Source organism: Lampetra planeri, chromosome 3, assembly GCF_965212315.1.
Source record: "Lampetra planeri chromosome 3, kcLamPlan1.2.h2, whole genome shotgun sequence".
Lineage (NCBI taxonomy): Eukaryota > Metazoa > Chordata > Hyperoartia > Petromyzontiformes > Petromyzontidae > Lampetra > Lampetra planeri.
The window spans coordinates 12,222,640-12,366,818 of NC_136109.1; the positions used below are offsets into that span (position 1 = coordinate 12,222,640).

General features: G+C 42.5%; 3 protein-coding genes and 1 long non-coding RNA gene across 6 annotated transcripts in view; 2 read left to right on the forward strand and 2 right to left on the reverse strand.

The window, feature by feature from the left end:
• Positions 1-2,060: 2,060 nt before the first annotated feature.
• Positions 2,061-60,287, reverse strand: USP3 (ubiquitin specific peptidase 3). Of its 2 annotated transcripts, none has more exons than XM_078620849.1 (15): positions 59,825-60,287; positions 45,094-45,154; positions 38,520-38,648; positions 33,045-33,128; positions 29,120-29,204; positions 26,022-26,110; positions 24,729-24,845; positions 22,879-22,992; positions 20,592-20,735; positions 19,581-19,726; positions 17,426-17,506; positions 14,767-14,885; positions 13,101-13,214; positions 11,121-11,200; positions 2,061-9,598 (listed from the first exon to the last, which is right to left on the reverse strand). In XM_078620849.1, the coding sequence occupies exons 1-15, from the start codon at positions 59,913-59,915 to the stop codon at positions 9,442-9,444; spliced, it is 1,611 nt and encodes a 536-aa protein (XP_078476975.1). In that variant the 5' UTR covers positions 59,916-60,287; the 3' UTR covers positions 2,061-9,441. The 2 variants fall into 2 exon arrangements, with proteins under 2 accessions (XP_078476975.1, XP_078476967.1); XM_078620841.1 differs by having other exon boundaries at positions 11,121-11,203; positions 59,825-60,286.
• Positions 60,288-64,803: 4,516 nt separating this feature from the next.
• On the forward strand, positions 64,804-83,454 carry PGP (phosphoglycolate phosphatase). The gene is made up of 3 exons (XM_078620862.1): positions 64,804-65,278; positions 78,114-78,387; positions 80,820-83,454. The coding sequence occupies exons 1-3, from the start codon at positions 64,901-64,903 to the stop codon at positions 81,146-81,148; spliced, it is 981 nt and encodes a 326-aa protein (XP_078476988.1). The 5' UTR covers positions 64,804-64,900; the 3' UTR covers positions 81,149-83,454.
• Positions 83,455-94,489: 11,035 nt separating this feature from the next.
• Positions 94,490-100,085, reverse strand: LOC144737959 (uncharacterized). The gene is made up of 3 exons (XR_013589115.1): positions 99,975-100,085; positions 97,619-97,728; positions 94,490-96,830 (listed from the first exon to the last, which is right to left on the reverse strand). It is a non-coding gene; the product is annotated as an uncharacterized LOC144737959 (long non-coding RNA).
• A 471-nt stretch (positions 100,086-100,556) lies between these two features.
• The window catches only part of MCCC2 (methylcrotonyl-CoA carboxylase subunit 2), a 68,416-nt gene continuing 24,793 nt past the window's right edge, over positions 100,557-144,179 (forward strand). The window contains exons 1-11 of one of the 2 annotated variants that reach the window (XM_078620883.1): positions 100,557-101,009; positions 105,270-105,336; positions 106,539-106,623; positions 108,944-109,045; positions 114,917-115,044; positions 118,122-118,234; positions 129,483-129,596; positions 131,154-131,218; positions 131,973-132,072; positions 133,064-133,159; positions 136,426-136,498. In XM_078620883.1, coding sequence (XP_078477009.1) covers positions 100,773-101,009; positions 105,270-105,336; positions 106,539-106,623; positions 108,944-109,045; positions 114,917-115,044; positions 118,122-118,234; positions 129,483-129,596; positions 131,154-131,218; positions 131,973-132,072; positions 133,064-133,159; positions 136,426-136,498 — 1,180 coding nt within the window. In that variant the 5' untranslated portion in view covers positions 100,557-100,772. Of the gene's footprint in view, positions 101,010-104,411; positions 104,634-105,269; positions 105,337-106,538; positions 106,624-108,943; positions 109,046-114,916; positions 115,045-118,121; positions 118,235-129,482; positions 129,597-131,153; positions 131,219-131,972; positions 132,073-133,063; positions 133,160-136,425; positions 136,499-144,179 lie in introns of those variants that run through there. The other variant, XM_078620891.1, reaches the window with a different exon arrangement.

Genomic DNA, 144,179 nt, shown 5'->3' on the forward strand with positions numbered 1-144,179 from the left:
TTGTTGCAAGGGCCCAACAGTGGAGGCCCCCCGAGTACGGAGAGGAGCCACTGCAGGGTTCGCATGCGGAGGCTGGCGCAAGGGAGTACGTCGACCAAGGCAGAGAGGTGGCCGAGGAGCACCAGAAAAGACTGGATCAGTTGCCGAAAGTGGTCAACAGAGAATCAACCCAACACAACATAGCAGCCATATTCTCGGGTGTCATGGAAGCCAAGCATGGACAGTGTTGAGGACAGCACCCAGATGTTTGGGTCAATGTGAGGGGGGCAACTTACAATTGGTCCCATTGAGAGAAAAAAACGTTGGACTGTTAAGATAAAATTAACGCCCGCGCCAAGGACTCCAAGGAGCTGTTTAGTGGCCGCACGAATGAGTATGTCGTCCAAGTAGGCACAGTCATAGTGGCCCCGCCAACTTAGCGTGACCACAAGAACCTCCAGGACCTTGGTAAAACCCTCAGAAGATGTGAGGCCAAAGGGGAGGATGCGAAACTGCCAGTGATGACCCATCACGCAAAGCGGAGAAAGCAGTGGTGGCCGGCCAGAACGGCCAAAGCATCGTTGAGCCCAAAACCTTCATGATCGCCCCATGTCGCCCAACGGTGACACCTCCGTTTCCAAGGCCAGCGTCATTGTGGGGCCCTGTGATGCACCGGAGTTGATCCAGAGAGGCCCAGGGACATGCCAATGGAATTGCAAGACAAATGTATAATGCTAAATGTCTAAGGTCACTTGCATATTTCCGCCTTGCAGATTGCTTTTAATTTTAAGTTGAAGGCTCCAGCCCACGAGGTTGCAGCCACCGTGTAGGAATGTCCCTATAACAACAACCGCCATTCGCCACTAAGTGGCGGTGACGTCGCTTGTTCCAGGCCATGTGCACCTTGAGGCCACGTGAAGTGTCGAATGCCCGCTGGCAGGTCACGGGGCAGACCCAGGTGCCACAGGTCGACTGACTGAGATGACTGGCTGATGCACCACCTGTGCCCCCTCCTGTCCCTATACCCCTGTAGCAACGCACAACACAATCTGCCATAATGCGATCAAGAGTATAGCATCAAGAGACATAAAATGGAGAAACACTGCAAGTTGTGTTCCCCCACACTTTCCAGCTGATGGTGGTTCTCGCTTACGCTGTACCCGCTCATGCAGTGCAGAAACGAATGGGTTAAGTTGGGTAGCGAGGGCAGAGGTCCACCCTCAAATAGCCTTCTCTGCACACGTTCCGTGACCCTGCGGGATTTTTCTAAATGCATATAAGACCAGTGGACGGCAGAAATGTAATAACAAAAAAGAATGCAATTTAAACTCACTAAATAGTGAGTTTCCTAGCAAAGCATTCACAGTTAGTTTAGGGTCGTTTTTAAACATGGTATATTTTGGCCATATTCGTACACAATGGGGCAACCCTCGTGAATCCCAACAAAGAGTCGGTTTCGTCCCCTTTCCACCAGACATCCAGCTTTAGTTAGACAACACGTGCATTGGCAGGAAGTGATGGCAATCAAATTCTAAACGGATGGAAAATGTGCTTTGCGGTGAGCCTATGGAACACTACTATGGTGTCCTTGTTAATCCTGGGATGATCTATGTAATGATATATATTATCACTGTTGTGGACAACCACTCCCACTTAATTTTTTTCCAGCATATTAAATGTGATACTACGAATACCGATGCCACTGTTCATTGCAAAATACGTGAAATTACATCTGGTTTTGCCACCTGTCCTGGTTTTCCCAGGACATCCTATGTTTAAGATGTAGGTGGTCCTGGGAAATCTCTTCCCAAGGATGTAAAAAAAATCAGCATTTTGTCAGTGTTATAATAATACATCACTCAAGGCATTTACATGTATTGTTGTTCTGCCCTCTTCCACCGTTCAGATATTATGTTTCTGATGTCTCAGTTTTTTGTATCTCTGGTGGCAACATGACAGCTCGAGTGGAAACAACCATTAAACCCACGAGACCACCATTCCACCATGTAGGATTCAGAACACGCAACAGCAATAAACACACTTTAAAATCTACTGTTAAACGACGACCTTCACAAAACATAACCAGTAAGCTGGAGCTTTATTGTGTACCACAATCACTTTCATTAGCAAAAATATAGCGCCACACCTGTTGTGGGAGATTTGTAAATCCAAGGTGGTTATGTTTTCCTTGGATGGATGGAGTCAAGTAATGTCCCCAGTTTTTAAAAAAATTCACCATTACATATACATACTTTAAAAATATGATGAATGTATGCACTCATATACATCCTATATCAAATACAAGCATTATTATAATGCTACCAAAATTATAATTAAAAAATGACATAGATTCAAGTTGACCTCTTCACATAAACATGGCTGACACATTTAGGGCCACTTCACTTCATATATATTCATGATCCACGTTGTTCTGGGACCCAGCCACTATAAGTGGCAACATGACATATGCTGAAAAAAAACAGTAACACGTCACAAAAATATTACACACGTAATTTCCTCTTCACGTCACATGTTATTCGGCTATAAATTAGAATCATTCAACGTTATTTCGAGCATTTATTTCCCTTGGGCCTCATTAAATTTATATTTTAACCAGGTTCAATTTTTTTCGACCACAATGGCTTTACTTTGCAGAGTAAAGATGAATCTTTAATGTTTGCAATTTGTGATGTTTTAGCATTGTGCCAAAATACTAAGGAATAGGTTACAAAATATTGCATGAAATACGTAAATCATTGAGCCAATTGAAACAGTTTCATGCGTGACACGTATTTGATATAATCAGCACAATACATATTGAGCATGTATGCACAATACATCTCACATCGTATAGGAAAAATAAATTTGAATGAACTCATGTTTACAGCAGTTTGCCGTTCTAACAACAGAAAGAAAATACAAACGTTCAATTTAATTTTACATTGTTAAAAGTATTGTTGCCAGAGGACAAATTCTAAAATCAATTGCACTTCAGTGCAGTTTCGTCATTTATCAAAAATGTAAATAACAGCCCCGATTTTATACACCGAATGCACCGTCAGATTAAATAACAAGCAGCAATATTCTTTCTGACTATGGGAATTGCAGGATTGGTATTTCAGTTTTGCAACGAAGCATACGGAGTTGTTATGGTTCCCTTTCCTAGTTTTTCTGATTCGAGTCTTAGAAACGAGCCCATTGCTCCTCATTAGAAAATGCACACTGGTGAAAATGCACACTGGCTAACACACTTCAATTAAAACAAATGTAAACAGCAATGAGTTATAACACATCATATGGATGATACAGGCATGAATGTGAAATTCGCATCTGGCACCTAACAGTGATTTAAAAATATTCGGATTATAATAGGTAATTACCACCATTGTATGGTACATTTCTTTTGCACCGTACATAGCCAACCATGCAAATCGGAGGTGCAAGTGTCCGCTTCCTGACAATCCTGTTAAACCATGAACAATTAATGCGACCTGCTTTCTTTGATAAGACATGGTACTTATAATGCATTCAAAATAATCTATTACAAATTGTTACATGATGCTAGTGTTCAACAAGAAAATGCAGTTTTGTGACGCTGCTTTTATATTTGCATGTGCAGAATGACTTAAAACAATGCGGTGGGCAATGACAGTGGTCGAATATAAAGTATCTCATTCTAGAATGATTTAGCACATTTTGAAATAAAACCTCATCAGGGCATCATGTGAGATAAGGTCACAATTACAGGTCTGGTTTACATCATATGAAGCTATTGTAGGAAATGCATGAAATGCACTTCACTCAATCCAGAACAAAATAATGTCTTCATGGCTTCAGCATGCTCAGAATTAAAGGATATTCTGGAATGGTTTGTAGGCAAGGTTCACTTTGAAAGGATTGTCTAACTTCATGGTACATCAAGAGTTTCAATAGATGACATTATCTTTATAGGGGAAATATTTACGTCATTGGCCTTATCAGCAAGGTGTTAAGGGACCAGCATATAAGCACAAACAGTGCTCAATATAGAGCAATCCTGAACAAGGTCTTCATCAACAGACTAATACCCATCTCTTGAAGTTGAGCCATGGGTCACTTCAGTCAATTCTGTAAGTTGCCGTGTCAGAACGTCTAGGAATATAGCAGCACCAGAAGTGTCTGCAGCTCGTCCATGCTGTGGGCAGATGATAACAAAGGACCACGGCTGTCCGTCCCAGTCTTTTAAGCATTTAAACCTCTTGCATAGAAGTCCAGTATAATTATTAAACCAAAGTAAAACATATTATGATACCCAAAACATGTCCATTTATGAAAAAAGTTATTGTTGAATGAATGCAAAATGTGAATTTTTGCCAACAAATAGCTTGTTGGATGTTCTGACTCGGTGGTAAAAAGGTATTTCCCATGATGGGGGCCAATCTCTCCATAGGACAATTATAGTTCATGGTAATATCATGTAATTTAAGGCTGGACATAATTGTTTGAAAATATACACCAAGTATTTTTGAATGTAGTGTCCATAAAAAATGTTATTGGTTATCGGGAAATAATTCGTCGTAATTCACTGTAATTAAAATGGAGAGTTTTAAAATAGCACCATAATTTTCACTTTGCCATTGAAGCCTGGAATGTGCACACTCTTCATTACATTGTAATAAAGAAGTTGGATTAAAAATGGCAATTACAGCCTATGCCTAAAGATCCACGCTTCATCTCTGTCAATATACATCTTCACTGCGTAAGATTCCCGATATGAAAAAAACTGGTGTAATTTCAAGTCTACTTTCACATTTATTTGAAAGTTAGTTATTTTAATAATTATTTTTTTATGAAATCGCACATTTTAGAAGTTGACCACATTTCATATATTCTTGGTTCTTTCGGTAAAGTCACGTAGAAGGGAAATAATAAAAAAACAATATTATTTTATTATTTCCCTTCTACGTAACATGTTATTTTATTATTGCCCTTCTACGTGACTTTACCGAAAGAACCAAGAATATGAATCCCTGCAGTCACGAAAGCTTTAAATCACATTTTATATAGCCTCGATTTGCTTATTGTGGATTGTGAAATGTCTCTTTCCTAATATTGAGAGACAATATTACAAGAACACTCAGAGGCTTCATCGTCTAATCATGTGTTGGCAGAAATAATGTATGGTTATTTAAAAAAAAAATGGCCCAAGATAGCAGAGAAACCCATTAAAGGTGCCATACTATTCAGCCCCTCTGCCCCAGGTGTTTGGTTAAAAGAGTGCGAGGTTAGTGGGGCCGAACAGCAATGAGAGAAAAGCCTCACTTATACAAGATCCATGAAGGCCTTCCAGGAGCAAACACCGGGATATAATTGCACTGGCAAAGACGCTATTACTGCTTCAGAAGTGTAAACATATACCTTTCAGATGTCGCATTCATGCACAAATACTTTCTGAACAATACATTAAGTCCTCTATTTACATTGCTCCTATTTACATTTCACTGTCACGGATTCGGGAACGTAATTCGATTTGAAATGCATCCACTCCAATGCTGTTTTGATCTTTTTTTTACTTATATATTCAAATTTGTTACATAATCTTTTTTGGTATCTTTTGCTATTATTTTTTTCTTACTTACAGTATTTTATATTGTTTCTGTAATTTTTTTAACCAAAAAATTATCCTCAAGAATGCATCCTAAATGTATATAATGAAGTCAATGGTAAAATAAGTTTAGATTGACGTTGTTTCACCACACGTCATGTTTTCCAAGGATGCATTCCCAATGTAAATAGAAGCCTTATATGTTTTTGGATGTATGTTACCATAGCAGACACAAAAACGTATGTGTGTGCCATAACATAATTAGTCTGACTGCTTCTGACACAAAACTGACCGATGTCTCAGGAAAATAGTTGCCAATCGTGAAGGCCATGCACCTAAAGGCCATGCAACGTGTGGGGTAAATTTCGGATGCAATTGGCTCATTTCCACCAACACATGAAGCAATAAACCAAATTGAGGCCAATTTTTCCGCAATATCAGCTTTGTGAGGGCGAGTTTAAGCAGCAACAATAGCCAATGTGTGTACGTATTCTTGCGACCAAATTCTTACGTGGAATATGCATATTATGAATAGAATTTGCTTCAAATTACAAAAATCATGCTGAAAAGTGCGTAGCAATGATAAAAATTCACATATTGATTGTTAAATGTTTTCCAACAGTTACATGAAATTACTAAAATTCCCAATCAAAATTGAAGTATCCGAACCACCTTAGTAATCAGGCATTTTATGAGGAAATCCAAGTTATGATATTTGCTGATGTGAATTCCTTTCAGTAAAATTAAATTATTCTTTAAGCAAATTATGGCAGCCACGCTGACACCATAAAAATGACCGTGCTGAATGCGCACCAGATATGTATATTTCATTTGTTGATTGGGATACGAAGTCACTGTCACCACTAATAACGGAGTACTGTCGGTACTATTTAAGTTATTATAACCGTACAAAGACAAACATCTCCTGTATAGCCTCAACAGACTTTTGGGACAAGTTCCGTTAGCGAGCACTTATGAAGGCCGGTACGACACACGTGGGGTTGAGTGGCCAGCACCACACCTGGACGCCTTTGTCTCCCCAGTGGCGATGTTTGCACATCGCACAAGGTACTCATTTGAGGCCGAGTCTACCTAGGGGAGGCCCATGATTAATTCAGATAATAATGAAACACTACTGCTCCCCATATCTATACACACACACACATGTACCATACACCATGTATCAGTGTCTGCGTGTTCAATGGGGCAGCATGCATCTCCATGAGTAGCCTGAGCCATTTGTGAATCTTACTATTGAGACCAGGTGCTTCTTATGACAATAACTTTTAATTTCCCACAGAGTGGTAACTAATTAATCACCGAATCCTTTACTAGATTTGAACTAGCAACGTTGTGATTGTGTAAAAATATCTGACCACACCCATTCAGCCGTATTATGTGTAGAGCATATACAGCAGAACTCCAAACACTCACATTGATGATGTGAGGGGACCATATCGTGGAGCACATCATTATCTGCCCATTGCCAAGGTTAGTTCTGTAATCCATGAAAATAATGTTCGCGTGGTGTGCAGCAGATTATGGGATGAAAGAGCTGTGCGATTCCATTTATTTACGAAAAATTGTGGATGACAGGGGAAGTGCAAACATGCGAGTACCAGCTAAATTACCAGATAACTTAATCCACGATGAATTTGCAGATTACTAAATTACGAGTTTTCCAAGACCCAAACGGTGCAAATTTGCCATATGGGTCTATATTAAAGGATTTATTTAGGATTTTTTTAGACTTCATATCCTAAGTCTAAAGAGATGAAGACCTAACAGAGAATGGCTTCACGACGAAAGAGATTGGTGCCAGACAGATGTGCACTACTTGAGTATATTGTCACAAGACTGAGGAAAGTGGAAACAAATGATGAAATATGCAGTGGACAAATATGTCCACGGGCTATCTGCCCATGGATTGTGATGATGATCCCAAGTAACAAAAACTTTAATTCTTCTCGACTAAACAATTCATACCAGCACAGCGAATCTGTGATGATGCAAAAACAAAATCTTGAATCCACGTTTCCTTCCAACTCCGTCCCTCTATGGATTATGGTTTACGGATCAAGATACGTTTTTAACCTGCCATAGTGTGCCATGTTTAACAAATGGAATGAGCCGCACGGCCCCATTAAGCAAAAAATAAAATGTCTGGATTAGGTCGGCAAGGCTCGCAAGTTAACCTGCGGATGCTGCTGATACGGTGTGCTGTGAATCAGAGAATTCCCTGCTCCCAAAAAAGATGCAAATATCGTTTTTGGATTTCTGGTTCAGATCATGGGAGGTGTAAACCTTCAATAATCCACAAATTACAGGAATTTGCAGATTGGAGTACAGATTATTGGAGTCCTGCTTCAATAGCACGTGTCTATACATATGAGGTCATATGAAAAGAAATCAGTTTATTTTTTCCAATGCATTACTTTGCAATTGCCCATTTCAGATGTTGAAATGCAATAACAGCTTGGAGACAACAATTCAGAAATTGTGATCATGCGCACATGGAATTGTAGTTTGTGCTGCGCTGCACTTGACTGTCATTCCATTCCAAAACCTAAACCTGGTGGTGACATAACTGCACGACCAGTCATTGTGAAAAAAAGAACCATCAGTTATGCAGACGCCTTACACCGGTACAATTCCTGACTTGTTGCGATTGGCTGTGCTTGCTTGCCATTTAAAACATAAAACAAAATGCGTGCAATATTAGGTTGTAATTTAAATAACTAAAAATGTGTTGCTTTGTGGAAGGTCTTTTAGTCTATTTTTATGTTAAATGTTTTCATGAAGTAAATGCTGCTCACAATTAAAACTTGTCATCTGGAAACAATTTCCCAAAAAATGATGAAATTCTTATTTCATAAGCGACTTGATTAAATGTGCCCCAAATTGTAACAAATGTGAATATAGTGAGAAATTATATTGTATATTTATTTATTATGTTTGTTTACTCAGGAAATCCTGAAAGAATTTAAGGAGATTCCTGCCAGGTTTTCGCAGTAGGGGGTTGATGATTGATATGTACATTCAAATAAAATTATTTGCGGGTAATTTTTAGATTTTACAATTTGGATCATTTGCTGGCATACAAGGCCTACTCTTGCGGTAACGTAAGGGGATCTTTATTATCCACTGTGAAGCAGACGTTTATTTTTTTATGGTTAACATAATCACAGTATTAATCAGGGAGGTGGCTGGATTTGAACCAGGAACCGCTGTAACAAGCTACAAGAATGCGTTACAGCTGGGCCATGTGACTGCCCAAATTTATTTACGTTTGTCATATTCTGGTCATTACAAAACCTGATCTAACAAATCTTCCAATATTTGTGCCTGCATTTAAAATGCAAAACAAATACCTGACACGTATTTCATTAGATTTCACATGATCTCCAAAAAAAAATAAAAGGTTTTTTTCATTTAAAAGATTCGATTTTTGTGACAGACCCACCATTGCTTGGCACTTTTTTCCAATGTTCAATGCTGGTCCTCTCACAGAAAGTTAAACTGAACTGACAAAAACAGCGACAAACGCTTGCACACAGCTCTCACAAGCTCCAATGCACTCTTCTTCCCAATCGTCATGTATGTACATGTAGCCTGCTGCCATCCCACTTGCACAGACAGCACACGTGGAGCATTGTTCATTAATTGGCTCAAGATACAACGTACAATTCAAAAGAATGGCCTCGTTTCACTGCTATCCACGTGGCAGCATGAAGCTTCACCAGTATCCTTGTTCCAAGGAGAATTCTATTCGTTTACATTCTTTACCGAGACTACATTGGTGTATGCATACACATACTCCAAGCTGTCTGAGCAGCACACATTGTCAAAGGTAGGGTAGTGCACGCACAATTTGAGGTTTATTTCCCATTGTCCCGCTGCCGCTTTGTGTAGAAGAGGATGTAGGCCTTAGCCCTGGCCACTGTGTCCTCCTCTGATCGGGTCACTGTGCTGTCATTGAAGTGGAACCACAGCCCATTGTGCGCCGCATATGCTGTGTAGTGTCCCGAGCCAACCCTGCACACACACGGCGACACATTCCTGTTATTTAGAAGCACTCACGAGGCTGTGTGTTGAATATAATTTAAATCAAGAATGTACAGCATCACAGACAAAGACAATGAATGTGTAATACGTGTGCCAACCAGACCCCACTCCCCGTGATTCGATAATCACAATTCGTGGTCACGATTACATTTCTATTGATTGTTTAAAATGTTATTACAGCGTGTTTAGACAGGTAAGAACTCATGAGACCAGGTAAGAACTCATGAGACCAGGATAGAGTCTCATGCTCCACCTAAAAGAAACCTCACCACAGAAATTTTTACTGAGGGCCTTGCTCAGACCCAGATTGGAAGCACAGCAGCTCCAACCTTGTCTCCCACCACTGCCTCGCAGCACAGTAGAATGCACTCGTGAGTGCAGTACACAATACTTACTGATGTTATAATAATACATTGTTTAAAATGATTAAATAACGTTTACCATCAATAGTATTATGAGCGCTATTACTGATACCCCAATGAAGCCCTCATATATTGCTCATACGAAATAAATAACGCTGTTGGGAACGTATCCCCATAAAGCAATGGTATTATGGCTCCTTTTAGCGCTCATTCGTTTAGCGCTCAATTCTCCAGGAACGCATCTTGAGCGCTAAACGAGGTCTGCCTGTACAATACAAATCGTCCAAATCTTTTCAAAGCAGGAGCTAAACATACCCACAAACGCTTGTTGCTTAATACCGAAGATACGTGTCCTTGTTTTGACATCTATATATGTAAAAAAGTCTAAATTTGTCTGTGGGTTTGTGGCGGGGTTTGTGTGTGGGTTTGTTTGTGTTTGCGCGCTTGCGAAGGATTTGGCTCTCCAACGGTGGGGTTTACGTTAAATAAAAATGGCCAGGTACCCATGCCAAGTCGCATGCCTTCGGTGGGAGTGAGGTGGACATTTTATTTCGCGTTAAAAATGCTAATAAAAAATACACTAAACGCTCAGGTAAATTCTTCACTGTGTGATGTCCCCCCCACCCCGATGCGTGCAGTTACTACTATACAGTCGTATAGGCCGTAGATATTACTGCAGAGATTGTGGCTGGGGGGGGGGGGGGTCAGGGGTAGCAGCCCACCCTCAGCCTGCCAAGGTGGCACCTTGGCCGGCTGGACAATCTAGGCGACGCCAGAGGCTCTGCACGGGACTAGGCCTCACCACGCCACTGTCAGGCGAGTACTTTGTGCTATAGAGTCGATAAATACTGCTATAGAGTCAGCATGTACTACTGTCGTGATAGCAGGTACAACCACAGTCGGTATGCACTGATGTAATCATAGCAGGTACCACCACAGTCAGTACGCACTGCTGTTAGATTTTTAAGAGTAGTTTTGAAATAATTTTTTGGCCTGGGCAACGCCGGGTAGAGAAGCTAGTACCAAATAAAAATCAATATCAGCAAACTGTCAATCTAATGTCCGGGCTTGTAATATTAGGATCACGCTTTGGACGTATCTGCGCTTGCCCGCTGAATAGGTAGGCTCACCCAGATCCGTGATGCACCACGACCGCTGCAAGGTCATAGAGGCTGCAACTGTTGCTGCTGCCTGGTGGCTCACCTTTCTCCTGCTGTGGTAAAGACAAAATATTGCAATATCTGTTACACATTATCGAAGCCTTTGTTTATAAACCTACTTACTTTATGTATTTTCTGTAATTACTCTGAGCACCTCCAAGTCCCAAGCAGTTAAAGGTTTGCATTAACATCAGTTTAAATAAATAAATGTTCTAATTTGAAGGCTAAAATTTTTATAATAATAAAAAACACACCAAATATATAAAGTAAAACTTTTAAAGTCAAATGCAGGAAAGATATAACTTTGGGTTTTCCAACTACTCAAGGATTTTAAAATATTACCGTATATTTAGAAATGGATTTCCAAAATATTAATGAATTTCTTTGAGCATTTGAAGTACTAATTTAAAAGTAAAAACACTGTATAAAATATTTGATTAAAGCAAAATTAGAGTAATTTAGTTTGTTACAAGTATATTGACAGTAATTTATGTACAAAATAATAGTTTCTGCGCTATTTAAGCTATGTGCGGAAGGTTACAGTGTTTTGTGGCCATTAACTTTTACATATTAATGAGAAATGTTTCATTTGCAAATTGATCTCCAAAAAAAGTGTATGGTCACCACCAGCATGCCACATGTTAGACCGATGCAACCGCAAAGACACGATGTTGGTGTTAACCCTGCATTCTTTAACTTTTTACATTTATTTAGTAAATAAATGACTGTTAATATATATTTTTAACAAACTAAATCACTCTTTATGCTTGAACCAAAGTGTTGTATAGAGTGTATTTATTTGCCAAATTAGTACTTAAATGCTCAAAAGAAATTCATTAATATTTTGGAAATTAATTTTCTAAATAGTCTTTCACCATTATTGTGTTAATAACATTCAAATGTTAGGTGTTAATCACATACATATTGAATACAAAAGAGTAACGGTATAATTATTTAACTTCTTGCAGTGTCAGACATCCTCATCACCTGAGAGGCGATCCCCTCCCAATATTGATCATAAATACATTGTAAATCATTCACGTGAAAATGTGTCAAGTCATTTAAGATATTTTTACATGTCATTGTTGGACAGGACATGAGTATAAAATGTATGTTACGAAACGTTATTTCGCAAATGGAAGCACATAGTGGAAAGATTACAAAAATGTGAAAAAAAAAATCAAACATACAGGAACAATTTTCTCTACAGCATGCCACACTGAGTGAACAATTTTAAACATTTAACATAACAGTACCAGTTCCTTCTGTCTGTGTCTTTGCGGAATGGCAGACAGAGGTTGTTTTTATTTAGATTTTCTCTAGATTTGAACCAGAGGTGAATTTCCAAAGCTACTGCTGTAGGAAACACCACCACCAGTGAAAATGAACTGGGACTGAGCCTCAAAAATCTCTCAATAAATTAAGTAAAGTAAATCCAGCGTCCTTTAGTCAAGAACAAACCTAACAATGGAAATTGTGTCCTAACCACTAACTGCACTGTACATGTAGTTGCACAGATCACCATCAGCTCACACAGTTGACACACATTCACAAGCATGGTGGCATTTCTAAAGATGACTCCAATCCTAGTACGAGCAATTGAGAGTTTAACTGGCTGTCACATTTTGCACACATTGCTCATCATGTGCGCAAACTTGAGCGAACTGTGCACTTCAGTTGACGTTCGAAGCGGACTGCGACCCTCAAAAGAATGGCGCTGTTTCCATGGTCGCCCCCGTGATACATGGATCAGTAAAATTGATCGTGCACTAGAATGGCAGCAACAGCAGTTTTTTTTAACACCGTCACAAGAGGTCACATGCAGTACACGAACCTAAAATAAGAATGAGCCAGGTGTGAACCTCGCATTTTATAACATAATAGTTCCGGTTACATCATAAAGGTGTTTCCACACAGCCACCCAACAATCTCCCAGGGCAGTCTATTTACCTCGAGTAAAAATGATTTGACGTCCAGACCCTTCAGCGGAAACTCCACATACGTATCGATCTTGTTGCGCATATATGCTGTCCAGTGGAATCGCTTCAAGTGCAAACACAGCACCTGTTACAAAGGAAACACCAGCATTGTGAATGTAAATATATTGTCCATTGATTTATTAACGCTACCATTCATGAAGAATGTTTTTCGCAGCCAGCCATCTTTTTTAATATACCTAGAAAGTATTGAAATGACTCACATTCTTGTATTGGAATTACATTGAAAAACATTATACATGTCTGGAAAATATGCAAGGCTGCCAATGTTTTGTGCCAAGGTCATCACCTTAATACAGACCGACTCCAAAGCCACAAAAACTGAAAATAAAATTGGACTTAATGGTGAATTACAAGCAGTATACAAATATGACATTTTAAAAACACAAATATACCAAGACAATTTGCAAGTAAAAAATATGTTAACCTATATGCTTACGGGAACATGAATAGGCACATAGCCAAACTCCGTGTCACTCGCACGCCAGACGAAATAAGTAGGTCTCTCAAAAGTAGGTGCAGCTTGAATGTTGTGAATGTGCTGCAGCTGCTGCTGAAATGCCTGCTGCAATCTGCTGCTTTGTACTGCCTATTGCTATGAACAATACTTTGCTACTGCTCCCGGCAGTATCCCGAGGCCAAAATTCTCCCAACCATGTTGAATCTATGCCTGCTGCAATCTGCTGCTTTGTACTGCCTATTGCTATGAACAATACTTTGCTACTGCTCCCGGCAATATCCCGCGGCAAAAAAGCTCCCAACCATGTTGAATCTATGCAAGTTGAACTTCTTTCGCACTGTACATAGCCAACCGTGCCAATCAGAGGTGCGGGGGAAGGACAACAAACTGAACACAAAAATCAGTTTGAAAGAAATTATTTTTCAATCTCGATTTAAAAGTGCACAGTTCCAGTGGCTTCCGAATAATGGTCCTAATAATGTTCAGAACCAGGTGTTCATCAATACCCAATTGCATCCTTGTGCCCCCACAGTAATAGCAAAGCAGCATGCGTCTTCTTCTAACACCCAGCATGTTTATTTTCAACTCTTCCTTCATCTGACCTAAACCCCCCTTTGCCTTTGTGCACCCATCCTATTTCTATAGTCTGCTTCCAAACCCATTACCCTTGACAAAAATCTGCATCCCATTTTCATCTACACTGTTTCCATCACACTCTCCAGCACCGCATGTTGGAACACTCGACTGATTTAAGTTTTGCCAAGGTCCTTTTTTCCAAACCACGTGACAGCCCATTAACGCAGTATGTGTATTTAGCAAAGAAAACCTGCAATTAAAGAGTACATATGTTGAGATATAGGAAGCAAATAGAATGAGAACAGAATAAATGTAAAATTTTAAAAAAGAAAACCCAGATTGTACAAAATCAGAGTTAATTAAATATATAGTAACTTGCCCCTATTGGACATCTGTATAAAAGAGCTTCATAGCTCATCGGATTACTCTCGTCTAAATAAAGATTCCGATTCTACTACTTATAGAAAGCATGTCAAAATACGCTTTAAAATTGATCATTTGTTGCAAACATCTGCTTTTCTCGCACTTGACCAAGGATTGTTGTGATGTTGGCAAACTATGTTGTGCATCAAAAGGCACTCACTGCCGGCAGTTTCTGGATCCAAAACTTTTTAGTGGACTTCTGTTTCTTCTTACACATGTGGCATGTGTAGAGCTCCGAGTCATCCAGCTGCTCCAGTGCTGTGAAGCTGTGCAGGCAGTCTGCATACATGTGGGGAATCCGACATGAAAACACCACCTGTAAGCGTGCGCTTGAGCATGTCCACACAATACAGCAGACCAACATGCAGGCGAAATGGGCATGTACCCACTAACACTGGCAGCCTGGTATGTTAACAATCCATCACCTGGGATGGTGCACATATCCCTGCAATGATAAGCACATGCATATGTAATAATAACTTACAATCCTTCATCAATCCAGTGCTAAAGGCCTAACCGCACCATGTTATTCATGGGGGTTGTTTGACTGTTAGTCAGTTGACTGTTAAGTCAGTTGGGTTAGTGAAGGGGGGGCCAGAACATGATCATACGTCACTGAATCTATCCTGTATACCCATTTCTGCATATGCATGGCACACAGCAGAGATTATCGAAGGCTTCCAATTTGTCAACCACAGATGACCCATATCACTATTCCTCCTATTCTGTTTTTGAGTGAGACAAGAATACAGCATCATGGGGCTCAGCGCCTCGTAATATTTCCCAATTTCCCACAGTCTCGTTCACCAACACTACTCCCAGGTGTCTGTTCAGTTCGTGAGTACAGGAATCCCCTGCTAGACTTGCCACATCATGCGTTGCTTCTCATATAGTGAATATATTTCCTCATGAGTGCAATGTTTCTCTATGCGTTCTTGTAAAAAATTGTGGGGAGTAAATGTGCAATGTTTTTACTTTTAACACGGGCGGAGAAAACGGACTACTTTGCGATAGAATACCATACTGTGCGAGCATAGTCTGTACCACGTGGCAGAGGGAATCTGGACTCAACAATGTGGAGGAGTTGGACGTGGTGGAGTTCGCTAGAGTGCCATGGTGAGGACCTGTCAAACGAGCATCTGATGCAGCTGGAACAACGAGTTGAGGAAGAGGCCGATGATATGAAACTACCACCCCCACCGTATATGGTATTCACTGCTACAAGGAGCTTTACCAGCAGAAGAAAAATGTTGTCTAGTTGACTGGAATTTTTTTCAACGTTCTGCACTCAAGCCAAAAGGTCCAGAGTAGAGCCCAGAAGCCAGATTCCTCTGGTGACCCTTCCTGTACCTCCAGCTTAACCATCAGATGAAGAGGCAGTTGATCGTACCCCTTCGTCTGCATTACTCCACCACTGCCCTCCCCTAGAGGCCTCAATCAGAACGCTCTTAAACCATCTCTGGTAATAAAATAATAAAAATAAAACATAATAAAATAATTCTCACGACGTTTCGGCCACAACGCAAGCAGCCGTCTTCAGGTGAAGAACAGGTCTGTCACGTAGACAGAGTCTGTCACATAGAGAACAGGTCTGTCATGTAGACAGACTGTCTACATGACAGACTCTGTCTACGTGACAGACCTGTTCTCCACCTGAAGACGGCTGCTTGCGTTGTGGCCGAAACGTCGTGAGAATTATTTTATTATGTTTTATTTTTATTATTTTATTACTTCCCTTCTACGTGACTTTACCGAAAGACCCAAGAAGATGAATCCCTGCAGTCACGAAAGCTTTAAATCGAAATTTTACATCTCTGGTAAGTGTTATCTAGTTCATTGTATTATTAGTTAAAATGTACATTAACTTAGAACCATATGCATTTTTGTAGATTTAATGACATTAAGTCATGCATTTTTTTCCAGAAATGTAGGCTAGGAACACAACCCCTCATTTTCAGATTATGTCTATATCGGAAATTATAGTTTGCTTTAAGAAATTTAGAGTTAAGTAGCATTTCCCAGGAACATATAACAGGGGTTCCTGTATAGTGTGGGATTCCTGTACAGGACAGTCTATTCCCACTTAGTGATATAGCTGTACCCAGATCACAAAATCAATCATCGAGTAGTCTAGAATTAGAGCTCCAGCTTCACGTATGTATGTATGTTGAACTTCTTTTGCCCCGTATGTAACGAACCATGCTAATCGGAGGTGCAGGGGGAGGACAACAAACTAAACACAAAAAGCAGTTGTAAAGAATGAGTTTTCAACGTATACGAAAGGCAGTGTTAGCACAATGTGAGGGTAGCCACATTATTTTATTTTTTCAAGGGCTCCACACTGGGTTTGGTTAGGTGTTATATTAACTGGTCTCCAGCGATTAGCACAGTTCACTACGTACTGTGCAAAAGAAGTTCAACATACACACCCCCTGAACACAAACTCCCCCAATATGTATCCTCCCCGAGAGAACAGCTTACTGGTCACCGTGAAACATGTGAACCTACCTACACAACCGAGTAATCAGCCGTGGCTTGTATACTTTTGAATCTATTAATGTCGTTCAATAAAACTACCACAGCATTACAATTATAAAGCTACAGGAAAAATGAGATGAATTTACTCCACACACAAACACACAGAGGTGTATATACACCCACAGCTTTGCATGTCACACACAAGCATGCATACACAGTGTATAGCTACACTAACCCCCACTGACATTGATATTGAAATCTCTTTATTCCAATTGAGGTTTGTAGTGACAATTTTAGCGACCAATCTTAGTGTTGGTTTTGTGTGCGCTGTAATTTCATACCGGGCAAGGTGCACACCGGACCAGGTTCTTGGTTCTTGGCTTTCCTCTCCCTAAATTGGAGTGGGATGTCCAGAGATAAATCTGAATTGGTGTGAAAAATCAAGCAACACACATATCATAAAAGAGCAAGTACTAACTTTAGATGAGCCATGCTTAATTAAGCTGTGCAGAGTTGAACATTGTCAAAGTTCAACAAAACCATAATTTAAATAAATATGCTAATCATAGAAGCCAAGCTGTTTAAATAATGTTCAGGTATTTGTTCATCTAGATCTTGATTAAGGCCTCCCCATGCCTCATTAGTCATGGTTTTTTTCTTTACCATAATTCACCATGCTGGTCAATGTGAGTTGGCTATGAAGGGCAGCCAGGATCAATTCAAATAATAATCTCCCCCTCAAAACTGTTTTATAGGCGATTATATAATGGCCCACATGAAATCCAATGCCCATGTGCACAACACTAAGCTAGCCTCAAGTACCTGAATCATTTTCCAAAATAAATATTGTACTAAACATAAAAATGCACAGCATACCCCAAGGGCACAAAAGGAAAAAAAGATGCAAACACAAATATATACATTTAAAAAAATGTTATGTTCGTGTAAATGTAAGACAAGAACAAAGATGGCGAGTATATGTGGGTGGTGTTTAGATCTATTGTTGGAATGTTCTGCTAAATGGAAATGGTATGAAGAAAATGGAGCAAGTTGATGTAATAACAAAATCTTAAACTCGCCCATATTACCCATTTAACATATGATTACACATTTAACATATTATTAACCAAGTTGGGAAAAGGGGGGGGCAACAGACCAGCCCATGACTGTAAACTGGGGAATTAAAAATATTAAATAAACTATTTGTGTGTTTGGGATGTGTGTTTGAGTCCTAAAGAAATGGCAGGATTGGGAATCAGTTTGGAACAGTGTATATGGTTATAATAACAAGTGATCATGTTGAATTAATGGCTTTAAGTTGAGAATATCAGAAATTGGGAGGTATGGAGCCAAATTTGAGTTGAAGTTCACATTGTGGCCAAGCAGGTCACCAATTATGAGAGTTATTTGTTGCTGCCAATCTGGCAATGCACGGGTTTATTATCTATCTGAAAAGAGGGATTAACCCCATAATGGACAAAAGGCCAGAAGTTCAGACTGAGTGTTCAACCATTTGACAATAATACGCTAATTTTGAGAGTAATGCCGAGGGACCATAGCACAGTTGATCTCATGAGGATCTGTAAAGAACAATAATTTGGAAGAGTCGGGTTTGGCCTGTATTTTCTGCCACTTTGGCCAAATTGTGGGGGGTTTTTTTGGAAATGAAATTTCAAATCAAGTTGAGTTTTAGACTGATGATACAGTTTATAGTTGAAAGAGGACATATCCTTTTTGGTGTGTTGGAGCAGTCCGTGTGTTGAGCTATATCCTAGGTAATCTATGATTCCAGATAAAAGATGACGTTGCTGATTTAAATTGTTGATTTAAAACAAAGTAAATTTGCACAAGGACCAACCGGACTAAACATAGATATTTAAGGAGACTCATAATCTTTCTTATTTAAATTCTTGTTGGAAGTTAAAGGTGATGGGCATTCCATCCACAGACATGTGACTTTGCGTCTTGCAAAAAGGGGAGGAAATTCACCTCAAAAGGGGATGATAGTTTATTGAAGTAACTGAATCATGAAGTACAGATTTGAGGTAAACAAGTTTTTTTCAAAGAAGCTATTACTATTTTGTAATCTCAGTCTATCATTTAATTTCATAAATAGTACAGTATAAACACCGTTATGAAATGCCATTTTTCATTATTCTTAACTATGCGAGGATTGTAAAAACAATACACCTCATGGGCATTAAGCCTTCAGACCCATACATTAACAGACATTCCTTCTGTTCTTTGCCGACCCCCAGGTGCCGACTTAAATTTCCGTCTTGGTAACCTGCTTTCCTCCTCCATCCTGCCCCCATTCACAACCCACCCCAATCCCAAGCTACAGTGCACACTAGCAACATTTCAATGTAATAGCAGAGCATGAGCATAAATTGGCCTGTGCACCATACAAAAGTCTTTCAAAAGTCACGTGATATTTCCAGAGATGAAAGGACTGGTTCCCGCCAGCCACTGCAAAGACAGCAGATAACGACGCACCCAGGAAGGGGTCAAATTTCTTTGACTCGGTGCCACAGATGAGACAGTTGACATCACTCTGCAGGATGCCCCCGAAGATGTCCGTTACCACTGTAGCAACACCATTTCGGCAGGATCGGGGTAAACGTGCCTCGCCTGAGCAGCCCCTGCATGCATCATCACAAAACATGCACACACAAAGACACGCATAAACCCACAGAAGAGTATACATTTAGTCTCAATGCTCTTATTACCTGAATATAAACGATGTACTGATAGAAGCAACAAATAAATTAATAACACATTGTAATGGTTTTGATAAAGGACAATGTGACGTCACTCCGAGGCCCACCCCCCCGTGTTACATCACTCTACATGAGGCCCACCCCCCCCTCGTAAATATTCATGAGTGGGTGGATTTTTACGCGAAAGGTCGAGCTGAATTAAATCATTTATTACGCAGTCGCTTCAAATATGAAGTTTCTTTACAGAAAATGACAGTAAAAAAATAAATCTATGATCGGAGGTCGGTGTTCACTATTAAAAAAAAAAATCACTATAAGTGCGAGCAAAAGTCATCAAAGTGAAACTGCACTGAGTTGAAATTAAAAGTGATTCTGCTTATTGTTCAATTTGTTTTCGATGTCCAAAAAAAACTATTGTCACACACAAATTAACTGAATAGATTATTTATAAATCTGTAATGGTGTGCAAAACGAAAAGATAAAATAAAAAAAACAGGGACGCACTTGGCTTTTATCAAAAGCGGCGCTGGTATATTTTTGGAGAAAATTGATTATTCTTGTAATAAACTAATAATTAATAATAATTTTAATAAGCTTTTCATTAAAAAAATATTTAAATTGCATGAAAATCCACGTAGAATCCCCAGTGTTACACACAGCATAAAGTGTCAGGCGTTAGGCACAGGTCACCAAAACGAGATGTATGATGAAAATAAGTTGTTTATAGTGTTGCAATAGTTGATAAAAAAAACAATCCCCGTGGGAGTATCGAGAGTGACCAACTCACATGGTGTGTGCATCTTCTGTGACCGCCGCATCACGGCGACCAAGACACGAGCGGCCCGCGCGATCCACGCCGCACTGCAGCTCCATGTGCAGGTGGTCCAGCAGGTAGCGCATGAACTCATGGGCATCCTGCTGTTGATAGCCCCTACGTCGTCCAGATATTAACACACACACAGGTACGCAACAACATTAACGTGGAGACGCGATGGTGCAGTGGTCATCACACTGCACCATAAACCCGGTGACCTACGTTTGTTTCTCGGCCATGGCTATAATCAATCTTGATTTGAAGCTTTCATGACTGCAGGAATCCACACTCTTTGGTTCTTTCGGTAAAGTCACGTGGTTAGAAATAAATTAAAATAAAACAAATCACGACGTTTCGATTGCTTGTGTTGCAATCAAAACGTCGTGATTTGTTTTATTTTAATCAGTAGAGAGACAATTTTTAACCAGACATGGGCTTACATTTTATATGTGAATTAAAACTATAAAAAAAATGTTCCGTCAGTGTTCGTAACTTTGTTATCGACTAACCAATGTATTCTGGGTTTATTTTTCACGTGACATATTTTTTTTGTATATTCACATTTGTACACCCACTGTGATCTTGCTTTCTGCACTTGAAACAGCAAGCTGGATAATTTTATTGAGCTCAGCGACTTCTTGTATTTGATAGTTCCATAAACACGTAACCCTTTCAATATATTTCATCCATAGGCAAGGGGAACACTGCCATAATAAGAAATCCCGGAGAGTACTGCGAGCATAGTACGCAATTGGCTCAAAGCATTAAAAGAAGACATCACATTTGTGAAGTTCTTGATATTCCCTTAAAATGTTACTTTTATACAACATTACTAGCATCCCGCACCATCCTTTGGCCATGACCATCCGACCCTTCCCTCCCAGCGAGCTAGAAAAACGTTTAAATTTATATTGAGCCTTGTGTCTCTCCACCTTTCACTTGCCTTGTACTCTACATCCCAATGTATCTAGAATTCTCACTTTGTCTCCGTTTCCATCTGTTGCTCTATTCCTGTCTCCCTCCCTCGATATTCTCTCCCCTTTCTCCACTATCTCACCCACTTTCATGCCCCCTATCTCCCCGTTTCTTTCTCCTCGCACCCTCCTTCCCACCTCGCTCTTTCCTTCTCAATCTATCTTGCCTCTCTCTAATCCTCCCTCTAACTGCTTGTCACTTTCTCTTGCTCTTTTTCTGTTTTGTTCTCTATCCTCTGTTTCATGCTATTTCACTGTTTTCTCTCCATGTATTCCCCTCTCATATATCTCCCTCCCTCACCTACCTCTCCCATCTCCCCCCTCTATCTCCCTCCTCTATTTACCTCACCTTCCTCCTCTATCACTCTCGTCGATTGTATTTGCATGGGGTAGACGGCCAGGGTGGAGGGTAGATGGGTGGAGGCGTGAAAGATGGGTGGAGGCGTGACATCACCGTGACACACGAACCCAGTTCAAAGCTGTTGGATGAGGGTGACGTCATCGTGCAGATGATACCGGTGGCGTCACGACCACGAACGCGCACTTGGGCACCCGCGAGGCAGGTAGGAATCCAACCAGGAATCCAGCCAGAAAAACGTTTTTTCTATTTTAGTATGATTTTAGAGGAATGGCAAAGGCTGTCACTCCTTGAGGAGGAATTGAACTAGCTCTGCCCCATACAAGAGGTATGACTTGTTTTTGTACAACAGATAGTGCTTCACTTACAAGGAGGATGCTGAGTGATGATCAGTCAGATGCTTGCTAGGATCATCCACATGAATTGGGGGGGAAATCTTTGCACAGGTAAGGCCACGGAATCAGGGGGTTAGGAGAGAGCTGGGAGGCAAGATAGGAATCATGCGAGGTGCGAGGGAACTGACATTCAGGGATGGCATGGAGCAACCAATGGGGGCAAGGGATAGGCTAGAACGAGATGGGAGGAGTGTCGGCGGATTGCAAAAAGTCAGGCAGTGACACTAAAATTGCATTCACATGACATAAATTTAATCCAAGATCATTACACTGGAGACAAATTGAGAGCATAGGGGGCACCCAAGTTACTGTGTTACAACTCATGTATGCGTAGTATCTTTATTTGGGTCTTTGTGAAAGTTGTGTTGCTCTCTTGGGTCACCTTGTGAGTAAAAGACTGACCTAATTGGTGCTGCAAAGCCACTGGACATGATATTACCCCCTTTGAAGTGAGCTTCAATCAGGACCATTGTTAAAACATCTCCTTTTCTGGCTTTGAGGGCAAATGGGTTTGCTCGCAATCATTGCTTCACCTGAAGTTTGGCATGACCTTCCAGACGACGTAGAAAAGGGAGTCGGGTGAGAACGCAGTTGGACTGCCCTGCCACAGTGAACATAGCGTCTTCCGGAATTCCTCTACCAGAGATCTGCAAAATTGATTCCAGACAGTTAATAGTGCACACAAAGCATCTGCAGAGCATGCAATACAGATCTAATATTTTTCACGTGTTTTTTAAAATCTGAATGTGAGTATTTACAATTGTTCAAGGACAATGATAAGTGTTAGAGGAACTTCGGGTAGATAACATGTGTAGATGCATGTGTCAACATTTCTACAAAAGATTTAGGTGGGTGAGAGGTAGTTTTGTAAAGTGCAGATGTTTTGAGAGGATGAGTGAGGGTAATGATGTGATCTGATTCCCAGGGGTGGAATATTTCTAGGGTGGGCAGAATGGTAGTGTACATGTTTTGGACATCTGTCCAAAAGGTGTTTTTGGATGTTTGGATGTATGGGGGTGAATCTATGGCAAAAGGGTTAAACTCATTCTTGGCTCAGTGTTGGCTGGTATGATAGATGCAGTGCAGGAGGTTGCATTAGGCAAGGCATAGGATGGTTGATTTGATATCAAGAGGACAAAGAATTCTAGATATGACTATTATTGTTCAGAGACGCTAGTGGACGTGATCTTATTTCAAATTGTGGCAGTATGTGGCCTGGTGAGGGTTGTGGAATATCATTGAGGTGCTGACGAGTTGACAATTGAAATTCTATCTTGGGAAAAGGGTTACCTTTACCAGAATGTGATAGGAGGTATGGGGCATCAATAAGATTGAAAAGCTGAGGGTGATTTCTCATTTATAAGATTATGTCGAGGAAGAATATAGGCATTGGGAATGTCCAGGTAGATACTGTTTATATGAGGTCATCAGTAGTGTTAATGCTGGCTTTCTTTCAGGAATGCCATCTACCGAGGGAGAGATTGAGCCACGTAAAGTGGAGAGATCAATGCCATTGGATATTAACCAGGGTCTGTATGCTGCAGAAAATATATCAAGTGTATGTATGTGAGTGTAGTAGTGAGCTTCAGGGAGTCATTTTCACGGGAGCATCTGAGGTCTTGGAGAGACCATGGCTTATCAAGTTTCCCATTGTTTCCAGGTGGGAATTTGGGTATAATTTAACCATGAGCATGCACACCGAGTGCTGAGAAAGTATATATTTTACAGAATGCACTGGTTTTAATGCACGGCTAAACAATTAGCTGCAACTAACATATCTCATAAACATAGTTTTCTTGAAATTAAAAGTTAAGACCTCACATGATGCGTGACATTGTGAGGTGGCGTCACATGTGACATCACTGTAAAAATGAGGTGAGCATATGACACGTGATGTCGCCTTGGCCCTCAAGGATAATCCTTCTAGCATTGTTTTTTTAATGCTAAGTTTTAGGAAATCCCTTGATCAATTTGTCCAATTTATACAGCGCAAATCCTCATAGCATCACAACTTTAAAATAAAATTTAATAAATATTATATCATACTAATAGTTATCAGAACCCCCCTTTTCAGATGGACCGGCATGCTTCTACGAATTACTGTTCTTGAGCGCAACGAGATCATTTCCTGGGAAAAGGCAATTTTGGGAAGGTTTTTTGGTGTGCAGATATGAAAGTTAGGTATTCATGAAGCAAAAATATATAAAAGCAGGAATTAAAGCAAGCCTTCCCTTGTGTCAATGTGTGGCTTGTTTTCAGGATATGTCAAAACTATTCACTCAAAAAAGTACTAGTTATACCAAACGATGTAATAACATGCATTTTTGCGATGGAAATGATAGCGTGCAAATACTCCATGATAAACACAACCACGAGCACTCACATGTTGCAGTCAATACCCTGGCTCCGTGTGTGGTACATTCTCCTGCCTGCAGTCTTGCCACTTCGCAACTCCACGGCTGGCAACTCTTTGAAGAAGCAGCAGAACTGCTGGATGTTACTGTGGGGCACAGTTTATTAAGAGGGGCTACAAGATATTGAGGGTGCGAAGCCAAATTTATGAGATGCGAATGCATAGTGTTGCAATGTTGCAAATGGGTAGTGTCACAATGCATCAACATATGTCTGACATATTAAAGGCATGGATATAACAGCAAAAAATAAGTGTAGGCCTTGGACATGGGATCATGTACAGAGGCCTGAGTACAGAAAATGTTATTCCAATCCGGCAGGCAGCGATTGTAGTAAAATCCAACATTTTGTCAACAAAATGTAAACGTATGCAAAGGAAAAAAGTTGTTCCAGTCAGACTGTAAATCTAGGGGCATGGTAGTGGTTTCTAGAGATTACTTCATACAGGTAGGAACAACAGTTCCACACTGCCCACCAGGGATTATTTGTCTGTTTGTCGTGCATAGCCACGCCCTCGATTTGTATTTCATAGAGCGCTTCGGGCGGGCTCAGCACCACGTGACGCGCCGCGTGACACGGATCGCACGAATGCGCTGTCCAACCAAGTTCCTACCTGCCCACTCCGAAAGAACGTGTTTATTCCCACTGCACCAGTCAATCAGCTGTCAGGAAGACAACCCTATGCAACATGGTTGCCATGAAGTCACTTGTGCAAAATGGCTGACGTGACGCCATTGCCTGTGCACACTCCAGCCCAGCTGAGGTAAGAATATTTACGTTTATTAAATTCGTTATTAATGTTATACATATAAATCTTCTTCATATAAATGTTGTCTATTATGTTATTTGATTAATTATCAGTTTATTTTTACTTTTAAAATAATATGAGCGTTCCTGACCACCCCTAAGTTGTCTCTTAACCTTACGAGCCTTTAATGTCTAAATCGCCTATGGAATTGGAGTTATGGCAATGCTCAGCTTAAGACATTTCGAGAATTGCACAAGTTGTGTAATCAGGCTCTGAGACTCTTTAAGAATGGTGGGAATTGAGTTTGAGCGGAAAAAACAAGTTGAAAAGTCCACATTAGATGAACACAGAAAATTTCCATTGCTTGTGTTGCAATTTCAGATGGAAAGTTAACGTCAGCATGGAATATTGTGGTATTCAGCATTAATCCTAGCTGCCTTCGTTTTCCCAGGACTGATGTTGAACACCCCATTGCACCAGATATTCATGTTAGACTAAACTTTCCAACCGTGTTACCTGAGTGACTGTAGGATAGCGTTCATGAAGCAGGTGTTTCCCAGGTTCCGCAGTCCTGTTGCAGAGAGGCTTCCCACCACCAGGCTGCCCTAAGCGAGGCAGCAGGGACAACGCACGAGTCAGTATAGCAGTCCCCTGCCAACCGCGAGCTTGCCAACCGAACCGCGAAATGCATGTACACACGGTTTATTTCTAGATTTGAAGCTTTCGTGACTGCAAGGATTCATACTCGTAGGTTTTTTTCGGTAAAGTCACGTAGGTAAAAAAAAAAATAGAAATAAAATAATAATTGATGTATTTTCATTTATTATTATTTTATTTCTATTATTTTTTACCTACGTGACTTTACCGAAAAAAACCTAAGAGTATGAACACTGTTTATTACCTGTAAACTAATTCACCATACGCAGCCTGTAAATTCTGAGTATCCACGGGTAAGCATGGGCACGCATTCACACATTTCGCGGGGCCGTGGTTCTCCCCCGCAATGCGCTACCAGGCAAGGTGCAGCTCATGAAACCGAATGAATGACTTTTATATATACACAGATCTTACAAAACTCGCACATCATCTCCAAATATTTACTTGTAAGTTTTATGTTCAAATTAGCTTATACTTTATTGCACTCATAATATACTGTACTGTATTACCGTTGATTTTACAGTGCTCAAATACATACAAAGATAGAAAGTCTATGGAATGTATATGCATGGAACAATTCACCTCACCCTGTGATTTAAATAACTGTCATGATTCTTGTTCAATTCGGGATAATTGAACGTAAAAAAAAAATTCACCCAAATTCTGTACCAATTGTGCTATTGGCATGATGTCAAAAGAAGGGTTTATTCATTCATACCTGTGGCAGAATGCAGTTCACCACACACCTTTATACAACAGCCTCTGGAAGTAATGTCACATAACTACTTTTGAGATCCCTCCAATGATATGTATCCACACTTGGGCTGCTGCACTGGGCCATGCACCCCACTATACAGATGTCTGTTGTATAGTCAAACCGAGATGTAAAAACAGTCTTAGCATTCTAATTTACCAAATTCATTTAGGTTGCAGTCATTGCTGATCAGGCTGAGATTGTTGTGCTTTTCCTGGATAAATAAGTAAATATCACGAAATTCGAGAACACTGATAATCACAAACGGCTGCCTGGATTTAAATCTAAATCTCAACTCAAAAATCTATTATTTTCTGTATATTCGTTTACATGGAAATTTGCGTATGTTTTACAAATTAGACAGATTGTTCCATAAATAACTCTTGAGGGGCAGAGCAAGATCTCTATTTCCCTCATATGCCAGCCTGAACAGGCGAGCCTTGAGCTACCGGTTGAACTTCGATGGTGCTTGGATGCTGCTGGATGATGAATTGTCCCCACATGTACCCCAAAGACTTCCAATATGTACTAATGTCCAACTCGCCTATCATAAAACTTCAGTGTGCCGGAATTCACATTTAGCAAAACCAATGCCAGTGAATAAAACACATCTTTAACATATTTGGCATGCAGAAATACGGTATATATATAAAAAAAAAAATGTACAGGCCATTTACTGTCATTTAGAATGTTATATAACATAATAGTAAAATATAAAATTACTGAGCTTTAAATGTTCCTACAGCAAGCAATATGTTAATGGTACAGGGGGGGACAGTGGGGGATGGTGGGGAGCAGTGGGCAGTGGTTGGAGGGTTGGTTGGGACCAATGCATCTTTGACCAATGGAAATAATTACAGCACTTTGTGGCACAGCACACACGTACCAAATGTTGTATTGTTCGCCCAGTACACTAACACACACATATGCACAACAAACACTAATGTACCCTACACTGTACAGTAAATAGGGTTGCTGCTGTTGTGTTTTACAATGATTTTAGTTGAAATCACGACAAAACAGACCTTTCAGCTAACCAGGGTTTTACTGTATTATCAAAATCCATCCCCTCAACATGAGTAATGGTGGCTCAGAGTTAACATCTAACACACCGTTTAGATTCTAAAGGTTCAATGTTATATCTGGAGGCTTATTGCTTAAAACCTAAGCTGCTTTGCTGTATTCCTCAAATGTTTAACATCCAACATTTAAAAAATATAACTTTTGTTGCTTCCGATTTGCAAACACAGTTGCACAATACCAATCCATTACACATACGTTACCAATGTATATGTATAATAACGCTACTGATTATTGAGTATCATAGAGTAGTTGCGAGGAAGCCTAATGCCTCTCACATGGTGCTCTAGTCCAGAACCGAGTAGGAGATTTGGCAAGGCAAGGTAAATAAGATGAAAATTAATCGAGTAAAATTAAGAAAATGTGATAAAGTATCTAAGATAAATTACCCTCATATTACTCTAGTTGTCTCATCAAACATATCCCAGTACCATACACATAAAAATATGTCATCCATGTTAAACCAGCTGCCATGGCAACCACATGAGCCAATCAAAACACGTGTTGCTCATTCAACCAAATACATTTCCCATTGTGTTAAAAATAAAAAATAAAATACTGATGTAAGGGATCCCGAGAGGCAAGCTCTATTAGCAAATAAATATATAAATACACGCTCACCATGTCTTGTGAGTTCGTACAACACGTTCAACTCTCATTGGGGAACTGTCACAGGTGGAGCCGACATAGGGCACACGATCCGGTTTGAAGGTGGAGAAAATTCAAAACAGATTGGTCATCATGGAAAACTAAATGGAAATGAGCGGTCAGTTGGGAGACCCGTTTGGAGAAATTAAGGGGATTGGTGGCGTCATGGAAAGTTCGGAGAAGAGAATGATGTTTGACATGCTGTGAGGAAGCCGTAATAAAGGTGAAGTTCACCACTCACCTGGGCCGGAACTTTTTTACACTAATAATGTGCCATTATTGTCTTGGTATTAAAATGTGTAATAAGAAAATATTTGTTCTTTTACAAACAGACCAAATGTCATTGTAGTCGATGTTTTCAGTCACAGAAATGATAAATTACTGCAAAACATAAGCCCAGTTGCCAACTGCAAGCACACACGTTACACTTTTAAGAGTCTAAGTTGCACACATGCCCACATTAGCTTTAGCTTACATTGAGTTTCATGTGCTTCTTTGACGGAGATCCTGCATCAGTGCACTTCCGTTTGCCATTCCTGTCATGCAACAGCCTCTCTGAACTGCAGACAGAAAAAGAGTAGTATTATACATCAAAGTTAGGGAATTTCAGAATTAAAACTACTACTTATCAATGTAGTGCCTTATATACAGTGCCTTTCACCATGATAAATTTGTTTTTTTTCATCATCTCGGTAAAAACTTGTTTTTCCAGTCAATGCTGCTGTCCACTTGTATTATTGGAAACTTTTGGCAAAAATCCCACGGGGCCATGAACCCTCTGTCCCCGCCACCTGACAACCCACTCCCTACTCAGAACTCCTCCCTATATTTTTTTGCAGAACACAAGGTCTAGGTTAGAGAAACACGAAAACAAACACAAACATGCACACCGTCCTGAACATAACGCAGGAACAGCTTGGAGAGGAGTAATTGCAGAGATTACACCCCCCCCCCCTTCCCGACGTGAAGAAACCCCTTGTGCCACACTCCCTGTGAGGAGACTCTCCGGAGCAATGTCTCCTGGCCAACTCGCGGAGAAGCCCAATGTGGGAATGGATGGGTTGGGATCCCAGTAGGCGCGGCATTAACTGGAAAAGTGAGGTTTTACCGAGGTTCAAAACCTAATTTTTTTCATTACAAATCTGCTGTCCACCGGTCTTCTTATTATATACATATAATAGCCCAGAAATGTGTGTCCCGCGCGTGACGTCACTCCACATGCTGCACCCCCGCCCCCCGTCATTAATAATAAAATAATCATAAGCAGGTGGATTTTTACATTCACACGGAAGAAGGTCGAGTGGATAGATTTTTTTTCGCAATGTCGCTTCAAATATGACGTTTCTTTACAGACGGTCAAAAATAAATCTACGCAGCACAGTGCTACATCTGTACGTGACGTCACTGCAATAGAGGCCCCCCCGCTTCATTAATATTCATGCCCGCGTGGAAATTTACACTAATGCATAAGCTCGCACACTCCACATGCCGCACCCCTCCCCTCATTAACAATCATGAGCTTAACAATTTTTCTATTGAATATTTCAGATTTACTGCAATATACATCCGTCCTTGGACGGGCAAAAAAACTAGTTATATACATATTAGCAATTAGCAACACTTGCCAAGTTGAAGCGCCAGAGGAGGGGCAGGGCTTCCTTACACGGCTGCGAGGTGAGTGTATCCAACCAGTTATGCCGAGAAAATGTGCGGGGTGAATTCCATGTTGCCGCCTTGCAGATTTCCTCCAATGGTACATTGACGGCTCTCGTCTACAAGGTTGTGACTGCGTTGGTGGAATATGCCCCAAGGTTTTTTTTCCCTGCACCTCTGTAGCAACATGCAACACAATCTCTCAGCCACATAGATAGCCTAACCTTTGAGGCTGGCTCGTCTCTAAAAGCTTTGCCGATAAAGATAAACAGCTCCTGTGTAGCCCACCATTTCGCTGTTTTTGTAGATAAAACTTCATGACCCTGGTGACATCTAGAGCATCCTCTGCTTCTCGGAGGCAAAATGTGCCGGGCACAAGGTTGGCAGAAGTAGAGGCCTCATATGCAGCCTCACCCCAGGGAATGACCTCTGTGGTCGATGCCATATGCCTCAGTATAACTGCAATTTCCCTTACTCAGGGTGCTGTGTTGACAGCAAGAAAATGGGGGAGCCCGGCTATCAGGAGTGCCTTCTGATTTGGAAGCCACATCACTTTCTGGTCCATCCAGATATCGGCGTCCAGATGGTAAAGCCGTTAGGTCGGCGACAGAAAAAATTTCGCACGGTTAATGACCCAGCCCATGTGTCTCTAATAGTGAAATGACTGTGGCTGTATCCCTCTGAAGCCCAGTCGTCGAAATGGGGGATTCACATCTACCCCTCTATCCCAGACAGCCACAACGAGGGTTAAAAGAACTTTGGTCAACACCCATGGCGACTCTGAAAGGCCGAAAGGGCCCAATACTCGTAATGGGTGTATGGGAATGTGCAAATATGTCCTGTAAGTCTATGGAGGTGAATCAATCACCTGGCTGCAGCACTTCCCTGATGGAATGGAAGGACTCCATCTTGAAGCGCTGTACGTGGAGAAGCAGGTTGATGTATATCCTGTGCAAATCCCAACGTCTTATCCGACCCTCCTCAGTGGAATCCTCCAACCCAGAGTCAGCAGAGGAACCCGACAAGTTCCTTTTCCTGTGGCGGAGTTCACTTCGCACTGCTTGCTGCAGAAAACTTGCGCAACTTGTGCCTACCGAACTGCATCCAGGAGTTCCCAGCGACGTCCTCCGAAGCGGAGGTTGTTGTAGATGGAGGAGCACCTAACTTTTCCACAAGCCCTGACGACGCGGATGCCGAGGATCCTATACATCACCGACAATGGTGCAGGCACGTTGCCTGTGCCGTTTGGTGAGGTTCCCCATCGCACCGGTGCCGACTGAGGACGGAAGAGTATGTTGATGGCGAGGGGCAGCAAAACCACCTTCCGTCTCTTCTCACGATGGCGGTGTCTGGTCCGAGTCCTCTTGCAGTGCATTGATGAGGGCCTGAATATTCCTGGGAGACCAGGGCTCTTCAAAGCTGGACATGCCCCGATTCCAGGCAGCCCACACATCATGTATTTGCCAGTGCTGTACCACCCTGCCCGACACGGAATCAGCATGGTGGGTGAAGCAGTCCTACCCTGAGGCATTGAGGTTGCCTCGACTGGGACTGCACAAGCGCACATGCGTCTGCGAGTGCCCGAGAGGCCGGTGCTGAGCACTTTAGTGCACAGGCCACACGCGATGGGTACTTCGAGGTATGCTTGCCGGGCACCTCTGTATACGCGTCTTGCACGCACGACATGTGCATGTACCCGGTGAGAACCCGGTGAGCTCAGACGATAGCCTCGCGTGGATGGCAGGCATATGCCTGCAGCCCAGACCTGTCAGCCACGCCCGTGCTCTCGCCACGCGTGTCACTAGCCATTGCGCCACCAGGCTAAACCTGGAAGAGCCGGGTGAGTCGCGCAATGACTCACCTCGAGCCGGTGTGCGGCGAGCTGTCCCAGACGAGTGAGCGCTGCCCTCAGAAGGGTCGGGAGCTGTCTCCCCCACCAACCACTGTAAGACCTCATTGCCCGGGGGCTGAATGCTGCACCGACCGCCTTTCTGGGCGTCAGGTATCGAGCCGGAGGGTGACCTCGCGCAGGGGCTAGTGACCCAGCCACAGCAAGGCCAGGCGACAAGCCAGCAAGGATGGATGTGGACTGGGTGCCCCGACCTCAAACCGATAAAACGCCTGACATGGGGGTCAAGGCGCTTGAGCTCCTGGCCAAATTGGCAGCGTCTGAGGGTGGATTTAGAGAGAGTAAAGAGAAAGACACTGAAACTTGTCCTCCCTCACTTTAACTTTTTAGCTCATGGTGGCAGTAGCCTTTGCTGCACCCACTCACTCAGTGCAGAGACGAAAGTGGGTGAGGAGTTCTGGGTAGAGGGAGTAGGTAAGGAAGCAGGGGTGGGGTTCACCCCCCCAGAGCCTTCTTTGCGCACATTCCGTGGCACTGTGGGTTATGCAAAATGTATATTATAAGAAGACTGGTGGATGGAATAATTGCAATGGAAAAATGAATAACGCTCACTTAACATTCGTCCGATATCTTAGCGATTAAAAAAAATGTCGAATGCAGTGTGGTGGTGATTGCGGTGACATTTACAAATCTAGGATTAAAAATGTATGTTGCAAACAAATGTGATCAGACCTATTTATCATTTATACAATGGGGTAACCCAAAACGAGTGCACTGTCAGTGCTATGTGGACTTGGGGAATCTCTTGATTAAATCTGTGGTTTCCACGATAATGTTGTGGTCCATGAAAAGGTAAACTTGAGACATGAGTTGTGCACAGGCGTCAGTGGTAAATCACTTCTCAAGGCTCTGCAGGTGCTCGCGGAGCCGTTGGACCGAGCCCAGCTTGTTGTCGTTCACCACAAAGTCATCACATCTGTAACTACAAGACACACATAAACACACGCATAAATGTACAGAGGAATGCACTTATGCACAAACAAACTAAATGGGTACTTTACACATGCCAGGACACAAATTACAAAAACACAAGTAGTATGATTACACTGCTATTATTGAGAATATAAAACTGACAGCATGCCACAACATCTGTATCAACACTTTGCAATGCAATGCAGGCACTTGAAGCATGTATGTTGAACTTCTTTCGCACCATACGTAGCCAACTGTGCTAATCGGAGCACGATTAACAACTCATCCTGCAGCGTCGTCGTATCATTACTTTGCGTAATTTTCAATAATACTCTACATATCAAACACCACTAATTTGTTGGCAAGCAAGCCATCCAGAAAAGGTATACGGAACATGTGTACTGTGTGAATACACGTGTCATCTTTACCCTGTGCATGTTTACCTAGTTAAAAATTAACAAGTCACCTGCTTAAACTTTATTTCACCTGTTCTTGCGCCAGTTATAGGCACTCCGATAACTATCTGTACGGTCACATATACTTGACTTCTCCCCGCTCTTATCTATTTTGCACCTCACTTATCCTGCACTCAGCGACTCCGCACACAGCAGCTTCGCACTCAGCAACTCTGCATCTCCACCGCTGCCCTCCCCTACGCTCCCTCAGACCCGCTCACCCGTCTGTCCCAGGCGGGGGGCTCAGCCAACACCCGCCCGCCGACGGCGTGAGGGTTGAGGTCCCGTTGACGGCTGGAGCGGCAGCGGCGAGATGTCTTCACTCTTGGTTCCCCGGCAACAACCCCCCTCCGCTTACGCACACTCCCCTTACATATCCCCCATCATTCCGAGTCCTCACGTGCTCCCTCAAGCTGCCGCCAGTTGTCCCATTAATCCCTTATCATCACCCCCCATCTCCCGTCTCTTCGACACCAACCTCCGGTCACAGCACACCCGCTTCTGCCCTTAATTACTGGCGGTTTTTCGGTGGAAACCTCATGTTGCACCGCACACACCTGTTCGACCTCAGTTGCACCCGCTTAACAGCGCGCACCGCGTATATCTCTCCTCTACACATGTTTTAGCAGGTGTCTGCATATTTAACTTCTTATGGTGGTTGTTGTTTTCTCATGAATTCTATATACTATATGAAATATAATTTGGCTATGACAAATAATTTTTGCATATCTGAAAATAATGATGTGTGTATTGTGAACCAAACAGATTTTCTAAAAAAATTGCCAATAAATAAGTTAAATAATTTAATAAGCTGAACTTTAAACCATTTTAAAACAATTTAAGATACCTCTACAGCCATTTGTCCAGGAGATGTATAGGTCTATATAAATGTAGAAGGATACATATTAATAATAAGGCTGTAGTTCAAGGGGAGTGGAGTGATAGCACAGTGGTTAGGATTGTGTGCTACGAACCCAAGTTCGATTCTGTACCATGGCTAGAATAAAGTCGTGAGTGAACCATCCCTAGGCACCCCACCATCTGCCTCTCTACATGCCATGTCCTTTCTCGAAGACGTCAGTGATTATGGCCCTCTATTTAGCACTACAGTATATGGCCATCATGGTGAAGTGTGATCAAACAGCCCTCATGACCAATACAGTATGGGGAGCCCTTCATTCAGTTGTGGATTGAAAAAAAGGGCAAATTATTAAACAAATAACTCACTAATTCTAGATTTGAAGTTTTCGTGACTGCAAGGATCCATACTCTGTTTTTTTCGGTAAAGTCACGTAGGTGAAATTTTTTTTTTTACTAAATTAAATCACGACGTTTCGGGCGCAACACAACCGTCTGTCATCAGGTGGGGACAACCAACAGCGAAAACAGTAGCAGAGGTATCCCGAAGAGATGGCTCTAACAAGGGTTTACATAGCTGAGGAGGGTGGGGGGGTGATACTGCTTTGGCAGTGGTGCAGCAGCAAAAATAACAAAATACTCACGTTAGTCAATAACACCATCTTTAAAGTAAATATATATTACGTAGATTGTTTTGTTTCCTTTTAAGGCAGTGTTATTGATTAATGTTTTTTTTATGTATGAGGAATCTGAATACAAAGGACATTGCTACCATAATAAATTCATGTAATCTTCCTATTTTCCAAACATGAAAAATAACAGAGCTGGGCTACCTGATTAAATATGTAATAAATTACTCCCGATTCTCAGTTTGACTACTTGGCTTATCAGATAAATTTAAAATATTTGGGGGTAAAGGTGATGGGAAGGACTTTGAATACACCGTGGCGTGGTTTGTATTGTCGGAGTTGCCAACATTTTAAATTGGCCAGGTAATCGACCACAAAAAGTAGTCCATTATAATATGTAGTTGATTATTCGACTTATTCGACAAAGAATCTCAGCTTTTTAAAAAACCCTGCAGAAATCACAGTGAATGTTGGCAACTTGTCTGGGTATGTAAACTTGTGTGGACATTTTTCGATTTAAAGCTTTCGTGACTGCAGGGATTCATCTTCTTGGTTCTTTCGGTAAAGTCACGTAGAAGGGAAGTAATAAAATAATAAAAATAAAACATAATAAAATAATTCTCACGACGTTTCGTCTACAACGCAAGCAGCCGTCTTCAGGTGAAGAATGAAACACTGCCAAGCTTGGAGCGTATATATAAGCTGGGAAATTACTTCCTTATTGAAAACACGACGCCGTCTTGCGCTTGAAAGACTGTTGCTTACGGGAAGTATTTTATTTAGAACTGTTTCTGTGCAAGACAAATCGTTTCACAGGAAAACATTACTGCTGTTTATATGTCCACAGTGTAGGCAGCTCCAACTGCAGTTGAAGGGGTTTTGTTGTATGACAAAAAAAAGAAATAACATTTTATTTAAACTAGCTGGTCTTTCAAAATCATGAGCACTACATAGGCTGAAATCATATCATTCCAAAAAATGTCACAGCACAAATGAATACATAATAACTATAAGCTGCTGCCTCAACACTACTGCAATATGAAATTGTGAGGAAATTGAATGTTCTGAGAAACTGCTGCATCAATCATTCTACTGCATTGAGTAAACAAGTTTCTTGCAAAGGAAAAAATAATCATCATTCGAACCCTCAGACTTCAAGGTCAATATTTTTTACATTTGGATTTGTGCAACAAAATAGATGAAGACCAATACTCAATTTTCATCATTAATCAGCCAGGCTGCAGTTCCATCCTCAACCTCCTGGATATATTCAACCTCCCCTTTATTTATCCTTACAATTCGAATGAATGTTTTTATTAACTTGCATCTAATGAAAAACACGGAACTTTTTTTAAATGTGTATCCGTTATGTAAATGTACTACAATAATTGTAGGAACACATCTAATTTTACTGGGCTGTATAATGGTAAAATAACTGGGTGTATTATAAAAAAGGGTCTCTATTGAACAACAATTTTACATCCACTGATAACTTAATGATTATGTTGCATGCTAAGCAGGAGCTGGAGGAATTAGTCGACTTTGGGGTATTCCATTAAAACACGAGGCCTAATAAACCGCACGGCAAGAGAGCCCCGGCCCTCCGTATGCGGCAACACACCACTCTCTTTTCTTTGCCATGACTGACGAGTCGATTGTTGAAATGCAGAAGACATTTCTATGTTTGGGCATATGCTGAAGCGTCGTTCTGGTCTCTTGACGAGATAAGCACTTCATCAGTTCTATTTTGAATAATGCAGAATGAAAGTTTTCCTCAGCCACAATTTGTTTCTGTCCTATTGTATTCCTTACATATGGACCCATCTACACTAGCAATTACACAGCCTTAGAACTGTCAGAATGACCTACCTAACAATAAGTACATGTTTATAGCGTGCGCAAAATTCAATCAGCAACTTGCTAATGCAAGTCTCAGTACATCTCGGTTATCAGGTTCAAATGTGTGATAATGTATGACACCACAAATGAGTAGCATGACAGTTCATAAATTTTATAGCTTTACATTGATATTCTTGGTTCTTTCGGTAAAGACTTTACCGAAAGAACCAAGAATATGAATCCCTGCAGTCACGAAAGCTTTAAATCAGCTTTACATTGCCTTAAATTCTGGGAAATGCAGTTTATACCCTGGCGTATACCTGTAATCCAACAACTTGGAAGCTAGGTTGGCTATTTCTGTAGAAAAAGTGTGACCCCCCCCACCCAACTGCAAGTTAGTGAGGTGGCTGCAAAAACGTGAGGCATTGTTGCTCAAGTAGTCGTTATATTGCAAATGTGATATATGGACACAGTGTGTTTGTCAGACATGCAAGGCTGTGAATGTTTGGTTTTACAGTTTATATGCTTATCAACCCAAACTGTGTTTTTTAGGGAACAGCACCAAGATAAGGCAGCTTAGGCTAAGTGGAAGGACTTAAACGGCACAGGAAGACCTGGGAGCAAGAGTGAGCATTGAAAATGGTGTAGTTGACACAAGCAATAACTGGGTGATTAAAAATACATTTTAAAGCCAAACGGAAGTTGAGGTCAGATGCTGGCTAATCCTGTCTCCCAGCTCAAAAGAGTGGCTCTGCCCTCTTACCCGACCTTTTGCTTCTCTATGAAGACTCAAAGCAACCACAGCTGGTACCGATGCAACAGTGATGATACTACCAATGAGTAATATAATAATACAAGGAGTTACAGCCCTTGGTCGATCCGATTCTGGATGAAGGCATCCATACTTCACCACACTGGTCAGTGTGGGTTGGTGAAGGATAGGATCAGCAGACCATGCTTTCCCACCTGATGACGGACGCTTGTGTTGCGCCAGAAACGTCGCGATTTGTTTTATTTTCAACCTACGTGACTTTACCGAAAGAACCAAAGAGTATATGGAAGGTTATCATTGCATAGTATGTATTAGATATGCCAAGTGACCTATATGTAGGGCATGTCCAAGCTACAAAAGTTCGACGTATAATCTGACCTGTGTATCCAACGTGTGTGCACGCCAGCAAGGTAAACCACATATACTCATGGGAATACACCAGTATGCTCTTCTGGAATGCATTTTGAACAGTGTGTGTTTAAATCCCAAACACTTCACACCTTACGTATGCAGTCTACGTAAAATACTTTTCAAGCATTTCAGGTAGTGCCCTGTACACAAACATGTGTCAAATTCAAAGCTTTCAGAGCACTGTCTATGGAGTGTGCACAGAGTAGATGTGTGTGTATGTGTGTGGAGTAGCCCATATTCAGTCATCACCAAATGCCCTGTATGCAATGTCTGCTGAGGCATATACAACGTGTGCCGAGTGTCCTGTATGCATTGTGCCGTAATTCCCCAATTAGAGTGTTGGTCAAGCACCTCGTGTTCAGCGAGCACCGAGTGTCCCATATGCAGCAAGTGCCGAATGACCCGTGCAGACGGTGCGTGCTCTGTGGATCCGCTACCAAAAAGCGCTGTAACTGTTGCAGTCCATGCAGACAGCATGCGGCTCCGTCTCCTTGTCTCCTTTGCGAGCGTCCCGGCTGCCTGCGTGCGCCTCCTCATAGTGCCGCTTGGCATGTCCGTTGACATACCTGGGGTGGGAACCGACATGAGTCAACAGTGTACAGTTACCAGACAAACCAACAGTGAGTGATGATTTCACAAAAAGGCCCAATGCACATTTGTACAGGACCAAACAGCTGCATTTACATGCAAATCACACAAAAGCATTATCACCCATGGTTGCTGATGGTATCTCCATCTGTCTAATCCTTTAAGATGTAGGCTAAATTACCACGTCACTGACAAGCAAAAATAATCAACGTAGGTCTAAAACTAGTTTTAATGGGTAAACCAAAATGAAGCCAAAATAAACAATTTCAAGTGATTATTTTACAAACACAAATCATAACTTGATCAACAAGACCTACAATATTGTAACTCCCATGGTGAGGCTCACAGGCATAAAAAATAATTTATTTATTTATCCATAAAAGCCACAATGAGTCGTAGGACTCTTTTTCTGGAGACTCCTGCATTCGGTTTTTATTTGACAATGTTTTCAGTCAATTGGTTACAAGTGGGAGGAAACCAAAGCACCCGGGAAAAAAGCCACATGCGCGAGGACACAACACGATCCCCGCACAGATGAAAACAGATGGCCATTAATCCACTTGCTGTACTGCCTTCTCCTTTTCTGCCATCCACCAAACCAAGCCTCCACAGTGATAGAGTACAGGCATGCGCCGCCACCGCCCAAACATTTGTGACGTTCTCAAAAGAGGGACCCCCCCCCCAGCCCCAAAGAGCAACATGGGGCAAAAGAGAGCCGACCATGCTGATGCTCTGGGGCCTTTTGCCTCATTTCCACATCTACTCGGGTTCTGTTGGGCCTGGAATGACCATGGAAGAGCACCGCACAGAGCTTGTTGCTCCCCATACTCAACAGCAATTAAGCATCGTGGGCTCTGACGTTCCTACCCTGTCCATACCCCATTTTTAGTACCCTCTGCAGCGAGGGGGTGGTGATTTTGAAGTGATCTCACTAAGAAAATATTTATGATGAAGTTTAGTGCAGTATACATGGTTTAGCTTAGGCAAATGGAAGTAGAAAAACATGTTTTTTGTACCGTCAGTGTGCATGCATGGATTCCACACTCACTTCATGACATCCCAACTGGCTCGAGGTAAAAACTGGTAACCATGCTCCCAAAACAGGCTGCCGTGGAGACGATCGATCTCTGGCTCAGCCTGTTTCCACCCTGGTTCTGGCTGTCTCCATGGCTAGTATGCTTTGATTGGTAGTTATTCATGCCTTTCAGGACCTAGGACTTAAATGATACATTTAAAAAAATGGTTGTATATGTATAGTTAAACAACATTGTTTACATTTTCTTGTTTTTTTCGGTAAAGCCACGTAGAATAAAAATAATAAAATAATAAAAATAAAACGATCAAATTATCACGACGTTTCGATTGCAACACAAGCAATCATCATCAGGTGTGAAAACTACAGCAAGACATTTTTTGGAAAAAGTGGCGGTTTTTTCACACCAGTATGTCACTACCGAAAGAACCAAGAATATTAATCCCTGCAGTGATGAAAGCTTTAAATCGAAATTGTTTTCATTGTTCTAAATTCTCATTTTGATTCCAATCTCATTTCCAGGATACAATGACATTTTCCAGGAAGCCTTGTAGTTGTGGAGTTAATCAAGAGATATGTATCAAATACTGAGCAAACACACTTCATGGATAACATACAGAAATATATAATTAGATCAATTAACAGTAACCAAATAAACTACATTTTTCATCTACTTCACATCAATATCATTAAATGAGTGGTTTAAAACCGTTACACATTTTAAACATTAATGTTATCTTCAAAAATACACATGCTTTATATAACATTTCTACATGTGCTGAATACACATAAAAAAATGTTAATTGGCGATGGTTCAACACATGCAAACAATTCGTGCAACATTTGACCAGCCTCTCGAAAAATGTGTTCAATAACAGAAATGTGAAACGCTTAAGATATGCAAAATGCACAAATAAAAAAAAGACATCAGTGGAGGGCAACAAAAACCATTCCTGGATAAAATTCATGAACACTAGGTGGTGCTTGTGCATGCATTTCAAATCTTAATGTTATGGACTTAATCCGGTGTTAGCTGTGGGCATAGATGCACAATAATAAAAATAACGAATAAGAGATTCACATTCTCATCACATATGTATTTTAAATAGAGTTCATGTTATGTATCCATTATATGAATCATGCAATTTTATATCACAGAATAAATTACCAGAGAAAATGTCATGAGGAGCTATACACACTGGAATCCTTACTTATCTGTATGCAGCAACGATAGGTCCAATGATTCTCCATAAATCAGAGCTACAGGGAAGGTTAAAGTAGGTTGCTGTATGGAAGGTCAAACAGGCCCGAGATGAATTCACATTTGAATGTGTCCCTAAAAGTATATTTCGATGTGCCTACAGGGAATGTCGGGGGTGCGGTGATGCAGTGGGTAGCGCACTTTTCGAAGGACCGGTGAAAGGAGTGCAATTGCCCGCCACGGCTAACATCAAATGGCGAGCGATGTCAGAACCAATCCTGGGCTCTCCTTCACGAGTTTGCACTGACCAGCATCGTGCAGTCTAGGCAAAATAACCCCCAGGGCCGATTCGGCATGGGAAGCCCTTCATCCAGCAGTAGCTAAAGGTTTGTAGATAATGTTTGTTATAATAACAGTTAATGCAAACACAACTACCTAAATAAAATATACTATTCATACACAATGTAGGACACACAATTACAATATGAAAAACATAATAAATAATTGAGAACCCTTTGTAAATCCTCTGTTGGACGAAGCCCTATGCACTTCTTGTCAATAATGAGGGTTGTTTGACCATACTTCATTCAGTGCAGGTTGGTGAAGAGCTGAGGGCCTCTATCTCATCACTTAAAATGGATGTTAACTATGGATGGAACTCATGTTAACCATGGATGGAACTCATAACTCAAGACCGCTTGTGTTGCAGTCGAAACGTCGTGGGTTTTTGCTTTTAATTTCGATTTTTGTTTTCTATCTACATGACTTTAACCGAAAGAACCAAGAATATATATTTCTGGTACGAGCTGGGGCCTCAGTGCTTCGAAGATCAGCCACTGCCCAAGCGTACTCAAGCTGCAGAAAATTGCGCCCCAGAGTGGTCAGAAAACCGCCATTATCGACTCATTAACACCCAATTGAACATACGGATGCGGAATAATATCACAAGAACTTTAAAATCTATGCCACTGCCTTGGTTTCATATCCTGTCAAATATCACACTACCAGATATTCACCACGATGCTGCAATCCTACCAATCAACGATGATCTTGAACAACATCCTGCATCCATAACAGAGATTCAGAAAGCTGTTTTGGAAACATATCGAAAGTGCATCAAACAATTTGTGGGATTCAAGCAACGTGCCGAACAAAAACGGAGTTAGCAAGCCCACTACCACACTTCTTGCCATGTGCAGTGGTTAACTGGTTTTGCACAAACCATGGAAGATGCAGATACCAAATGCACAAGTGGAAAATAAAGGCTGCCCTGTGTGTGTCTGTGGCTACAAACACCAAACCAGGGCCCATATAACTTCGCACTGTGAAGGCGATGTGTGTCTGCAATTCACCAACTCTCAGACAAAAAAATTGAATGGCTAAATCACTCAGAACTACATCTCAAATATTTGCTCTTCATTGACTAGATGAAATCATCGACCTTACTGCTTTTGAAGAACTGTTGCCCAATATGTTGGCCTATTAGACACATGTATTATAATATAAAACGTTATACTGTACATAAAGGCCTGGTTTAATTTCAAGCAGTATTAAAATATGCTGCAATATGGAGTTTTGAAGATGATTCGTTTATTTTAGTCAATGCATGCAAGAACTTTATCTCTTGATATGCAAAATCATCAACAGCAATTCTGTTTATACGTTTACACTTGCTTCCACTGCTGGAAATGATGTCGAGATTGGTTTCAGTTTTTTTTTTATCTTTGTTATGTTAGGCATGGTCCCACTTATCTTAGTTCAGCATATATATTTTTCCACAAGCTGGTCAGTTGCATCCAAAAATAACTCAAAAAGGCATCAAATATTTATGGATAAACATTCAATATTTTCTCCAGCCCGTTTCATTACAAGTATTAGCTTGATGTGAAATTTCATGTTATTGTGATTATTATTTTGGAAAACTGCTTTTGGATTAAATTTATAGTTTCATGACATTATTATTCAAAACAATATTCATTCTTGAAATTAATCCATTTAAATGTATTAATAAATCATATACGTTTTATTAACCGGTGGCACAATGTTACAGAAATCTGGATAAATATTGGATAAAATCAGTCGAGTACATTTTCTATTCTCGCCATTCTGATAACATAAGGCTACCATCAAGGCGCTATGTTTCACAGGTGTATAGTCTGCAGTAGTTTCTCAGTACGGGCTATTTTGCTTTGTGGTTTTACCCAATTAGGTGATATTAGTAATTCGAAAAATGTGACAAATTTAGACCATGACACCAGCATATATATGGCCGACTCTTTTTCGAATAAGGTCAAGGGCTGTTTGACATGCACCGTGAAGTAGACAGCGTCTATATTTTTTGTTAATTACACCCGCAGTATTAACCAGAGCTGCTGCTGGGCTTGACTGTGAATTTCTGCAACGAGCAGTAAAAGCAGTACCGCTCAGTCCTGTCACAACCCCAACAATGATGATTGGTCCTGTTAATAATGATGATATCAGTGCAAATGAACAATGCAGGAAAAAAAGCATGACTTAATGTTTTGGTCAAAAGACCTTTTCTCCTATTTGGCAAAAAATGGGCAAAACAGGCCGTTCTTACTTTTTTTTTTATACGGTAGAAATGCGAGACTCCCCACTTTGTAGTCTGCAAGGAAGTGGCTCAGATTTGTATCTGGTTCGAGTGAATCAGAAGTGATTTTGGTCTGATTCAACATTCAGCCTTGGGGCGAGACACATAAAATATAACATTAAATGGAGAAGATTCTTTATTTTCTTCCCACAAAAATGTGAAAGCGCCTCGTTGCTTAAAACGTACAATTTCATAGTTCTCATGTATATTGATTGGTTGCCCCAAGTTATGAACGTTACACATTCAAAGACCACCGCTTATTTTTCACAAAACTGTATTCAATTGTCAACCAGATGGATGGCCGGTTGAGTCTACTCCCAACTAGGATTTGAAGGTACAACCTCTCAACTGCGAGTTATGCACTAACCACCATTCCACCAGTAGAAACTAAATAGCTGGAGAGGCAGAAAAAATGCATGTGGTGAAAAGGTGGCAATGGACATCATGAATAAACACATGAGCAGCATTGTGCCATAAAATGTAAAAATACCTCACATAAGACTACAGTAGCACACAGTTGAGTATTATTCAGTTTCATTCAATAATTGACATTACATCCCTGTGCAGATTTTCCTTACAACTACAGTGAGCCCACGGGCTGCTGTATTACTCTTCAATATACAGGCACTGTTAACAATATCACCCAGGATTGAGCTGCAAAGCCAAAAGGCTCCTTAGAAATATGTAACGAAATTCCCGACAATTTGTCTGTCATTACCAGCCATGATCTAGTGACTGCTGGATGAAGATCTTCCCAAATCACTGCCATCCCTCATGGCAACACAATACAATGATCCATCTGGTTACTGCCGATGTACATTTTGTTAGATCCATCTAATTACTGCCGATGTCTGATTGGTGTATGCAAATTCACTTTTTGTCCATTTTTTTCCTCTCACAAGAATGTGCTTATATCTCCCATTACCAATGAGGCAAACAGACTAGGCAAGATTTGTCAACATAAGAACCAGATCCTAAATAGACTCTTGATATCTTTCGTAACCATGGCATCCAAATGAGTTCAATAACTTTCACACAAAATGCTTTTTTCCCGACATGGAGTCCCTTTATGCGGTAATGGATGGCAAAGCACTGTAAATAACAAGTATTCATCTTATCCGCAGTTCATATGTTTAATGTCAACGAGGCCTAGGCTTTATCTAGCATTGGATTGTGTTCATATATAACAACAGAAACAAACACTTTGCGAAGACCGATACACCATTACTCAGCAGGCAAGGAGGAACATATGCTCAGGTGTAAATCAAGATTATTTTCCTGTATCTAGTCTATTGTTATAAACATATATTACTGGTAGGAACCTCCTGGTTACACCAGCCCACAGGGGATTATTGTGTCCGTTGTGCAGGGAGGGGCTGGGTGGGGAGGGTGGGGCTGGTCACCCCGTGGTGCCCTTATAAAACTCAACGTTTAACCTACTCACGCCGGCTTGTGCCCACCCTTAGGTCGGGCATATTTGCGGAATACACCACGCCGCCGTTGACCCTGGCCATTGACCGAGCAACCCAACGTTCCTACCAGCTCCCTCTGCAGGAATGTGTTTATGCCACAACGTACCTTCCGCAGTGAACACTCGAGCAGGTCAGGCAAACCCAGGGGCTCTTGTTTGAGCGGCACACTGTGAACAGACACAAAGCATTTACCAACAGCACCTTGCACACATACCTTCATGTATCTGCATAGTGACACAAACAAATCTTAGTTGGTCTCTCCCGCCTCAAATGTGCAATGCGGTCGTCGCTCTTAGCTCTGTTATCAGCCTCAAAACGAGTGAAGGAAATTCCTCATTCTAATGATGCCTATTATGTTCTGAGCCAACTGGCTAGGATTGGGCAAAATTTAGCCCACTTTACACCCAAGGAACTGGAGAGCACAGACTAAGTGTTTCTCACGAAACATTAAATATAACAACATGAATCTTGATTTAAAGCTTTCGTGACTGCAGGAATTCACTCTCTTTGGGTCTTTCGGTCCAGTCACGTGACTTTGCCAGAAGACCCAAAGAGTACAGCAACATATTTAAGAATCACAGTTATGAGACAAACATCTGGGTTATAAACAATAATTAAAATAACGTTTTTTACTTAATGATCCTCATACAGAAGGAAAATGTTGACTAAAGCAAGTAGTGTATAAACAGGATAGAGGGCCATTCTTTCCATGGAATGACCACTTAAAATCCAAGTGGCCCTAATGTTATCAAAATGGCAAAAACAGCCGACACATTCCTTCAGAGCAACGGTTGTTTCTTGTGGTTGGATGCATTGTAAGTAAACATCATGTAAACAATTCTTAAACATACTTATCAATATGTTCTACATAATGAAAATACTAGGTCAGTTAAACATGTTGACAATTAAATTATGAATCAGTGTATAGTGTACTTCTTACAATGTTTAGCCAGTATATTTGATTTCAAGAGTTATTTAACAACTGGTAAACCAGTAACCATTTTGCAATATTGATTATATTACTGGTTACTAAAGGTAGGAACTGGTAACCACTTCCAGTGGATTTTATGAATGTAAGGATACAAAATATATTTTATTTCTTCAAATTTCTGTGTGCCACTTCAAACAAACCTCATACAAATCCACGTTTTTAAAGCAGCGTCGTAAAAAAATATTGGTATAGATCGAAAACCTATTGTCTATAGATATGGCGGGGGGGGGGGGGAATGTCTCCATAACCTTTCCTTGCAGAGTTATGGGCGTGAAACAAAAAACATGTATTTATGTGGACTACAAAATTAAAAACCCAGAATAATATCGTGCTAATGTGCATATCTCAATCATGTTTCACTGCTGGTCGTGAACACCAACTGTGGTGGGTGATGTATGCTTAATTTCAGGAAAGTAGTGTAACGAGTATCAGCAGAGTAGTGTCTATTGAGGTTCAGGTGGATAATTGGTGAGTGGTAGTGTCAGGTGAGTGGTGAGTTTTTGGTAAGTGTCAGGTGAGGTGTCAGGTGTCTGGTGAGTGTTGAGAGCTGACTACAAAATAGACAATGGTGCAGAAACTAGTATGAATGTTGAACTTATTTCACACCGTACATGACCAGGACAACAAACTAAACACAAAAAGGAGTTCTAAAGTAGCAGAGAATAGCTGAGTGCAGAGGACTGTGCCAATGGGAAAGATAACCCCATCTGTAGGATGGGCTGACCCTCTAGATCAGGGGTCCCCAAGCCCCTGCGCCATTGACCGTTACCGGTCCGTGGCCTGTTAGGAACCTGACCCGCACAGCAGCAGGAGGTGAGCGGCGAGTCCGCGCGTGACCCGCCCATTATTTTATTGACCACTTCCGTCCGCGCCTCTTTCCCGCACTGCGCACTTGTCTCGGTCACAGTTTTTGGTAAGCCCACAAGCTGCTAACCCCTAGCCACAATGAGTAAAAAACAAACGTCGCTGGAGAGCTTCTTTGAAAAGGGGGAAAGACCCCCGTCCGTGAAAAAATTGTCTTCTACGAAAGCGGTCCCTGGTGCCAAAAAGGTTGGGGACTGCTGCTCTAGATCATTCGTACAACTGCATCGCAAAATGCTGTACAATACATACACATGTTCATCAGTAAAAGGGGCTAAACACCATATAAAGAACTCGTCAAAAAGACTAAGTGCATAAATTACAAAAATATGCTGGGCGTTGTGGGTGGAAATAAATTGGCAGGCACAGAACAAATAAATAAATAAATTCCAAGGCCATTGGATGCACCAGCCAAGAGCACCAATTCCCAGAATGTGCAATAAACCGGTAACCTTTTTTTATTTGGTTAGTGGTAATACAGAAAAAAGCTATTTTAATAACCCGAGTACAAACATGCAATGTTAAGAAATAAGGCATAAACTGCTTCACGGCAGAGAATTGCAAAATGTCAACGATAGAGATGACGAATAGACATTGCAGTCATGATGTGTTTTGTTTATCCGATAAGATACACGAACCATTGACCTCTTCCCATTTTCTTCGGTATGAAGGCTGAAAGGATTTCAGAGATGTTTCACACCAAGCAACATTCACCAACACGTGCATCAAGCCCTTTGTGATTATATTAGGACATTTCAGAAAATAAAAGCAGAGGCAAAGACAGGGTGGCTCAGTAGCAACCCTGGTGCCAAAGTAAGGTCCTGGGTTTGATTCCCCAACTCGGATGCATGTGTGTGAAGTTTATGTTCCCTGTTCAGTTTGCGTTTCCTCCAGTTTCTCCATTTTCCTTCCATACCTGAAACTGGCATGGCCTGTCTCCACGGCAGCCCATTTGGGCATATTCGTGCCAATCCATGTAGATTACGTGGAGGGCTCACACATCAGTCATGTAAACAGGGTCAGGTAGAAAAAGCTGCTCAAGTAAAATGTATTTGTTCAACCAAAGTGAAAATTCACGAGACCAGGATCATCTCATTTGCTAGAGCGACCCTGGGTCACCACAAAGACAAAATGCATGAAGCAATTAGCTAGAGTAAAAACAGCTGTGGAAAATCGAAATTATTACGCAAACATAAATCAATCTTCATAATAAAATCCCGGCAACATAAATTCAGTTGGGCAGATTTTTTTTTAACTTATCATAGTAAAAATAGAATGAAGATCTAGAAAATGTAAACAGATATAAGGTGAGTATTGTACTAATAATAGTATGTTCGTATGCAATTTGTACTTGTAAACTTTCATTTTTATTTCTTTTTCGTGACTTGCTATTTTCTCTATTTTACATTCCTCTCGTTTTTTGTATTGTTTGTTGTTGTAAATTTCTTACCCGCCCTACTGGACATTTGTTAAAAACAGCTTCACAGTCATCGGATTCCTCCAGCATAAATATTCTGCATTTGATATCATGTGCCTCACTTGACCACCTGACCATGCTAGTTTTAAATGCATATGTTAAAACATTACAAAGGATAATGATTGTAAATCATCATTGCCTAACTTCCACTGATATTACACCTGGCGTCAAAATATGTTTAAAGCATCATGCCCCACCAGGTCCCCACCACATGTAGATTGCCGTCTCATTTGAACGTTGCCTCTCCTGGGGTTGGTCATAAGGCTGCAGTGCATTGCGAGAGGCAAGGGGTTGGGAGTGGAAGGAGAGAGAGGCAAAGGAGGCATTGAGTGGGAAGGGGCCAAGGACACACACCCTCATTTACATATTAGGCAGGGTCACTGAGATGTCAGGTCGGGGTCGAACCCACAACCTCCTGTATACCAGGCGAGATAGTTAACATCTCCTCGCCACCGTAGTGCCCCCTTTGTGAGGCGTGGTGCGGGAGGTGGGGAGCTCTTTCCTCTATCGCTCCACCTCATCACGAAATCGTGTTCGGCGAGGGAGGCATTGTCGCGATGCCGATTGACGTACAACAAGAGGACGACGATGTGGAGAGATGGGTGGCGCGCGCCGGAGGTGTGTAATGCTGGGTTCGAACAGCAGTTGAAAAGGGTGACGCTGGCTGAGTGCTGCAACAGATCAAGCAGCCCCAGACTGTTCTAATAGCAGAAATAACAGAAACTGCTGGGCCAAGTGTTCGAGGAGAAGTCTGTTCAGGGTTCCTCTTCTGTAAGCGCGTAACACGCGTGTTACATGCGTTTTAAACGTAAGCCACTCATGAAGCACTTGTGACATGACGAGTCAATGCATGGAGAGGACGACCTTCCACCATTCGTGAGGGATTACTCCTAAAGGTCAAGCGAGTTACAAAAACCCCTCGTCATACGGCAACTCGATTGACAACATTTTGCTGTAATGTAACTTTTAAGTTAGGGTACAAATTTGACATACGTTATGTAAAATTCACATTTACGGAATTCTGAATCTCAATAAAAAAAATTGGGGGGGGGGGGGGGGAGCATGGAAAAACGCATTTGTCCAAGCGTGCATTTGATATTGCTCTCGTTCGTTTGTGTGGGCTTTTAATACTGTGCTGGTTTCCCCGTGCTCTTCGTGCCACCCTTTGTGTTGATCACGCTTGGTACTATACTGTGCAGAATTTGAACTTTTTAAAACGTTCTTACTTCACTAAGCGTAAGCCAAGATGTCTGAAAAGAGGCCATTAAGTGCAACAGAAGTGCAAAAAATAGACCTGGGTAAGCACTGTACAGTACATCTTGACTTAAAGCTTTCGTGACTGCAGGAATTCATATTATTTGGGTCATTCGGTAAAGTCACGTAGATAGGTTCAAAGAAAAGAACAAATTAACAAAAAATGACGATGTTTCGATCGCAACACAAGCGGTCGTCATCGGTGTTGCGATCGAAACGTCGTAGTTTTGTTATTTTCTTTGAACCTATCTACGTGACTTTACCGAAAGACCCAAAGAATACTGTACAGTATTTTTATTTCACGACTTAATTTGAGTATGTATGTTGAACTTCTTTCGCACTAATCTCAGATTAGGACAGTTGGCAACGTACCGACCGTGCTGATCTAAACACAAAAAGCAGTTCTAAGGATACGAGTGTTTCATTTAGATTTACATGCACAGCTCCAGGGCCTTGCTAATATCGGAAGGAAGAGCATTATAGACGGCCACAGAGGCCCATTTGACTCTCTTTGTTTGAGAAGTATATTTCATTTTTCGATTTAAAGCTTTCGTGACTGCAGGGATTCATCACCTTGGTTCTTTCGGTGAAGTCACGTAGAAGGGAAATAATAAAATAATAAAAACAAAACAATTAAATACAATTCTCACGACGTTTCGGCCACAACGCAAGCAGCCGTCCTCAGGTGAAGAACAGGTCTGTCGGAAAGACAGACCTGTTCTTGCGGCCGAAACGTCGTGAGAATTGTATTTTATTATGTTTTATTTTTATTATTTTATTATTTCCCTTCTACGTGACTTTACCGAAAGAACCAAGAAGAAAAAGGAGTATATTTCATCTTAACGTTTATAAATATTCCATAAATTCTGCTTAAAAACGGTGTACTGCATTCTTAGGTGTGATTTTAATATGTCTTGGGGCTGAATGTTTTTCCATAGGAACACATTGCCAGTTATATCACAGAAGTCAATGGAATTTGGTTCGATATACAGAATTTAGCTTTTTGGACCATTTGTCAAAAACGTATGCGATCCACAAATCAAGGGATGACCGTACTCTTTTTTTCCCATCAAGAAATGGATTAACTTGGGGAAGTAAATTATTAATTTACACAATACAGCATATGATATATTCCCATATGTAGTACTTCGAGTATATATATTTTTGTATTCCTATACTTATTTTGTTTCTGTAGTGTATGCTGTTGTTTTGTAATCCAGGTCTTCCTTGAAAATGGTCATGTTGAGGAGCTCTCACTTGGATTTTAAGTACAGGCAGTCCTCGACTTATGAACACCCAATTTACGAACACCCACAACTTACGAACCAGCTTCCATGAGATGTTATTTTTTTTTAACATGGACTCAAAACGCGAACTCGCACTTGCAAACTGAACTGCGTAACTATTTTGTTTAGCGGAGCGATCCTCCGCGAGATGTAACGAGTCCGCTCCGTGCTGGGAGTATTTGCGTGCGTGCGCACGCACATGTATGTGAAAGTGAGTGTGTGGGGAGCAGTAGTGTAGCGGTTTGCACGATGCACTATGAAAGCGACAACCCAAGTTCGATTCCCGCTCACGGCCAACAGCAGGAACGATTATTTGAATGGGTCCTGGGCCTCCCCTGGGTCGACTCTGCATCATACGAGTATCTGCTTTGGTGTGTAAACATCGACACAAGGGAGACAGCTGGGCATGGTACTGGCCACTCACCCCCTCGTATGCGGTGCCGGCTTTCATAGGCGCTGCTCGCTAACAGCACTTGCCCCATCAGCCTGTTAAGGCTACACTGGGGATCGTTCTCATTGGTGTGTCTCTTATCTTTTTTTTGCCGATTTGTGTGCCTAAGTGCATACCCCTTTGTGTGAGTGTGTGCAATTGTGGCGACTCATTGCACCCCTTCTGACAAGCAAGTCAGCATCATGACTCAAGGTAAGTGAAGATAAAACGGATTTTCTCTTCTATTTGTTACTTTATTTTACATGTTATTTACTACACAGTATTTTTACAGCGTTACATGCACATGTATAATATTTATTATTTATGAGCTTAACAATGCTTCCCTTTTATGTTGAACCGAAACACATTTCATAACACTGACGGTATGGGCATTTAAATACAGTACATTCTGTTCCGACAAACGAAACATTCGACTTACGAACGGGTTTCAGAAAGGGATCGTGTTCGTAAGTCGAGGCGTTATCGTAAAAAAAACACAATCTTATTTAAAGTGATATGCCCCAATATTTAGACGTGAAATGATAAACACTGCATCGATTCCTTCAAGTCTCATAAGCATCTGGGTTGTGGGGAATGCAGCCCAACTTGAGACTGGGCCCTCGGCCATTCCACAAACAAAGGTGGACCGGCTCAGCACCTTTTTCAAAAGCATGTGGGGACAAAGCACAAGACACAGGCCGTTTACAAGCAGCCACAGCCATGGTTGGGCACAAATTAAATGGATGTGTAAATATATTTTGTACAGCCAAGATGTCAAGCCACCACACCTCACCATCAATTCCGTCCTGTCGTATAGTACGTTACATCGTTCTCTAACATTAACTCTTAAGTCTTAGCTTTTAAGGAAAAGCAGAAACATCCAGAGTGTGAATGGGACAAATGAAGATGTACATGATCAAGGGATGTTATACATATAGCATTGTTGATAGAAACAAACATGTTGCTTGTTCCAAATGTAAACGCTAGGCCTCTTATTCAGTATCATTATACGAATATTGTATTATAAGGTTATAAAGCTAATCATACAGTGAATGTTTTGTATAATAAAATTAAATCCATTCAATTAAACGTTAAAAATCACGTCATTTTCCTTAAATTTTGCTTCTTGACCAAGCATTACCACACAAGACAGAGTTAAAATGTATTTGCTTTGTGAATTTGTTTTGTAAAACTGAAGATTGCTGCATGTCCACAAGCCAGCTATTGCAGCAAAAATGCAGAGATCAACCAATTCATGCAACATTTTTACAGCAAGATAGCTATCTGAAAGTTCATTCAGCTGTTTGGGCATTGTGCCAATAGGTTCTGGCACACACATTAGATTTCTACGAAAAATCCCCGTGAAGTTAATGCTATTTTCAGTTTATTATGACGTTCTTAAAACAATTCTAAAAAACTGTTCAAAGAAATTGTGAATCACAAAAGCCACTTTACAAGAAGCCACACGACATTTCAGCCCTCGATTCATACTATGGCTGTCCATGTTATTAATTTCCAATAATAATTTGTAACACGCACAGTATTCGCTCACTCTCAAAGATAGAAAACGACTCAGAAATGCGAGGAATCTTAGACAAGCGGGAAAGGCAGCCAGGTGGTGGGCTGACACCAATTCCCTCCCAAGATCTGCGGTCCTCTGTATATTAAGGTTTTATCAACCAATTAATGAGTCTTTCCATGTGGGAGCAAACTGGAGCACCAAAAGATAACTCACGCTTGCGAGGAAGCAAAACTCCAATCCAGAAGGAACATATTGAGTCCACATTTTGCTGTATCTCCATCTCTTGGCATGCTAGGGTATGGCACCTCGACACCCATGGGAACAAAGTTTTGCAATATCTGTGATTGACCAACCCTCGCCTCCAAAGTGCTGGATTACAGGCGTGCACCACCACCACCACCACTCAGCTACAACTATCACATGCTTCTGTAAGCAAATACAGGTTAGCCTCAGATTGAGAGGTAGCTTTGTTTAAAAAAAAATGGTGCACTAAGTGAAACCACACAAGACAGCTGCCTGCCGAGTAGTGCACACAGTACACACACAACGTTGTCCCACATCCAACTGCATAGCCACATACAGTTGAATTCAAACCGCATATAGAAGATTTTGGGTAGAAATAGGTGAGGCGCATATACACGAAATCACACAAACTGAACCTGCACAAGGCGAGGGAAACCTGTAAACTAATACTGGGAATTCAATGCTGGTGTAGTGACATCGTTGCATGTCACTATGGGAAGCCGGCCTGGAAGAGGTACGGCGCGCGATGTATTGACATCGCAGACACCACTGAAGGTGGATGCAGTACCGGCCCTAGCAGGGCTCAGGAAGCACTGACTAACAGCAACCAGTGGCACCACGCGTTGCGTGCAGTGCCAGCCCCTACAGGATAGGGTAACGAGGGTGTCGGCCTCGGAACGGGGTTTCAAGGGGCCATGGCACTTTGGTTGACCCCGGAGGACACGTGACCGGAGGTGTCTACCCGGGGACCCCCAAAGGGGGGCTGGGGTGATCACTGTCCAGTTGGAGATCCTCGAGGATTCGAGGTGGTCGTGGCTAGGGGCGGAGTGAGCCCCGCCACACAGGATATAAGCCGGGTCCCCAGTGGGACCGGCTGCAGTTGTTCATCTCCAAGACTTCATGTCCACGTTCCACGTTCTGCAGAGTCTTCGACACGAGGACCCGGACCCGAGCTGGGGTCCGGTCCGTTGTAGCTAGTTACGTGTGATTAGTGTAGATAGCCTGGTGGTCCACCACCATAGCTTACTATCTGGTGAAGGGGCAGGCACCCCACCTTCGTGTTAACGTGTTAATGTTAATAAATGCGTTGCCTCCAAGTGTACGTCCGAGTCTCCGTTTGAGCCCACGACACTGGTTTGAAAAAATTAAACTAGGTTGTGCATTTGCCTAACAAATTAAAAACACATGCACAAGCAAATAATACAATAAGCTTAATTCAAAGTTTTGCATACTTAGAATTTGTCAAATTCAAGCAATACATTTTCCAACGGTGAAAGTGTTCTTATTTATATGGCATTTTCAAGCGACATTATTTTGGATTTTACTGCATTACATTGGACAACTACCAAGAGAATGCTACCACTGTCTACCCACCAGAGAGAACCACCAGCAGCCCCACTCGGGGAGTGTTGGGAGCCTAATTGCCACGTCTTGATTACAATGGGTCTTGGTTCAATTCCAGCTGCTCGTCTGGTTACATCATCTGATGCCCCCCCCACTGCACCCGAGGCCAACGCACCCTTTACAGCTTACACAGCGAGACTCAATGCATCTTGGGTACTCATGTCAATACACCGCATTCGCCACACAATACAGTAAATAACAATGCGGTTGCTTTATGAACAGGTCAGAATCAAATGCTCCTACTTGCCAGGACAAGCTGTTTCAAGCCGATATTGTCAGCAAATGGGAGTATTTCTACACCACAATAATTAACAGGCCTTTGCCAATGCACTGCTGAACATACTTTAAATCATGCAGCTTATTAAATGCTAAATAACTAAATTATTCGTGTAATTTTACAGCCGTAGAGCATTAAAGGGATGAAAAAATGACACTTGAAATATACAGTAGTTTGGTTCATATTGTAAACTCGTGATTATGTAGCATTTGCCTTGTTTCTGTGCATTCCTTACAGTGAGCCTTCACACTCGTGATAAAATCGGCACCACCTGTTATGAGGACCTGAAGGGGCACACACGTTATGGCGTGCAGTCACGTAGCTGGGTTTCTTTGATACCCAGTGGGTTTCTTGGGTATCTAATACAGATGTGCCAATAACTACTGCACATGCTCATATTGTGAAATGCCTCATCATGCGAAAGCCAGTTTGTGGGACTACATTCATTCATTACGCGTTATGTTCATTGACAGGTCCGATGCAGAATTATCTCTGCCATAATCATCTGATTTCTGCTGCTCTCTTCATCTATCTGCACGTCCTTCCTTGTTGAATATGAGCCCAGTGACCTGAGTTCAATTTCCAGCCACTGGCAGTATCAATCGGAAGTGATATCTGAAATGGTCCCAGCCCCATCATTCATGGACCAGCATGGTTAAGTATGGGCAAACTCCCATGACCAACACAGGGCGGGATGATCCTTCATCCAATCGTGGATTAACTAAAGACTGAACATCGTTCAATTCTTATAATTATTGTATGAAGTAAAGTACTCTACATGCTAAACCATGACCAACACTTTTAATTATAATTGTCAAACTGTGTCAAATTGGAAATATAATTTAAACCAATTTATTTCAAACAATAAATCCTCCCCAGTCCAACAACAATCTGCCACCCCAGCCCCAGAGAGATGCTGCAGTGAGCACAGACAGGAGATGAAGAGGGTACAGTGGACACTGCTCATGGAGACGCGACATAGCGATGGACCACTGCCGGGCAGACGACGCGAGTGGGGCACCGCACGTTATGTTTTCCAACAACGAGGCGACCCCCATCGCCTGGCACCTTCTTGAGGAATGCACCAAGGAAAACATATCTCAGTAAAATACGGCAACCCTCACATGCAATGCTATTGGTACTCATGTTATTCTTGTGACAACGCTACCTTGTACTGTACATCTCCCTTGCCAAAAGAAAAACTTCACCTGCATATAATAGGTTGACGTGGAAGCAAGAAAAAAAATGTAGTCACTAAGACAACCGAAAGTAATGACGATGAGCATGCACATATGGCAATCACTGATGTAGACACATCACAAACTGTTCGAAGTTCAATAAATTGGGTTTGAGGCTATAAATGTGACCACATTCAGCTGCTCAAGAAGTGTAGGTAATGCAGTGGATACAATGTTTATGCTCAGGAAACAAACTGTTTTTGGAAATGGGAAATTGCTGCCATGAAGGGCTGGAAGTAGGCAAATAATTCAGACATACAAAATATTGAATTGTATACAAATCCAGCTTCTGCTATTTTTCATTTCACTTTGACTGTAACACTTCTTCAAATAATTGTATGTACTTCTGCAAGTATTAAAGTATAAAATGTGTTGCATGTATATCAACAGTAACAAATGATAAAAGAACGGATGATTTTGAAATTCACAACAAATGTTATATGTCATGAAACAACTGAATCTAAACAGGGAATCAAGGAACCATATTTTCATCTAGCTATGAAGCATGCAACCAGAAAGTACACGCTTCCTCTTAACATACCCATCACCTGTGTGCATGGCCAAGTATTTCCTCTTCGGCTAAGGTGACCTCCTCTGGCAATGTCTCCTCCGCATCCTCCAACAGAAAGGGTGTCAGTCAAACCTTATCTCCACGGCCAGTTTTCGCAGGACTGGAGCGTTTGAAAAGTCCTTCCTGCTCCTCCTCCTCCATAACATGACACCTTTGTTGCCAAAGTAATGATTAAAAAGGCCTTCTCACTCTAGTTATCTATCTTGTCTCTTTCCTATGTTCTATCCCCAGTGATGTCTCACTTATTTCCTCCTTATACATGTAAATCATCATGAAAAAATATGTTACAGAAGTGAGGGAGGAAGACGGAGGAAGAGGAGACAAGGGGGCGGGAAGAGAGTGAAAGGGCATGAAACGGAGATAAGAAAGCCAACGGAAAGGAGAGTGAGGGAAATCGAGAAGCAGTGGGAGAGAAGTTTCGGAAGAGGCGAGAGAGATTGAGACGTGAAAGGGAGTAGTGGGAATAAGCAGTGACGATGAGAGGTGAAACAGAGAGGCAGGCGGAGGGAAGTGGGTAAGATGGGACAGAGAAATAAAGAAACAGATAAAATCATAGACACAACTAAATATCCAGATAAATTGGGATATACAGTGCAGAGAAATGTGGAGAGAGACAGGACTCTATGTGAGATTAAACTATTTTCTGGCTGGCTGGGAAGGAAGGATGGACGGACGGCATGTCCAAAGAACGTTTGGGTTGCAATAAAAAAAAAAAACCCTCGTACTCAAATCGTACTTGATGTTCACCCGACGTCTCCATGAACGACTGAAACTGGCCTGGTAAGGGGCCATCCATTTAGTACGTACACATGGAGGGGGGTTAACCCAAATGCGTACGCTTGCGTGTCGGGGGTCTACTCACAATGTACGTAAGCATAGGAAACATTGGCCTTCAAATGAGTTAGATTGTGCAAGGTGGACTAAAATAAAACAACTTTATTTTATTTTGTTTTCACCTACGTGACTTTACCGAAAAAACCAAAGAGTATGGATCCTTGCAGTCACGAAAACTTAACATCTAGAATTAAAACACGTTAATATTATTAATCCTTGATCGTTTCTGCGTGGATTAAATATCGGCCGTTCTATAGGATTCGGGGGAGGGGGGGTGCATCAAGCGTACGTAAAGGGAGGGGTCAAGTTTTGACAGATTTTTACGTACGTACTAAATGGATGGCCCTAATATCACGTATTTGTTTACACCGTGCCGAGACATGCCCCTACTGGACATGGAGGGGCGGTACAAGCACCAGGGCAGGTCCACTCCGCCTGCACCCGACAGAACCCGGCTGGGTCCACACCAGGAAAGGCAAGCTCAGCTGTGCCATCGCCATCAAACCTTCACTCACTGTTCTTGTTCCTGAATCAGCTTTACAAAACAAAAATATAATTGTCAAATCAGTGATGATATTTCATAATCGTAAATCACTTATGCTAATGTATCCTTAGTCTGTACTTATACGAGTCAATGTACAAAGTGAAAGAAACATGCTTCAAGTGGGGAGTTGCATAAAAACACCTTAAGGGAATATTCCTCTCGTAATGCTTTCCATTAATAATGGAGCAGAATTGTCCACGCAAAGTGTGTTGTGCAACGAACTCCCACATCCATCTCAAGCCACGTGTCTCCCATTCGGGAATTGCCCTGGAAAGGACGCAATACCCCCTCAAGACACACAGGTCTCGGTCAACACAACCACAGCACGTGCTGCATCTTCACATCCAGTGTTGATGTAGCCCTCCGGGTTGCGTGGAAAGCACACACAACCCGAAACACGAACAGCTCACACAAGAACATTGTTAAACACTGATTGAATCTTGGTCAAACAAAATAAGATTTAAAATCACGACCAGACGCTGATCCGTCATTGCTGACCTCACCCCAATCAATGAAACGCGTCGGTGCAGTGACGTCCTATTCATGACGAATTGGTAGAAGCAACGTGACATTCTCGTTTCGATTTAACTCGGCTTTAAACGCGTGTCGGACTGCCCTTAACACACAATCCTCGGCGTGTGTCTTACGGGAACTGTTGCATATTTCCCTCTGAGTGAACCCCACGAATAAACTCTTCCGTTAATGCCCCCAAGGCCCACATCACGCTCTTAACACGCGACAACACGCCCCGAATCGCCAACTCGTATCCAGGAATCCCAGCCATGCTGTGGCTCGGTTCGAATCGGCATTAACCTTCGGCAGCACAAAGCAGGAGGAGAAGGTAATGGCCACATTGGGCTCGGGGTGAAGGAGACGTGGGATGAAGCCCTTTGGATCTCAGCTTGGAGGCTCAACACAGCCGCTGCTTTGCTTTGTCTGCAATCCGCGCCTTTCACGGACAATGGCCCAGGCGATTAACAATGTAAAGTCCCTTGCCAGTGCGGCCACAAACGACAGTATTCAGTGATATTTGACTGGTTGCCACCCCCACGTGAATGAAGAGCCATTGAGCATTGCCTCTGAGCCTCTGTAGTTGCCGTAATTACGCGAGACGGCACTTCTGCTGCTGCAGCTCGGGGCTGTTGTTTCACTCCTCCACATCGTCACCCACGATGGCATTTCCTGCACGTGCCGTGTGACATCACTTAATCAATAACAGTGTTATAGTAATTTAATGTACTGGACATTCATATTGCTCAATATTGTTCGTGCGCAATATATTTACCGCTATAATACAGTATATTATTGCATGTATTACTGTATTATACAGATGCTTTTTTTTTAATCAGTGTACTGTTTTCTCTTACTGCTTATGTGCTGCATATTGCGCATATTATCATTAGTTTACTGGCATGTCTTTACTCCTACATGCTTAAGTTAACGATCGTGAGGAGTCGTGTTTTCAAATACATATATCGTAAAGTGTTAACCTCGACTTTCCGTGTTATTGCAGTGTCAGTCAAGCATTTCCCATGTAATTTGTATGGCAATATTCCCCGATGTCTAACTGTACTGCCCATGCTATCCATATAATTAACTAACAACGTTACATTTTTCGATTTATAGCTTTCGTGACTGCAGGGATTCATCTTCTTGGTTCTTTCGGTATTATTATTTCCCTTCTACGTGACTTTACCGAAAGAACCAACAATATATAACCACGTTACCTTTGTTTTTACAGTACCACGCGCTCTATGTGATATGTAATTATACTCCACCACCCACCACCACCCACGTATAATTGCACGCCAACTCTCATGCTTTAACCCCGCTGCGTCTTAATGCCCCGTGTGGGTCGTCGATTTGGCTCCTCCGTGGCCACGGGCCCCCCACACCCCGACTCACCGGAGCAGCACCACGAGGAGGGGGAGCCGTGCGGGAAGCGAGCCCCCTCCACCCGGGCGCACGCCTCCACGAACAGGTGCGGGCACTCCATGGTCGACACTCCTCGCCGACGAAGTGTCCACCGTCCGCCCCGGTCGCAAACAAGGAAGGCTGGGAGGAGGATGACGATGAAGAGGAGCGGCAGGGGGGTCGAAACGCTGCGTCGCTGCCTTCGTTTTCCTTCACGCACAAAGGAACAGGGTGGTGGTGTTCATCGCCGCCCCTGACCTCGCCTCGGCCCAGCAAAGGCAAAACAAAACAAATCCCCCCCGGCCCCGCCACGCCGCACACCTAACCCGTCAAACTTTAGCGCGATTCTATCTGTCCGTGTGTATTGTCAGGACCGTCGACCGCACGGGAGCAGAAACTCGGCGGCTCCCGCTCGCCGCGACTGAGCCTTGAACCCCGCGAACCCGCGGTATTTATAGTCACGTGGTACGGCTTCCGCCGCCAGCCGTCGCGTGACGACGATCCCGCGTGACGTCGCTTGTCGCGAGGGCTTCTGGGTGACGTCACCGCGTGGTTTGCTGCCCGCCGAATCCGCCACGTGCGAGGCGCGCGCGTCGAGCGACGCGACTCGTTTGATACGTTTCTTTTCATTTTCATTTCATTTGTTTGGTATAGCACTGTGAGCCATTCGGCCCTTGAATCGGGTGCAACCGCAACAAACAAAAACATGAACAAGAAAACATCTTAAAGTGACTATGCGCAAACAGAAATAATCCAGGAAAAAACAGCAACAAAATTTTTCAAGAAAAAGCACCAACGCTGTGTGCAGAAATCCCAGTGGGATGCAAGTCAAAAAGAACAACAGCCACAAGACAACTTAGATTAAAGCCATCATTCTAACTCCGTACTACAACAAACAAACATGGTCAAACCAAAAAAACTTTTTGAAATCACCAATATAAAGACACGTTAATTCAGGTTCGCATCTCACCAGACCATCAGTTTTCATTTATTTGGTATATCCCTGTGAGCCATTTGGCTCTTGAATCGGGTGCAACCGCAACAAACAAAAGACAAAAACATGAACAAGAAAACATCTTAAATTGACTATGTGACTATAACCTGTCAACTGAGAACGAGGAGTTTAACACGTAGGCTTTCGCGACCAATAGTATCCATATTCAAGGTGTCGCTGTGTTAGATCGCGTAAATATAAATGTGTCGTTCAACCCACCACCACCCGATACAGTCAATTGTACATAGAGTTTTGGTGATTGGTGCCCAACGTCTGACATTGTATGCTGTGTGTAATGCTGGGTAAGCTACGTGGATTTTCATGCAATTTTTTATATTTAGTTTTTCATAAAAGGTATATTAAATCATAATTAATTATTAGTTTGTGACAACAATAATACATTTTTTCCAGAAATATACCAGCGCCGCTTTTGATAAAAGCCAAGTGCGTCCTTGTTTTTGTATTTTATCTTTTCGTTTTGCACACCATTACAGAATAATAATACATAATCTATTCAGTTCATTTGTGTGTGACAATAGTTGGCTTTTGGACATTTTAAAATTGAAATAAATAAGTAAAATCACTTTTAATTTGAATTCAGTGCAGTTTCACTTGGATTAATTTTGCACGCACTTATTGTGAGAATTAGTGAACACCGACCGATTAATAATAGTAACTTTTTTCAAATTAACATCAATAAATAATCCAGTAAGTTGTTGTAACTGAGTGCAAACTAATTTTGGTAAAAGCGACTTGCTCACATTTTTTGCTAAAATGTGTGAACATTTGTGAACACCGAACTGTCCCCCCGGTTTATAGTTAACTTGTTTGTATTCACATCAATACAGAATCCAGAAGTCCAAACTTATAATAATTAAATCATTCCTACAACAATTGCACATTTGTAACAAACGTAAGTCGAGAACCAAGTGTTTATATTTTTTATTCACTCTCACAGTTTGGAAAACCTATTTTTGATTGAAACATTTCGTTTACTTTCTCCCTGATAGACAGGTAACTCAAACAGCTCTTGTAACATTTCCTCTTTAACATTTTTGTTTAAAAAAACAATAGTATGGTAACCCCATCTTTTTTGTCGAAGACTGAAAATAAAACTCAATGTTTATTATATAAATATGCATGTAATCGTTTTTTTTGCTATTACAAAATGTGCATTGTTTGTGTGTTCTGTGTTTATTAAATTTGAATATCACATAAATATTGTGGATATAAACAGTAAATTCTTACTCAAATTTCACCAATAAATGTTTCAACAAATTATTTGGTGACACTGCTGTGACAGTGGTGCTACAAGCACAAACATGAAACTCAACACATTTGTCTGCCTGTAAAGGAATAAATATATACGGCGGTTTGCGCAATGGACATTTTTTTATTGCACGTAAATAAGTCAAACATTTTCAAAGTAAGTTTAAATTGTCTCCTAGAATCTTTACTGCTTGCAAGATTTAAAGGACGTTTGGAAAATATATCGCAAAGGTGTTTACCAGTTAAAGTTGTTTAGAATCCATACACGTAGGCAGCAAATCATGCTGTTTTTTTACTGGCGGTAGTGAATCAACTCCAGCTCGGAATCGTATGTCAAGTATTCTCACGAATTATGCAACTGATTTTAATCAGGCAAACGTGTTTTAACGTGGCAAAGTATCGGGATGCCATGCATGAATGTTTCAGCAGGGGGCGCGCTGACCACGAGGCGAGAAGGTCACTGGGCAGTCCAGTATTACTGGTAGGAACCTCCTGGTTACACCAACCCACAGGGGATGATTGTGTCCGTCCGTCGTGCAGGGAGGGGCTGGGTGGGGAGGGAGGGGCTGGGTGGGGAGGGGCTGGGTGGGGAGGGTGGGGCTGGGTGAAAAGGGGAGGGTGGGGAGGGGCTGGGTGGGGAGGGTGGGGATGGGCTGGGTGGGGAGGGGCTGGTCACCCCGTGGTGCCCTTATAAACTCAACGTTTAACCTACTCACGCCGGCTTGTGCCCACCCTCACAGTCGGGCATATTTGCGGAATACACCACGCCGCCGTTGACTCTGGCCATTGACCGAACAACCCAACGTTCCTACCAGCTCCCTCCGCAGGAATATGTTTTGTTGATTGTTGTATTTGGAACAATCATTGTTGTACAGTCCCATTTTAACATTACTGGAATAGTGGTTAACGAGAGTTATTTTGTTTATCAATAATTGTGCACTACTATTGTAACAGCTAGAATTTCGATAGCAATGTTTTAGTTCATACGAGCAAACCGCACATCCATCCAAGCCAGCCAACCAGAAAAAAACTTTGAATCTTATATAGAGAACCTGTCTCCACGCATCTCTTCCCTTCTCTGTTCTCCATACCCAAATATATCTCGATTTCTCATTGTGTGTCTGTTTATAACAGTTCCTCTATTCATCTGTTCCCTCTTTCACCTCTCCCTGTTTCTCGCTCTCACCTTCGCTCTCCTTATTCCCACCTCTCCTTTCCCCGTCTCAATCGTTTTTGCATTTAACCTAATCCTGAAACTGTTTATTCCCTTCCCCTCACTCTCATCTTTTTGCTTTGCTCTCTCTTCTCGAACATGCCCTTTCACTGTGTCCCCACCCCTCTCATCTCGGCTCTCTGCCTCTTCCGCCATCGATCTCCCTCCCTCACCTATCTCCCTCCCTCCTATGTCTCTCCTCTATCTACCTCCCTTATCTAACTCTCCCTCCCAGTCATCGATCTCCTCTCACAATTGCGCAGGTTTCACGGCTAGGGTGGAGAGTGGATTTGGGGGAGGTGTGACGTCGGCGTGATGCGCGACCCCGGATCGATGCACCTCCGATTAGCACGGTTGGCAACGTACGGTGTGAAAGAAGTTCAACATACGGTACATATATGCAGAGCCGGCCCAGCCACTAAGCGACCCTTGCAATTGCAAAGGGCCCCGTGGCCAGCAGAGGGCCCCCTAGAGTTACTGCTAGCTAGTGGGTGAAAAAAATCATACATCAAAGGGGCCTCCAACCAAATTTTGCTTAGGGCCCCCAAAGGTCTAGGGCCGGTTCTGCATATATGCAACGTGGTGGGATATTGGTGATGTAATCACGCAGATATGCACAGTCATAAACGAAACAAAGGCGAATAAAAAAATGCAAATGTAATGAGAGCAAGAGGGACCATAAAAAGTTAGGTACATGTGCAAGTCATTCTTGGATCTTTTGGTAAAGGCACGTAGAAGGGAAAAAATAAAAATACAACACAATAATAATAATTTTATTATTTTCCTTCTACGTGGCTTTACCGAAAGATCCAAGAATATGAATCCCTGCAGTCACGAAAGCTTTAACTCGAAATTTACATGTGCAAGCTCTATATATTGCGGTCTAACAGTGACATAAAAACACTTGCAAACATCTGGGAGCAAAATACACCAGAAAAAGTGAGGTACATGTAAAAGTATGTTCTGTGTTTTAGTTTAATCGGGAAATAAAGCGGAGTGAATGGAGGGAGCATGTTTTATTTTGGGGGGGGGGGGGGGCAGAGCTTTGTGACGTCATATTTGAGGGGGGGTCTGACTTTTTGTGACGCCGTATGACGAGCGGGGGGAGGGTCAAAAATCGCGTGACGTCATTTATGGACGGCCCCATATGAGTATATGTTTCACACGAGATACGATAACTCAACAGTGGCAGCACGGCGTTACATTTACGGGCGGTCACCTTGATGAGAGTGACCGCCGTGGGACGTCTCGTGACCTCTCACGGGGAAGCGACCCCACGCGGTCACGGCCGTGACCCGCATCGCGCGATCCACGAAATCGATACTCAGAGAATCGCTGCGCTGGGAATCGCGCGCGCGAACCCCCCCACCCGCCACCACCCGCCCTGTCATCGCGACTGCGATTCGCTGGCGTCACTTCGTCAATCCCCGCCCCCCCAAAAAACCCACAGCGCTACTTGAATCGCTAATCGAGAAAGAATCGGTTACGTCGGGAATCGTTCCGGCGAATTTGGAATCGATTATCAGACCTCGCTCATACGAATCGCCGCACGCCTCCCGCAGTTTTGCCGCCACCGCCGCCGCCGCGTCCCATGGCCATGTCGCGCTCGCTCCACGCCTGCGAGCGGCTGTCCGTGCCGGCCTTGCGGCAGCTGCTGCGGGACACGGACACGCTGCTGTTCGACTGCGACGGGGTCGTGTGGCGCGGTGCTGACGCGCTGCCGGGCGCCGCCGCCACGCTCAACGCGCTGCTGCGGACGCCGGGAAAGCGCGTCTTCTTCCTCACCAACAACAGCTCGGCGACGCGGGCCGGCCACGCCGACAAGCTGCGGCGTCTCGGCGTGCGCCTGCCCGGTGGGGACGACGACGACCCGCAGCGAAGCGTGTACGGCACGGCGCACTGCGCGCCTCTCTTTCTGCTGCAGCAGCAGCAGCAGGAGCAGCAGGAGGAGAAGCAGCGGCCGTACAAGGTGCTCCATTCATTGACGTTGCACTTTTCATCTTCTTGGTTCTGTCGGTAAAGTCACGTAGAAGGGAAGTAATAAAGTAATAAAAAATACAATTCAAAAAAAAAATCTCACGTTTTAAAATAAATATTAAAAGTTATACTAGATAAATAATAAACCATAAATAAAAAGAAATACAATTCTCACGGCGTTTAAAAATAAATAATATAAATAATACTAGATAAAAAATAATAAATAAAATTCTCACGACGTTTCGGCCACAACGCAAGCAGCCGTCCTCAGGTGAGGAACAGGGTTGTCGGGAAGACAGCGTCCCAATGTGACTTTACCGAAAGAACCACTTTTGTGAATGACGCTGCGAGAGTGGGATGTGTGTGTGTCTTTACAGCTTTGTGTGTGTTCTTGGTTCTTTCGGTAAAGTCACGTAGAAGGGAAATAATAAAATAAGACAAATATTAAACAATAAAAAAATTGTTATTTTATTTTCTTGCTGTGGATTTCACACCTGATGACGATTGCTTGTGTTGCAGTCGAAACGTCGTGAGATTTTTTTTTCTTGTTTCAAGAATATGAATCCCTGCAGTCATGAAAGCTTTAAATCAGCTTTGTGTGTGTTAAACGTTAACGGGGGGGGGGGGGGTGGATTCAAGGCGTTATTGCTGAACCTCGCTGTGTTCACTCGTGCAGCAACTTAGCCCGAACACGTTGATAACCCCATTCCTGTATCATATATCTGCATGTTTATATCGTATCCAGAGTTTCGTGAACCCCTGTTATGAAAGCCGAAACCTCTGTTTGATTAGCGCTTTTATGGCACGAGAATGGTTGGTACATTGTCGTCTCGCGTTTAACGCCTTCGAAGTAGGAGGGCTTTGAAAAGTTTAAACAGCTCTCCGTTGTGAGTGCATGAAGTGCCAACCAAGTGATGAGGCTGTGTGTGGTTTCCATTGGAGACCAGCCGCTGTAATCACAGTGTATTGGTTTGGCCATGTTTGTTTGTTGTAGTACAGAGTTAGACTGATGGCCTTAATCTAAGTTGTCTTGTGGTTGTTGTTGTTTGACTTGCATCCCACTGGGATTTTTGCACACAGCGTTGGTGTACGGTTTTTTTTCTGCAATATTTTGCTGTCTTTTCTTGGATTTTCTGTTTGCACTTAGTCACATATTCACTTTAAGATGTTTTTTGTTCATGTTTTTGGTTTTTGTTTGTTGCGGTTGCACCCGATTCAAGAGACGAATGGCTCACAGGGCTATACCTAATAAATGAACTTGAACTTGTAATCACAGCCATTGGCCGTGTGAGAACGTAGAGACGGATTCGTGTGCCCTCCCATGTGGAGTGGCCACGTGGCTGGGTTGCCACAAGTTTACTTACGTAACCGTGCTGTCACAGGCAGGTTCGAACGACCGCGAAGTTAATCTCTCGCGTTAAGTTGTGTCCATCTCCCAAATCCGGATTGTTGGAATCTGCTGATAACGAGAACATCCTCTCTGGTCTCGCCTGTTTCGCCGACAAGAGGATGACGAGTCTGACGCATTGTTAGTCGGTCGGCTTTGTTGGTGGCAGGGGGGTGGTGAAATGATGGGACTCATTTGGGGTATCGTTGAGTCACCAGCGTGTGCACATTTTTTAAAAAATCCTTTATATTAAGTTCACTTGCTTGCTTGCTTGCGCGCTTACGACATTGCAAATCTTTCGGTCGTATTTTAACCCACTTCCCTTGATCCAATCGAGCTGACATTTTGCACACAGACTCGTTGTGCGTGACAATTTATTTTCGTGAAAATTTTTTTCCTAAATTTTCCACTTTTTAGGAATTTTTTTTCCCATATTTAATTTAAAATACCAATGTGATAAAAATGAAACTCTTACTCAAGAAAAACAGAAATGAATAATAAAATAAAACCGATGCCACGCATATAAAGGATTTATAGTGAAAAACTTTGTTTTTACGGGTTAATTTTTTACTGCTTACCATTAGATATGCGGATTCTCTCGGTGATGAGTTTTCTAATTGCGTGGAAAGTAATTTTCGCGTTTTGACAATTGGCACGGTATGAATGATTCATTATGAAGATTCTGAATTGAGTAGCCCTTTTGAAAACACTATGCCCCCGATAGTAAGTGTATTTCTGCAATCCTTTATGCGTTAATGGAGCTCTGTGGAGTGTTAACTGCTGCTCTTAAAAATAGTTACGATGTCAAATGTGTCAAAGCCAACACCTCGCATGTGTTACCCGCATCACCTCTATGAAAACGACACGTGTAAACGAGGGATCCACAGCAAACCTATGCGTGTGTGTCTCTGAAAGCATCCACGATGCTGTAAAAGTAGTTAGCGGACATCAAGTCTTTCTTTAAGGCCACCTTGTTGTGTGCTAGACAGCACATTACAGATATGGTAATGTGAGAGAGGTGTTCTATGAATATAAAATGCCTTGTCATGTACGCTGGTGATACGCCTGAGAAGCGTCGCCCTACCTGACCTCGGTAAACCAATCATAACACTGTAACACAATTTTTGTTTCTGGGTGCTAAGTGTTATTTTTATAATTGCTTATGCCTAAAAAGTATAGAAAATGGCTATTATTTCCCACAAACTTTGCTTTTGTGACGAGGACTTTATGTGACCGAAAGACACATGCACACGTTTTCTCGTTGGAAATAGGTAAATTTCAAAATATCACTGTCCTGGTCACAAAAGCTAAGTTTGTGGGGAATAATAGCCATTTACTGTACTTTTGAGGCATACGCAATTAGGAAATAACTACTACCCAGGAACAATTTTTTCGTTACACAGTGAGCTGTAATTGTTGAGAAAACCTCATCATAAAGTAATAGTGCAGGCTGGAAAATAACACGCAAAAATGTGTAATATGCGTTCAGCCTTGATTTGAGGCTTTCGTGACTGCAGGAATCCATACTCTTTGGTTCTTTCGGTAAAGTCACGTAGTTAGAAATGCTGTACAAGTAGTATGTGACTTTACCGAAAGAACCAAAGAGTATGCGTTCAGCCGTTGAATATTTAAAAAACCATCAGCATTTCCTGAAAAGGTACATTATGGTTTTCTTGTCTTAATTCACCATCCACATGAATTTCAGCGGATGTGACTGACTGATAGGCACCTGTAAGAATCTGCGGGACAACTATGGACTGGTTTTGTTATAATTAGGACTACTCGGCACAATATAGTCGCCAACGCTCATATGCGGAGGCCCATTTTCACACTTTGCGAACAATAATCACCCCGAGCTCTCAATATCCTGATAGTGCTTTGTCTTAGTGCTGTTCGCCTTTTGGCGTCCTCTGGTCTAACACCGTTTGAGACGAGGCTCTAAAAAAAGCTGTCTCTGGTGTGGACCAATCCGTTTCAAAGACAATGCATATGCTGTCAGAGCATGTTTTTTGTTTGCATGTTCACCTGAAAGAGAACAGTGAGTACTTATTTCACGTTGTCAATCTTCACGGAAACTTTTGAATGCATTAAGACTGTTAAAACGCAAATGACTCATTCCACCTTAAACAGTGTGTCATCTGAAATTGTCAATCACAAACCACACACACACACCTTTCAAGCCGATGTAAGACCGGTTTGAACTTTCTCCCACCCCCGCACCAGCATGTTGAAACATAGCCAAACAATCCTCATCGTGTGGGTAAGGCTTTCATCCAGAACTGTATTGACAAATACCTTTAAATGAGTATTACTACTCCTTATAAATACAGAAGTAAGCTTCATCCAGAGGCAACTTTCGTAATGAAAAACAAGTTAATTAGTTGAGTATAATCATGTTACACGTCTCTTGTCAATAGCGCTATTGCAAGTGTTGTAAAATCGAAGTGTCTTTCTGCTCAGACTAGTGTGGGATGGTACTTATCTTCTTTCAAGACCGTGAGCCTGCGATAAAAATGCCACATTCTTATGATGTGGTGCCAGGTTCTCCAGTGAATGAGCATTGTTGACATTTCAGAATATGGAATGCATATTATGAACTTCAAGGGACACACATTTTCATACACAAGCAGACAGATATGGAGGCATGCAATTGAGGAGAGGAAACACAAAAAACATCAACACATTTGCACATAAAACAGAAACCAAAACTTATTTTATATCTGGAAAATCAACAAACTGCAGGAGGCTTTTAGAGGGTAACTCCTATCAGTTAATTAAATGGATAACAGTAACCTTGCTTGACCCCTTTTTGCGAAGTTATTAAATGATAAAATCTGCCTTTATCCTCTGGCCAGGTAGCTTTAATGACTCTACAAACAAGAATTGCACAATCATGTTGTGTAATGCAGGCTGTGTAATCCAGATTGCATACATGTGAAAATAGTTGTGCACTTTGAACGTGTTGCATGTATTGAAGCAGAGCATGCCTGCACTAGGCAATGGTTTATTGCAGATGGCGCAGCCGTGCGTCTGCTGGATGCTTGTTGGGGCGCAAAGTCCTGAGTACAAAACGTTTGTCTACTCATCGAGCCTGAGTACAGTGGTGTGTCCGATGCCTGCGCTTGCAGACGTGGCACAGCTGGCAGCCACTCTGTCCGTGCAAAGACACTTGATGGCACTGCGAAAATATGCTCATAGATGTAAAAGAAGCTGATGCCCTGTAAAGTGACAGCTTTACAGCCACCAATATGTACACGTTAAAACATGAGTCTTTGCATCGGAAAAATCGTACAACAAAAATACCTGGGGTATCTGATCAAACGCGATGTTGACTTGAACTCAACCTAAACTATATAAAGTGTGCTGCAGTTTCCCCATGCTGAGAAAGCAAGGTATTAAATAAATAACTTGCCTTATTAAACACAGCATGTATTTGCAGCTACTGTATGTTGAAATTGGCTTTCTGGAATCTGCAATAATAATGGATTAATGCTGTTATGAGGAAACAATAAGTTACAAGATGGAGTTACGTTTTGGTGTGGTGGCACATCTGGCTCTTGATGTCGCAGAAGCAGAAAGTAACTGGAAGTTATTAGCACATTCGGAGACTAGAAGACGTTGATATTACTTCCGGATGTATTTGCTTGATTTCAGTTGAAACGCTGCCCTTGACTGGGCATTTTTACGTCTTAATGTTGCCCACTTGTTGTGATTGGCACATGGATGTTAGTTTTGATTCTATCTGCCACACCCCCCATCCCTTTTGCACTCAAAACCAGCTCCCGTAATCTGACCTTCCTCTTCATATTCTTCTCTCCCACATCTTTCTTGTTCCCATACTCACAATTCCCAGAATCCTCCCCTTGTCTCAACAATTAACCCCATGTTCACTGTGACCAGTCAGCATTGATGGACCCCACGAGGTTCACTGCCAGTAGATGTAGTTAATCGAGAGTCATGTGTATTGTCACCTTTAATGTTGACACTAACTGTCCTGCGAATCCTTCAGGATAATTATTGACTTCAGGTCTCATGCCTGCCAGGACGAGGACGTCTGCAGATAATGAGAAACGTTGCAGACGGGTTTGACCCAACCTCACGGATAACAGCATTCGCCAATAAGAGTTCTTCTGTTGTTGCAGGTAATCTAGAAAATATGGGTTTTTATATGATATTGGTAAACTGTGGCCTGTCATTGAATGGAAAAATAAAATCATAGTTTAGATTAAATAATGTGCCTTGACATTGCTGCCTTCCATTACTTGGCAGTAGAAGAATGTCAAGCTTCAAACATGTGTAATGAGTGACTTCCGTGACACATCGTGTGGAGGGTACTTCTTCTTTATTACTCACACTTAACACAGCACAGGCCAACACTTATTATTTCTCCCACCGAGTACAACACTCGATATTAACGTCTCTACTGGCTACACACAGCCAATCACTCAGCGGGGTCCCATCGCCCTCATTCGGCTACGCCGCTGGCTGGCGGCGTGACGATGACGGCGATGGAAACCACGCAGGAGATCTTCCACGTGGCCGTACGACGGAGAGAGATGTCGGCGAGCAGCCACGCAGCCAAATATTAAGGGTTTGCTGTACACAGCCCAAGGGAACTTGGCTCCATTCTAATGCGACTTATTTATTTATAACTGCTCTTTGTGTTTAGTTTGTCTTTCTCTTGCACCTCCGATTCACATGGTTGGCTATGTATGCTGCGAAAGAAGTTCAACATACACATGTAATTTTCACAGTTATGATCATCTCTGTGATTCTTTGCAACAACAGCGCCTCCCGTAGCAAATGATGACACCAACAGCAAGTTCTCTTCATGTGTAATAATTTTCACTGTCGTCATCATCAGCCATGTTCTATTGCTGTGGATGAAGGCCTCCCATGAAGCCACAATCCATCTTACTTCTGCACGCGAGCTGATCTAATCGCTGCATTTTCATAGTGATTGCCTCTTGGACATGTTCCCTGCTTTGGCTGCCATTCCATCACCAGTCCCATGCATTGGCCTTCATTTCTCCTCGCAATGTGTCCTACCCCATACCTGCTTACTTTTCCCAATGGTCAATGTGATGTCTGTAATTAGTGTTTGTTCCTTTATGGGTTTCTCTTCATCTCAGTGTAATGTTTGTTATACATGCATATCTCTGTGAACTTTTCATTTCTTGTGCTATTTCTTTCAATGAAACAATGTGAATAAGCATTAGAACTACACAACAACAGGATTGTATGAGGTGAAATCGACCAAAAATTATTTTGGATATGTTCGCTACGGTTAGAATCATCATGTGCTTGTGCGTGCATGTTCATCACTATTCATCTTGAAATTGCAGCAGTATGCACGTGTGCTCATGCTCACATGTGGCAGATGCCACAACCACATTTTTCCACATCCCTGCTCACTCGGACCCATAGATGTTGACTCTCCTTTAATACTTTTGCAACTATGTTGTAGGCTTGCATTTCCAAGATTGTCACGTGACTTATTTTGTGCGTTCGTTTTACAAATGTAATTTTAACAAGCAACCAACCAGGTTGACTTGTGACAATTATTTAAATTTTAACTTTTTTGACCGATTGACTTGGATACCTAAAGTAAACCAAAGGAATACATAAATTTAATGAGCATATGGCTGCTGTAGTGTCATATACTATTGTCACATCGTAACATCACTGGTGTGACATGACTTCTCAGCACGTAATATAATAGTATCGCATTCTGTCCTCATGTGCCCATATCCAAGGCTTATACGATAAGACTCTTATACCTGTGACACACAAAGATATATACCTAAAATTACCTATTTTTATTTACAAAAGTTACAAATGTTTTAAATGGAGACGTGTTTTAGTTATTAGAAGAAACACCCACATTCTATTTGAGACTAATAATAGTGGAGTGGCCTATTGGGGTACAGACATATTATATATATATATACACCTGTCACCGAATATCCTTGTGCGAGTACCGTAACTAAAAATAGCATTCAGCATAAAGTGTTGAAAGATTTACAGCATTTGGTTTGAGACGTACAAATATTGAAAAATAATGTCATAATTGTTTAAATAAACTTGTGGAGCTGCTTTTAAATTTTTATTGAACGTGAACTGTTTAATGCAATGTAATGTTACACAGGTGTAGTGGGTTCCATGGATGCGCACACACTTGAACTTGGAGGCAACACGTTTATTACCACACTCCACCAGGGTTACTACATAAACGTACACTAGTTAAATGGACCCCAACAGGGTAACTACATAAACGGGTCAGGTCAGCAACATACTGCCTGTTCCATGATGCCGAACGTAACAACCGAAGACCGAAGAGACGTAGCCCCGAGAGTTCCATTCCGACAGACAGCCGCGATCGCTCTCGGGACTTCCCTTTTATGCTCCCAAGCGTGGCCTCGCTCCGCCTTCGGCCACGCCCCCTTTTGGTTCTTACCAGAAGGTTCTCGGCTAAGCATCACGTGTCCCTCGAGCCCCCTTTTTGGGCCCCCTCGCTACCCTGTCCCGGTCACGTACCCTCTTGGGTTCACCCAGACTGTCACGTCCTTACTTGCCCTCTCTCAGACCGTCACCAGAACTATGCCCCCTAGGGTCCGCTTGCATGCCATATCTACTCTGGTGCCAGAGAGAGGCTCAAGACGCACAGTTCCACTCTTGTGATAGTAGCTGGCGCTAAACACCATCTTGACTCTATTTACGTCACTCCATCAACCCTCCCTTTTAGAAAACACAGCCGTCCTGTCTGATCACTAACCCCTTAACCATAACAACAACAGCAACAATCCCAAAAAAAAGAATGCCTCCCAAAATTTTCTTTGCAATAATAACAATGAACAACCGCGAATGAGAATAAATACAATATATACAATACATACAATTAACCAAGAATGAGAGAGAGAAAGAAAAGAGAAAACAAATGTCAGCAAATGTACAAGGGCCGACCCTACCTCCTGGCACCAAAACCCACAATCCTACCCCCTTATTCTTTGGTTTTTTCGGTAAAGTCACGTATAAAGATAAAATAATAAATTAAATAATAGCATACGACGTTTCGATTGCAACACAAGCAATCATCATCAGGTATAATGAAATAGCGACATAGAATCTAACCAGAAAACTATAGACAGACATATAAGCAGACAGATATCACCAAGATACATAGAGAGAGCAACCCAGGTACAGAGAGGGGTGATCGTCTCTGTGGGGTGGCCTTAAATAGACAGAGGGGGGCGGAGGGGGGTAGGGAAAAAATTTACATGTCAATGAGTACGAAGGGCCGCGTAGTAAAGTAAGCAGGCTTAGAGGGAGACAGAACACACTAAATTAAATAACCTAGCAAAGTATCGAAATGTCTCCCTCTAAGCCTGCTTACTTTACTACGCGTCCCTTCGTACTCATTGACATGTAAATGTTTTCCCTACCCCCCTCCCTCTCTCTGCCTCCGCCCCCCTCTGTCTATTTAAGGCCACCCCACAGAGACGATCACCCCTCTCTGTACCTGGGTTGCTCTCTCTATGTATCTTGGTGATATATGTCTGCTTATATGTCTGTCTATAGTTTTCTGGTTAGATTCTATGTTGCTATTTCATTATACCTGATGATGATTGCTTGTGTTGCAATCGAAACGTCGTATGCTATTATTTAATTTATTATTTTATCTTTATACGTGACTTTACCGAAAAAAACAAAGAATAATTCTTGCAGTCACGAAAGCTCCAAAATTAAAATCCTACCCCCGTACGCGTGTCACCACCCGCGAGCACAAGAAGAGCCAGGATCAGCCAATGACCCATCCGGTTCGTGTGTGTGACCACCAACAGACGGTGCGGGAACGATTATCGCGCTGGAGGAGAGTCCCCATAGTGACTCTATTTACGTCACTACACAGGCATAAGGTTACGTGCCCTGTAATTGCATATGTACCGAGCGACATTACTTGTGGCTATATATGTGAAGCTATGCAACTCGCTGATCACCCTTTGTGCTTTAAACAAAATTGCAGATTCTAACTTGCCTACATCACAGCCCTATACTTGGAGAATGTAATCGTTATTGTACAGGAAAACTTCACCGAATGTAGGGATCATGGTTCTGGAAAATACCGTCTTGGGAAAAACCGCGATCGGCAAATTTAAGACCTTACAGGAAAACTGGGTTACATTCCTGGGTCCCAAATGATCACCCCCTCCCTCTTTATTTAAATAACTAGTTCATAAATCCTGTCTTCACCAGGCAAAAGTTTTGAAGAACCTGATATGATTTGTTTTTATCTATGATCAAACACTAACAACTACTCCAAAAATGTGTTTTTTGTACGCAAAAAATCTGCAATGGTTGACTTGATTCAACTTCTTATTTAATCTAATTGTCTTTTTGGTCTCCCTGTATCTGCTCTCACTCTCCTCCAACAAATAGAAAATGCTCTGCAAGGGTTATTTTCAATTTCCCCATTAATTGTCACAGTTCCCCTCTCTATTTAAAGCTTTCGTGACTGCAGGGATTCATCTTCTTGGTTCTTTCGGTAAAGTCACATAGAAGGGAAATAATAAAATAATAAAAATGAAACATAATAAAAGAAAAATTCTCACGACGTTTCGGCCACAACACAAGCAGCTGTCCTCAGGTGAAGAAACAGCTGTCCATTGGGATGCTGTCTTTCCGACAGCTCTCTTTCTTCACCTGAGGATGGCTGCTTGTGTTGTGGCTGAAAGGTCGTGAGAATTTTGATTTTATATTGTTTTATTTTTATTATTTTATTATTTCCCTTCTGCGTGACTTTCCTCTCCTCCTTCAACTCCACTACAGCTGTGTTTAATCTCATCATGCACTTGCCCTTCCTTATCTTGCCTCTCTAATCTCCTTCTATGTCCCCTCTCCTCTTCATTCCCAATTTCTGTCTCTCTCTGTCCCTCCTTGTCCTTGTGCCCAATCCTGTTTTCGGTCGATCTCCCTCCTGGAATAAACTTTCCCTGTACATTAAGCAGGTCACCCTTCATAACCTCATTCCGTTCCTCCCCTACCCTTTCATGATCTCTAAGTACCCTCGATCGCAGTCACTCATTCCTCAATATTTGCATTGCAATCTTCCAATTAAATTATTTTCTTCTGTCACCTTTGTTTTACTATTTCAAGCACCTTGAATAAAGGTGTTAAAAAATATTAGATTATCCAGTAGCATGTGTTTTAAACAAGCACTCTTTAGCCTTTTTGGTCTCCTAAGCAGTTGGAATTGCAAATCAAATACTGCTGGATTGCCATATTTTTTTGGCAAGACCACTGCATTTACACAATGGGGGCCTGTCTAACACTAATATCATTGGTTGAAAAGAAACAAATGTTCAACAATACATTAACAGGCTTTTATTTATGAACAGCAACTCAAACTTCTCGTTGCTCAAGCCCTGACCATAGCTATCCCTTAAGTGCATGAAACGGAAGCTACTGAGTAAGAGTAATTTCCATATAGTGTCGTCGTGACCTGTGTTTGGAAAGCTGTGTGCGGAGCGGCATGGTTGTGATGGAAAAATAGAACACTGATAAAGCTTTCTTTGACTAATTTACTTCGTGAAATGAAAAGATGTTACAATAGCACCCACGTCAAGCACAAGGTGGATTACAAGCAAAGTTATGCACGTGTGTTTTTTTTATGTTTAACATGGGAATGCAGTGTGCTATGTTATACACACTATGCATACCAGTCGGTATGGATATCACCAATAGGCAGCAATTAAACTAACCCTTGTCAGTACCTCGCCAATGAACAATGTGAACATTTCATGACATGAACATTAATGTCACATATTAATGTAAAATACACGCTATGTATCTTTTCTCGACATTTTCTCTGCTGAACTAGGCCTTGCAAACTTCCTGAATATTCTTCGGTGCATTATTTCATGCAGGATAGACTACTTTTATAGTAATCTAGGTAATTTCTTATTACAATGGGTTTTTTGTATGATGTTAAAACATTAAACGTATCTTGTGCACAGTTATTTGTGAAAAGAAAAGCTGTATTAAGTAACCAAGCATAGGTTTCAGCAGCGGTAATGCCTCTGGTGTTTTCCTGTTTAAACTTGTGGTGGAAAGTCTCGCAGAAATACAATCTTCTAAAACATTCGTCCTAAATAACATTTGTAAGGCACACTACTGCCTTGCAGTCTTTTACACTTGATAATCTTCCATAACATTGGCAACCAACACAAAAAGTGACATTGCAAAATGGAAAATTACAAATGTGTGTGTGTGCCAACAGTGTGGTGAGGTTGCACATGCAGCTAGTATTGGACACAACTACCCTGTGCCTGTGATGTAGTGATCTCACACAACATGAGTTCATGCTAACCTTGACTATGTATCATACTTGATACAACATGAGAAAATCCTTTCTTTATGGATTGCATGTTGGTGACATCGCTGCGCTTATTTGCGTGATGACGTCACCAATATCCCACAGCGTTGATCCATGATCACGCATGGAGCTGACGTCACACCTCCCCCATACCCACCCTCCATCCTGGCCGTGGAGCCTGTGCAAATGTGAGAGGAGAGAGATAGGTGAGGAAATGAGATAGGTGAGGGAGGGAGATAGGTGAGGGAATGAGATAAGAGGAGAGAGATAGGTGAGGAAATGAGATAAGAGGAGGGAGGGAGATAGGTGAGGAAATGAGATAAGAGGAGGGAGGGAGATAGGTGAGGAAATGAGATGAGAGGAGAGAGACAGGAGGGAGGGAGGTGAGGGAGATAGATGAGGGAGGGAGATAGGTGAAGGAGGGAGATAGGTGAGGGAGGGAGATAGGTGAGGGAGGGAGATAGGTGAGGGAGGGAGATAGGTGAGGGAGGGAGATAGGTGAGGGAGGGAGATAAGAGGATGGCGAAAGAGACAGAACGAAGAGGAGAGAGGCAGGGAGAAAGTGAAAGGACGTGAAATTGAGAGGAAAGGGAGAGCAAAATGGAAAGAGGGGTGAAGGAAAGTGACAAGCAGTGGGAGAGAGGATACGGGAAAGGCAAGAGAGATTGAAACGGGAAAGGGAGAAGTGGGAATAAGCAGAGCGAGGGTTGGAGAGAAATGCAGAAAGATGGGGGGGGGGGAAGTGGATAAGATAGTGGAGAGAGGAGAGGAATATGAGGGAGAGATAGAAGAGGGAACTGGAATAGAGACTGAGTAATCGAGATAAGTTGGGATGCACAATACAGAGAAGACAGAAAAAGTTGGTGACAGGGCTCTGTATAAGATTAAAACATTGGCTGGCTGGCAGGGGAGGGCTGGACGGTCACATCCAAAGGACGTACGAGTTGCTAGTATATATATATAAAGAGTATATGTAATTATATTTGTGTTAAGTAAACAAATGGACATTTTGAAATGGAAATGTACTTTTCCCCCACCCAGCCATTAACATGAGGCGCTGCCCTGCAGGTGTATCTGATCGGCAGTGAGGCCATGGCGAGTGCACTTGAGGAGGCGGGGATCCCTTTTGTTGGGGGCCCGGGCCCCGAAGTTGACCTGGGCTGGCCGCCGGAGAAACCAGAACTGGACCCGGATGTGCGGGCGGTGCTGCTGGGCTTTGATCGACACTTCAGCTACGCCAAGATGGTGCGGGCAGTGGCTTACCTCCGTGATCCTGCCTGTGCCTTCGTCGCTACCAACACTGACACCTGTCTGCCGCTGGAGGGGGACAGGGTTATTCCAGGTGAGCTGATGGCAGAGTTCGCAATCGGGTTTTGATTCCTTACCCGTACCCGGCCGCACCAGGGTCGCAAACGGATACCCGTACCCTACCCGTACCCTACCCGATACCCTACCCGATACCCGGCTACCCATACCCGACCGGGTATCGAGTAGGGTACGGGTATCGGGTACCCGATTGCGACCTCTGGCTGATGGGCTCCATTTTACTTGCGTATATTACTGTTGAGCCCCCCACTGCCAATTGAGTCTTGGTGTCTTTCTGTATTTGAATACCTGCTGCAGCGGTCCATTGTGAGCATCTTGCCGAAATGAGTGGAGCTCGTCTCCTCTCAAGGCAGCGCGCGAAGCCAGTGGTGGACATTCTATATTCCGTGTAGCTTGTCAACTCTACAGATGCAGATCTCTTTGTCCATGGTGATATGGGAGACCAATGGCATGGATCCTGTTATCCACGGAACTATCCGCGATTTGACTCTCATCCACATGTTAACATAACCGGCGGATTACCCGCGAATATGATATATTTGCAGTACGACTACTCTTATCCAGGGAAAAAATTGCGGATAAAAGGATGCTGTGCCGCAAAAACGTATCCCAAAAGTAAAGGAAATGGCGAATAGGAATATGGCAACTATTTGTGACCATCCAACTTCGCCACAGCGCCTCGAAAGCAATTCCCTTCACCTGCCATGATATCTTTGTTCCTAAAACTTACATAGAAAGTTTAAACTTGAAAGGACATTCACATTGGACTTAGGGTAGTCTTGGAGGGAATAGCAAAAATACATTCCTGCGGAGGGAGCTGGTAGGAACGTTGGGTTGCTCGGTCAATGGCCAGGGTCAACGGCGGCATGGTGTATTCCGCAAATATGGCCGACTGTGAGGGCGGGCACAAGGCGGGTAAGAAGGTTAAACGTTGAGTTTTATAAGGGCACCACGGGGTGACCAGCCCCTCCCAACCCAGCCCCAACCCTCCCACCCCCACCCAGCCCCACCCAGCCCCTCCCCACCCTCCCCTCCCCACCCAGCCCCACCCTCCCCACCCTCCCCACCCAGCCCCTCCCTCCCCACCCAGCCCCTCCCTGCACGACGGACAGACACAATAATCCCCTGTGGGCTGGTGTAACCAGGAGGTTCCTACCAGTATAACTGGTTGTCTTGATCTATAGTACCGCACATTAATTCACAACCTGATTTAAATTTTGACGATGTTTGTTGTTCATATGTACAGTACAGCTGACAATTATCTGTGGCCTTGTTACCCACATCTGCTGTTATCCATGGGATCAAAATGGTCTGAGGAAAATGTTTTGTTAATATTTAAAGAGATGGTTGATACTTGAATGGCGTTAGCGTAATTGGAGTGGTGCAGTGTCGTTGGGGAATGACTTTGAGAGGTCACTGGCTATCTATACATGTTGAGTGATTTGATACGTTGCCCTGCCTGCATAGCGGCATGCAGTAACTTTACCGAATCAGCTGAAATCTGTAAAGTTATTTTTGAACAGGTTTGTACTTGAAAACGTATAATGCTCATATCTGCAGTTGCACTGAGGTTTTTAGTTTGCAAATATTTGCACGCTAAATGTACTTTGATCTTATAAAGTAATTGGTGATCAACTACGTAGATACATTTACATATTCTGCATTAACTGACATTTCCATAAGCAAGTAGTGTAACTTGCCAAAATCTGACATGTTCAATTGCCCATAAATAATTGTGTTTTGACAGAACTGAAATTTCAATTAAATGCATGCACACCAACTGTTTAATTATATGCTCCTACAGAGAACGAGTCTTGTCTGTGATGTTGTTGAAAAACGAAAGTTTGATTACGTGGTAGAAGGTTCATTCTTGTGTGTTTGTGGTGTTGTTTCATCCTCGCCTGAGGAATGATGGGATGAATGAAACATGAAACACGATTGTTAATAAAGCCATACATTTGTAAAATTCTAGCCTGACACCATAAATTACACGACTTCCTGGTTTGCATATCCCTCACATTTTTACCTTCATTTTATTGCTGTGAAATACGTCACACCTTACGAAAGAATATCTTTGTATTTTTTTGCAAAAAATGTCAGATGTGGTGCCTGTTGCTGGTATAGAGTAGCATTTTATTATGCATCAATTCTAAAGCTGAATTCACTTCTCTTGCTAAATACATGCATCGAATTGTGCATTGGAGAATCGATTGTTTTCGGTCCTTATATTTCAAATGTTATGGGTTCTTATTTTCTTGTTCATGTTTTTCTTTTTTGCGGTTGCACCTGATTCAAGAGCCGAATGGCTCACAGGGCTATACCAAATAAATGAAACTGAAACGTGACTGCTGCAGCGGAATCGTGCTGACGAGTGGTCAATCGCATCACGCCTGATGATAACTGGGCTGTTGGCTTGATGAGTTTCGTCCGCGCCTGTGTGATGTGCAGGCACAGGCAGCCTGCTCGCTGCCCTGGAGTGTGCGTCGCAGCGCAAGGCGGCCATCGTGGGCAAGCCCAGCGAGTTCATGTTCGAGTGTGTGCTGCGTGCCGAGAAGGTGGCACGCGAGCGCTGCTTAATGGTCGGCGACCGCCTCGACACGGATATCCTCATGGGCACGCAATGCGGCCTGCCCACGCTGCTGGTGCTCACGGGTGTCTCTACGCTGGCCGAGGCGCAGGCCTGTCGCGACAGCAACGATCACGAGCGCCAAAAGCTGGCGCCCACTTACGTCATCGACTCCATCGCTGACCTGCTGCCTGCGATCGACGAGCTCTGATCACGTGTCTTATTTCACCTCGATTGCTTAGCAATAGCTATTACGTTATTGCAAATTGTGATTCAATGCCGAATGGTGTCTCTTTATGCCTTGTTCGTACTCGATAATTAGCATTATTTTGGAATTTTGCTATTTATAGTCCTTGCAACTATATCATCTTTATCCTTTACATCAAATGTTCTGATTACAGTATAGTTATCGGTGACTCATCTGGTCAGTATGTAATTATCTGTCATAGCAGCTTGTTGCTCATTAGAATTTTGATAGTTACCAACATGTGAAATCATCACTGCATAAAACCATGTTGGCCCTGCGTGCCCTGATTCCATCACTATTTAAAGCACTTGTAGAATAGAGGCGTGTCTCTTTCAAGCGTTCTTTATACGATAATTTGCTATAATGAGCAATTTTAATTTAGACCCATTTGTTCGCAATAACGAGCAAATTATTCGCTTATCGAGTGGAGACCGATAAATATGCATCCTGTGGCGGCAGGGGGTTAGAGCTTGCCTGCGTGTTTGGTTGTGTGGCACTGTAATGAGTGGGGTGGTGTAATGGTTAGCGTGCGGCACGACGAACCCGGTGAACTGAGTTCGATTCCTACTCAAGGCCAACACCAGTGACGATTATCTGATCTGGTCCTGGGCCTCCCCTAGGTCGACACAGCCAGAAATGCGTTTTTAATATTTGGCTTTTATAAATTTCCACGTGATCAACCACTTCGCTGAGCTATCATTTGTGGCCACATCTCTTCCGAAAAAGCAATATAGCTCAGTCGGCCTTAGTAAAATAAATAAAAAATTAGTTTCAAATGAGTACCTGGTACGGTGTGTAAACATCGCCACTAGGGAGACAAAGGCGGCCGGGTGTGGTACTGGCCACCCACCCCTCGTGTGCCGTACCGGCCTTTATAGGTGCTCGCTAACAACACTTGCCCCAACAGTCTGTTAAGGCTATACGGGGGATCTTGCACTGTGGTTCTTAATGTGTCGTGTAATATTTGATTTTAATATTTATTTTTTAAATTATAATTTGTATTTCTCATGTTAAAAAAAAAGTTTTTCAAGAGTGGAAAATTTTGAGGCTAAAACTTTGCTTTTAACATGGGAGTCAATAGGAAAATAATTATCGTTAAGCAATTTTCACGGAGCGTATCTCGTTAAGCGAGGCACGCCTATATTAACACATATCTTAGAGTAACAGAATGCTTTGAGTTGATTTCAGAAAAAAAAAATCCAGGTATAAAGAAGTCGATTTTGAATCCAGTAAAAATGGGAATAAAATTAAATGCAAATGTTACAAACTCCTATCAACTTCATAACCACTGCCTGGAACCACATTTTCCCGTAATTTCAGCCGTGGCTGTTTGATTTAGAATTAATTATTCAAAGATGATCATTCCGTTATCTGAAGGAGATTGAAAGAAAGCAAATCGATGAGCTGAATTAACCACCGTGAGATGACCAGCCCAGTGCACGCCAAGATCAATTCTGGGTGCAATTTCCTGTGCAGCTCGGTCGTGCACAAGGCGATGCACTGTGGGTGGCGGCATATACAACAGACTGCAACTTCCACATCAGCTATGAGTCGGATGAATGAACCTACTCATTCATGCGCTCATCTATTTTTTTTCACTTGCATAAACCAATAGTTATTTTTTTAGTACGAGTGGTTAGTAAAATATTTGGTTCTGTATTAAATTGTGTTTTTCAGTTTGTGATAACTGATGTCGGTTGCATTTGCAGTCGTCACTAGAAATGTACTGTAGATGTGATACATGACCCCATTTAAACCACTTTCACTGCTCATGATAATCGCCTGTGATCAGCACATGATTGTATGGATCCACCCTGCGCTATGTATGGTGAGAATCTGGTAAACCTACTTTGGTTCTATTTGAATATAGAAAATGGGAGAAACAATACAGATTGTGAGGACTTAACATTATGGGTAAGGCAGGCTGCCTGTTCGATTCGTGTGTGGAGGGTTTTACCTTATAAATAAACCACACGAGGTGCACGTGTTGAGGCTTGAGTAACAGCACCACTGTCTACCCTGCTCACATTTTGTATTTCATGCTTAATCCATCATGTCATGAAGTCGTGTACAGTGTTTGATGTAAAATTTCCTGACCTATATTATGGGCTATTTTAATTAGAATTGGTCAGTGCAATGCTTCACATCGTTGGCAGTTTGAATATGAATGGTTAAAATAAGATTGAATGAAATACACACTTGAATTGCTGAATAGCAGATAATATATTTGATTGTAAAGTAATTACTATTATAAAACATCTCTTATCAAATGATGTGTCACTCTTCAGACCCACAAGAACGCACTACAGCACATGGTCGTAAGTTAACAGCAAGGAGATAATTTGCGTGGCTGAAGGTCAACAGACCGTAAAATGATTCACGCTTTTCAAGTAGCCACTAAAGTTAAATCCCACATACGTGTTATGTCTTGCCAGTTTTTACCGAAGCTTCAAATGTCAACGTGAAGACAGCCATTGTTTAACTTCACTGTTTTTATTAACAGTGGGTAGTGTAAGCAGTTTTGGTTGCGAGCATTTCAATGATGTAGTTTTTGTGTAGTCTGGTTGTTTTTGTTGGCTAATGCAGTACTTAAAGGAATGTAGTCGAGATGGAGATGTTTTCCCGACTGCTTACAATTGTAACTGCCTCCTAACCCCAGCTTATTATTAAGGACATGTTTAGAATTTGGAAATAGTTTTTAGCAAGTGCGATCCTGTTAAAATGACTGCTATTGATATTCAATATGTATGTTGAACTTGGTACTGTACGTAGCCAACCGTGCTAATTGGAGGTGCGGGAATATCGGTAATATAAGCTCCTAAATACTGTATAAGGTTTTGTAGCTTGGTAAAAACTTGTTTTCTAATTGATGCTGCCTTCCACTGGTAGTTACTCGTAGATCTTCAACAGTTGAGGTGGGGCACATTGTGTGCCCTACCACCACTTCCCCCAGCCTGTTACCCACTACCTTCACTAATGAGCAAGCCATTGTGGTAGCAGGATATACGCAAGAACAAACACTCTTTCTCTCCACGAACACCAAGAGAGATTTCGATTTAAAGCTTTCGTGACTGCAGGGATTCATATTCTTGGTTCTTTCGGTAAAGTCACGTAGAAGGGAAATAATAAAATAAGAAAAAATGTTTTCTTTTTATTACTTTATTATTTCCCTTCTACGTGACTTTACCGAAAGAACCAGAGGAATACCAATAGAGAGGTAAGGAAGAAAGAGACCTGACCCCTTAAAACAAGATGCAGAGTAGATCCTCTTCAGAATTGAGTGTAACAATCACCAGAAACCCAAGGTGAGAGCATATAACGGAACAAATACCTGTATCTTAACTGATCACTGATGAACCCCTGACCAAACTCCTAAGGATTGAGCAGCGTGTCAAAGGGATGGGTGGGAGAAACGTAGACTGTGGCATCGACTAGAAAAACCAGTTTGCAAGGGACACAACCTTAGTTTTTTGTTATTTCCACCGTCCCCTGCTAGTTATGACTTGGCAAGAGTACTCATGCCTCCGAGTTGCACCGGCTCCTGTCGTGACAGCAAAGAGCTGCCGAGATTGTTGCAATTCGACGAGATTGAAATTCATTCATGTCTCCCGAACATATGAAAGAATGTTTGGAAGTCTGCATGGCCACTTGCACAACGCATTCGCAATGCCGTAGCGAATGATTGAGGATGCACTAAACGTCGTGATACCTTTTCATTTGTAAAAGCCAAACAGAACACACGGGATAATAGGTTTACGGTATTTTGCAGCTTCCCTCGGTTCAACCTGTACGTCTAAATAACTTTTGGAAACTTTCTAGCTAGCATGGATGTTTCTGTCTGCACCTGCTGTTGGTGTAAAAACTGAGGAATTGCTTATGCATAAATACCAGTGGACGGTCGCATTGACGACGAAAAAAACACTACCATGTATATTAGATTATCTGTCATTGTGTTCATGCAGTTGAAAGATGCGATGTACTTTGCGAGACCAGGAGCATTGTAGATGTGTATTTGCAGTTTGAATGCCTTGTAGGCCATTTAAAATTGTGCGGTTTTGTTTGGGGGTACCAACACACAATGGTCTACTTAGACAAGCTATGGTACCAGGGTGTTTGTTATCCACTGCCATTTTAAGTGGTGTATCTCGGTTACCAACACCATGCAGAAACTACTGGTGGCAACAATTAGGTCGTTGATGGCAGGTGGCTGAGTGACGGCATCCAGACCACCAGGTGACTCATTACTGTTCCGCTTAAATCAATGATTCACAACACAGTGAAACAGTTACGTATACAAACTAAATAATATTCCAAACATTTCACATAGTTGCACATGCTTTTAAAACAACGTTAACAGTTACTACTCTTCCCAACTCGTTTAATCTAACGTGGCAATGCAAACTAAACAATGGCATGGCACATTTCATCACTTCAATTGTGTAATTTTATAATAGGATAGCCCTACTTATCCGCAGAATTAAATGGTTCTTTTTGAAGTCTTTCTGATATTAATAACTGAACCAGTTGTGACTGACGAGGTTTAATTCCGTGCCTGTTTGACACGTTTCACTTCTGGCCAGGGATCTCTTGCTGCTCGTGGTTGATGTCGATGCAGTTTGTGCTCAGACCGTGAGAGCACTGGCGACGCTTATGGGTTGATCTTACCGCGCGTCTGTGGAGGAGATGGATTTGGAGGGCAGGAGTTGATGCTTTAATAATTAATACAAAAAAATGTGCACAGCATTAAAGGATTAATATATAATAGGCGACATTTCATCCAATGACCCTTATTCATAGTACTTAAATAGAGAGACCAGAGAAATAAAGTGGATAAGGATTGGAGACCGCACTTGACGATAATTATATATTTTTTAAAATGTATGCCCAATTTTTTTGTATTACCATATGAATAGTTACAATATAGCTATTTAGTAGAGAATGTCTTCAATAAAAAAACACTTTTAACTTAATAAACGAATTTATGATGGAAGTTATTAAATATTGTTGGCACGTTAAATTTTGGGGAAATGTGTTCCTGTGAAAGCCAGACAGTCATCCCCTTAGCAATGAATTCCTGGGTCCATTTACCATTTCAATAAAAAAGGGATTTGAGTGCCCTGCATTCCTGAGCTGGAGAAATCCGAGAAATAAAATGTGAGGTACACATACATATATGCAACTAAAATAAGTAGACTGAAACTAAAACGAGATAAGGTTTGTCTAGCACTCAATAATAAAGATTGATTAAAGGAAGGTGAGATGTTCAGCCTACCTAGTAATTATGTCTATTTACGTGGGTATTTATATATGCACATACAGTATATACTACTGCATATCGTGTGGTACACGATGGCTTTCACGGTACTGAATGCTTGCAATGCACTTGTCTTTGCTGAACAAAAAAGCACGTGACACTTTATAAAAGCACTAGCGGAAGTACCCGGTTTTGCCCGGGTGAAAAATATATTTCTTAAAAACCTTACATATATATACACAGATACTAAGGTATTGTCAAAGCCCGGTGGGCTGTTTGTACATTTCTCCACCAACAAATATATAAGAGGCTTTCACAAGTCCAAAAAGTTTTAGAAAGTGTGGGGTAAATAGTTGACGTCAAAAGGTTTCCGAAAATTGCGGTCTCCCCCCCCCCCTCAAAAAATATCTTTACCCCTCGTAGGTATATATACTAACAACACCTTACATACAACAGAGGAAGTGGTATCTATTGACTCTGTAGTAGTATCTACTGACTGTACCGTAGTATCTACTGAGCCAGTAGTAGCTACTGCCTGTGTAGTAGTATTTAGTGACTGTAATAACTACTGACCATAGTAGTATTTACTGGGCCTACAGTAGTATCTACCGACTATATACTCGTAACGACTAACTGTATAGTATCTGCTGACTCTATAGTTGTATCCACTGACTATAGTAGTAACTACAAAATCTATAGCAGTATCTACTCACTCTATAATAGTATCTACTGACTCTAGTAGCTACTCACCATGGTAGTATGTACCGACTGTATAGTAGTATATACTGACTGTAGCAGTATTGACTGACTGTAGCGGTATATACTGACTGTTTTAGTATTTACTATAGCGGTATCTACCAACTCGATAGCAGTATCTACTATCGCTACAGCAGTGTATACCGACTGAGGTCGTACCTGCTATCACTACAGCAGTGCATACTGCTGTGTTGGTACCTGTTATGATGACAGCAGTGCATATTGTGGTGGAACCTGCTATGATTACAGCAGTGCATACTGCTGTGGTGGTATCTGCTATGATGAGAGGAGTACATATTGTGGTGGTGGTACCTAGTATGATAACAGCAGTGCATATTGACTGTACTCATCATTCACCCTCACCATTCACCACTCACAACTCACCCTTACCACTCATCCTCACCACTCACTATTCACCATTCACCCTCACAACTCACCACTCACCAAACTCCCTCACCAATCTCCCTCACCACTCACCCTCACCACTCACCCTCACCACTCACTCTCACCACTAACCCTCACCACTAACCCTCACCACTCTCACTCACCACTCTCCCTCACCACTCACCGTCACAACCACCACTCACCCTCACCACTCAACTTCACCCTCACTACTCACCATTCATCCTCACCAATCACCACTGACCAATCACCACTCACCACTCTCCACTAACCCTCACCACTCAACCTCACCACTCACCCTCAAAACTAACCACTCTCTCACCACTCACCCTCACCACTCAGCACTCACCCTCACCACTCACCCTCACCACTCACCCCTCACCGCTCACCACTCACCCATCACCACTCACAACCGCCACTTACTCTCACCACTCATCCTCACCACTCACCCTCACAACAACCACTCACCCTCACCACTCACCCTGACCACTCACCACTCATCCTCACCAATCACACCCTCACCAATCACCACTCACCCGCACTGCTCACCCTCACCACTCAGGCTCACCCTCACCACTCACCCCTCACTAATCACCACTCATAACCGCCACTCACCCTCACCACTCACCACTCACCCTCAACACTCACCCTCACCACTCACCGTCACCACTCACCCTCACTACTCACCACTCATCCTCACCAATCACACCCTCAACAATCACCACTCGCATTCACAACTCACCCTCACCACTCACTCTCACTACTCACCACTCACCCTCACAACAACCACTCACCCTCACCGCTCAGCACTCACCCTCACTACTCACCCTCACCACTCACCACTAATCCTCACCAATCACACCCTCACCAATCACCACTCACCCTCACCACTTGCCACTCACCCTCACCATTCACCCTCACCACTCTCCCTCACCACTCTCCCTCACCACTCACCAGTCACGCTCACCACTCACCCTCACTACTCACCACTCACCCTCAACACTCACCCTCACCTCTCACCACTCACCCTCACCACTCACCCTCACCACTCACCCTGACCACTCACCACTCATCCTCACCAATCACACCCTCAACAATCACCACTCACCCTCACCACTCACGCTCAACACTCACCCTCACCACTCATGCTCACCACTAACCCTCACCACTCACCCTCACCACTCACTAATCACCTCTCACAACCGTCACTCACCCTCACCACTCACTCTTACCACTCACCCTCATCACTCACCCTCACCACTCACCCTCACAACAACCACTCACCCTCACTAATCCTCACCAATCGCACCCTCACCAATCACCACTCACCCTCACTGCTCACCCTCACCGCTCACCACTCAACCTCACCCTCACCACTCATGCTCACCCTCACCACTCACCTCTCACTAATCACCACTCACAACTGCCACTCACCCTCCCCACTCACCCTCACCACTCACCCTCACCCTCACCACTCACCCTCACCATTCACCCTCACCACTCACCCTCACCATTCACCCTCACCACTTTCCCTCACCACTCTCCCTCACCACTCACCCTCACCACTCACCAGTCACGCTCACCACTCACCCTCACTACTCACCACTCACCCTCACCGCTCACCACTCACCATCAACACTCACCCTCACCGCTCACCACTCACCCTGACCACTCACCACTCATCCTCACCAATCACATCCTCACCAATCACCACTCACCCTCACTGCTCACCCTCACCGCTCACCCTCACCGCTCACCCTCACCACTCACGCTCACCCTCACCACTCACCCCTCACTAATCACCACTCACAACCGCCACTCACCCTCACCACTAACCCTCACCACTCACCCTCACCACTCACTAATCACCTCTCACAACCGTCACTCACCCTCACCACTCACTCTTACCACTCACCCTCACCACGCACCCTCACAACAACCACTCACCCTCACAACAACCACTCACCCTCACTACTCACCCTCACCACTCATCCTCACCAATCACACCCTCACCAATCACCACTCACCCTCACTGCTCACCACTCAACCTCACCACTCACCCTCACCACTCACCCCTCACTAATCACCACTAACAACCGCCACTCACCCTCACCACTCACCCTCACCAATCACCACTCACCCTCACCACTTACCACTCACCCTCACCACTCACTACTCACCCTCACCACTCTCCCTCACCACTCTCCCTCACCACTCTCCCTCACCAATCACCACTCACCCTCACCACTTGCCACTCTCCCTCACCACTCACCAGTCACGCTCACCACTCACCCTCACTACTCACCACTCACCCTCAACACTCACCCTCACCTCTCACCACTCACCCTCACCACTCACCCTCACCACTCACCCTCACCACTCACCCTGACCACTCACCACTCATCCTCACCAATCACACCCTCAACAATCACCACTCACCCTCACCACTCACGCTCAACACTCACCCTCACCACTCATGCTCACCACTAACCCTCACCCTCACCACTCACTAATCACCTCTCACAACCGTCACTCACCCTCACCACTCACTCTTACCACTCACCCTCATCACTCACCCTCACCACTCACCCTCACAACAACCACTCACCCTCACTACTCATCCTCACCAATCGCACCCTCACCAATCACCACTCACCCTCACTGCTCACCCTCACCGCTCACCACTCAACCTCACCCTCACCACTCACGCTCACCCTCACCACTCACCTCTCACTAATCACCACTCACAACTGCCACTCACCCTCCCCACTCACCCTCACCAATCACCACTCACCCTCACACTCACCCTCACCATTCACCCTCACCACTTTCCCTCACCACTCTCCCTCACCACTCACCCTCACCACTCACCAGTCATGCTCACCACTCACCCTCACTACTCACCACTCACCCTCAACACTCACCCTCACCGCTCACCCTCAACACTCACCGCTCACCACTCACCCTGACCACTCACCACTTATCCTCACCAATCACATCCTCACCAATCACCACTCACCCTCACTGCTCACTCTTACCACTCACCCTCACCACGCACCCTCACAACAACCACTCACCCTCACAACAACCACTCACCCTCACAACAACCACTCACCCTCACCACTCATCCTCACCAATCACACCCTCACCAATCACCACTCACCCTCACTGCTCACCACTCAACCTCACCACTCACGCTCACCCTCACCACTCACCCCTCACTAATCACCACTAACAACCGCCACTCACCCTCCCCACTCACCCTCACCACTCACCCTCACCAATCACCACTCACCCTCACCACTTACCACTCACCCTCACCACTCACTACTCTCCCTCACCACTCTCCCTCACCACTCTCCCTCACCAGTCACGCTCACCACTCACGCTCACCACTCACCCTCACTACTCACCCTAACCACTCACCCTCAACACTCACCGCTCACCACTCACCCTCACCACTCACCCTGACCACTCACCACTCATCCTCACCAATCACACCCTCACCAATCACCACTCACCCTCACTGCTCACCCTCACTGCTCACCCTCACCACTCACCCTAACCACTCACGCTCACCCTCACCACTCACCACTCACAACCGCCACTCACCCTCACCACTCACCCTCACCACTCACCCTCACTACTCATCCTCACCAATCACACCCTCAACAATCACCACTCACCCTCACCACTCACGCTCAACACTCACCCTCACCACTCTCCCCCTCACCACTCTCCCCCTCACCACTCTCCCCTCACTAATCACCACTAACAACCGCCACTCACCCTCCCCACTCACCCTCACCATCACCACTCACCCTCCCCCTCACCACTCTCCCCCTCACCACATGTTAAGGGCGATCCTAAAGGAATCTACAACCTTCGATGATTCCTTTGCGCGATTCAAAGAATCGATTCCTGGCGCATAGGTTTCCATTTTTAATTACAGAGTTTTATTTTCATTCGTATGTTATGTTTTAAAGTTTTCAGGAGTTTTTAATTATATTTTAGCCCCGGTCAACGCCAGATATTTCCCATTCGTAGCAGTTTATATCAACTCTATAACCAACTTATATTAAACGGAAATAAGGCGATTCTAAATGAATCTACAACCGTCGATTCCTTTTCGCGATTCAGAGAATCGATTCTTGGCGCGGTCGGGTTTAGAATTTTAATTACAGTTGTATTTTCATTGGTATGTTATGTTTTAAAGTTTTCAGAAGATTTTAAATGTATTTTTCCCCCGGGCAACGCTGGGTATATCGAGTTTATACCACAAAGTCGACGCCTGACAGACTTGCGTGTCGAGGCCTAGTACCGTGCAGAGCCTCCGGCCTCGCCTAGATTGCCCATCCGGCTGAGGCTGGGTACTGGGGCCGTTAACCCCCCCCCCCCCCCGCGCTACAATAATACTGTCTAATCGCTATAATTTTATTATCTACCGACCCTATAATAGTAATTGCACACATTGGGGTGGGGGGGGAGTGAAGAGGACGTGAAACTTTGATGAATTTACCTCAGAGTCGCATGTTAATGCGTGCGCATATTTATAACGGGAATTAAAAATGGCGTCCACCCCGCAGCGAATGCGTCGCTACCCGTTGCCAGGGGCAACCGCTGTGGTCCGCGCCGGTCGGCAATAGTAAATAAATAAATAAAGCGTTAAATAAATAAATAATGAGAAATCGCACTAAATCGATAATCGGTCCGATTTAAAGTTTAGAGACGAAAAATCGGAAATGCCTAAGTTTACCCGCGGGGCCGGGGGCGTGCCCACCTGCAAAATTTAATCTCGCCGAACCCCACGGTCCGAGAGTTACATCCCCCGCAAGGGAGCGTACGCAGACGGACGGACAGACAGATAGACAGACAGATAGACAAAAAATGAATTATATAGGTTAGATGCTTGATAAATTGCATAAACCATTTTTACAGAACTGCACACGACTACAGTACATTATTCTAACGTTGATATGCTAAATAGGGACATTAATTACTTAAAAAGCGAATTTGTCTCGTTGCAAAACGATCACTACCATGTACAGAATTGATGAGGTCCACAACCCTCCTGGTTCCTGTCCCTCATCCACAGACGTTAATATGCAATGGGACTTTGTCGTTGATAGTTGTGTATTGTATTGCACACTTATCAAATAACATAATGCACAACTGTTATATTTTTAGTATATACGGTATGATAATAATCTTTTGCTGCCATTGTCAATCCACTGTTGGATGAAGGCCTCCGCACGGCATGTATTTTGAGAATTAAGCTCTTGTTGGCTGTTTTAAAAGAATGTATTTATAAGCACCTCCAACCCCCCCATGATTTCCACACTGGCTCGTCTTTCTGCCATTCAATAAATGGACATATAAAGACCAAGATTGCTCAATATTGTCAGTTCATTGTGATTTTGTTGGTATGTGGCTGTGCAGGTTATATTGTACCTTCTATATTGTTGTCATAGCTTTACATTCCTTGCAATAAGTAATACTTTTCTGACAATGTAATTAAAGTATACTGCAAAATGACAATTGTGCTTATGTTCTTATGCCGATTCTTCGGGCTATAATATGCTTAGCAGTGGCTTTAAGGCCAATTTCGATTATATGTTAAAATATTAAGTGGTACCTTTAATTAGCAAAATTACACTATCTGTAAAAGAAAAATGTTGTACAACCACAGTAGTTTAAATAGGGTGAAGTTGAGGATGGTAATGAAATGAATATCAGTTTGCTATACAGTATTCTGTTCACGTGATCATCATTGTTTGCTGAAGATATGACCGTGGAGTTTATTTAAATGCAGATTCCTCTCAAGCATGATAGATAACCAGATGTCAAAACCATTCAGAGCCCTCGATTGAATTGCATAACACAATTTGCCCTCACTTTCTCTTCTCATCCTGTCCTCCCCCTCACTTCTAATCCATCTCTCCAATATCACACTATACATTTATTACATATTGTCCCATGAAATATATGGTTAAATAAAATATAGAAAAAAAATTGTGGCGCCAACCAAATATTGGTTGGTCGCGGGGGTGGTGATTGTGAAGCAAGGGCCGCGGGCTGCTGCTTTGCCAGATGACACTGGTACGTTGGTCACCACATCACTGCGTGCCCTTCCTGACCCCTCCATGTCAGAGCCCAACCGGGAACCACCACTCATCATTAGTTGCTTTGCTACCCATCAAATCCATTTCGGATCACCCCTATTAATGTGATCAGCAGCCATTGTCAGCTGCCTGTACTCAGAATACAAAAATACCCTAGATGGGGCTTCCATGAAAAACAATCCTTGAAACATTTGAATTGGCAGTCGATGAACTTCATATTTGAAACAGGACAAAGGCAATAACACATTCCTGCGGAGGGAGCTGGTAGGAACGTTGGGTTGCTCGGTCAATGGCCAGGGTCAACGGCGGCGTGGTGTATTCCGCAAATATGCCCGACTGTGAGGGCGGGCACAAGCCGGCGTGAGTAGGTTAAACGTTGAGTTTTATCAGGGCACCACGGGGTGACCAGCATCTCCCCACCCAGCCCCACCCCTCCCCCCACCCTCCCCACCCAGCCCCTCCCTGCACGACGGATGGACACAATAATCCCCTGTGGGCTGGTGTAACCAAATGTTCCTACCAGTACAATGCTCATCTTTGGCTGCATTATCAAATGCTGAGCAACAAGCTGGCAACTTAAACAAAATCGGTTGTTTGCATTAATAAACCCATAAATTATTTGACTCCATTAAATCCAAATTACAATACTCTCGGTTATCCGCGTGCGGTTTATCCGATTTGTGGATTAGCCGCGCACCTGAGATGTTGACAAATTAATAACTTATGGATGTTCCCTTAAGCCTAAATTAATAACCTAAAAACAGTTATACATTGTTATTCTCGGAAATGTTTATTACAATTCACGTACTTAAACCGAACAAATGTATGCTTCAGTTAATTCGAAACAAACTAAATTTTCTTAACTTAAACATAATTTACACCTATAATAGGGGGTTTTGGCATCGAGATCCGTGTAAATTATATTTAGGATTTTCTGCGATTTGCAGTCGTCCTCCGTCATTAGCACAGATAATCGAGTCTACTGTTTATGTAATATGAATGCAATTGTCACATGCTCAATACCTTTTGTGATTTGTCATCAGACTCAAATGATAAAACTCTTCACTCAGTACTCTTTGGTTCTTTCGGTAAAGTCACGAAGGTGGAAAAATAATAAAATAAAAAATAATATATCACGACGTTCTGATCGCAAAATAATAATCCAGCAGTTCCACTGCTGGATTATTATTTTATTATATATTATTTTTCTACCGACGTGACTTTACCGAACCAAAGAATATGGATTCCTGCAGTCACAAAAGCCTCAAATCAAGATCTTCACTCAGTCATACCTCGTTTTTCACTATGATTGGTTACCTCTGAACCCTAACCATACACGAGTTCAGCTCATGTCAGAGAAATAAAGTACAATAACTCTATCGTGTCTTCAAGAAGCTTCACTGAATTTCAAAACTTTATCAATAGGGATGTTGGATATATTTAGCCAGTTTTTCAACGAGCATTTTGGAAGCGAGAGGAAACAACCTGAAAAAAGACTTGTGCATCACAATTTAAGTCACAAACCACACAGACCACTTAAGAGTCCACTCACAACACTGGCATCTCCTGACCACCTCAAAGCCGTGGAGAATTGAGTTTCACACGGGTATGTACCCACCAGACGTGAGTGGAGCGATTGCTGCTTCCTCACTTTCACAGAAAGTAATAACTCTGGCATTATTAAGCACACTAACATATTTTGTTAAAATAATATTAAGTACGACAAGATGTCTACACAATATTTAAAAAGTACAGGGTGTTAATACAGATATCCACAAATAAAGTATATACAGTAAAACCGTGTATTGCGAGCATAATTCGCTCCAGAAACGTTTGTAATCCAAAGCACTCGTATATCAAAGCACTCGTATATCAGTTGTGATCACGTGACGCTCGGCAGACAAAGCGTATACACGTACTACTCGTATTGCAAGACCTCGCTCGTTTATCAAATTAATATTTATTTAAAAATTTTGCTCGTCTTGCAAAACACTCGCAGACCAAGTTACTCGCAATCCAAGGTTTTACTGTAGAGCCATTTGAGCAAGGTCAATGCACCTATTACACACACCTGGTAGTACGAATTTATCACGTGTTTTTGTAAACCTCCATATGCCCACCATGATGCTGGTGACACAAACATCTCGGGTGTCTATATGTTGACTGCTTATCTCACCTGCTGAAGGTAATTTAAGTTTTCAGTTGAAAACGTGTCTATACAAAGCTCTTATCCGTGATTTGGATTAACCATATTGTGGATCCTATTCTGTAGGTTTATCCACGGGTTTACATTAATCAATGGAGTAAAACCACCTATAACCCACGAAAATTCTGAAATTTCCAGACCCTCATGTCTTTGTTTCCCTGTCATTGCATGTCTATGTCTGTGTTGTCTCATGGTCAAGTACACTTTCTTTTATCAATGCATTTTGTTATTAACACATTTTGTGGCTAATCTGTGAATATAGCATTTGCCACACGAATCCTCTTATCCACAAAAAAGCACGAATAGGATAACAGGAATACAGCCCACGGATAATAGGAGTTTTTGCAATACCTACAGCTGCCGTGGACAAATGGAGTCGCAGACAATAGGGCCACGGATAAGACTATATTCCATGTAATGAAAATAATACCAACATGACACATGCAGTTCAAACTAGTGTAACTATAAATCCTTAACCATGGCGAATACATTTATAGACAACCTATAAAACAAGCAAATAAGACAGGCTTTTGACTAATCAAAGTTAAATGTCACGTTTAAGCGTTTCACACATTAAACGCTTCTGAAGGCACTCTCGCTCAATGGAACACGTGGATCCCAGCTCCCTTGCCAAAACTGATGAGGCACCTTTCCCTGTTATGAAATTATCAAAATGAATCAAATTGGCAAAAGACCAGTCATAAATATTCAATGCCAAATGATATAAAGTACTATTACAAACCATGTATTGCCTCATTCTTTCATAAAGATCTACTCTCCAGAGGAACTTCTCTCATCTTCTAAGCTTGAGATGAGCAGTTTTTATGTTGGGTGGGTGGCAGCCATTTCTTCCGGCATCTGCTTGAGATGGTCCCCCAGTTTCTGAGAATTTTCCATCCAAGAGCACTGAAAAGAATGCATCAATTAGTCACTACATGATGAGATAGAAAACAAAGTATATTAACGTCAATGTGAAGCAGTTGAAATGTTATCCAAACCCTACAAATATTATAGAACTTCTATGTTGAATTATATTACTTGGGAGCTCAGTTTTCAATTTATAATGAAATCGTTTTATTATTCCGCATGTTTAACCAGGAGCGCTTCATTGAGTCTCGACTCTTTTTGAGGAACGTAACATCCAAAGTCTCATTTGGGGCAATGTTGCAATTTTGTTATCTCAATTAAAGAATTTGCACATAATTTTTCAGCATTTGGATGTTTGTCTAATACAGGTATGGGAGGAAACCAGAGAACCCAGAGGAAATCCACACAGGACAGGGGGAGACCATACAAACTCTATACAAAAAGGTGCCGAGTTGGGAATCAAACCAAGGAACTTCTTGTTATGAGATACCCTGCTGTGATGAGGTGTACAGCTGTTGCCACAGTTAACACACTGTACTACAAACCCGACTACCCGATTCCTTTTCCCAGGCCAGGGATAACATTGGTGGCAAGTTATATATAAATTTGTCTTGAGTGCCACCTTTACCAACCATTGTAGAAGTATGGTCAAACAACCCCCATGACCGACAAGATGTAAAGAGGCTTTCATCTAATAGTGCACTAACAAAGTGCCATACATGATTTATTATTATATTTTAAAAACAAGATATGTCTCCTGGTTTGTCTTGGTTCGGATGAGGCAGTGAGTCATCCGGGCTGCCTGCCTGGCTGGGGACAGCACTGACCATAATCTTGTTGATGTGGAGCATGCTCTCCTGGTACTCCGTAAACACTGCCAGGTTGGCCTGGAGACGCTTCAGCTCCTTTTTAAAGTCCATCACTGCAGACTTGAACTCTGAAAAAGAACACAACCCAGCAATACTCGTATTAAAATAGCGTTGATTTTCCAATTGCACCAGTAATTCCAACCTCAAGAGTTCAGCTGAGGACATGGAAATGGTGAGATGGCTTGGTGAGTGCAGTTTGAGAAATTTATAGGATAACAGAAATGTGCTCATATAGAGCTTTTGTATTAGGTCTTTTAATCTGAAGAACAGAGTACATATAATAAATGATATTGCAGTGCGAGGCTAGTCATAGATATCCAGTCTATCAATGTAAAATATAGAGTACATTTGAGATTATATTATGGGACTAATGAGCATGCTGGATCAGCCTGGGTGGTGTTGTGGATACAATACACAGCTTATATCTTCGTCAATACATAGCAACATCACCTCTAACCACAAAGTTTGGCAGGACCCTTCTTAAAGTCATGACTAATTTGTCAGAGGTTTTCCTGGGTATAAAAGCCTAATAAATATAATGGCAATATGTTCAGGGGCTAAATGACAATGTTGAGGTCTGCTTGCCACGAGAGGGCTTCAGGAAAGATTTCGTGGTTTTGCCATTTCTCTTTGAAGGAACGTAGACTACAATGCTTTAATGTGTCCATAGTTTAGTTTAAATGGCCACAGTCGCACTGTGGCTTGTCTTTCATTTCATATTTATGAAGATGTGAGCATCGGCCAGTTGATGTTCTGATACAATCGACTCTTTTTCGAGGAATGTTAGTCAGGAGGTGCGACGTTTGGGTCTCGAATTAGGTGTTTATTCGGGATGTCTGCGTTTTCACACTGTTCACCAGATTTATTCCGCATCTGGGTGAGATTCTAGGATGGCGACGGCGCGAACCCAGAAAGGGGATCCGGTATCGAGTGGGCAGCGAGGCGCAAGGTTGATGATATCTTAGTTAATGTAATTGGCAAGACATGTAATTGTAGGTTTCACATCTGTGTAGAAATGTATTGGCAGAATATTCGTGAGAACAATGAGCCAGGGGGATTGGTGTCAGCTTCAGTGTTCCGGTTATTAAATTTGGAATCTAATCGTTTGTTGTACACGCGCTCGGATCACGCTATAACAAGTACCCTGCCAGAGTAGATTAGCGAGAGGGCTGCAGTTCGCAGCACATTGTGGAAGGTCAACAGTGGTTGTGCTACGGATGATTTCGCCACCGCCATAGGAATGCGGTTTTCCACTCCTGGCTCAAGGCTGTGAATGAGAAACGAGCGCCTCCCCACGGCCGCTTGACCAGGAGACCAGAGTTGCACACCTCCACACAATTCATTCAAATACAACGATCCCCCGTGTAGCCTGTTGGGGCAAGTGCTGTTAGCGAGCACCTATAAAGGCGGGCACGGCACACGAGGGGGTGGGTGGCCAGCACCACGCCCGACCGCCTTTGTATCCCTAGTGGCGATGTTTACACACCGCACCAGGTACTCATTTTAGGCTGAGTCGACCTAAGGGAGGTCCCGGACCGGTTTAGATAATCGTCACCGGTGAGCGAGAATCGAACTCGGGTGGCCGGGTTCGTAGCGCAGCGTGCTAACCGCTACACTACCGCTCCCCACAACTCATTCGCACACGTGCCGGTCACTCACTCGTGTGGTCACTCACTCACACGTGCGGTCACTCACGTGCGGTCACACGCACGTGCGGTGACTCACTCACTCGTGTGGTCACTCACACGTGTAGCCATTCACAGACGCACAGGTTACATTGCTAGCTTATACGAGGGGTTGATCATGCCAGACGTGAGGCATTTCTGTGCGGCTAAGCTACTCCACACCAGGTAGAGGTACCATATGAAAGGGGGACCGTGGCGTTACAGAAAGTAACACACACCGAAGCTTTGCGAGAGACAACGAAACGCAAACATTGAGAGTCTGACAGTGACAGCACGGACTGAAACAGACATATTTAGACCTACACAACAGTCTCTATGCGCCACTAAGTGGCGATGACGTGACCACGACGCCTGTGCCAGGCCAGGTGCACTCAAGAGGCTACGTGAAGTGTCGAAGGCTCGCCAACAGGTCACGGGATATAACCAGGTGCTATGGGGCCGATCGACTGAGATGACTGGCAGATGCTTGCGCAAAACTTGCAGCATTTTAACCGCCCGGCGCTCCGCTCGTTGTTGTGTGCCTCGCTCCTCTGCCCCTCCGTACACACACACACAAGGCCTGACAAGCAAATCCAAACCCCCTCCTCGTGGAGAGCCCTGGGCGCGGAGCCTCGCCTTGCACGGCTCACCCGCCACGCAATTCGCAGGGCCGCCCATCTCCGCCCCGGTCGCAGTCTGCGCCATGACCTCGCCTCCACTGCTGCCGCCGGCCTCCTTCTCCCGCCAATTATATTTATATTTGGCGGGAAAAGAGGGGAGACGTCACGCAACGAACACTCCACCTGATTGGCTCTCGGCGGTGGGGGGGGGTGACGTCGTCGCCGCCGCCAAACGACCCGCAGAATCGACTCGCTGCGTAAATTCGGAGCGAATCGAGTTCCACGCCCCCGGTCGCGACTTTAAGCCAATCAGAAAGCATCGATTCCAAAAGTGTGCGATTCGCTTTGTCAGTGTCGTTGAGACCCGGAGTCGATTCGGTTCACGAGAGACACGCGGGGCGGGGGGGTTGTAGGTCGACTCTGCGCGAGGCGGAGGTCGGGTGGGGGTGTGGGGGGGGGGTTCCGAAGATTGTGATTGGTGCAGACGGAGGGCGGGAGTCGCCAGTTCTCATTTTTTATTTGTCAACACCGGGGGGCGTGATCGTCGCTGATTGGTTGGCGCCACGTCCTTGCAGAACTCCCGAGGCCCCCCCTCGCCGTGCTCATTGGTTGACGGCGCCGATGCGCCCGACCAATCGACGACGTCCAAAGTTGTAAACGCCGGGGGATCGCGCGTAACGTCACGATCCCTCCGTCACCCGCCCGCCATCTTGCGTAGGGCAACGCATCCCTCGCGTTGTGGTGCGATTCGTGAGATCGCGGTCGTACCTCAATGACATCACCGAAACGAATCTCATAGCAATCGCAGAGACTTTCCTCTTGACCAAGATGGCGGGTAGAGGTACACCACCTCCCACACCCCTGTCACGGCGCGTGTGTGTGTGTGAGAGAGAGAGAGAAAGAAAGTGGAGGGTCGGCCGTTGTGGAGGAGTCATGTTGCTGCTGCGCGTTCTCAAGCTGGTCCCCCGGTTGCGCGCGTCGCGGGCCGCGTGGCCGCGTCTCTACCATGGCGACGTGGTGGCCACGATCGGGTCCGCGCCAGACACGACGTCAGCCACTTACCAGGCAAGCCTCGCTGATACGGTCACCATTGAGAGGGTCCCAATGACACGATCGCCACCATGATGTCCTTATTGACACGGTCTCTGTGGAGATGTCCTCACTGACACTGTCTCTGTGGAGATGTTCCTCACTGACACTGTCTCTGGAGATGTTCCTCACTGACATGGTCTCTGTGGAGATGTTCCTCACTGACATGGTCTCTGTGAAGATGTTCCTCACTGACATGGTCTCTGTGGAGATGTCCTCACTGATACATCTCTGTGGAGATGTCCTCACTGAAATGGTCTCTGTGGAGATGTTTTCACTGACATGGTCTGTCTGGAGATGTCCTCACTGACATGGTCTCTGTGGAGATGTTCTCACTTACATGGTCTGTCTGGAGATGTCCTCACTGACATGGTCTCTGTGGAGTTGTCCTCACTGACATGGTCTCTGTGGAGATGTTCCTCACTGACATGGTCTGTCTGGAGATGTTCCTCACTGACATGGTCTCTGTGGAGATGTCCTCACTGACATGGTCTCTGTGGAGATGTCCTCACTGACATGGTCTCTGTGGAGATGTTCCTCACTGACACTGTCACTGGAGATGTCCTCACTGACATGGTGTCTGTGGAGATGTTCCTCACTGACACTGTCTCTGGAGATGTCCTCACTGACATGGTGTCTGTGGAGATGTTCCTCACTGACACTGTCACTGGAGATGTCCTCACTGACATGGTCTCTGTGGAGATGTCCTCACTGACATGGTCTCTGTGGAGATGTCCTCACTGACATGGTCTCTGTGGAGATGTCCTCACTGACATGGTGTCTGTGAGGATGTTCCTCACTGACACTGTCACTGGAGATGTCCTCACTGACATGGTGTCTGTGGAGATGTTCCTCACTGACACTGTCTCTGGAGATGTCCTCACTGACATGGTGTCTGTGGAGATGTTCCTCACTGTCACTGGAGATGTCCTCACTGACATGGTCTCTGTGGAGATGTCCTCACTGACATGGTCTCTGTGGAGATGTCCTCACTGACATGGTCTCTGTGGAGATGTCCTCACTGACATGGTGTCTGTGAGGATGTTCCTCACTGACACTGTCACTGGAGATGTCCTCACTGACATGGTCTCTGTGGAGATGTCCTCACTGATACATCTCTGTGGAGATGTCCTCACTGACATGGTCTCTGTGGAGATGTTCTCACTGACATGGTCTGTCTGGAGATGTCCTCACTGACATGGTCTCTGTGGAGATGTTCTCACTGACATGGTCTGTCTGGAGATGTTCCTCACTGACATGGTCTCTGTGGAGTTGTCCTCACTGACATGGTCTCTGTGGAGATGTTCCTCACTGATACATCTGTGGAGATGTTCCTCACTGACATGGTCTCTGTGGAGTTGTCCTCACTGACATGGTCTCTGTGGAGATGTTCCTCGCTGACATGGTCTCTGTGGAGATGTTCCTCACTGACATGGTCTCTGTGGAGTTGTCCTCACTGACATGGTCTCTGTGGAGATGTTCTCACTGACATGGTCTGTCTGGAGATGTCCTCACTGACATGGTCTCTGTGGAGTTGTCCTCACTGACATGGTCTCTGTGGAGATGTTCCTCACTGATACATCTGTGGAGATGTTCCTCACTGACATGGTCTCTGTGGAGTTGTCCTCACTGACATGGTCTCTGTGGAGATGTTCCTCACTGACATGGTCTGTCTGGAGATGTTCCTCACTGACATGGTCTCTGTGGAGATGTCCTCACTGACATGGTCTCTGTGGAGATGTCCTCACTGACATGGTGTCTGTGGAGATGTTCCTCACTGACACTGTCACTGGAGATGTCCTCACTGACATGGTGTCTGTGGAGATGTTCCTCACTGACACTGTCTCTGGAGATGTCCTCACTGACATGGTGTCTGTGGAGATGTTCCTCACTGACACTGTCACTGGAGATGTCCTCACTGACATGGTCTCTGTGGAGATGTCCTCACTGACATGGTCTCTGTGGAGATGTTCCTCACTGATACATCTGTGGAGATGTCCTCACTGACATGGTCTCTGTGGAGATGTTCCTCACTGATACATCTGTGGAGATGTCCTCACTGACATGGTCTCTGTGGAGATGTCCTCACTGACATGGTCTCTGTGGAGATGTCCTCACTGACTTGGTCTCTGTTGAAATGTCCTCACTGACACCGTCTCTGTGGAGATGTCCTCACTGATACAGTCTCCATTAAGATGTTCTCAATGACATGGTCTCCATTAAAAGGTTCTCACTGACACGGTTTCCATTTACACATACCTTCTTCATGACCATGTTAGCATAAAGAGATTTGAGTGATTTTCAATCAATCTTGATTTAAAGCTTTCGTGACTGCAGGAATTCATATTATTTGGGTATTTCGGTAAAGTCACGTAGAACAAAACAAAATTAACAAAAAGCTACGACATTTCGATCGCAACACAAGCAATCGTCATCAGTACGTAAAATTCGTGATCTGATCCCATCTGCAAAGGATGTGATCCCTGAAATGCAATCTAAGCTGTGTCTGCGGCAGTAGTTACATTAGTTTGCTAGATAAAGGTAAAAACCTATTATCTTATATTAACTTGCAAATTTCTCACTTTAACATCACTTGCCCCGCCCACTTCATTTATGACCCTTGGGCTACACCCATTTCAAACATTTAAAACAGCCTGCCTCAGCAGCTTTCCCCCGCCTTGTCCTCCTGATGATGATTGCTTGTGTTGCAATCGAAACGTCGTAGTTTTTTGTAAAAAAAATTGTTCTACATGCCTTAAACGAAAGACCCAAAGAATATGATTTTAAGTAGTTTACAATTATTAATAAACTATGAAGTATTTCACTGAAAGCGTTGTATGCATTGTCGCTGGTCTGTAAAGAGAAGCTCGCACTGATGTAATCCCTAAATACATATTCTTGATTTATGTAAGATCTATTGAGATGTTACCACAGAGGTCAACTTTTAGTTAATTACAAACCTGCTCCAAAATGAGAAGTTCACACCGACCTGCAATGCAGTCTGTCCACCTTTATTCGTACAGTGAGCAGCTGCCACTGTGTTGTTACTGACCTTTACAATGTCGTTCTAGTTAATGCACTGCATTGGAATGGTACGCGTTTCACTGATCTTCGCGCGTTTCCTTTCATACGTGCAGTGCATCACTGGACGCTGCTAATACTGCACTGCCATCTGCTGGTTCAAACCAAGGACTGCCAGCCAAGTCGTGAATTGCAAAAATCTGCGATAAAGCTACATGATGGGACCTCCTTTGCCAGTACCAACATATGAGAATAGATTTTTCCCTTTTTTCTGGCAACAAACAGGTGTTAAGATGTTAAAACACCAAACTGAAACCTTTTACAAGGAATCATGCCTGCATTAACCACAATACTTGTGGTCAGAATGCAAACAAAAAACATACTCTGATAATATATTCATTGTCTGTGAAACTAATTGGTCCACACCAGAGACAGCTTTCTATTGAGCAGAGTCTCAAAACGGTGTTAGACTGTAATATGTGTGCATGCATTTTTTGTATGGAAACTTCAGTGTCTCCTGGTTTCTGTGAGTATGGTGCATTGAGCCAGAGGTGGAAATTCTACATTTCTATAGTAGAGGTCAGTCTATAAATACATCTTTTACAGTCCAGTATATGTGGGAATGTGAGATGAATGAGAAATAGCCAAGCAACAATTTATTGATTAAATAAATGTTGACTCTTGCAATGTATCAAATCATGCTCATAAGAAGCACTTATTTTACAATGTATTCAATACAAGACACCATATAAGCAAGATTATAGAAACAAGACATATAATTTAATCAATTGCTACCCGACATTATTACAATTTACGATATTGCAGTTGATATAATTGTTACAGCTGTTATACACGAATGCCGTCACATACATTGGAATGCCTGTTATCAGCAAGAGTCAGATTGGACCCCATGAGTAATTATGAAATGATATTTATCCTGTTATCTGCAATAGTTACTCCTTTATCCGTGATAAAAACTCTCAATAATTGTGGATAATGCGAATAATTTAGAGCATGGTGCATTGCCTTCATTGTCATCGTCATTGTCTTCAAACATTGTTAAACCTGCAGATAATCGAAGTTGTGGATGAAAAGACCATGGTGTAAGAGGAGGTCTGCCATATTTTATTCCGATTGAATGCACAGAAATTGTATTTAAATGGAATCTAATTTCTGGATGATATGTCCCTCTTTGTTTTGTGATGTTTTCTTTAGGAAAATTATGAAAATATGCAATCCTTGGTAACGGAGATGAAGGAGAGGGTTGAGAAAGTAAAGCAAGGTATGCTTACAGCTGCAATTCATTATTTTAGCCAACATTTAATTCCATATTGCAGTTGTTTCAGTGGAGAAGAACACATGGCATATATATATATTTTTTTAAATTGAAGCTTGTGTTTACGGAAAAAATACATTTTAATTTAACTGAAAAAATAATGTAATAACAATATAAACAGGAAAGAAGGAGTAATAAAAAATAACACAACCAAAAAGGTATTTTTTTTTATGTAATGAAAAATATATACATTGTTAATCTTAAATAGATACTTAAATGCATTTGGCATTTATTGGCCAAAATTAAATGTATTAAATCCTTCGAAGAATGGGCATTCTGGATTAGCGTATCATAGCGTATGTTTAAAAATGTCATATCCTGGACCAGTTTTTCAGCACTGAGTCTAATCAGCAATTTGTGGACTGTGAAAAACTCAGATCTTGTCTTTAAAGCATACAACTTTATTCAGGGTCCATTAATAGTCATACAATTTTGGGTAAGTTTTCTTGAATATGTTACAACCATGAAATACTGTACTTTGTGACAGTTTGTTGTGAAAAGCACTGTATATATTAAAATATTAATATTCACGTTTACACACTACTTATTATACAACGTAAGTAATATATTTGCGTTTTTTAATTTCTTAAAATGTTGTTTACATTTTTAGTATTCCATTTTTAAGTTCAAATTTTGTATGTTTCATATATAAACCATTCATGTTATACTTGCATATGCCACTTATTTTCTCAAACTCAGTTGTACGAAAATATTTCCGTTCTCTCTGGATCAAAAGTTGCACTTTTTCCCTGTATTTTAAAGCAACATTTGATAGTGCGTTTTATAAATCCACTAGGTGTGTTGTCTGTCCAGATTTGTAGAACATTATTACCAATGAGAAAAAATTTTCTGTGTGTCCTACTTTATAATCTGAATAATATGGTAATAATTACCCACTAATACGATTTGGTTGCTTGGCCATGTGAATTGTGAAAGAGCATATCTCCCCATACATTTGGCATGGTCCAGAGCGATGTAATCGAATAACAGACCCTGTTGTTACGTCAGCGCATGTTGAATCAATGAGTAAAAAGAAATTCAGTGAACATTGCACACCATTTGCCTGTTCAATAAATGGTAGTATTTAGGTTCGAGTGTGTTTTAATTAAATTAACCTCATGACGCTGTGCTTGTGTAACGTTATCTAGGTGGGGGAGAGAAGGCCCGTGCGCTGCACACATCTCGTGGGAAACTGCTGCCTCGCGAGAGGATAGACAAACTCCTCGACCCAGGGTGAAAGGGCATGGGAGAGATCACACCAGCACACTTAACACACCTTCATGTCGGGATATGCAAGACAACGTCGTCAAGTTATTTAATGATGAACAGTTAGAGATGTGACGATGCGTCGATTTAAAATCGATTCTTAACTTTTAGATACCTTTATTGCTTTATGCATTTAAGAATAGATTGTCACTTTGTATGTGTAATCGATGCATATGACCTCTACAACCACTAGAGGCACTGCAATTTATAAACAGTGTTATATATAATAATGGATTTATGATTCGAATTTTTACCTCAAATTGTGAAACTTCACCAAACTGCAAGGGGAGCACATTATTACAGACCTAAAATATAATATTTTGGGAGTTGTGGTTTTGTGAATGATCATATCTGTAAAATAATGAGAAAACTATATTGTGACAGAATAATAATGCAGGCCTGAAGCCCATGAGTTTAAAATACCACGCAAAATTGTGTTAAAAGCTCACAGCCTCTATGACTTATGCAAAAACAAGCAGCAGGTCCTGATTAAGTGCATTGCCATTCTCCTGTCTTAGGTCCCCCATCAGTATAAATTTTAGTAAATGTGACCAACCTTTTGTCATAATTTATAGGTTTTAATATTGTTGGCATGAGCCAAGCTAATTGGGTCCATAGTGTGGGAATTGGGACTCGATATATATGGTTCCCAGAGGCAGACTTTGCAAGAGTGAGCATTGGTTACTATGTTGGACAGATGAGTCTTAATAAGAACGAAATTGGTCTGCTGGTATCTATCTGTATCACAACTGTCTGTTGTATGGTCACGTTTATGTAAATGTATTTAGATGGTGTCCTCAGACAATCGGACTACAATGTACTTATTTAGGAACTGCTAACGATGTTCGAATAAAGGATGATTGCTCTTCAGAAGTTTCATATGGTTTTAAACAAACGTCTGATTTGTGGTGGTAGAAATACACTTTTTAGAAAGTATTTGTGCAAACCTACTCACTTTCCCTACCAGAGACCGATATTATTAGGAATTTTATGAAGCTACCTCACTAAATCTTGATTTGAAGCTTTCGTGACTGCAGGAATCCATACTCTTTGGTTCTTTCGGTAAAGTTACGTAGGTAGAAAATAAAATAAAATAGATCACAACGTTTCGGGCGCAACACATGCGTCCATCATCAGGTGGGAAAGCACTAAGTGTACGTGATCCATCTCTTTCCCCATTCTCCTACCCTCATGACTCCATTGCAAAATACCATAAATTAATATCAAACCTCCTCAGGTTTGTCTTTGCCAGTAAATTCACTCTAGATGACAAGGGCAAATCACCACCCACATTGCCACCCATGGCTCGCTTATAGATTTCATCGCCAAAGGTGGTACTGATCTGGCACTGCCGAGATTTTGGGTTGAAATCCAGGTAGGTGACTGTTATTAAATCAGGTGATAAATTTTAATGAGTCGATAGTCTGGTGACCAATTACTGCAAAGAAAAAAAACTACATTAAATGCTGCATTTATTGTGAATACATTTTACCTCTGAGAATAACAATATAAATTTAACTCTAGATTTGAAGTTTTCGTGACGGTAAGGATTCATATTCTTTGGACGCTTGTGTTGCACCCGAAACGTCGTGATTTAATTTATTTAAATTTTTTACCTACGTGACTTTTCCGAAAAAACCAAAGAGTATAAATTTAACTGTCATGCGACAAACGTTTTTGTCGGTGGCAGAATAGGTGGGGAAAATGCTATTCCCTACTGTATGAACCAGTAGTCACTTGCAGGAATTAAACACAAAAATGTGGATAAAACTTGCCCAGGTCTGATATTGTTATCCTAATTGGAAAAAAAGGGGGGGGGGGAAGGTAATACAAATAGATTGTATCAATGCAGTAACTAGTATCTCCATTACCCTGGCAAAGTGAGTTGGTGGATTTATGCTGAGTGTTCTTTTAAGATGTAATACAGTGCTAGAATATGAAAAAAAAAATTACTCTAGAATTAAATTTGATTCTCTGAGTTGTTGTTTGTATGAATATTTCTGGTAAACTGATAATTAATGCTGCATTGTGTACTTAGTGTTAATACTTATCATTGTTATGGAACTGTGTGAAATGATTGATTAAATGTACCTCCACCAGATAGGAGACCAGAACTCCCTTTTTCAAAGGGACACCTGAAAATCAGTAAATGGAATCAGATTGTCGATTTTATTTCTACTTTTTATGCCCACATGGAACACTTTAACATTTTAGTTTTAGAAAATTCTTAATTTGCTGAGAGTAGTGATTGAATGTCTCCCCTCCCTTTCCGCCTTGTGTGATGCAGGTCACCTTTCTTGGAGCTGTCGCAGTTTGCTGGCTATGAGCTCTATGGGGATGAAAACGTGCCAGCTGGAGGAATCATTACCGGTGTTGGGCGTGTGTCTGGGTGAGGACCAGCATCACTTACACAGTATATGCTTTGGTGATGCATTAGAGCTCATTCCCAATTCTGTTTTAGCCAGAACACACTTATAAAAAATTAACCCGTAAAAACAAAGTTTTTCACTATAAATCCTTTATATGCGTGGCGGCTAGAGTCCTCTCGTCCTCTGGCTTGAGATGGCTGCCACCTATGGGTCAGATGATTGCATGCAACCATTAAGCAATTGGTAATTAAATATAATATTTTTGTCCTAAAAAGTGTAAAATTTTGGAGAAAAAAATTTCACGAAAAGTAATTGTCACGCACAACGAGTCTGTGTGGAAAATGTCAGCTCGATTGGATCACGGGAAGTGGGTTAAAAAACGACCGAAAGATTTGCACGGTCGTAAGCAAGCAAGCAAGCGTGCAAGTGAACTTAATATAAAGGATTTAAAAATAATATACTTCAGGACGTAAGCTTTATTTTTTCATGAAACCACACACCACTTTGTTTCACATGATAATATGAACAAATATACAATATCATCAAAACTCAGTGCCTAAGCTGAAAGTTATCCTTAAGCCTATCCTTAGTACCAACATTAACCTTAGAATGAACCATATTGCCTGAGGAAAATAAATGCTTATTTCATATACAGTAAAACCTTGGATTGCGAGCATAATTCGTTCCGGAAACGTGTTTGTAATCCAAAGCAGTCGTATATCAAAGCACTCGTATATCAGTTGTGATCACGTGATGCTCGGCAGACAAAGCGTATACACGTACTACTCGTATTGCAAGACCTCGCTCGTTTATCAAATTATTATCTATTTAAAATGTTGCTCGTCTTGCAAAACACTCGCAGACCAAGTTACTCGCAATCCAAGGTTTTACTGTATATATGTTAGCTTAAAACAATTACAACAGACAGAAAACCAGGTGTCTGCATGAACAAATATGTTCATGCAGAGATCACTTCTCTATGACTGCACAATTTATTCACAAATGTCTTCTCATATGCACTCATGACTTGATAGTTCAAATCTGAAAGCTGATATTTTTTTTTCAGCTGCAAATGGACTCGAAGCATAGTCTCAATCGTGTTTCCACATAAACATAAAAACATTTGTACTAATACAATGACTGTACGATAATGAGATATAATGAGATGATTGTGTTTTTAATTGAGACAGTTTTTTTGCATTTGTTGTGTCCAAATAAGTATGCTGTCCCGGTGCTCCGAGGGGTTCCAGGCAATTAGTGTTTATTGCATTTAGGGTTGCGCTATTGATCCAAGAGACTATCTATTTGTGCTGACGTCATTGTGCACCCGCAGTGACAAACACACTGGCATGATCACGCTGATTTATATTTTTTCCTCATGCAAGCTTGCTGGAAAACAGGCATTTGCCTAATACTTGTCAATGCACATTCATTCAATTTGGACAGAGTAATATCATTTGAGAGGGGTGTTTTTTTACCCGATAATTAAAATACCTCTCTTGCTTTTTGAAATATTGCATGTTCTTAAAAACAAATAGGCCATAGGCCCTAGAGTCTTACATATAGCAGCTGAACAACCTAGATGTATCTATGCACCAACTGTACGAATGTGGAATTTTCACGACTTAGGATAGCAACTGAGATATGCACCGCCCAACACTCAGTTGGGCATGACTACACTTTGATGTCAACAATTTGGTATCCAATTATCATCGTGGTGTGGTGGGATAATGGTTGTCACACTCCACAATAAAGCCCAGTCCTGAGTTTGATGCCCAGTTAGAGCTGATATCAGTGGTGACTGATATCTGAACCAATCCTTGGCCCTCTTTTTATGATTTAAAAAATGACCACTGATGTGATGTATGGTCAAATAACCCACATGTCCAACGCAGGGTGGGGAGGCCCTCGTTCTTCAGTGGATAGACAAAGGGCCATATATTTTTTAGTTTATTATATATTTAGGCATGTACCTTTTGGCAGTGAGATGGGGGTTATGTGATGTGTAGAGAGAGAGAGATAGAGAGAATGAGATGTCTCTTGATTTTTATAGGCTTTGAAAAGCTTTTCATCCACCAGTTTATTGAAAAAGGGCAGAAAATTACAACTTATGATTAAACTATCCACTATTAATAATATGTTCAGATGTATCATAAAAATAATATATCCCAGGACAAATTGTCATATAAGGAGGAAGATATTACAGATGTAACATTTGAATAAAGAACCACTGCCAAGGCAATTCATTTTAGTATGGGTGTTTTTGTGTCCCCAAGTTTTGAGCAACTCTTGATTTAGCCACAGTTCTAGAGGATAAGTTCCTTATCGCAACACACATCTATCCTAACATGTTCTCAATCTTTAAATACCTATGCAAGTATCATTGTGCCACCCTGTTTTAGACAGACAGATGGTCAGATGTAATGATTAAACACAGACATGGATATTGATTAATACAATGTTACAAATGCTCAAAGGTGCACAAAGAATTATGAAGAGGTACATGCTTGGAACTAAACTGAGACAGATATAGGAACACATTTCTTAAAGAAAATGCGAATTAAGGACATACAATCTGAATACAAGTAAATGGGCTTGAGTAGGACACATTGCTAGAAGGGAAGTTGGTCAATGAACAAGGCTGATATTAGAATGGCAGACCAAAAATGGAGCGTGCTCGATAGGATGACCAACACAGACAGAGCAAAGCAATTAACACATGTTCAGGACATGGGAAGGCGTTCAACGGTGGATAGATTACAACTGGTAACAATAAGCAAAATAATTGTGATCGCTGCAACTATTTGGTGTAATTGATAATCAAAAATGTCACACATGGCTATAAAAAACATAACTGGTGGTAGGAGTTTGCTCTCAAAAGGGGACATTTAACAATACCTCGGAGTTTATCACAGTGTTTAATGTAATCGTATTCTTGTATTAGGACACTTGATTGTTCGTAATCAATACACATCATCAATGAAGATTAATCCAGAAAATCCAGGACCCAAGTAATTATAGGTTTTGGGAAATAAATCTGATGAATTGGACATTTCAGTTAATGCCTCTAATAATTCCTGTTTAGGTTAGTCTGAAGCAATCAACTGGATAATTGGTTGTTTTGGGCATGTACATTTGTCTTCATGGGCTGTGCACACTGACTTGGCCTGCTGCTAATAAATGCATGAACTATTTCCCCCCCTCACACCATCTTAAACCATCCATTAAAATATTATGTATTGGCTTCATATTGGATTATTGCTGGTAATTGATTTTAGACCAGCTTAAACAAGAGCATTGCTGTTCCATGACGCTGCTGCTCATTGAAGAGGCCATAACTTGTTAAGTGTGAGTCAATGATCAGGGCATTGGCAATTCCAAATGTGTTCTGCCTCATGGCAGGTATGGGAGTTTGCGTACACAGTAATTTCTTGATATGGTGTTGAGTTTGGTCACGTGACCAGGAAGTTATGATTTAAGATTCTCTAAGCCATGCGGCATTACACAGAGTACAAAATGGAGGCACAAATAGCATCTAAGTGAAGACAGGTGCATCTGTTTATTGTGGGACTTTAAGAAGCATTGTCTGTAAGTTCGTTTATGTTCTTATAATACTGGGAATGCTGTTATAATGTTAGGATTGCCATTATAATGCTGTAAATGCCTTTATAATGCTGTTAAATTGTTATGATAAATATGAGGCCTAGTTAACAACGAAGCCTGCCACTTGCATTATTGTGAATGTTAATTGTAGTTGGATAAGTCAAGCCTGACTTGTACCCATATAGCTTTAATGTGATCTTGAGAGCAAGGATGAAGAAGTATCTCCTCATCAACAGTTCAGTTTTATGTGCAGCGCTGTACATTTAGGCTGCAGTATGGTGATTACACGATGTGACCTTATTTAACACAGTAGCTCTTATTTAACACAGTAGCTCTTTAACACAGTAGCTCAGTGCTAATGTAGGTGCCTGGTCCATCAAGGACCTATTGTTGAGTTTCATGTTATCTAAGACAATGTTATGATGCTCCTCGTGTTCATTCATTGTATCGCTATTGCAAGTGTTAACAGATGCTGTATTTTGTGCTGTGTTTTTCCATCAGTTTTACCTCGTTATATTCAACATAGCTTTAGTATTGAGTGCTAGACAAACTTTATCCCATTTATGTTTAATTTAATTTATTTTAGTTTCATGTATGTGTACCTCATTATTTATCTGATTACTCCGTTTGTCAGGTATTCATATTCATTGAACTGAAAATTTAATTTATCCCAGGAATGCATTGCTGGGTGGAATATGCCTTGTTCACACAATAATAAAGCTTCCCAAATTGCAATGTGCCAGCAGAATTTGATCAATTACATTTTTATATAAATGAGTTTATTTAGTAATACTCTTTCATTATTAAAGGGTTTGTAACTCAGTATATACTTTTATGTAACTATGATCATAAGAAAACAATCACTAATTTAATGAGCCAAGAATGTCTGCGTGTAACGCGCGTGACGTCACTCCACGTCAACCAGCCCCCCTCATTAATAATCATGAACAGGTGGGGTCCTCCACATGGACCCCCCCCCCATCATTAATCATCATGAACGGGTGACGTCACTCCGCATGAAGAAGGTGGAGCGGAAACGAAAATTTGTTTACGCAAGTTAGCTTTCATTTTGACCTTTACGGAAAGTAAAGCGAATAAAGAAATCATTAATAAAAAAAAGCCAGAGCCTTGATGTCACGCTCACTCTGTAACGCTGTCATTAATAATCATGAGCGGTTAACGTCACTCCACATGGGGGGGGGGGGGCGCCCCCTCACGAGAACTTAACCCTCATTAAAAAGTCAGAACCCTCATGCCACGCGATCTCTGTAACCCTGTTGAGACGTAGAAGGAAAAAGGGCGTCATGATGAACATGGGATATAACCGTGAAATAAAAAAAATCTGTTATCGGCCTTACAAATGGCACACCAATGGATGCACTGAATATTATTTTACTGTCTGCCTTTAATATGTCAGATTTACTGCAATACACCCATCCTTGGACGGGCTATAGGCTAGTGTTAATGTAATATCATCAGGCCCCATGGTGTAAAGTAGTCTCTAATCCTGATCTACTCCATCTTATTGGCCTCTGTGCTGTGAAAAGGGCCATTGCTCGAAATATCACGTGTTTTATATTTTTCCGCACAAGGCGGTTTAATTGACAAATGTAGTTGTTTAATATGTAGAATAAATAGGTGGATGAAATGAGCCATTCTTTGTCTGTTATAATCTACATGTGGCCACACTGCCTGACTCTGTGAGCTGTATATCAAGGTACACAAGGTGGTCAAGTGGTTGGTTCCATTGCACTGGGTGGCAGTGTAGTTTAGAAGTTCTAAAATCTGCAAGATGATCCCAGACTTTGCTGCCATGGATGAATGCCCTGGGCCATTTTTGCAGATTTTTCCTGTTTAAAATTACAAATTAACTGCATCTCAATTGAGCCACACGTGAACTGCCCAGGAGAGGCATTTGGTGTACTGCTTGAAGATGTGCAGTTTCTTAAAATACACCTGTGGAATATAATAACGTGTTAAAACATTTCATCTGGTTAGGTTTAAAGATCCACTGGATTCGGTGACATGGGTGTAACGTTAACATCACGAAACATTTTCTATGTTGAACTTTAGAACATATGAGTGCACGTTAAGTGAACTGGCACATAATCAGGGTTAGGGTGGAGTAAAGGAGGTCTGCAGTAATCGTCACACATCACTTGACACACCATATGAGCCAAACATAAAGTTCGACAGATGTGATGTTACTATGTTTTATGGAATATATTTGAAGTTCATGCATCAGAGACCCAGTGTGAACCACACTAAGACTCTGACCTGGCTTGCAGGGTGGAGTGTGTGGTGGTCGCCAATGACGCCACAGTGAAAGGCGGCACCTACTACCCAGTAACGGTGAAGAAGCACCTGCGTGCCCAGGAGGTGGCGCGGGAAAACTTCTTGCCCTGCATCTACCTGGGTGAGCTGAACCAATCATGGGTTTTGTTTTGTTTCAGATTCCTTTTTGTTATGCTTTCCAACTTAGGCTGAACATGTCAGTGCATTAGCTCTTACCATCTGTCTGTTCGTTTCTAACATGGGCTCACAATTCTCATAAAGATGATCCAATATCAACAAAACTTGAGTATAAAGTTGCGTTACGTTACAAAACTGGTCAAATAGATTAAACGGTTGCTCAACTGGGTGAATAAAATTAGTGCTTAAAGGATCATTCTTGTCGACTATGCCGAAGACATCACATGCCATTCACCGTGTGATATAATCTCATACGGCTCGAAAGGTAAATATTTCCAACACGTAAAGCATTACATAAGCCATGCATATGCATGATTTTTCTGCCTTGTTACATTTTTATGTGTTTCCCCGATTACATTTGTGAGTGTTTAATTCGCAGGATTGAAGTATGCTCCACTAGCAAAAATACATTCACGTCCTCCATTGCTTGAAGTGTGTAACCTTTAATCTAAGCCTGAAAGTTTACATCATGGTTAGGGGATTAGCTTGGCATTTAACAAATTGTATCCTCTATCCATACAGGAATCCCCTAATATACATAAGGGATGCGTTCCTGGGAAATGCTACTTAACTCAACAATACTTCAAACAAACTCTAATTTCCCATAGACATGTTACAATCAGGGGTTGCATTCCTAGATGACATTTCTGGAAAAAAATGCTTGACAAAATGTCATGAAGTGTACAAAAATGCAAATGATTATAAGTTAACGTGCATATTAACTCGTAATGTATGCTAATAAATAAATAAAAAATTGCCAGAGATGGTTGAAGAGCTTGCTGATCCAGCGGTGATAGAGTTATGCAGATGAAGGGGCAGGATCATCTGGACCTTCTGGCTTGATTGTAGAACATAAAAAAAATTCTGTCCAAAGACAGCTGTACAGCGTTTTCTTCTTTTGCTGGTACAGCTCTTCGAAGCAGTGAATGCCACTGGTTAATGTCCTATTAACGCGAGAGCCGGATTTTCTGGTTGGATCATCTTTTCTGAAGATGTCCATTTCTGCTTCCAAATAAATAAAAGCCTCTGACAATCTTTTTGAAGTTAATATTGGTGGTAGTGGTGGTATCGTTTCATTGGCCTCTTCCTGGGCTCATTGTTGTTCCAGCTGCATCAGATCCTCATTTGACAGCTCCTCACCATGGGACTCAAGCAACTCCACCACATTCGACTCCACATTGTGGAGTCCGGTTCCAATTTTTTTTGTACAATTTGAAAAATGAACGCATATGTGAAACATTACAGTTATAAGAAAATATTTTCCCAAATTAATCTGGAACATTTCTGCAAAACAACACATAATGCGGCAACTTATAGCTCTGAGAAAGGCCCTCAAAATGCTTTACCTGTCCATCAGCAATGCGAAGGCCATGCCAATACCATGCTTACCAAACTAAACTAAAAATGAAAATATTATTTTTTTGAAACTAAACTTTTTATTTTACCAGTTAAGGGCCATTGAGCTACATAGCTTATATGACCTGGTCACAAATCATAGCTCAAAGAAGTAGCTTATCATGTGGACATTTATAGCAGCCAAATACTCTAATCACATTTTTCAAATCGTGTAGGAAAAATCCAGAGGACCCGGAGAAAAATTAATGTAACCTCAGGGAGAACATGCAAACTCCAAATATACAGAAGCCAAATATATCTCAATATACTGAAGAGGCTTATGGGTCAGTGGGGGTTAGGTATTTGCTTGAGGTTCTTCAGAGTTTCAAAGGTTTCGGTGGGGGGGGGGGGGGTTAGGGCTATCCTGGATTTAGCCTAAACAGGCACCTTTGGAACAGGAGGTTCATAATGGCAGATTGGAAGTTTCTCTGTTTTAATGTCCTGGGAATGCACTTCATTGAGACTAGCTATCAATGTTATCCAGAATATCCACAAAGGTCCTAGTAGTATTAGTGGCCCATCTAAGAAAAGGACGGTCACGATGTCTACCCTCGTCTGGATGACCTGTTATGGACAGGCTCAAGGAAAGCCTTCGATAAGACAGCAGAATGGATTGAAACACTGCAAGAGCTCGGTTTCGTTCTCAGCCGACCCTAAGTGGACTGGTTCACATTCAAAGAGAACGCCAAGCTGAAAAACTTTGCATCCAAGTTCCACCAAAAAGGGGCCATAGTGTCGGATGCCATATCATGCCAGTGGTAGGTGGTTGGGGACCCTGGAATACTTCTCCCCAAAGTTCTCGACAAAATAGAGAGAGGGATTCTGCGCAATCCTGATCGCCCCAACTGGCCAAGGACGTCATGGTTTTTGGATCTCCTGAATATGCAAGTGGGCCAGGCGTGGCCGGTGCTGCTGAAGGCAGATCTCGTCGCTTAGCAAGAGGTCTGGCATCAGGTGCTGCAGGCTCTGCCCTTGATGACCTGAAGGATGAAAGGAAAATATTTGCTCGTCTCAGGCTAAATTAATCCGGTGGCAGCGTGTTTTGCAAAAGTCATGGAGACGGTCAATGTGGCAGATTTATAATGCAAACTGAAGTCAGTGTGAAAATAAGGGCCTAAATCTGCATTCTTGTGTCGTGCAAATGGCCGGTTTCCTGGTTGAAGGCTTTGAGAGAGGCCTCTCCTGGGCCGCCCTTTGAGTGTGGTCCTCGGTCATATCGACCTCTCATGAGGTTGTCCGATTGAAGCCCCAAAAAGAATTGCTAAACTGTTTAGGGCCATTGATTTATTTTTACAAGTTAGTTGATCAGCAGGTAACGTGTGCTGCAGAAAAGTGTCTGTACTCCCACCTCTTCCAAGATGACTGGTGGAAGAGTAGGCCAAAACACACCGAGAGGCCCTTTATAGCTCTCTCCAGTGAAACCGCTTCTGCAAACAGCGGTGTGAGCAAGTTATTGTCAGCATGCAACTTTATCTTTTAAAACCACTACTATGAAGAAAAAAATCACTAACATGCATATAAATGTTACATAGTGATTCGTTATTTTTCCGACATCTAAATGTAAGTTACAGATAACTAACAGCTTGGGTATCGCACAGTGGTACTGACAATCCCTATTCTCTACAGTGGACTCTGGTGGGGCCAATCTACCGCGGCAAGCTGATGTGTTCCCAGACCGGGACCACTTTGGCAGAATCTTCTTCAACCAAGCCAACCTTTCATCAGAGGGCATCTCACAGGTACCATCGTCGAAGTTCAACACAATGGGCTGGACATAGTTTAGTCCTGGCAAATCCTTCTGGAGACTCTCCAGTGATTATTGTTACTGCAGAAATAGTAATTAAACAGATGTCACATTACTTGTGTATACAAGTTGTGCGCCTTGTTTCATATAAGGCTTGGAGTGGTCCATGCCAGGAAAACAGTGAGAGACAAAAACACATGTATCAGAGAATATGTACAATTAGATACATATTTTTTATTTGAGAAAAGTAAGTGGGCTTAGACAGGACACATTGCTATAAGGGATCGGGGCCGTTGGTCGAGACTCATGATGGAGTAGCAGCCATTGGAAGGAACACACCCAAGAGGATGTCCACCAAAGAGATAGGATGATGAGATCAACTCATGTGTAGGAGTAAGATGGATTGTTGCAACACAAGCCAACAAGGGACAACAACAGAGGAGGTGTTCATCCAGCAGTGGATAGATCATGGCAGGTGATGGTGATGAAATTATCTTAGAGGTAATAATTTAGAATTCATCGCTATATAAGTTGAACTGTTTGATTTTTGAAAGAATATACTGCTTACTAATTGGGAATTAACTCTAGCTCTGTTAGCATGATACTAAATGTAATTCGTAAATCCTCATTATGTTAATATCTGGTTTAATGTACACATATATATATTTCCCCTACAGAATCTTTATCCGCGCTCATAGCTCTCACATGCTTCTTATCTCATATTCACGTCCAAAAACTCAACACCAAAACAGAAACCCTCCACTCTGCTCACCAAACAGTGGCAGTGTTGTCCATAACAAAATGTGCCCCTTTTATTGCACAAATATTGCACAAATATTGCATTCAAGCAATGCTTGTTTGTGTTAAGAAAAGTTTGTTTTTCTAAAGGTTTTCGTGATGTTTGTGTTTCGTGCATTTGTGGCATGTTATAATAATTAGATCCCATTAACATCACCCCTGAGTGAGTGAAATATAAATAAATAAAATTACTATTGTCTCAGAACCTCTCTTCGAGATGAGCTCTGCCCAGTGCACATGTGAGGACTCACTAGGTTTTAACTGTTTTCATGAGGCCAATTCGATTCATGAGTGTTTGGCGTGTAGGAGGAAACCTAACTACCCGGATGTTTACACCTGACAGGTTGACCACTTATGCAATTAGATCACTTTCAAAGTTGGTCCCTTTGTCTGAATAACCTCACGGGAAAGCTGTACACACAAAACGCATGATCCCAGAGCTTCTTCACCACCTCCATGTTCAGTGTTTGTTACGCGTACATTTTTGGAGTCTTCACTGCTCCATGTCAGTGTCAGACTTCTCTCTTCTCCACGTTATTTCTCTTGTATTCTTGGAGTGAGGGTGTAACAATCTTCATGTTTCCTCTGCTATAAAACATGTGTCTTTGCTCATGAATAATGAGGCTTACGGGTAGTAGGCAGGGCAAGTAGAGTGGCAGGGGTGGACACTATAACATTGTTTTATTTTAGCAGGTAAGGCCCACTGAGTTATATAGCTCTTTTTCAGAAGCTACCTGGCCACAAATTATACCTCAATGAATTGGCTTATGTCAAATTTTATAGCAGCCAAATACTCTAATCACATTTTCAAATCGTGGAGGGAAAAACCGGAGGACCCAGAGAAAAATCCACACGACCATGGGGAGAACATGCAAACTCAAAATATACAGCAGGCGTCAGGGTTGGGATCTAACCCACAACCTCCTACATACCAGGCGAGGTAGTTAACATCTCGCTATTGCGCGCCCCAATGGAGCAAGTTTCTTGTATCCCCCCCCTGTCTGCGCACCCAGCAGTTTAATGGGTATACCACAGTCGATCGGCAGGTCGTGTGTGGGGGGTAAAGTGTGGGTACTTCCACCTTTTCCAATATGCCTGGCCAGCCAAAATACCCTCTAGGGCGTTTCTCTTGAGCTCTGTCCATTGGAGGCCCATCCGCTGGCAGTGGCATGAGCACGCAACTGCAGGACTGCACTGTTAGTCTTAAAAAATATATATTCTACCATCGATTGTCACAGAGTGGCGCACTTTCCTTTTGAAACAAAGACTAACATTTCAATAAATATTTAAAGGTAGCATATGTGCACCACGACTATTTAGAGTTGTAAAAGGTGCAAAGGTTCATTGATGAATTGTAACCAAAAAGAACAAATAATTATTTCACTAAAAGAGTAAACAAAGTTCAAGCTTTAAATAGTAAATTATGCATTTTACAAATTTTACAACAGCCATGCCAAATTTATCAAGTAGCAGGATTCTGCTTTATTAAATCTGCTTTGACAATTTAAAACTGTAATTAAAAACCTTGAATTCGTTTTAATTGCTTTTTGTTAGTCATTCTCTTCTTTTGTATATTACCTTTGCACTGTATATACTTGCACTTTTAAAATATATTTTTAGAGAATGAGCCATCCACAAGAAATATTCTGTCTTAATCCTAGTTTATATGCCTGATTGTTTCGTACCATATTTCCCAGTTTCTTTGGAAAATTTAATTTTTACATTTTTACAACTAAGGTTGAAGGCGTTAATGGATCAGCTATATTCGTCTTCTGTCTGTCTGTAAAGGGGAGTCATTAATAACTCTTGTAAGGAAGATCTAATATGAACAAAATTTTATTCTAAAGTTATACAGCTATTTTGGAATTACCCCACACCATGTGCTCATCCCATGGCATGTGACATCATCTTGTGTCTTGCAATATCATGTATTCATCTCTGATATTATTGTGTGACACCATCAAGAGACACCTGCATTGCATGCAACATTATGCGCCGTGTGATTTTATATTGCGTAACTTGGACGATAAAGACATCATCGTAAGCCTTGATCAATGTACTGCTGGATGAAGGCCTCCCTATGCCACCACCATCCTCCACGTTCCTACGATTTACTTTGCTCAATCTGTGTTAGCCGCTGAGGTCGTGACGGGTTTCTTTTTTCATTACTGTTGCTCTATGCCCCCTGTACCGTTCCTATTCTGCTGTAACGTGCACTGATGCCTACTTTATTGAGGGTGATATTGGCACATCAAATAAATAGTGATTGATTGATATGATGTATCAATGCACCCAGCACCTGCACACGAGCTGATTTCATCTCATCAGTGAATGCCCTCTCAGGCGTGTTTTCTACCTTGGCTGCCATTCCATCATTATTTTCGACCATTGGCCATCGTTCCTTCTTCAGACACATGCTTCCCAAGACCACATACTCTTCTTAACAGTTAAAATAACTTTTTTAACTTTTGTGTGTTCTCTAATCCATGCATTCCTGTTTCTGTCTCTCAATGTAATTCCAAGTTTGCACTTTTTTTATTTGAACACTTCTGTTTTTGCACACTTTCCATTTTCATGAATCTGCAGGTTTCCAATCCATTTGTCATAGCAGGTAATATGCATTCGTATAAAAAAGTATTTCCAAAGAAAAAATGCATGCTGGAGAGCATGATATAATTCATGAATATGAACGGACCGGATAAAACATTTTCAGAGACGATTGATATAAAGTTGTGTTGTTTTCTTGTCCCCTTCTGTATCACATGGCTGTTTGAGATAACTGGACAACTCCACGAATCTGGAACACGAGTGGGGTCATGTGAGAGCAACACTTTAAGTGCTCCTCTGGGGAGCATGTGTCTGCATCGGTGACCAATAGACACTATGACAGCCCCCACACACAACAAAACCCGACACTGCAGAATCCCCCTGTAGATATAATTGAGCATGCAGGTGTTTTATTCATTTAAACCCCCACCCGATTTGCCACAGATGTTTTACTTATTGAAAACACCTATCGGGTTTGCAGGGAACTCGAGCATTTCGCTGTTCCTGTCTGCCACTATGTAACGGCCACCTAATTTTCTATCTATTTTCTGACTCTCACTGTATTAAACTACTGTTCTTTTCTATTTATCTCATGAATCTTAGATTAAAATTTCTTCATAATTTTTACTCTTACCGTTTTTTTTATGGCTCTCCTACTTCAGTGTGTGTCAGTTCTTGTGTAGGGAGCACAGGTGGTGCATCTGCCACTCATTTCAGTCAAACCATGGCACCTGGGTATGTCCCGTGAACTCCTGCCAGCAAACCTTCGACACTTGAGGAATTAATTATTATTATGGAGGAATTCTGGGGAAATTCTGGGGGAATTCCTCCATCTCTTAGGCCATAGGGGACTCCAATGGCTGGCAAACCTGTACACTAAAACCATGAAAACTGGATGTCCCAAAAGCATGGCAGGAGGCGATGGTCATTGCAATACCCAAGACAACCAACGACCCGGGAAGCTATAGGCCAATATCACTCCTGTGCATGACCTATAAACTCCTGGAATGCATTATCCTCTGGAAAATCAGCCCTCTTCTCGAGTCAGTGATTCCTGAATAATAAGCAGGATTCTGGCCTGGACGCAGCGTAGTTGACCAAGCTTTGGCCCTTACGACGCACATTAAGGCCGGATTCCAGAACAAATCCAAGACCGGCACAGCCTTTGTGGACTTGTCATTGGCCTACGACGTGGTCTGGATTAAGGGCTTGATGGTGAAGCTCACAAGGATCATTCCTTGCCTCGAAACAATAAACCTGATTGAGACGATGCTGCGCAGTAGGCAACTGTGTGTCTGTATGGGCGACAAAGTCGGCTCGCTCCGGTTCTTGAACAATAGATTGCTACAAGGTTCAGTACTCGCGCCAATGCTCTTCAACGTCGACACCAGTTACATGCCGCCAAACGAGTCACTCAACTTTATATATGCAGAAATGTTGGCTCAATCCAAATCCCCACAAAACAACAGTCACTGCATTTCATCTTGATAATAGGAGTGCCAAGCACACTCTGAAAGTGACTTTCTGTGGCAATACTGTGCAACACGACTGCACTCCAATCTATCTTGGAGCTAAGCTGGGCCCTATGCTAACCTTCCATGACCACCTGAAAATGGTAGACGCCAAGGCCAAAACAAGGGTCAACCTGGTCGAGAAACTGGCGAGCACAAGCTGGGGAGCATCAGCACCAGTGCTACAAACATCAACGATGGCCCTTGTGGACTCTGTAGCTGAATACTGTGCACCAGCATGGACCAGAAGTAGTCACACTCGACTTGTTGATGTCCAAATGAAAACTGCAATGCGGTGTATCACTGGAACACTCAAGTCGACCCCAATACCCTGTTTGCCCGTGCTGTCATACATCTCTCCCCCACCCATCCGCCAGAATGCTGCAACCCCCTGGGAAGTCCTGCAAATTGAGGAAAATAGTCGCCTTCCCATTTATCAGGACCTCAATGACATCCCTTGTCATTGCTTGAAGTCATGCAAGCCCTTTTGGACCCATTTACTTAGCCTTAAACAATGCAAATTCAACCCCAATGAAGCTTAAAGAGCTGAATGGAGTTCAGAATAACTCAAAAACACTTTTTGAAAGACCGAACGCAGAAGATCTCTGGGTGTGATCTTCCATGAAGCTCACGGCCCACCCTAAATTGCATTCACACAAACCATGGCAGATGCGGATACCTGCAGGGGAAGGTCGTCTCTTCCCCGTGGAAGGCGCCCATCACCTGCTGCAAAGGATGCCATGCCGAGCCGGGACAGCTCGTCGCGCCTCCATCGTTCTCCACCCCGCCGACCTCCGCTCCTCCAAGCCCAAAGGAATCCAGCACTTGACGACCGTGGAGCTGCCTGTCACGCCGTCGGAAAGCCATCGAATGGGGAGGGAGCGGCCGACATCTGCTTCCCCTCTCCCATCTTCATTCCGGGAGGGACCGCGCCCGTTAGGCCAACTTCAAGTCATCCCCGGGGCCCCCGGCAAACCTGCCCTTGTCCTGCCTGGGGGCCCGGCGACGAGAACCCATTCTAAAACAGTGAATATTATAGCGTTTAGATACTATTATTGTAGAGCGGGCGGGGGCATGGTGGGGGGCGGGGGGGGAAGCGGCCCAGCCCCCAGCCTGCCAAGGTGCCACCTCGGCTGGCTGGGCAATCTAGGCGAGGACTGGGGCTCTACACGTTACTAGGCCTCACGACGGCATTCTGTCAGGTTAGTAGTTTGTGCTTTAGAGTCGATATATACTGCTATAGAGTCAATATGTACTACTGTAGTGAAAGCAGGTACCACCACAGTCAGTATGCACTGCTGTAGTGATAGCAGGAACCACCACAGTCGGTATGCAATGCTGTAGTAAAAGCAGTACTACCAATGTCGGTATGCGCTACTGTAGTCATAGCAGGTACCACCACAGTCGGTAAGCACTGCTGCAGTGATAGCAGGTATCCACCAAAGTCGGTATGCACTGCTGCAGTAATAGCAGGTATCCACCACAGTCGGTATGCACTGCTGTAGTGATAGCAAGTACCACCAAAGTCAGTATGCACTGCTGCAGTGATAGCAGGAACCACCACAGTCAGTATGCACTGCTGTAGCGATAGCAGATACTACCACAGTCGGTATGCACTGATGTAGTGATAGTAGATACTGCTATCGAGTTGGTAGATACGACTTTAGAGTTAGTAGATACTAAAACGGTCAGTATATACCAGAGGTGGGACAAAGTCATTGTTATGCAAGTCCAAGTCGAGTCGCAAGTCATCAAATTCATGACTCGAGTCTGACTCGAGTCCAAGTCACATGACTCGAGTCCACATCTCATAGGTGGGACAAAGTCATTGTTATGCAAGTCCAAGTCGAGTCGCAAGTCATCAAATTCATGACTCGAGTCTGACTCGAGTCCAAGTCACATGACTCGAGTCCACACCTCTGGTATATACCACTACGGTCAGTAAATACTGCTACAGGCAGTAGATACTACTATACAGTCAGTAGATACTAATACGGTCAGAAGCTACTGCTATAAATTCAGTAGATACTGCTATAGATTTGGTAGCTACTACTATAGTCAGTGGAGACTACTATAGAGTCTGCAGATACTACTATAGAGTTAGTAGTTACTACTATAGAGTCGGTAGATAGTACTGTAGAGCCAGTAGATACTACTACGGTCAGTTGTTATTACGGTCACTAAATACTACTACACAGTCAGTGGCTACTACTGGCTCAGTAGATACTACTGCGCAGTCAGTAGATACAACTACAGAGTCAGTAGATACTACTTACTCTGTTGTATCTAGGTGTGTAGTTATATATACCTACGCTGGCGTAAAAATATTTGTTTATGGGAAACCTTTTTTATCAACTATTTACCCCTCACTTTCTTTAACTTTTTGAACTTCTGCAAGCCTCTTATAATTTTGTAGGTGGAGAAATGGACAAATGGCCCACTGGGCTTTCACAATAGCTTAGCATCTGTGTATGTATATGTAATGTTTTAAGATAAGTTTTGTAATATATTTTTCGCCCGAGCAACGCCGGGTACTTCCCGCTAGTGTATAATTTAATTAACTAGAAGGCATCAGTTTAATAATATTTTTATGAATCCGAGAATGTTTGTATTGTTCAGCGTGCTTGTAGAGGTAATTGGATGCAGTTCTAACATTGCTACTGATATTTCAAGGGATCCCCACATCCTCCCTTAATGAGCAAATTTGTCATTCTGCAAACATATTACATATGTTGTGATAAGAGAGCATAGAGACTGAGGAAATGAAACCCAACTTTTAATTCATCTGCCACATATGCATGCCAAGAGCTGGATGCATTTTTGCTATAATTGGCATTATAGTACTTTCATGCATAAACATGATTAAAAGTATACAATTTAACCTATAAAATTCTACCAAGGAAGCATATTGTGTGTGAACATTTCAGATTGCCTGTGGAGAATATGAACACCCATCCTTAGTTTTACAAAAATCTATTGTGCTGCGGAAACAGTGACATTAATCCATGTGCATGGTTGACACGTGCAGGTAATTGCAGACGTATGCATGTGTACAAATGCTACAGAAAACAGCCTATGTGTAAATTGCTGTATTTAATTAATTAATTAATTGTTTGTGAAGGTTTTCAAAAGATTACAGGCAAAGCATTTAGGCCGACGAGGAACAGCACAAACATTGACTCATGAGGATCATAATGGGTAGGAACATCATGCAATTGATAACTTGTGAAGCTATGGAGAAAGCCATGATGAACACCTTGAAAATATTGTTTGAGAATATCTCTGGAGTACATGCAGCAAAGGTCGCTGAGTGGATCGTACACCAATATCTATAAATGTGAGATTGTGGCCATCCTGTGTTTTTATTACATCAATGAGAGCAGACATTCATCGTGTGATTTATAAAACACATTCACTACAGTGTGACCAGCCATTTCTTATGATTTGAAATCCTTCCTTCACTTACTTTCAAAACTAATAAACCTTCATATACAGCTCACCCTTGTCTTCGAGAAGGGATCAGACAGTTGTCCAACTTTGAGCTAGGAGCCCAGAAGTAGTAAGGTTCTCCCCTACCCTGTTAAGTCCCAGGGCCCCATTATCCTATGAAATTAGAATCCTGTCACAGCCGTCTATGAAAAACAACCCCCAATATCAGGGAGCTCTGAAAAGGTACCAGGACATCCCCTAATCTCGGTAGAATGTTTGGCAATGAACATCCTTCCATGTAACCCTGGAGCATCCAAATAAAAGTACAGTAGATCGAAAATTGATTAGCTTAATTCTAAGTATAGAGTGACATTATCAAAGTAATTACATCAGTGAACCTCATAAAATGCCAATCATGGCATTGAACCATTCCTTTATATATGCACATTAGATTGCTGTTCGATCACATGAATGTATATATGTGCGTGACAGATTGGAAGTCAAAAGTAATCTTGAAGGGCAGTTAACCAAGCACTTGTTGGATTGCCAGTGAAATGCCAGTGAAGCCATACCCTCAGATACACTTGTCATTCAAGTGTATCTGGATTTATGCTGGAGATAGCCGTTGCAACTTGGAGTGATGTTTGAGGCCAGAAACATTTATGTCCCATTATGATCCCTCGGCAGAACTGTGCTACAAACCCGATGACCCGAGTTCGATGCTCACGGCCAACACCAGTGAAAATTATCTGAACCGATCCGGTGCCTCCCCTAGGTCGACCCAGCCTCAAATGAGTACTTGGTGCGGTGAGTAAAGACAAAGGCGGTCAGGCGTGGTGTTGACCACCCACCTCCTCATGTACCGTGCTAGCCTTAATGAGTGCTTGCTAACAGCACTTTGCCCCAAAAGGTCTAAGGCTATTTGGAGGATCTTTGTTTTTGTTATTAAATTTGTTTGCATGGGAATGTTTGCATGTGCATATGGGAGTTTTGTGTGTGGTTGTGATGTATTTTTATGGAACCATTTTGTGCCGTGCCTACCTTTATAGGTGCTCACTAATTGTTTATTAAAAGTCTATATGGAGGATCACTCTCTTTGTCTATTTATGACAGTCTGTGTAGGGAGAGTATTTGAATGCAGTTGTGCATGCATGTATATGTTGTGTGTGGGACATTCCACGTGGGTAACCTCAGCGTTTTGTTGGTGTTTCTTGAAAAACCCCAAGGAGACGGGTAAAGTTTGGCTGCGCCAAATTGGGTTTTGCCAAAAGGTGTCATAGATGCCTCTCCTCCCCGCAGTCTCCAGCACAAGCTTAATTGGGTGTTCCAACGTGATTATTGGTATGCATTCGTGATAGGTGGAGGATTTACCAGCCCCTCATATACAATGATCTTACTATATACAACAGCCGCCATTCGTCACTAAGTGGAAGTGAGATCACCACGAAACTTTTGCCAGGCTAGCTGAACTCTGAGGCCACGTGAAGTGTCAAAGGCTCACTGGCAGGAAATCATAGGACAGATCCAGGTGCTATGGGTTGATTGAGATGACTGGCAGATGCATCACCTGTGTCGACACCTGCCATTGAGGCACAGCTACATTGCTATCTTGCTGCATTTTAGCTGCCTGGTACTCTGCTCTTTGTTGTGAGCATCACTCCTCCGCTCGCCAACAGCCTTGCCCGCTGCTGGAGGAGCTCACTGATGATGAGATTGTGTCCAGATCTTTAAAGGATTTGTGAGCTCTTCACAAAATCCAGCCTGGTTAAACTCAGGATTGATCATAGGCAGGCCAGCCTGAATGTGTCTAATTGGTGCTGATGTTCGATTCGAGGGGTCCACATTTTGCAGACATAAGGAAGGGAGGGCATATAGTGTACACCCGTACACGATACTCTATGCAACTATACTGTACCCATCTACCTCCCACTATACAGTCCAGTGGTGTATAATACTTCACATTAAATGACATCTGCACATTAATATGCACATGTAAAAAAGGGGTAAAAATGTATAAGAAATACTGTATTTAAGAACTTGTTGAGTAGCTTGTGGCTGTTGCTGCTCTCCCTGAGGCTTTAGATGACAATTATCATCTTTCCGATTTTAAAACCAACAAAAATCTAATTTAAAAAAATCTATCCTTAAACTGAAACGAATTTAAATGTTTTAAACCTCGGATCCGTGGATCACGGCCAAGACCACAAGCAATAGGCCTCAAGCTTCTGCTCGCTTAGACTAAAGCCAAGCTAAGCCACCGCCCACTCCCAACTCTACTGAGGAGAATAATAGTTTTTTAACTCAATTAAAATCTAAACTTCCTGCAAGTTTACTCTAAACTCCACCGCGGTGGCGGTGGCGTACAGAATAACCTATACACGACCTCTTATACACGACCTCCCCGCCCACCCGCTACTATGTTCAGTGGAATGTCCGAATGCTCACCGTGGAGGAGAGGCTTCCATTCCTCTGTCAGGAGCTGGAACGCAACAATGTTTTCCCCATAAGGTCCATTATTTATTGAACGTGATTTTTCCTAACACAGCATTTTCCAAGAACGTAACCCTCGCGTTGGGCAAGGTTTTCTTGAATACCCTTTACCTGATATAATTGGTACATTTTTTCTTCTTCAAAAGTCTTATATTCTTTCTCACGTGATGAAACCATGTTAATTCATAATATCATGTTTATTTCATGCTTAATTGAACTATGTGTGAATTTCGGGTGGTATAGTTTCAATGTCTCCACTGGCTGTCTACCACATGTCCGCACCATGTGCTGTGGACGTGTGCCACGTCATATGCCCTGTTCCGCACATAGTATTTGGGTGTGCTGTGCACTTTTACAGTGTATTGTGCGCCCCTTTAATCTGTCACGGATTGTGCCACATTCCTTGTTAAGCACAATGTGTAACATACTAATGAGCTTGTATGCATGTTTTGTGTCTGCTTTCCATAGATAGCGGTGGTGATGGGGTCATGTACAGCTGGTGGCGCCTACATTCCGTCTATGGCAGATGAGAGCATCATCGTGCGGAAACAGGGCACTATTTTCCTTGGAGGCCCTCCCCTGGTATGTGCATACTCTACATGTTTCATTCAATTGTGAAATTCAAATTTACCATCGTTACATTACTGCTATCACCATCATCAACCACATTTGTATTATCACCTTGTGGCAGGTTTAACCAAGAGCCATATCTACCGAGTCAGCGCAGTACTTATAACCCAGACAAGCCTTCAGGACATGACAGATATGTAATCATTACAATAACACTAATTTGTGTTATATTATCTATAAAAAAAAGTCAAAAATTGTGTGTGGGTTTGTGGCATGGTGTGTTTGTGGGTTTGTGTGTGTTCGCGCGCTTGGCTCTCCAACGGTGGGGTGTATGTAAAATAAAAATAGCCAGGTACCACGCCTTAAGCCCCGCTGTGAGCAAGCGCTATTCCGTTTTCATGTCCGTCAACTTTTTATTAGTTTAATTAGCGATTTTGTGCGATTTTTGCGCGCTCGCAAAATATAAGCAGCCGTCCTCGGGTGAAGAACAGAGCTGTCGGAAAGACAGCATCCTAATGAATACTGCTAAGCTTGGCAGCGTATTTTAAGGTGGGTGGGAGGAGGAGAGCGCCTTGACAAAGGAGTTTACATATCAACAGGGGAATTTAGCATGTTGATGACAAATGCAGATATGGTGTGAGTCACTCCTTGTGGAATGTGTAGATAATTGTGTAAGCAGGACATCTGTTGGAGCCTTATGTCTTGTGCATATCGTCCACAGAAGGTTCCTGCTTCAGAGAGTTAGGGCAATTATTTTCTTATTCTCATTCCAGCAATGTAATTTGGCGTCTATAAATAGAGTATGGACAAACATGTCACCCCTATAGGAAGCCTGTGGTTGATGTAGTGTTTATATGTACTGTGTGTATCTGCATGCAAACACAAAAGCATTCATCACCTCGGTGGTTTAATAGATCATGCACCACTCTACATGCTCAGCAGGTCAATTCCTGGCCATTAACAATAATGATGGCAATTGGCATCCAAAATTGGTTGGGCTTCCCCTGGGTCAACTTAGCCTTAAATGAGTATCATTATTTGGAAAAATTATCTTCAGCCTGAAGCAAACATAACAGAGCTGTGGTGCTTGCCAAACCACCTACAATTGTGCCTTGATGGCCATGTCCTTGACATTCTCAGTGAGTGCATTTGCACCAAAAGTCTATAAGAATTCATAAAGAATAGTTGTATTCTTGGTTCTTTCGGTAAAGTCACGTAGAAGGGAAATAATAAAGTAATATTATTACCCTTCTACGTGACTTTACTGAAAGAACGAAGAATATGAATCCCTGCAGTCACAAAAGCTTTAAATCGAAAAAGAATAGTTAGTTGTCTTTGTGTGGCTACATAAGTTCTGTTATATGAATTTTATATAATGGGTTGATACATGGCAATAGTGCATTTACAATAATGACTTACAGCCTTTTATCAAGACACTTCTGGATGAAAGATTTCCTACACTTTGTCAGTCATAGGGGTTTCTTTTATTACAATACTTCACCATGCTGGTCAATATTTACCTGATATCATCATCCTGCGTCCCTGATATGTGTACACGGTGGCATGCAGGTGAAGGCTGCCACAGGTGAGGTGGTGACAGCTGAGGATCTGGGAGGCGCTGATCTCCACTGCAGGTGGGGTGTGGCCTGCTTCACTTGTAGCTGTCTCTGCTTCTGTCTCATATGTCTGTGTATCTACCTGGCTGCGTGTTTGTCTTGTTTATCTGCCTTCGACTCATCTTTCTGTCTGCCTGTCTGATACTCTGTCGTGTGTGACACTCTGTCGTGTGTGACACTCTGTCAAATGTGTGTTTCCAACTTTACCCACACTTGTTTTCTCATGGTTGGTTAACATGGATAATACCTATTATTCATAATTAACTATTTTAAATTAACTTAGTAATGCAATTCTATTGGATGCTCATTCATGCTAATCTCCCTCCCTAATCCCTCTCTCCCTAATCTCCCCCATTAATACAACTGATGTGCTTGCGTCCGGGAGTGGAATTCCTTTCCAGCTCAGACCCCGCTTGCTTGCCCATCACCACATATATAACCTTGTTGTAACTGCTCTCTCGCTAGTTCAGCAGTTCCACTACTGGATTATATTTTTTTCCGCCTGAGGACGACCGCTTGTGTTGCGATCGAAACGTCGTGATTTATTTTATTTTCTACCTACGTGACTTTACCGAAAGAACCAAAGAGTATGGATTCCTGCAGTCACGAAAGCTTCAAATCAAGAATGAGCTTGTATGTTTCAGTGATTCCTATATTGTTCTGCATATCATGCTACTACTGCCCCTATTTCTCTGTTCGTGAATTAGTTTTGCATTGCAAGTCTCATGCATTCTGCCCCTGCATGTGTCTTGGGCCTTGTCTGTGAGTTTAGTAAGTCTGGCGTAACGGATCATTATGCCTTGGATGACCACCATGCACTTCATCTGGCACGTAAGGTGGTGCGCAGCCTCAACTATAAGAAGAATCTTAATGTGAGTGCCAGCTTTGTACACGTCACGCCACCTGCCTGTCAACAATCATGATTTTGTGCTTTGCGAAGTATTTTCTTTTATAATTATTCAAGGTGTACCAGGTCAAGGTTAAGAGGTCATCACAGCCAATTCCTTTGGTACCACCAGAACCTGCTATTGTTTCCATCCTTCTGCTGAATCCCATATTTGGTGCACAATCAACACCTGACCTCCAAGGTCTTCACCTTGTGATGTTGTATTATCAGAGGCAAATGAACCTCCACTAGGCCAATAACATCCAAAGCAGTGTCTCAGGACACTGGGAAATTACTGCATTTCAATAAGGAGATAAGTTCCCAGAAAGCCAATGGCATCTGCAGCCACTGTGAGTTGCACGACTACCTTGAATTCTCCTATCACACCCTGTACCAAACAGGACTCTTTATTTCGCCAACGCCAAATGCTGCTGTGCGATTCAATGTTTGGATCACAATTGGATCACAAAAGGATCTCGGTAGAGGAATTGGAAAGCATTGGGTAGGAGGTATTATTACAATGCCCAAATAGGGAGGCCAGAAAGCCTGAATCCGACGTATAAATGTGAAAATTTGTATTACATATATTATGTTAAGTGGTGCCATGTATTAGCCATAAGATATGTAATACTTGGCCAATGTGTCTCATTCATAACAAATACTATTGGTCGCGAAAGCCTACGTGTTAATTGTGTATCATATTTGTATTGCTGCTTTTTAATGAAGAATATTTAAGTTATGGTAAAGATCATAACAATGTCTGTGGACAGATTGTCCCACACGTGAGTTTTTCAGATGCTCATTCAAGTATGGAAATTAAACAGCTTTCAACTGTCTTTCACATTTTCAAATTAATCTTTTACTATTTCACTCGAGCACGAACAGTCATTGCAGTAGCAAAGTGCACGTGATGAAATAGCAGAACTTAGGCGGTACTTACTCACAGTCCATTGGAATCTCACATTTCGTTGCTGCAGGTGACATTAGAAGAGCCACAGGAACCACTGTTTCCAACCGACGAGCTGTACGGCATTGTGGGAGCAAACCTGAAGCGTTCCTTCGACATCCGAGAGGTACCGTACTGCCTGCAATTTTATTATTTCACACACAGCACGCCCAATCTGTAATATTGCTGTCAATATGACATACATAATGGGCACCCCACTCCTTTACCAACTTGCATTAACCGGAGTGGTGAAGTATAATTAAACAACCTCCATGACCAATACACAAGGGAATGACTTCTTTCAGCAGTAGTTTAACAAAAACTTGTTATTGCCATAAGTTACAAATGGTTATTATTCCTGATTGGTTCACAAGTGATGACATTTATCTCTCTATTTAAGACCGAAACAGGAGGATTTCTCCACAACTCTGGCTGTGGCCTGATGAGGCTGGTTGTTTATTGGCGAAACGTCGTAATTGAATTGTAAATGTTGTGGGTTTACTCCCCAACACACTGGTGTGCTGAACTAGTAACGAATTGACATGTTTTGTTTACGTGACAAAGCTTACTAACTGACGGTGTCGGGTGGTGGCGGGTTTAACAACGTATTTATATTTACGCGATCTAACGTTAAAAAAAAACTCTTATGGATAAAATTGGTCGCGAAAGCCAACATTTTAAATTAGATTTTTGTTGCTCACACAGCCGATTTGTGTCCTCTCTCTGTGTGCCGTTGTGATGTCTGTCTGCTTGTATGTCTGTCTATAGTTTTCTAGTTAGATATTTGTTGCTCACACTTAAAATTCTAACTTAGCAAATTTTGAAACACGTAGTCAACCAGGCCATGCGTTAATTGTGTGTTAACCGACTCTCTGTGTTGTATTACATCACATTTCAATATTTTACTAGGTTATTTAATTTTCGTGTGCCTGTATACTCCTCTCTATGTGTGCCGTTGTGATGTCTGTCTGCTTGTATGTCGGTCTATAGTTTTCTAGTTAGATTTTTGTTGCTATTTCTTTTATGCCTGATGATGATTGCTTGTGTTGCAATCGAAACGTCGTAATGTGTTGTTTTATTTTGATTTATTATTTTATTTTTAGACGTGACTTAACCGAAAAGAACCAAAGAATAATTCCTGCAGTCACGAAAGCTCCCAAATTAAGATTTTAAATTAGTTTTAAAGTAGTTTGTATCACTAATACCTAATTACATACATTATGAAATGCGTGTTTAGTGCACGTGAGAAACAATATTGACGAATGCATACGTCTTTGCATGCCTAGTTTTTGATATCCGCACATGCTGTTGTCCGTAAATTTGAACGGGGCTCTCATAGGATTTTTTATAAGATAAGGCATATGGGCTAACTCTCCTAACTAGCCAGCCATGAAGGTCTGAAGTGTGGCTTGTATTAGTAATAAATATACACGTGCACCATAGCGTCACATTTGGCATTGCTATCACTCAACTAAGCTACCACAGGCTTAGCAAATAAAAGCATAAGCTGGGGCTTTGCACAATGAGCACTTTCAATGCCATAGGTTTTGACCAAGTGCAGTGTCAATGCCGCTCTGGGAAGCTTGGGCATGTGTCATCATGTGCAGTCATCTCCCTCGCCATACCTCTGAAAAATAGGATTTGGCTACATGGCAAAGCCTGTACTGCTTGTTTATATAATGTGGAATTATAGAACCATGGCTTTATCTAGTTGGCTTGGCAATATGCAAGATGTCTGTTCAACCCTGAATAAGAAAAAAACCGACAAAAGCATTGTGTACTGGATCTGTGTTAATGAGATTACTCTGTCATGTAAGTTATGATTTTGAGTTTAGAATCCACACATGTTTTGTTATGAAAATACAGTACATCTCAGTCTTAATGTAAAGTATTCAGCTACATACAAATTGTGGAAGGTTAACTTCACCACATTGTATTGAGAAAGTATTGAATATAAAATAATTGTCTTAATAACTGAAGTAATCCACAATATATTGTAGCCAGGCAAAATGCAAACCATTTTATTAAAATAGCATCTCTGTGTTGAATTGCAACTTTCTCTGTATATCTTCACCAAATTTTATTGGCTCAAATATTTTTACTTGGGTGTAACAATTATTAATACAAAGCATGGTGTATATACGGTGTGCTGTGCTAATTCTAGAACCGTATTTTATTTAGATTTATGAGAAAATATCTAAACTTAAATTGAGTTACATCAAAGGCACAGTGTGCTCCATGCTATTTAGAAACATTACTTTAGATGATTTGTGTGATATACATTTGCACATGATAAACCACTTTGTTGAGCTATCATTTGTTGCCAGGTCGCTTTTGAATAATAAGGTCATATCTCAGTGTGCTTTGCCTGGTAAAATACAAATTGTTTTGTTTTGAGTTGTATTTCTTCTTAGTTATTTTATTACATTTCATGCACTTTGCACTTCTATCGTGTTTTTGTGTTGTTTGTTGTAACTTTCTGACCCACCCCTACTGGACATCTGTGAAAAAGAGCTTCATAGCTAATCGGATTCCTTCGGTATAAATAAAGATTCTGATTCTGACTTGTGTTTGCTAGTACACACCATTGTTAATCATCGGCATCTTTGCAGCTTGCGGTGACCTGAGCATTCTGTGCACTCGGAGAGCGAGATTCAGACCTCGCAGCTCTGCCGTCAGCACTCCATTGACCTGAAACTCACTGCCACTGCATGTTCGAGATTGTTTACGGACATTTAACCAATTCAGTAGAAAATGCAAGACAGAATTGTTTAATAGAGCTAACAATTTAACACGTAGGCTTTCACGACCAATATCCATAATGTAGCTTTTTTGGGTTACGTCGGGTAAATATTTACGCGGTCCAACCCAAAAAAATACCTACTGTATATTAGAGCTTAGACTGTATGAATATTGCGCACTCATGATAACCTAGGTTATAAGGGTACTTACTTACGAAATTTATATAATTAATGTAACGTTTCCTTACCTTTGTATTAAATGACCAGCATACTTGATGGATCTAGCACAGTGAGAGTAAAACAGGACAGTCAAGGGAAGTCTTGTTCTGATTTCAATATGTGATGTCTCTTCTGGTATGAGCCTCTTCATGCATCTCTTTAATAGGAACAGCCTTGCTTTTCATTGCGACTTTAGTTGAGTTGTGGCTTCGATATTAGGAAATTATGATTTTTAATTGGGACGTTTTTTTATTTGTATGTGTACCACGATTGTGATGGGGAATTGTTATGGATACTTCTGTACATATATGGTGTTTTGACTGTAGCTGGAACATAATTCGGTGAATGCTGTGTGACATACTTTATTTATAGAATGTTTTTATTTTTCATTAAATGTTTACGGGATATGAAACACCTTCCCTTTCCCCAACAGGTGATTGCTCGAGTGGTGGATGGCAGCAAGTTTGACGAGTTCAAAGCCATGTATGGTGATACTCTGGTGACAGGTGAATATTACAGTACGACTTGGACAATTACACAATGCCCTGAACCTTGTCATTGTTTGTCTCAATATCATAGGCACAAACTCATGAACTGATAACATTTATTAAATCCTTTATATTAAGTTCGCTTGCTTGCTTGCTTGCTTGCGTGCTTGCTTGCTTGCTTACGACCGTGCAAATCTTTCGGTCGTTTTTTAACCCACTTCCCGTGATCCAATCGAGCTGACATTTTCCACACAGACTCATTGTGCGTGACAATTAATTTACGTGAAAATTTTTTTTCCAAAATTTTACACTGTTTAGGGAAATTTTTTAAAATATTTAATTACCAATTGCTTAATGCTGGCAGACAATCATCTGACCCATAGGTGGCAGCCATCTCAAGCCAGAGAACGAGAGGACTCTAGCCGCCACGCATATAAAGGATGTATAGTGAAAAACTTTGTTTTTACGGGTTAATTTTTGTAGAGCTATGTGAAGGTCCGGGCTTGCCCCACGGGTCCAACTGGTAGAACGGGCTACTACCCCTAATTCCATTGTCTAACAATCTCCCAACGCCACGCGCTACAGTGACACATTCAATGTCACTACACTAGTACTAACTCCATTTGAATCTCTCATTTAGCTGTGTTCCTAAATATGCACATCTTCTTCCTGATGTCCATATCAAGAAGATGTAGGAAAACTTCACTTCAATATAATTCTGAGCTGTTTAAATATGAAGTGGTTCATCTTCAGCGATTATGTGACTCCGTTCAAGTTCGCTTGGTGAACCAGGGTAGTCTCATTTACAAGAATAACCTGGGTCACCAAGCTGACAAGAAAAACAAATAAAATAAAGTACAGCAGTAAAGCAAATGGGGATCAGAACAAAAGCGCTGTCACCTAAGAATGGAAAACATTGCACAAACATGAATCAATGTTAAATAATAGATGCCCTGTGTTCTAAAACAGTTCAGGCAAATTATTTTTAGACTTCGAGGAAAACAGTCAGGACCTAAATAACGTTCCTCATCATCACCTGACATCACGCAAGCACGTTTGGACCCATTGTGCTTCACCTTCAACAATGCGAGTTCAACCCCGATGAAGCTTGGAGAGCCGAATGGAGTTCAAAAGAACTCGCAAACAAACACGTTGTGAAAGACCCAACGCAGAAGGTCCCTAGGTTTGATCTTCCATGAAGCCAACAGTCCACCCTAAACTGCATCTGGACAAACCATGGCAGATGCGGATACCTGATGCACAAATGGAAAATTAAAATCTCTCCAGTGTGCGATTTTTGTCATCCAGAACAGACCATACACCATATAATGACGCAATTTCCGATCTATAAATATGAAGAACACATTGCAGCGATGCACGCGGCTGCTCCTGACGTGGTTATCTGGCTTAACCACCTGAATGTGAAATTGTAGTTGTTGCTCTGCGTCTACATCAACCATACGAAAGAAGAAGATGTTTAGACTGATCATATTACAATTAAAATGTACGTACAGATACATTAAACAGACACAGTGACGAGTGTACTGTGATATATACAGAGAAGGATATATGTAATTAAATAATTACTTAATTTTGGGTGACCAGTGACATAGTGGATTGTCCACTGTGCTCTGTACTCAGTGACCTGAGTTTGCTTCCCTGCCACAGCTAACAACTGGTCTTGGAACCGCCCCTCCTTCACCAACCAACCCACACTGATCAGTGTGGTCAAGTATGGTAAAAACAACCCCCATGACCGACACAGCATGGTGAGGTTTTCATCCAGCAGTGGATTGAGAAATGGTTGTGAAGTAAGAAAGGAGTAATAGTAGTTTAATTAAGGTTTCTCCAGGTCGAGATGTAATATCATGTATTTGGAGGGGGTGGGTATGGACACTGACATTTTGGATGACATCCACAATTCAGCTCTTCTATTAGAAGCATTTTCACACAAAATGTCTTATGAACTTGTATAAGTTTGTGTTTGTTCTGCTCCCGTGACAATGCATTCCATCAAACTGAAAACTAAACGAAATTGATTGCAGCCAGCTGCATTAGCAATTTGTGCTATTTTCTGTACAAAAATGACTAATGGGAAGTAATATATCTAACACATTCTTCCAATCCAACCAGAGTCTCTTGATAATATGCTACAGGGATATTTTAAAGTGTGCCATCTGTTAACCTGTATGGATGCAAAAGTTATCACCACATTAATAGCAATATTGGACCAATATGTGGCAATGTCATGGCAAAAAAGGAAAGTCTTCATATTCAACACCTCAAAGTCATCCCTTACTGAATGCATGCATTGTGCGTGTCCGGGTGGGGTCCCTGTGAGCCAGAGTGCTGAGATATAGTGTGTATTGTGGATAGTCGCTTGTAACTGCACAATAACAGAGTTGGTGGCAGTGAAATGATGAGTTCCTCTGAACTGCAGTGTATGTAATTTTACCATTGTTAGTTGAAAAATTACAGCATGCATTTATCAGTGCCGGTGTGTAGGTGCCGACCTAAGGGGAAGGTCGTGTAAGGCCATGGCACTCTGGTTGATCCGGGAGGACACGTGACCGGTTAAGATGACAGGGGGGCCCCCAAGAGTGGGCTAGGGGGGTCACGTGATTGGGACCCAGGTCCTTACCGATGGTTCTGGAAGGGGGAACGTGGCCAAGGGCGGAGCCGGCCACGCCTTAGAGAATATAAGCCGAGTCCCGAGAGGGATCGGGGTTGTTCATCCCGGCGAAGAAACCCTTTGTCTACGATCTCCGTTCTCGGAGTCTTCCAGCATGTCGACCCGGGCAGATGCTGTTGGTTCCGGGTCCGTAGTAACAGTTAAGTGGTAACTAGTGTAGTTAGCCGGGTAGTCACCACCCTAGGTTGTTATTCTGTTAAGGGGAAGTTTACCCCGTGTGTTGGAACTAAATAAATGCGCTGCCTCCAAAGTCTACATCTGTAACTCAGTTGAAGCCACTACACATTTATTGCATGGTATTATTTGTTATTTTAACTTTCCTTTAATAACGATGAACATAATAATGCAAATATCAATAAGTAAATATTAAATACTATGGAATTCTAAAACATTGTAAAGGAAACCACTAGCATGTAAACAGTGCAGCACACAAAGGCAGACTGAGAGGGAGAATGTCGCATGCCCAACTTTCGCGCTCTCACCATCTATGCCACTCCCATGCTTTACTACTTCTTGTCAGATCTTCGCGTGCTACGGCTGTGAATAACTAAAATACAACCCCGTCAATTTCAATAGCACTACAGTACATTTGTTGCAAATACGTAAAACCATGATTATAAAACCTGCAAATATTAAGGGTCGACTGTATTAGATAATCAAATGCATGACTTTTATTCCTTATAAATCAAGGATATTTTTATCCGAAATAATCAATGTATTGCTCTTTCATTTACACAGATCTATGTTTTAAAATTGGTTTATATATTATAAAGTCATATGGTAGATATCAATATGAACTGCTCAGAGCCCCTTTCAGGCAGTGTACACTGTGACATGCTCACAAACCAGACTGCACATCTGCCCGTATAAAGAGACTCCATACTCTCATAAGAGTGCATGAGAACACAGGTTGGAACAATTAAATTGGATTGAAAGCCACGTGATGGATTTACACAGGGATGTGCTGATATACGTTAGATTTGTTACAAAATTAGACCAACGACACTTATCGTTAATACATTTCCGGCATAGATGAATGACGGTGTCGGGGGGCTGGGATCTTTCCATCAACTGGATTGCCAATAATTAACACGTCTGCTTGAGTGCAGTGCCAGAGGAAGGCCCTTTTGTGTGGCAGAGTGCTGAGACCTGGGGGTGCGTTTGGGTTGATGACTCACTGAAAAAATCTATAACTTATTAGGGAGTGTCCAGCCTGACCTTTTTAGCAAGCGGACAAAATGGTACGCCACCGTGATTGTGCCTCTGTGTCTACAGCGTGCTCCTTCTTATGTGCGCATGTTTGGAAGCAGACTCAATTTGGCTATTGACAATTGCAAATCAAATCCCTTAATTGGATGATATCGTGTGGCTGCAAGTCTGTGCCTGTCATTTACTTGCCCCTATTGCATCTGTCACGAATCTGGCTACATTGCGAGGCCTCCTTACAACAACTTTTTCAGATAAATCCATTACATTTTTGTCATTCTATTGACAATAATCTGCATGCTGTTATCCTTGCAAAGGGTTTAATGCATACAATGACAAGTGTGCTAGTACATCCCTTGCTCAAGTGAGTATCACCTTTGTGCATTACTTCTCTGCACTCCCTGTGGAGCCGCAACAAGCCCACGCCATGCCGGACGATCTTTAGCAACTTTGTCTGCTTCACCCCAAAGACAGGCCCATGGTCTTTAGTTGGTTTTGAATGGTGTGTCACCAAGTGGTTTTCGGCCTTCCCCGTGCGCTTTTCCCTTGTAATATCCACCGTAGGGCAGTTTTCGCTATGCACTTGGGTTCCATTCTAAGCACATGTCCCATAGTGTGTGGGAAATCTGTTACTGTCCGATTGAATGTTCCCTGCCATAGGAATGTGGAGTTATAACTGATCAGAATCTGACTGAGAAGCTTTTTTTTCCGTTTTAACTTGAATGTAATTGATAGTTGTTAAAAGAACACACAATATCAATGTTTAATAATGCATAGCAGGCAAAAGATTGCCCTACAGATTCCTCTTTAAATGGACATTTTGAATTATAACATAAAAAAATGTAAACCTTTAACTACTTGAGACCAGGAGGTTGTTCCCATAAATGTTGCACAAGTGGTTTGTTACTGTGGTAAATGGAATCGCGGGTCACGCTGCACGGACATCGCCGGGAAGGAGTGACCAGGAGCTGGGAGTTGACGTTCTGGCAGGAACGTCCGCAAGCGCGACGGCCGCCATTACACGTGGTGGGGAGGATGTACAGCCAGAAGCTGCCATTACGGGCGGCACGGGGGAGGCGTGGACAGAGTTTGTCATCTTACGAAACAAGCGTGATACGCAAGACACGGCGTCCGCTACTAGAAACGAGGAAAAAGGAACCAAACATGCTCGCCGATTACCTCGGGTTAAAGAATTCATTACGGCAGGAGGCGATTGGAGCGCCTTCACTTGGTGATTAGAAGCGGCTTTCTGATCAGTACATTGGACAGAAGATGAGGCGCTGAGGGCTCTGCCGACTGTTTTGGACGACGACGCTCTTGCTGTTTTCAGGGCTATTCCCACTGCTAAGAGTCTGCTTCCAAACATGCTTATGCTGAGATGGCAGATGTGTACGAGCCGCCTTCCGACATGCTCAGGAAATTTCTTCAGCGTAGGCGAGGGGAGGCCGAGACGCTTCTCACCTACCGTAGCACGTTGTTGGCGTTGGCGGGAGCAGCTTACCCCAGGGTGGATCCGAAAGCCCTCGACTCGCTCTTCATGGAAAGAATGTTGGGACTGGCACGAAAGATGGGGGTTGTCTTGCCGGTGTGTGACGAAAACGAACAGACGTGTCCCGATGGGCCGCCACGTGTCTTCAGGCCCACGAGAATTTACATCGATGGGCTCAAATGGCGGCGTGGACAGGGGACCCCAGCCGTGACGGGGAGCCGAAGGGGTGGTCGCCACGGAAAGTCGTGGTGCAGCCGGCTGAGAGTGCGACTTCGGAGGAGGACATCGTTGCTGCGTTCCCGGTGTGGAGTCGGAGGAGAGGAGATGCCGCACGGCAGCATCCGAGCCCATGACAGTGAACGGATTTCAAAGCCTCACCAAACGTGAGGAGTTGCCTGCTGCCGCCGAGCCAGCAGCACCTGTGAAGCCGATGTTGCCACCTACTTCTCCGGGGGTTCCGGCGGTGTGCACACACCCTGTGCAGGAGATGAAGACTGTTCCTGTCGACGGACCGGCGTCACGAAATCGGTCTAAATGCTTAAGATTCCTTTAAAAATGAATGTCCCTGTGTGCTGTATAAGGGAGGGGGGAATTGTGGTTTGTTGCTTGATTTGTGATTTTTTTTTCTTCCCTCCATCTTGTTCCTTCTCTCCATTTTCTCGTTATCCCTTGCCTTGTTAAGTGCTTCTTTATTGTTCCTGCGGATTGTTCCGCCTTGCTTAAGAAAAACCGGAGTCGTTGCTTCGTTAACTATTTTATTGCTGTACTTTAGTGTTGTATAGGGGTGTTCTTACCTGGAATTTCGTTAGTATTAGCCGGGACGGCTATCTTTTTTTATGAGGGGGGGAGGTGATGTAATGACAGGGTGACACTTGCTGGTCAGAAAGGGAATCACGGGTACGGGCACGGTTAAGTGCCAACCAATCAGAGAAGGAGGTGCATCTTGGGCAAAGGTAACAGGTGGGGCTAGCCGAGATACTCCGGGAACCTGCTCGAAGATTCCACGAGAGGGCGTGACCGGAGGCGGGGCCTAGCCACGTCTGGGGGGATATGAGGGGGAGCGGACCTGGTGCTCGGGGCTTGTGTGTGGGGTCTTGGGTCCAGGCTGCGTCGCTGCTCGCCGACATTGCTCTTCATCGTCCGGCCATGTGGAAGATCTCCTGCGTGGTTTCCATCGCCGTCATCACGACGCCAGCCAGCGATGTAGCCGAGTGAGGGCGATGGGACCACGCCGAGTGATCGGATGTGTGTAGTCAGTAGAGACGTTAATATCGATTGTTGTACTCAGTGTGAGGAAGAATAAGTGTTGGCCTGTGTTGTGCCCAGTGTGAGTAATAAAAGAAGTACCCTGTACAGGACGTCTCGCGAAAGTCGCTCATTACACTAAGATATGGGCACATACAATTCTTATGGCGTCGCTTCACGTACATGCCAAAATTAGACCGTTCAGTACGGCAATTCGGCTCATGGCGAATTACTCATGCTATATATATATGCCGAAAGCACAGCCGTACTGAATTATCCCCATTTACGAATGATCACATACCATAATAACGAAGTTTTACTGTAATTAGAAATCAGCAATGCAGTTTACAAAATGTAACATAAATCAACATTGGTATTTCCGTTTTTGAGTCAAAACTGTATCCAAAGCTATCAGGACAGAAAATGGAGCCAAACCTCATATCATGCCTTTATAATGATGAATAGGAAGGATTATGCAGGTTACGAGCATTCTGTGGGTGGTCAGGATTATATGATTTATTTACAAAACATATTTTAGGTTCTTTATACAGGTTTCTACGTGTGAAAAATGTGAAAAACGGTCTCAATTTATCAGTTGAAATTTTTGAAAGATGACAACCAGACGTTGGACATTGTCTACTATTTGAAAACGGTAAAAAAAATCAGCCAAATACCATATTGTTGAATCCGTTGGCCAAAGAGCAAGGTTTCAGAATGTTATCATCAGCTGTAAAATGTCTTTGTAAGGTTAATGAAAACAGTAAAGTTTAATTTCTGAATGCCTAGTTTACTAAATAAGTAATTTAATGAGTGAAGATAGCAACAGTGGTGCTGTCTGGTTGGTATACATACATCTTTACTCGCTTGGATTATATTTTGATAGACATATCCAGTGAATATGTAATCAGCTGTTTTATAATTTTACAACACTTTTTCCTAATATGAAAGCAGTCTGTAATTATTTTAGGTTTTTTTATCACCAATTTTAGATTGTGTGCTCTTACATCACAATTATTTCATCTCCATGCTAATTTATGCCTTACAGCAGTGCGATCAATGTGTACGAC

Coding starts and splice junctions, on each gene's coding strand:
- USP3 (XM_078620841.1), bottom strand. CDS start 59,915: ATGGAGTGCCCGCACCTGTTCGTGGAGGCGTGCGCCCGGGTGGAGGGG. Junction 33,129..38,519: donor AACAGTTACAGCGCTTTTTG/GTAGCGGATCCA, acceptor TGTGTCTTGTAG/TTACAGATGTGATGACTTTG. Junction 22,993..24,728: donor CAGGGTATTGACTGCAACAT/GTGAGTGCTCGT, acceptor TCAATTTTGCAG/ATCTCTGGTAGAGGAATTCC.
- PGP (XM_078620862.1), top strand. CDS start 64,901: ATGGCCATGTCGCGCTCGCTCCACGCCTGCGAGCGGCTGTCCGTGCCG. Junction 65,279..78,113: donor AGAAGCAGCGGCCGTACAAG/GTGCTCCATTCA, acceptor GCTGCCCTGCAG/GTGTATCTGATCGGCAGTGA. Junction 78,388..80,819: donor GGGGGACAGGGTTATTCCAG/GTGAGCTGATGG, acceptor TGTGATGTGCAG/GCACAGGCAGCCTGCTCGCT.